The sequence below is a fragment of the Ipomoea triloba genome, chromosome 1 (genome assembly GCF_003576645.1).
Source record: "Ipomoea triloba cultivar NCNSP0323 chromosome 1, ASM357664v1".
NCBI classification, from domain to species: domain Eukaryota; kingdom Viridiplantae; phylum Streptophyta; class Magnoliopsida; order Solanales; family Convolvulaceae; genus Ipomoea; species Ipomoea triloba.
In genome coordinates, this window is record NC_044916.1 from 33,713,735 (window position 1) to 33,820,920 (window position 107,186).

The 107,186-nt window shown below is 34.5% G+C and overlaps 12 protein-coding genes and 1 pseudogene across 20 annotated transcripts in view; 7 read left to right on the plus strand and 6 right to left on the minus strand.

The window, feature by feature from the left end:
* LOC116021070 (floral homeotic protein PMADS 2-like) overlaps positions 1-2,386 on the plus strand; it is a 5,811-nt gene extending 3,425 nt beyond the window's left edge. Inside the window, exon 6 of one of the 2 annotated variants that reach the window (XM_031261695.1) lies at positions 2,310-2,386. In XM_031261695.1, coding sequence (XP_031117555.1) covers positions 2,310-2,324 — 15 coding nt within the window. In that variant the 3' untranslated portion in view covers positions 2,325-2,386. Of the gene's footprint in view, positions 1-309; positions 684-2,309 lie in introns of those variants that run through there. The other variant, XM_031261682.1, reaches the window with a different exon arrangement.
* A 1,118-nt stretch (positions 2,387-3,504) lies between these two features.
* Positions 3,505-14,711, plus strand: LOC116021017 (histone-lysine N-methyltransferase ASHH2-like). 3 transcript variants are annotated; one of them, XR_004098878.1, is made up of 19 exons: positions 3,505-3,655; positions 4,054-5,880; positions 6,019-6,214; positions 7,157-7,320; positions 7,406-7,485; positions 8,583-8,711; positions 8,808-8,924; positions 9,383-9,475; positions 9,687-9,764; positions 10,533-10,589; positions 10,798-11,425; positions 11,526-11,581; positions 11,698-11,777; positions 11,892-11,974; positions 12,082-12,161; positions 12,323-12,405; positions 12,732-12,811; positions 13,195-13,240; positions 13,427-13,478. XR_004098878.1 is itself a non-coding variant. In XM_031261619.1 (19 exons), the coding sequence occupies exons 2-19, from the start codon at positions 4,248-4,250 to the stop codon at positions 14,444-14,446; spliced, it is 4,470 nt and encodes a 1,489-aa protein (XP_031117479.1). In that variant the 5' UTR covers positions 3,505-3,655; positions 4,054-4,247; the 3' UTR covers positions 14,447-14,711. The 3 variants fall into 3 exon arrangements, 2 of the variants coding, with proteins under 2 accessions (XP_031117479.1, XP_031117472.1); XM_031261619.1 differs by lacking the exon at positions 12,323-12,405 and having other exon boundaries at positions 4,054-5,406; positions 5,557-5,880; positions 13,427-14,711; XM_031261612.1 differs by lacking the exon at positions 12,323-12,405 and having other exon boundaries at positions 13,427-14,711.
* LOC116021048 (glutathione S-transferase TCHQD) lies at positions 14,696-17,365 on the minus strand. 4 transcript variants are annotated; one of them, XM_031261666.1, is made up of 3 exons: positions 17,132-17,365; positions 15,761-15,999; positions 14,696-15,571 (listed from the first exon to the last, which is right to left on the minus strand). In XM_031261666.1, exons 2-3 carry the CDS (start codon positions 15,967-15,969, stop codon positions 14,974-14,976), a joined length of 807 nt encoding a protein of 268 aa, XP_031117526.1. In that variant the 5' UTR covers positions 15,970-15,999; positions 17,132-17,365; the 3' UTR covers positions 14,696-14,973. The 4 variants fall into 4 exon arrangements, with proteins under 4 accessions (XP_031117526.1, XP_031117531.1, XP_031117513.1 ...); XM_031261671.1 differs by having other exon boundaries at positions 17,124-17,365; XM_031261653.1 differs by having other exon boundaries at positions 15,761-16,075; positions 17,132-17,364.
* A 12,133-nt stretch (positions 17,366-29,498) lies between these two features.
* Positions 29,499-34,098, plus strand: LOC115998942 (probable receptor-like serine/threonine-protein kinase At5g57670). The gene is made up of 10 exons (XM_031238615.1): positions 29,499-29,947; positions 30,081-30,178; positions 30,490-30,739; positions 30,841-31,554; positions 31,663-31,911; positions 32,074-32,237; positions 32,345-32,424; positions 32,684-32,831; positions 32,937-33,086; positions 33,485-34,098. Exons 1-10 carry the CDS (start codon positions 29,785-29,787, stop codon positions 33,767-33,769), a joined length of 2,301 nt encoding a protein of 766 aa, XP_031094475.1. The 5' UTR covers positions 29,499-29,784; the 3' UTR covers positions 33,770-34,098.
* Positions 34,099-38,340, minus strand: LOC115998949 (sugar transport protein 13-like). Of its 2 annotated transcripts, none has more exons than XM_031238635.1 (6): positions 38,036-38,340; positions 36,825-36,881; positions 36,464-36,519; positions 35,135-35,460; positions 34,530-35,048; positions 34,099-34,442 (listed from the first exon to the last, which is right to left on the minus strand). In XM_031238635.1, exons 3-6 carry the CDS (start codon positions 36,492-36,494, stop codon positions 34,110-34,112), a joined length of 1,209 nt encoding a protein of 402 aa, XP_031094495.1. In that variant the 5' UTR covers positions 36,495-36,519; positions 36,825-36,881; positions 38,036-38,340; the 3' UTR covers positions 34,099-34,109. The 2 variants fall into 2 exon arrangements, with proteins under 2 accessions (XP_031094495.1, XP_031094486.1); XM_031238626.1 differs by having other exon boundaries at positions 36,825-36,923.
* LOC115998961 lies at positions 35,443-43,453 on the plus strand. 2 transcript variants are annotated; one of them, XM_031238653.1, is made up of 5 exons: positions 35,443-35,565; positions 39,333-40,208; positions 40,293-40,500; positions 41,745-41,827; positions 43,201-43,453. In XM_031238653.1, exons 2-5 carry the CDS (start codon positions 39,402-39,404, stop codon positions 43,273-43,275), a joined length of 1,173 nt encoding a protein of 390 aa, XP_031094513.1. In that variant the 5' UTR covers positions 35,443-35,565; positions 39,333-39,401; the 3' UTR covers positions 43,276-43,453. The 2 variants fall into 2 exon arrangements, with proteins under 2 accessions (XP_031094513.1, XP_031094505.1); XM_031238645.1 differs by lacking the exon at positions 35,443-35,565 and adding an exon at positions 38,923-39,079.
* Positions 43,454-43,562: 109 nt separating this feature from the next.
* On the minus strand, positions 43,563-57,121 carry LOC115998977. The gene is made up of 10 exons (XM_031238664.1): positions 52,619-57,121; positions 51,560-51,758; positions 51,327-51,477; positions 51,098-51,191; positions 49,246-49,323; positions 48,067-48,154; positions 45,944-46,214; positions 45,821-45,863; positions 45,639-45,742; positions 43,563-44,305 (listed from the first exon to the last, which is right to left on the minus strand). The coding sequence occupies exons 1-10, from the start codon at positions 56,979-56,981 to the stop codon at positions 43,775-43,777; spliced, it is 5,922 nt and encodes a 1,973-aa protein (XP_031094524.1). The 5' UTR covers positions 56,982-57,121; the 3' UTR covers positions 43,563-43,774.
* Positions 57,122-59,256: 2,135 nt separating this feature from the next.
* Positions 59,257-60,247, minus strand: LOC116001881. The gene is made up of 2 exons (XM_031241830.1): positions 60,128-60,247; positions 59,257-59,842 (listed from the first exon to the last, which is right to left on the minus strand). Exons 1-2 carry the CDS (start codon positions 60,227-60,229, stop codon positions 59,558-59,560), a joined length of 387 nt encoding a protein of 128 aa, XP_031097690.1. The 5' UTR covers positions 60,230-60,247; the 3' UTR covers positions 59,257-59,557.
* Positions 60,248-60,348: 101 nt separating this feature from the next.
* LOC116001870 (pentatricopeptide repeat-containing protein At5g62370-like) lies at positions 60,349-63,608 on the minus strand. The gene has a single exon (XM_031241820.1). The coding sequence runs from the start codon at positions 63,363-63,365 to the stop codon at positions 60,372-60,374; it is 2,994 nt and encodes a 997-aa protein (XP_031097680.1). The 5' UTR covers positions 63,366-63,608; the 3' UTR covers positions 60,349-60,371.
* Positions 63,609-67,722: 4,114 nt separating this feature from the next.
* LOC116012831 lies at positions 67,723-71,208 on the plus strand (annotated as a pseudogene).
* Positions 71,209-71,250: 42 nt separating this feature from the next.
* LOC116014919 (UDP-sugar pyrophosphorylase) lies at positions 71,251-85,086 on the plus strand. The gene is made up of 17 exons (XM_031254883.1): positions 71,251-71,506; positions 71,595-71,699; positions 71,910-72,026; positions 73,158-73,298; positions 73,476-73,575; positions 74,970-75,097; positions 75,178-75,249; positions 75,357-75,421; positions 75,972-76,032; positions 76,107-76,224; positions 76,904-77,028; positions 77,411-77,487; positions 77,774-77,879; positions 83,210-83,269; positions 83,734-83,814; positions 84,300-84,539; positions 84,662-85,086. Exons 1-17 carry the CDS (start codon positions 71,405-71,407, stop codon positions 84,827-84,829), a joined length of 1,866 nt encoding a protein of 621 aa, XP_031110743.1. The 5' UTR covers positions 71,251-71,404; the 3' UTR covers positions 84,830-85,086.
* Positions 85,087-87,418: 2,332 nt separating this feature from the next.
* On the plus strand, positions 87,419-88,734 carry LOC116000067 (syntaxin-124-like). The gene has a single exon (XM_031240086.1). It carries the CDS (start codon positions 87,588-87,590, stop codon positions 88,527-88,529), a length of 942 nt encoding a protein of 313 aa, XP_031095946.1. The 5' UTR covers positions 87,419-87,587; the 3' UTR covers positions 88,530-88,734.
* A 1,409-nt stretch (positions 88,735-90,143) lies between these two features.
* On the minus strand, positions 90,144-91,369 carry LOC116018765. The gene has a single exon (XM_031258754.1). It carries the CDS (start codon positions 91,316-91,318, stop codon positions 90,311-90,313), a length of 1,008 nt encoding a protein of 335 aa, XP_031114614.1. The 5' UTR covers positions 91,319-91,369; the 3' UTR covers positions 90,144-90,310.
* Positions 91,370-107,186: the final 15,817 nt, after the last annotated feature.

Here is a 107,186-nt window from a genome sequence, read left to right on the forward strand (position 1 = left end):
TCTTACCAAAAAAAAAAAAAAAAAAAACAAGGATATGTTGATTATATACATCAACTGTTGAAAAGATAAGAAAAACATCTTTCAAAATTTCTTTCTAGATAGGACGAAATTAATCAATACCTTTTCGTACGTATAAATATTTTAGAATTTGAATATGATCATAGTCCATAGACAAGATGTGGGCGCATATATGATATATGTATATATATAGGGAGTTGCTATGATTGACAAGGGAGTACTTATCTCATTAATTAATAATTAATAATATAATAAAATGGTGTTAATTTGGTGTTGCTAACGCACGTACAGCAACAGAAGGAGATGGGCGCAGAAATGGTGGTTAGGGAATACCAATCCGCAGAGATGCCTTTGACATTCCGTGTGCACCCGATGCAGCCTAATCTGCACCAAACAATGTAGCAAATTATATATAGGCATGTTCCATGCATGCAACCTTAATTATTGTCTCTAATTAATTACCTACTTCATTAACATTTATAAACATCGCATGCTCCTACCTTAATTACTATCTAGTACTCTACCTAGCTTAGCTAACTAGGGTTTATCTGAGATGCATAATTCCATAAGTTGCTATGTACTCCTTAACTATAATTTACCTACTCAACTCCCTACATATGTACTTTAATTTATCAATGTAAGCCCAGCTAATGTTGTTCCGAACTGATCACTATGCATGTCTTATCAACCATGAAGTTGCTAGCTAAGCTAGGTAGAGTACATATATAGCGGACCCATTGCTTGCCACGGGTCCAATGGAACTAGTTGCAAGACAATTTAAGGGCGTCTTTTTTTTCTTCGGAAACACTACTCAAAGTAATGTTTCAGATTTTTGCAGGTTTTAGAGCAAAATGTGCATTGCTCCAAAACACTATTTAACCAAACACATTTTTTGGATGGTTGGACTTGTCAAAATCCCAAAATGGCTTATCAACAAAAATTATCAAGCATCGCCACTATATATAAAAAGGGAAATAAAATTACACTTTTCGTTCCTAAATTGTATAATTCATCCATTAAGTATTGGTCATGCTCATTTTTCACCCTAAGCTATTATTAGCAGTGCATTTTTCATAGCTTTTTGTGCTCAGTTTTTGTCCCTAAGATATACTAAAGTTACAAAATTTGTCCCTAATGTTTATTAGTAAAGAGATGAAAAGTGCAACGCTAATAATAACTTTTAGGAACGAAAAATGAGTATGGCCAACAATTATAAACAAATTTTACAATTATCATATAACTTATGGACAAAGGGCTTGTTTTGTTATCAGCGGTTAGCGGTAACGGGTTGTGTTAGCAGATAAGCTGCTAACCAAACATAGCCAAAAAGTACAATTTTCCTTATAAAAATTATAAAAACTCAGTTAATTAAACTCATGAACCGCCAAGGACCTTGTGATCCAGTGGCATCAAACCCTTTACTTTATACGAGAGGTGGTGGGTTGTACCTCAATAGGTTGAGAAAAGTAGTTACTTAAGATATTTAAATTCAACTCAATGCTTTGTCGGGCTTTGGCATAAAGACCCTTAGAGTCAAAAATTCAACGTAACTTAATCGGATGGTAACTGATATATAGGCATATGAGATAAGGTATTTTATAATTTGAACTACTGCAGGATACAATCAAAGACACTCATAAGAAGAAAATATCTGGGTTGCATCTCATAGAAACATGTGCAGCGTATAATAAACTAAGATCAACCAAGTTTCAACAATTATTATGGATGTCAGTAAATGAGAAATGGTGTGAGTGAGTTAAAAGCTTAACCCAAAGTATCCATTTACAATGTTTGAAAATTCCCTTTTAAAGTAAAATTATGGATTTTTAATCTGAAGTATGAAAACTATGAATAATATAATTGCTAGCAACCTTTTAAAAGAAAAAATCAATATTCAATATACTTATGTGCTATATTTGTTTGTTTGCAAATTTTATGTGTCTTCGTGTAGGAAATTTATTACATATATATGCTACAAATCAAAGAACACAGCAGCATCAGACTTTATATCTTACAATAGATCAATTACAGTTTTGTCTCACTCGGATAACCATAAAAATAGAAACTAAAATCTTACATTATATTCTTACTATATGCAGAATTTATCAACACATTAGGAAAGACCTACTACATACATACTTATATAGTGTCTCACTTAAAGTATCAAACATAATTATGCATCAAAGGAAAGGAATGTTCTCACCATTCAGTCATGCATCAAACCCGCATTTTGCTCCCCTGCCACTGCTGCAACGTCCCAATCTTCAAACTGACGTAGTTCTTGTTTGCAGGCGCTAATGATATGATGTTGAAGACCACGTTGTCTTTTGCCAGAGCTGAGATCAACTAAAAATATAATTCATACTATTTTTTTTTGGTGGGGATAATTCATACTATAAACACAATTAAAGGTGACTACTCTTTTTTCATTTTTCCTTAGTAATTAGAAATATATAAAATTTATTTAATTACTTATTTGTCATCTATTTCCACCGAATTGAAAATCTACTCAAAAAATACAAAATAAGTATGTCACAATAGGGATGACAACGGGGCGGGCCCCGACTATGTTCCCGTTCTCATCCCAGCGAGGAATTGGAAATAGTCCACATTCCCATCCCAGATTAACTTTTAGTTAAAATCTTAAATTAGTATAATTTTTAATTAAATTTTTTTTAAACTTAAGTCCCAATAAATAAATAAATATATATATATATATATATATATATATATATATATATATATATATATATATATATATATATAAATTATTATTCGGGGACGGAGCAGGGCGGGGAGGAGTATCCCCATCTCCGTCCACGTCAGGATCCTCGTCAGAGATGGTGCAAATTGCGTGTCACCCCTACTCACATATTATCTCATACATATTAGTGAATAAAAATTTTAATATGAATAATTATTTCATTTAATATTTTACTCCAATTTTGTAAATTAATTTAATTTTTTTTGGTTGAGGAATACTAGTAAAAAGTTACAAATTGGCAAATTTATAATTTGTACATTATGAAGTGTTAACATATATGTAAATGATTACCTTGTTTTGTAACTACAAGTTCCTTTCAAATATTGCGGTAACACAATATTAATAAATTATGATTTGATGACCATATATTTATTCACAAATTCCCTTATACATCTGTTATGTGTTTTGACTTAGAAACACAATTTATATTCTAGCCTAAAAGTTCACAATTATAATATTTTTTTTGAATACAAGTGACCATATTACTTTATAGTATTTGTTCAAATATATAATTTTTCAACCTATTGAAGCACAAAAAGTCAATTCATCTAATAATTTACAATTATAATATTAAAAATACATAATTTAAAACAATGATCTGATTTATAAAGTGAACCCTTGTCCATGGTATAATAACTCTTATAATTTCCGGTCGAGCCCTCTTTGTTTCTTTCTCTTTGACCCCTCTCTAAAAACCGTTCGTTGACACCGCCAAGCGATTCCCTCTCCCTCTCCCTCTCCCTCCATAGTCTAATAGTCCATTCATACATCTCCATATCCCCACCAAATTTCGAAAATTCCCCTTTTCCAAATTCATGAAAATTAAGATAATTCCCCGTTGATGCTTTCGTCGCGTGCTCTCACTTTCACCTGGTATGATCTCTGCCTCTCAATATTTTCATTCTGTCTTATCCCTGTGATTGCGCGCTTGTATGTATTCCTGTAATCTCAATTTCCGTGTCTGTGTATGCATCGGCATTGGTTTTCGAGCAGTGAGTTTAGGGTTTTTATGGTGCGTAGAATTAGCAAATGGAGTTTACTTGGACTTTTACCTTCTCTGACTGGGTTTTTGGATTTTTCTGAATTTCAATAAAAATAAAAATAAAAATTTAGCCTTTGGATTTGGACTCTTTCTTCTTCACTTAGTTGCATGCGTAGCTGCTATGTACGTTTCAATATTGTTTTTCTAGCCTTCTAGGATAGCATGTTAATTCTCTGGTTCTCATTACGTTGTAGGTTTCTATTTTCTAAATACTTCCTGCAATTTACAGATAGCTGCTAGGAAATTTGAAGGGAACATTTGTTGATGACTTTTATGCTGCTGGGGATACAGAGTTGGACCATTAGCAGGTCTCTATTTGCTTTGAACAATACTTTATAGTTGTGGGGATACAGAACTGCTGATAGTAGATATCATTAATCAGATATCTATATATATATCTGCGGTTTCAAAGAAAGTTCTGCCATGAATCCCAATAGTGCTGGTGGTGTAAAATTATCACTCTCTCCAAAATCAACTGATGAACCGTTTAGTGAAAGAGATGAACGTTTGTCTAAATGCAATGCATCTGTTGGTTCACAAAATGATATTCTTGTTTCTGCTTTAGACTCTGCCATCATAGTTAAGGTGCATGAACAAAGACATGAAGAAGGAAGAGACACCATTAATATTGATGATGCATATGAGAGAAAATGTTCTGACACTGTATGCATGTCTCCAAATAAAAGCAATGGGCCCAATGTTTCAAAATCACTGAATCAAGCCAAAATATCAGGGAGAGGTGTCACGGTTGCAGCAGTTAAGAAAACACCAGGTCATCTTAAGAGTTTGAATATTACACGCCGGAGAAGAAACATTTGTAGCAAACCAGCTCAACCATCAGTTTGGAGATTGCTGGGGGATTCTTTAAATGGTTCTGAACAGAGTGATAGGGTTGAGATAATTCAACAGGAGCCCAGAGAATCAAGAAGAGCCATTCGGGGTCAAAAAAGTGAAAAGCAGGAAAGTAATCAGACAGGTCAACATTCACAGAAGCCAATGGGAAAGAATCACATTTCCTTGAAAGTTAAATTTGGTAATCGTTGCCTGATGGATGTTCTTCCTCTTATTGAAAATGGCAATGAAATATATTCTTCAACTGAGAAAGAATCATCCAAATCTGCTGATGACATCAGTGAAGAGTTTACTAGAACTATGGGGCTTGATGGGCTCAATGGAAGGTTGGGCAATTCTCTGATGCTTTCTGATGGTTCTGCTTCAAACACATGCCTAGCTGGAAGCTCTCTTGTTGAAAACCTGGCTAAAGAATTTTTGGAGTGCCATCCTGAGTTACCTACGCAAATGGATCTTGATAAATTGGGAACTCCGGTTGATAGCAGGTGCTTAGATCCTGGAACTTCACCTGACTCAGAAGTGATCAACATCACTTCTGATGCTTCAATTAGTCTAAAAGATGTAGAATACTTGCCAGATATAATTGCCAACCAAGATTGTTTTTCTTCTAGAGATGTTTCGAGTTTGGATGCACAAGAAAAGGGCCTCAAAAAAGGAAAGAAAAAAGATCGGCCAAAGAAGAAAGATAGGCTAGACAAGATGTCAGATATCAGTGTAAAGGGTGTAAAGGGTATGTTTCCTGGACTAAAAATTATGAATACTGAATTCGGTCCTAATAGCTCTGATTTTGGCGATTCTTCTGCTTTAACCACTATTGGAAATACATATGGTAATGTGTTTAGTACTGAGTTGGATTCTGAGGGACTGTTACCTTCATCAGGATTGGATGACTTTGAAATCTCCAATGCAATTTCAGAATTTGAACTTGGAGAGAAGGTTGATGTTTGTTGTCACCATTATACTGAGTCACCGGAGTCAAAAATGACAGAGAAACCACTTTCTTCTCCTGACAAGCTCAAACTTCCAAAAAGTAGAAGATATCAGGGAGTTGGAAAGAGCCAGCCTGGAATCTGCAATTCATCAACAAGGAGAGAACGTGCTTCTAAACGGAAGGGAAACAAAGAAATGATAGTTGGGAAGCATGAAGAGAAAGAGAAGACTCTGGCTTCAGGTCTAAGTGAAGTAAAAAACGATCAAAATACAGGTATAACAAGTTTTAGATCAATTCATTCACTCCTCTGAACCACTTGCCCAACTTGCCTTCCCATTATATAACTTAATGTTATGCATTTTATTTATGATGTTTTATAAATATGTAATTTTCTGTGAATTGATGTTGTAGAAAACCAAACACCACCTCACCTTGAAGAAAATGGCTCTAGAAATGGAAACATGGGTGTATGTGTTTCAAACCAAAGCGACACAGGGACAAATTATGTGCTGCCAAGGAATGCTTGGGTTCAATGTGATGATTGTCACAAGTGGAGACGTATATCAGTTTCCCTTGCTGATAAAATTGAAGAAACAAACTGCAGATGGTATGTGATGAGGCTCATGCCATCTCTATATTATAACTTTGTACTCAGCATGGTTGTATTATTTATCATGACCGTTACTGCCATTTTTTCTGTGAATTTCATTGAACTAATAGTCTAACAAGGCTCCAGTTTTCCCCTTCATCAAATATATTTTTCGATGCATAAACAAATAAACTCACATATGTTTACAATGCTTATTCACTCTGCAGCCAGAAATATGATTGTAAATTTAAGGAAAATGTGTCTATTTATCTTATAATATAATTTTTCAGATTGGTTAAAAATGCTAATTATATTAATGTGGCACCTGCTATGGACCTATAGTCAGCTAATGTTTATGAGGCTGTGTGCAGTCTCAGGCCTATGGTTGTCATTGGGCTATTGGTTTGTGTGTATATATATATATATATATATATATATATATATATAAATCTTATGTTTTGTGTAGTCTTTGTGGTGTGAGGCAATTTACTAAAATTTTTTTGTTTCTGGTTATTGACTAAGATACTTTAGAGGATATTTCAAGTATAGAGGGAATATTGTAGTTTCCATTTTCCTATGCCTGTAGCCATGTTGATACAGATGAAATATTGAAAACCCCCTTTAGAGCAATAATTTTTCAAGCTCGAATGCTTGAGTGCTGTTTTGGAGAAAAATGAATTGGTTCAGTGGTGAAATTTAAAACTACAGCACATTTGGGGGCGAGTTAGTCCTTTTTCTTTTTTCTTTTCCCTAAGGGGGAGGACCGAAGGAGGGTTGGGGAGTGTGGAGGGGATCAATCATTTTGAATTAAGTGATTGATATTACAGGTCAGCTTGACTTTGTGCCAATTGTGGGTATGTGAGGTCTGTTTTTTGGTTCTGCTGATATAAATATGTACATACTGCATGAGGTCTACATGCAATTCACATATTTTTTGTTTCTAACTTATCAATGTTAAAGGAGTTGCAAGGATAACATGGATAAAGACTTTGCTGATTGCTCGATTCCTCAAGAGAAATCAAATGCAGAGATTAATGTAGAGCTTGAAATATCTGATGTGTCTGAGGAGGAAGATGCTTTTGATGCACGTCACAATTGTGACAACTCAGGAAAGAAGTCTGCAGGTATTTGATTATTACAGTATTGAATGGAAAACATAGCTTATTGGGGAACTTAACAACTTTCTTACGTATATTATATGGGTTACAGTTGCTCAGAGCTCAACTTGGACACTGATCAAGTCAAACTTGTTTCTGCATCGCAGCCGCAAGTCTCAGACTATTGATGAGGTTAATTGTTAATCAGGTGTACATTGTTATGTACTGCTTTTGGTGTTAGCTTCTTTGCAACTCTATGTTAATTCCTTGTCTGGATTAGAGTTACTATGTCCTTTTTGTTTTCATTATTGCTCTACTGCAATTTTCTGAGGCATAGCCCCAGATCTCTGTGGCTTCTTGTTTTAAACTCAGCCATTAAAAAGTTCATCTGAACACTGAAAAGAAATGTCTCATACCTCACTCGTTAATTACCCTATTCTGGCCATGTGGAAAAAAATGATTTTTGCATGGAGGAGTAAGGATGAACAGCTGAGGCACACTTCAATTGGTAAAATGCAAATATAGGTGTGTTTTATTAGGATAAAATAGTTCAGAGGATCCAGATGAAACATCATTTTAATTGCATTTGAGTAGATTGTTTGACTAAAGTTCTTAAGTTAGGGGTCTTCATTTCTATGTATTTTTTGAAAAGCTATTTCTATGGCAAACGTGACCACTAGTGAGATTAAAAAATGACTTGAAAGATATAAAACAATGCTGTTTTAGCCATAATAAGAATTTTGACTGAGATCAGGGTCTGGTTAATATTATTTATACAAGAAATCAAAATCATAAAGTGTGCTTCAAGTTTGCCTCAAAGTAGTTATCAGATGAATGATGGAGGTGCTCATAGCCTTCTCAAAAGGTTCTTGTCAATTATCTTGATTTATGAGTAACACAGCCATAACAATTGGAAGAACAGTGAATTCTTATAGTTCACAGACCAAAAAAATATCAATTTGTTTCAGTGTACTTTTTCCATTTCTCTCTGGTGTTCTAGTAATGTGTTTGTCAAAAGTAGCAATCCAAATCTGAAAAGCAAACATCATGGTATTCTGATCATTGAGATTTACATTTGTAATGTAAAATTACTAGCGATCCCCATAACATGGAATTTATGTTCTTTAAATTTGGCCTGACATTTAAATTCCAGTTTTTGGCATTGTTATTTTTCTCTTTTCCTGACAAGAATACCGAAGCTAATTGAAGGACTTTTGCTTTAAGTAGCAGTACATGTTTGTCTGCTTATTCTCCAATGATCTTGACTTCATGCCTTTCTTTCTTCCTAGATCATGATTTGCCATTGCAAACCTTCAGATGGTAGAATAGGTTGTGGAAATGAATGCTTGAACCGGATGCTTAACATTGAATGTGTTCAGGGCACATGCCCATGTGGCGAGCAATGTTCAAATCAACAGGTTCATGAAATTTCAAAGAAAACGAGTTGAGTACTATCTTAGGTGATTCTATCACTTCCCCGGTAGTGATAATATCTTTGTCTCTTCCGCTTGCAGTTTCAGAGGCGGAATTATGCTAAACTGAAGTGGTTTAAATGTGGTAAGAAGGGGTATGGCCTACAATTGCTTGAAGATGTGTCAAAAGGGTGCTTTATCATTGAATATGTTGGAGAGGTGACTCTCTACTTTCCTTAAAATTCTGGATAATGTTTGGTAGAACTAAACAGCTACTATTGAACTTCATTGGGTATTTTATATGAACTTTTTAAAACCAAATGTTTCTTAAAAAAACAATTAAATAAATAAAAGGAAACCGAAGTGAAAAAAAAAAAAAACTCTCAAATATTCTGCATATGTTGCGTTGTATTGTTAATTTGGTCTGAATTTTCTGTCCAATAAAAAGTTGAGTCCAAATCTGGCCTACATTGAAGCTATAAAAAATTTGTCTACTCCAGGAAATTTCTTTCATATCATAATTCATATGGAAGGAGAACAGTTGAACTACTTGGAAGATTTTGCAAATCAATGTGGATTGTTGGCTTTTAATCAGATATATTCATAAGCCTCTTTAAGTGCTTGTTATTATGCTTTGAATTGATCTCACTGATGTGCTATACTTTATGGCTTTATAGGTGCTTGATATGCGTGTTTATGAGGCACGGCAAAAAGAGTATGCTTTGAAGGACCATAAACATTTCTACTTTATGACACTTAATGGTAGTGAGGTATTGTGTTTTAAATTTTCTTCTTCAATTACCAAATTCAATTATATAACCTGCAAGTGATTTGCTAACTTTAGATAAATAGTATTGACTTAGTTGAATGGTACTTATGTAGAGAGCCAGGTGTACATAGAATAGCAAGTCTCCAGATTCTATTGTTTTTCTACTTGTATTTTGAAATTTTGCCTAACATTTTTGGTGCCTCATATTTCAGGTAATTGATGCTTGTGCTAAGGGGAATCTGGGACGCTTTATAAACCACAGCTGCGATCCTAACTGCCGTACAGAAAAGGTGAATGCTCTAGTTGCACAATATACATTGTTTAAGCTTTCTCAACCTCATCAACTAGTTCTATTATTTTTGTGTTAAATCTATTGTTTTGATATAGGACAAAAGTTATTCTTTCTGCTTATTGTTGTGCAAAGAAGAGGAGTTTCGTTAATGAGACATGAAGAGAGAGGCAAGATATCCTGTAATGGGGAGGAATAGAAAGCATTAGTTAATCATTTGTCTAAAACCTGCATTTACCTCCACATTTTGTATAAAGAATATCCCATAAGGTTGATCATAACATGCTGCATGTCTGTAGTTAATGTTATATTAAGCTCTCTATCAAGGGATTTACATGCAGCACGCCTTTTAGAGGAATGTTCTTAGACACCAGAACCCAAATATGTGGAACTCTAGAAAATTTTCAGATGGTTATGTTGGTTGAGCAGTTCACTAATAATGAATATAGTCTGTGTTCAGTTCTCAGAACAACATTATGCTTCTTTTTGTTTGGAATGTGTCGCATAAAACCCCTACTTCAGCCAAAAGAGGAGGATGGGGGTGGGGGAAGAAAGTGAAAAACTAAAAGAAAAATCAATGGGGGAGGAAAATGTTTCTGTTGTCCAGAAAATTTTTCTGCTGCTTTCTGCAGTTAGATAGTTGCTTACATGTATCAATTAATCTTTATATGGGTGGTACATAAAAATCATAAATTTTATTCACCTATATATTTGCTTGCAATGATAGTGTGGCTATTGTCACTCAGCTTTTTTTCATGTGCTGAAACAGTGGATGGCGAATGGAGAAGTGTGCATTGGGCTTTTTGCAATAAGAGACATCAAGAAGGTACACTCTCTGGACCCTCGTTATTAAATTTGTGTAATAAAGTCCTATTCCCTTCGTTTTATGGCTGATTAATTTTCAATTTTATATGTAAGTGAAGCAGAGCCATATGTTTTTCAGTGCCAACCTTCCTAGATTTTTTAATTCCATTTATTTATTTGTTTTTAGTTTACAAATAGAAGTGCTTATGTTTTGGGGATTTTGTTATCAGGGTGAAGAGTTGACATTTGATTATAATTACGTACGCGTTTTTGGTGCTGCTGCAAAAAAATGTGTGTGTGGTTCACCCCAGTGTCGGGGTTATATAGGTGGTGATCCTCAGAATGCTGAGGTAATTGTTCAGGATGATTCAGATGATGAATATCCAGAGCCTGTTGTTACATGTGAAGAGGATGACATGCGTGATGAGTTAAACAACATTAAATCCGCAGCAAGTCCATTTAGAGGTTCAGAAATGAGAAGTGCTAAGGAGGCTGCAGAAAACAGAGAAGTTTGTTCTGCTGAGTGCTTGAAGTCTACTGAAGTGAGTGGAGACTTACTAAATATGTCTGCATTGAGAGTAGATGGGGCTGAAAAAGATCTAGAGCGTTCCTTGTGCTCTCCAGGGGAGCTGGAGGTGACTTCTCCTACTGGAACCCTTAGCAAGCCATTGAGGAAGTCAAAATCTGGAAGAGTGGGCTGCAAGGTTCCTCTTGTAAAAACTCCTCGTTCTTTGCAGAAGAAACCTACCAGTGGTGTTGTGAACATCAAAGCTCCGGCAGAGATGGACAAGTCAAACATGCTCCAAGTAAAATCCAAGAAGCTAGCAGAGGGCTCCTTAAATGATCGATTTGAAGCAGGTAGATATTTGTCTTTTTTTTCTTTGTTGTTGTATATTTCATTGTTGAGGTAAGCTTGGATGCTCATAGGTGCATTGATACTTTGTATCTTGGTTTGCAGTGGAAGAAAAACTTAATGAGTTGCTAGACCAGAATGGTGGCATAAGCAAAAGCAAAGTAAGTAGTTTCGTATACTGTCAGAGCAGAATTGCAACTTTCCTTGCACTCTGAAGAATATCGATTTTTGCTTTCCATTCTGAGCCTTCTGAGGGTCACCATCTTGTTTGAAACAGGATGCATCAAGGTCTTACTTAAAGCTCCTACTTTTGACTGCTGCATCAGGGGATAGTGGCAGTAGTGAAGCAATTCAGAGGTAAGAAAAGAGGTTAATTTGCTCTTTGGGTAAAATAATCATGCTTGAGTCTGTAGGTCACTTTCTTACATGAATGGATAATGTCATTGTCATTTGATTATGTATCTTTTGCAGCAACCGAGAGCTCTCTATGATCCTTGGTGCACTCTTGAAGACAAAATCAAGGACAGTTTTGGTTGATATTATCAATAAGAATGGTAGGAAGTGATGGGTTGTATTGCATCATTCTACCCTTATTCTTGCAGTCAAATAATGTATATGGTGTTTGATAAGTGCAACATTGTTTGTGCTGGGTGCTTGCTAGGTTTGCAGATGTTGCACAACATAATGAAGCGATATAGAAGGGAATTCAATAAAACACCAATTCTTCGAAAGCTGCTTAAGGTAATATAGCCGGAAGGCATTAGGTTTCCGTATGGTGCACTCTAAGCAGTTCTCTAGTTCAATTAATGGATTAAATTTGTCATCACTAGATGTTAGGTGATAAAATCTAGGTTTAGACTCAGATATCCTCACTTCATTGTTATTTACTAAAACTCCAACAGGGCATCTTTGGTTGGCAGACTAATACATGTATGCATAAATTTCAATGCCCCTTCCATTTGTTTTCAATTTCTATCATGGCAAGGTAATAAAATGCTTATGTTTGATCTTATAATAGATGAAAACATTATCCTTCTTTTCAGGGTAATTCTCTGATATATTTTTCTTGATATATCCTGGCTTCTCTTTGATCCAAATGCAGGGTCCAATTTCAAAGTAAAGTTGATCTGATAAAACTCATTTAGGGTTGAAAATTTTACATTAGTTGCCGCATAACTATTTCAGCGATCATCTTCAAGTCCTTGATAAACTTTTTAAGCTACAATACCAAAGATATATAGAAAGCAGGTTGCTTGTGTCCATCAATAGACCAAACTTAAGCAACATAACTTTGGTTGTTCTGATGTTCAGGTACTGGAATATCTGGCATTGAGAGAGATCCTTACAATTGACCACATTAATGGGGTTCCTTCTCGACCTGGAGTGGAGAGGTTGGTTCGAACAATTCCATTTTCCAGTTTTTAATTGTCTTCACATTTCTATTCTAATGCTTGTACTCCTAATCTTCATTAATTGGTTATTTTACGGTCACTTAAAACTTTTGATGGTGAATACTCTGAGTCAAATATTATGACATATACTTGTATGGAATCCTCTTTTATCTGTTGCTATATCTTCTCTCCTTTTTATTCTCTGTTAACTTCTGCATGTTCTTCCTCTCTTTTTCTTCCATTCCTAACACTGCCCATCCTTTCAAATTCTCCAAGAAAACAGAGTATACTACTATACTGTTAACTCTCTTTATTTGTTCATAGTATTAATTTCAGAAGCTAACTAACTACAATACCACAACTGTGCTTTTTATATTCTGCAGCTTTAGAGACTCGATTTTGGCATTGACAGAGCACATAGACAAACAGGTATGCATCTTGGGGAAATGGTGGCATGTTGGCAGGCACTATTTCATTTCCTTAATAGACTGCAAAATACTTTCCCAATTTACCCTTGTTTTGAGGAAAAGATTTATAATTGTTAAATTGTCCTAATCTTTAGGAAAGATTAGTGCTTGATGATTCTTTTTGTTTTTCTATGTGTGGTTTACCCAGGTTCATCAAATTGCAAGAAACTTTAGAGATAGGTGGGTACCTAAGCCACCCAGAAAAAATAGCTGCATGGAGAGGGATGATGAAAGGGTGGAGTTTCACACAGGTTCACGCTGTAATAGGTCTTTGAGTTTACAGAATCATTCTGTTGATTGCTCTAAAAGGCTTTCAGAAACAGGTTGCATTACTCAAGATGGTAGAATGTCTGATGGATCTTCTGGTCTTGGTATAACTAATGGGACGAAGAAGACCCGTAAACGTAAAAGTCGTTGGGATCAAGTGCCAGAAATACATGACAATGGTCTGCAGGACATAGATGATGGTGCCCCTCCAGGTTATGAAGTTCCTCCTGGGTTTTCACCCCTCATTAATAATACCCAAGAACATTGTACTGGAAACCAACCAGTTATTGGACAATCCCAGCAGAGATTCATCTCAAAGTTGCCAGTCTCATATGGAATTCCATTCAACATAGTGCAGCAGTTTGGGGTACCTCTAAATGGAAGCTCAGAGAGCTGGGCTATTGCTCCAGGCATACCCTTCCATCCTTTTCCCCCATTGCCTACTAATTCCCGTGACAGGAGAGGCGATACTCAAACTCCATTGCCTTCGTATCCCTGTGATAAGATTAATCCTACTGCTGTTAATACTGAGGCATTGGCCCAACCTACAAAAACCAGTATACAGAACTCTCATTCTTCCATTCCTTATCACTCGGCTCAAAACCACCCTCCAAGCACATCTGGAGCAAACCTGAACCAAGATGGTGAAAATGCAGAACTTGATCATCAACACTCTGGGGACCCCTATGGCCTAGGAAGGAAATACTTCAGGGAGCAAAAGTGGAATGGTCCAAAACTAGGGCCTCCTTGGCTTCGGATGAGAAATGGTAGGGCACCTACTGGGATATGCAACATTGCTGAACAAGGTGCAACAATGGTTAATGAATTTAAAAGTTGGTGTAATTCAGAGGAAGCCAGCATTGGAAGGGAAAGATTGGGGCACCCTTCACATCAAAGTTAGCTTCATTTTCCTACTGGAGTTCTGAGGAGCCTCTGAATTTTAATCTAGTCCTCCTTTTGTACTCTGGTAATTTTTGTCACAAGAGAACTGCTTATATATATATATATATATGTAATATACACTCAATTCAATTTGAAGATACAGGTCCAACAGGGTACAATATTCTTCACATAGATGGTTATCTTCGTAGATACCTCGAAGATGTAAACATTCCTCATTCTTACAGTTATTGAGATTCAAATGCAAAGGTTTCAAAATTAACTCATGTGTTTTTTGGTGCATTTTTACTTTGGCTTGTTCAAATCATCTTTATTATGACAATTGCCTAGAATATCATACATATAAACAATTATACAAAATACCACAACACCAAAACCTTCCACCTATTTATCCATCTTTTTTTAAAAAAAAAAAATTATCTGTGTTCTGATTTTAGAAGACAATTGACTTTTTGAGCAGTGACCAGAATGACCTTATAGTTGTACCTGGTAGTTGTTTGCTCTCATCCTTAGTGCAGCAGCTTTTCCTCAGTATCTTCGCATCATGCTTCTGACTTGGACAAAGCACCATGTCTTCAGTAGTGTTTTCTGCCTTTTCCACCCATCAAAGTATCTTCCAATTACCTTCTTATAACTAGGCCTCTGTTTCACCACAGCCCAGTAATCAGATAGATTAGGTCTTGTATTGATGAACTCGAGCTCCAAGTTTAACACTTCTAACCGAGCTAGAATAGGAATGAGCATCACATCCGCCAAACTGAACTCCTCTCCGGTTAGATAAGATGCTTCACTTAGTTTACCTTCTACCTCATCCAGAAGCTTTACAAGATGTTCTTCACTCCGTCTCACAACTTCTGCATTCCCCAATTTTTCTTCTGTTTCATATGCCTCTCTTAGCTTACGGTGATAAGAACTTGCCAGGTCAGGACACTCAGCCATCCGAGCAATTATTACTCGCCTTAAGAATTTAGAAACATAGAGACGATACTTCACAGGCACATGGTAGAGGGTAAAATACTTGGGGTCCCACTCTTGAATCTTATGCATCCATTCCACAACTTCTTGGTTGCTAACATTTAAGTCAATGCCACCAGAAGACACTTTCTCCGCAATCCTTTCTATATATCTGTGAATGTATAAATACATTACAAGTTCATTAAAACCAATTCACTCATGTCACTTGTACCTATCAGCAGCCTAGAAACTTGTGTATAAGTGCATATAAATAAACCAATTCAAGGGACAGACCAATGTATTGTTTCAGAAACTTCTATTTATTTAGACAAGCAAGAGAAGAAGGGAAGGGAAGACGTACTGAATGATCTCGATAGTATCGTATATGATGTGAGCACCATTCTGGAAAACAGGTAGTTTAGCAGTTGGATTCATGCGGAAGAAAAAGGTGTCCAAGTTCTTCCCAGTGATGGGATTGACATGATGTGATGTGTAGTCAATCCCTTTCTCTTCCAATGCAAGTCTAACCTTCAGGCTGTCCAACGAATACGGATGATGATAGAGCTGCATGATGTCATTAGCATGGACCACCAACGCTTGCTGATATCAGCCACAAACCACAATGCAATGCAGTAAATATACTCTCAGAATTAGTATTTCTTTATGGAACACCCACCTGATAGTGAACAACCAAAAATCTAGACTTCATTACACAAACAGGTCTCACATGCATAACTGCTAATGTGTATGCATTTTATACACATGAGCGGTAAAGGGAAAGAAGCTCTGAGCACAAAACAACAGTTACTCTATAACACCACAGAATTTATAATTGAGACAGACCACATGTCATCAGCTCAGCTGTTATTGAAAATCTATTCAGAGGGAAATAAGCTTTTCCAAGAATCACTTGATAAATCTCTTATAAAACTTGGAATGCAAACATAATTTCTCTCAGTATCAAACACATATATATCAGCTTCAGCATTCATAAATCATAATGCCTCAGTCATATTTTACCAATAAAAAGAAAAGCGAGACCTGTCCAAATCTCTTCAATAAAAGATTATCCCATTAACTTATGATAGACAATTCTACTATCCTGAAAATGCAAGATGCTTTATTACATGTATGGCTATAATTATGCTATATCAGTGGTGTATAAGAGACAATAGAGACTAATTTCAATTTTGAAATGCAATTAATCCCGCATATTAGGGTCTAGATATCCATAACCATCATGTTACATGAATTTCAATAATTCATGGATAAACCATCCTGGACTTGAAGTTGGGAATTCAGGATATTATAATTAAAAATGTGTGAATAAACAAAGATTATAAGTTCAAGAGGATTTTGAATATATAAGTGAAGAAAAGTAAGCAAAAAGGTTGCAACTTTGAAGAATTACACCCAAAACCAGCTCCCTCCCACCCACCATCCAAGTCAATTTCCATAAACTAAAAAGACAACTTTTAAGCGAATTCGATCACGCAAATACAAGCATTAAAACTTCCAGACCGCAATTTCCAAGAATTACACCCAAAACCAAACTCCACCTTAAACTCAATTTCCAAAGCAAATTAGGCAATTGAACCATATTTCTTATACCCACATATTAAAACAAAATGCTATCAACAACAAAACTTTAAAACCAATTGAACTTGTATTTAAGAAAAGAAAGGGAAACAAGTAAAGTTCATGGCAAGCAGAAGAAGACTTACTCACTTACCAGAGAAATCTATAGTACAACACTACAACACAGAGTTTGGAGCTGAGGAGCAAAGGTAAAAACCGGTTAAACAAAGACCATTTGCAAGGTGGATGCTGATGGGAAGAAGCACAATGATGGAAAGGGAAAGGGTTTATGGAAAGGGAGAAATAGAGAAAGGGGAATTTGACAGCCGAGAAAAGCAGTTTCCAAATAGAAAGTGAAGGAGAATCTTGAAATCGTCGGAAAGGGGACCCGACTTTCTTTGTAATTACCCACACACCTGGACCAATTAATTAAATTAGGTATTTTCTATATCAATAGTGATGATATCATCCATAAAACATTATATTATCAATTGCCCATAATACGTGTATGTGCTTGCTGTATCAACACCGACCAAATTGGAGACGGTGCCAGATCATGTGAGTATTTGACCAATAGGGTGAGTCTCCCGTAAGATCGTGAATTAGAGCGGGTCAGGATAAAAATTGTATATAATACTAATTATGAATAAATTAGTAATTTGGTGACACAAAGTTGCACTTTCATATGAGAGGTTGTGGGTCTAAACTTTAGTGGATGTGATATTAAACTTTTTGTATTTCAGTAGGTTGAGAAAGTAGTTAGGCGGTATTGACTCTAAGTGCCATGAGAAAAAATAGTTATGAATAGATATTGCATTGTAATACTGAAAAGAATTATGAATAAAATATTTATTACTTAACCAAGGAAAATGCAATATTTTTAAATTAAAATGTAATATTAAAGAGTTAAAGAGTTATTTATGAGAAAAAACGTAATACTAATCAGTGATAAATTGATTGATTATTACTCGTGTAATACTTATGAGAAAAAAAAAGTGATGCTTTTGATGATAAATGTAATATTAGATTTTAAATCACAATGTAATATTAGGGGTTTAAAAGTTACTTATAAAAAAATTATAATATTTATCAAAAAAAGTGTAATACTTGTACAAAAACTCCACTCGTCTCATGAATAAGGATCCTTGAGAAGATTTTATATGAGATTTTGCTAGTCTAAGATTTGTTTTTCCCCACTTGTGAGTATGGTAAAGTGCATGCATGATGATCAATTGGACTTGTATTTATAATCTGGTTTTGTAAAATGTCTTGAAAATAATTGGCTTAAAATTCACATATTATTTTGGAAATGAATTTCAAATTGTTGCTACAAATTAAATAAGTGAATTAAATATGAACTAATTGATTAAATATATACTTTTGTGTATTTTCAGTGAGATGCTAATATATTTTTAACGACTATTCAACTTATTTAGCATTTTATTATGACGATTTGTTTTTAAAATCTAAACTTATGAAGCTCAACAATAGAGTTTGGTTATCCAAAATTGAGGGGCTAAGCTTTGGATTCTAGTTGAATGTTCACCGACATGCCTTGCAACTTGAAAATTGATGATATTAGAGTAATATGGATGGAAGGTTTTCATGAGTCCAACGGCAATCAAAATTTTGGTTGTGTGATGTCAACTCAATATAAGCTCACTTAGGTGAACATGAATACATGATCCAGAAGTTATTTCCTTGCTTTTCAAACACACTCTAAATACTCGCAGTTTTCCTTGGGAGCATTTCTCAGGCCCAAAAGAGAGTTTTGGAAGCTTTGAAATCTTCACAAGGTAACCAGGCCAATTCCAATTTATTTTATTTTCCCCTTTAGATGGGCTGTTCACATTAGCCCAAACTAGCCCATCTAATTTAAAAATTCCCCATATGCAGCCCAAGTTAAGATGGCCCATGATGATAATAGTAGTAAATTTTACTGTGGACCACGGTTTATATAGTAATATGGTTCATGAAATAAGTATTATTTTAATTTTTTTTGCACTTAAGTTTTATTAGACAATATTATTTTATTTTTTAGTTTCATTTTTCACACACACTAGTTTCATTAAAAGGTGTTTGGTTGTGAGAAGGAATTAGGAATGAAATGAATTGCAATTCGGTAGGAAAATAATAAGGTATAAATAATGTAGGAATTCAAATTGCATTATTTGATAGTAGGAATAGAATTATTGAGAATAAGAAGGAAAACTGGGGTATAAAGACTAAAATGTGTTTGTGTAATAATAAAAATAACAATCACTAGTAATACTTTTGTCACTTCTTATATTTTTCCCTTTCCCACAAGCATTGAATTGTAATTCAACAAAAGGAAGAATTTTCTCCAACCAAACAATATAATTGAGGCCTTCATTGAATTACAATTCCATTACATTCAATCAAACGCCTTTTATGTAGTAATACCAAATTATCATTTTAATTATACTATATTTCATTTGACAATATACATTATTGTATAAATTCTATTTTGTAGTTTCATTTTCCACACACTAGTTAAATTATAATAATGCTAATGTATTATTTTAATTACACTCCACATTCATTTGACAATATATGTTAGTATATGGCTCTGGATTTTAGTTTCATTTAATTTCCCACACACTAATTTCATTTTAACAACACCAAAGTATCATTTTAATTATACTACAGTTTCATTTAACAATATACATTGTTGAATGAACATTGTTTTTTAGATTTATTTTCCACACACAGTAGTTTCATTTTAGAAACATTAAAGTATCATTTTAATTATACTACAGTTTTTATTTGACGACCATGATCTACATAGCACTATGGATTATGGTCCACTGTATAACAACGGGATAATAGCTCTCTAGGTCAACCCATTTGATCTAGTTGTTCTGCCCACAATCATTATATCATGGTCTACCTTGTACGGTAGACCACTGACATATGGTATATTTTAACATTTTAAAGATTTATTTTTAAGACATTAAATGCTCATTTTTTAAGATACATTATTTGTGTATTGAAAATTCATTATCTCGTATATTACCAAATAATGAACCTTTATTATATTACAAAATAAACATATGTTCTTGGTTCACATTGCAGGGAACCCAAGTTAAATTTTTTTTTTTTTCAAAAAAATTTAAATTTATTATTATTTTTTTGCATAACTAAATTTCATGTATAAAAAATTATGAAAAATATTAATTGAGATATTTTAAATGACACCATATTGATTTTTTTTTCAATGTTTTAAATTAACATATATATTTATTTTTAAAATACATAGGCTTATTTTAACAATACTAATGTAAATATATCATTATACTAATGGACATCAAATAGGTTCATTAAGCGAACACAATAAATAGTTAATTTTTAAAATATTATAGGTTCATTTTCATAATTGTAATGCACCTACATTATAATGATGGGTCTTAACTGGAAAGCAAATTAATTTCTAAGTAATCGTTCATTAAATATCATCATAAAACGTGACTGCAAATTCATTAAGTCACTACTATAGTTTTATTACACAATTGTTGAAACAATATATTAAAAAATATAGTAATGTGAATGCCACTTAAAGATCTCAATGTGATAGCTTTAACAATATTTTTTAACATTCATTTTATTTATACAAAAATAAAAAATATTTATAATTAACTTATTAATGTCATTTTAATTAATCTACGATATTAATATAATGAATATGTACTCATAAGGGATACATCTAAATTTTTAACAACCCTACAATATTGTAATAATAAATTATAGTGCATAGTCCATTATATAATTTGCCGTCCGTCCAATTCACTTCTTTGCAGCAAATCACAATGGCCCATAATGTGCTCCCAGATACTCTGGGAGTTTTTGTCTATGTTCCCATTGGGCTACCTGGCTTTTGTTTTTCGATTTTCGATAAAAAATTAAAAATGCATCTTTTCCTTTAAAAAAAAAAAAATTACATTACAATTCGACACATATATTCAATATGACATTTTACATTAGATACTTAGAATACAAATAAATGGACATTATATATTAAGAATAGATATCATGATTTATATTTTGCACCTTAGTACTTGTAGCATATTATAACACTGTCAATTAACCAACTCATGCCAAAACATTCAAAATAAAACTAAATTTTAAGAACTTTTTTCTTTTTGCCAAAAAAAAAAAAAGCCAATAAATAAGTGGATTTTAGAATAAAAATTGATTTAAAATATGTAACTTTTTCACGTGCATTGAGGAATAAGAAATGAACCTACCTCCATAACCATAAGGCAATATTGGTCACCCTGTCCAATATATTAAATGAGGTTGTGTTTCATACCACTAGATTTCTATCCTATATGTTTGATAAGGAAAAGTCATTATTATTATTATTATTAACTTCAAACTTAACTAAAGTTGACGCAAAATTTTTAAAAACTTAGTATTTCGATGACTGAATTTATTAGTATTAGAAGTAGTACTATGACTAATTTATCCTTGTTGATATTGCCAGTATGACTTTATCTGTATTCATATAATTTCTTTTACTATTCTCTTCCGTTGTATCTTTCTTTTACAAAAAAAAAAAAAAGAAAAAAAGAAAAAAAAAGGTAACCAAACTTAATGAATTTTGAAGTTGAGAACTAAAATTGAAATAAAATAAAATAATTAAAGCGTCTTAGTTCATTCCAAAGTTACCATTTATCACATGCAAAATTTAAGGTTGGATGTTTGACTCTTGTAAATGATATTTCATTTTAAGAATTTTTGGATCAAATTTTACCCCGAGTGAGAGACACAATATTTGAGCATGATTCGAATTGACTTTTAATTAGTCTCACAATAGTAATGATATACCTCATACCGTACTTAAAAATATGGTCATTATTGCTTATTCTTCTTTATTATTTTTTTGAATGTTGTTCAACACTTTGTACCCTCCATTTTTACTCAGCAACCACCATAATTCACAAATATACCACTAAAAATAACGGTCACACTACACCTTTGCGACCTTGCCAGTGCCATATTTCAACTTCGTTGCAATTTTTAGATATTTAGGGTGAACTAGGTTATTAATTATATAAAACTTATATTTTAATAACTAATTAATAAATAAAAGTTGTAAGTTTACTTTAATATTTTATTTTCAACTATTATGTTAATCAATTATATCGTGGATTTTTTTATTAATTTTTTGTTTGAATAACGTTTTGTGGTAATATAATAATAGTGACGCGAAATTGTTTAGTTACGGATGCGATTGTTTTCATTCATAAAGAAAACTATACAATTAAGATTGTAATTTTTGTACCATCAAGTATGATTTACATGAGTATATATAGTGGTACTGGGTGGTATTAAAAACCATTATCAATAATATTTTTTTAGTGATGATAACATGTAATCATTGTCTAACGGTGTGCACTTGATAAAATTAATAGGTAATTCATGTTAAAAGTCAAAATTGATTAAGTCAATAAACTGATCAACTTGATTGTGATTGTCCTTATTATCAATAATATTCGATATACTCGTGTGTGTGTTGGCAGAATCAAGTGTGAGAATTGAACTAGCGTTTTGATGTGAACTCTAAATTACACCACGTAATATTATAAAGTGCACTTTATGATATGTAAATATACAATTAACAATAAAGTTAAAATTATAAAAATGAACAACACAAATAATAAATGTGTACTCAATGATAATTAACATTGCAACTCAAAAATAAACATAAAAAACTATAAATGTGTAGAATAAAAAATTTAAATGTGTACAATATAATAAGTAATCAAAGTGTTACATACAAATCTTAAAAATGTACTTAAGAATTGTTATAAATGCAAAAATTTATACGTTTACATTTAACAAAAATTTTGTGTACACTCATAATTTTTTATAAAGTCTGTTATACTATATACACGGATTTTTATAACTATAGAAATTGCCTGTGGATTAAAGAATTTTAAGTGGGATATTTATGTACCACCTCGCACGTGAAATGTCGACCGACAAAATATGAAGGCAGCATAGGTAGGTAGGTTTCAAGAGCTAAAGGATATTAATTAAAAGTTATGGTAAGAAAGATACAGAAGGGGAAGGTGCATCCACATGCTGTCCATACCAACCCTTAAATGTGTCCCAACTTTTTTTTTTTTCCTCCCATAATTTGATGCCATTTGTCTTCTTGCTTTTGGATTCTTTACGATCTTTACAATATAATATCCTATCTCTCGAAAAGAAAAAGTATATGCAGCATATCTTAGGGTGTATTCCATCAAAATTTTATATATTTAAAGGCACTTTTAAAGTGATAGATTTTAAATAATTTTTACAGAATCTTTCTAAATTTTCCTAAAATGTTTTAATTAAATTCTCATAAACTTTGTATAAATTTTACAGATGATGAATATGAAGTCCAAATGAGCACATCATTTAGTCTCAAATACCCATCCTACATAAACTTCTGAAGCAAAATCACTTAGCTCACAGACAGTTTTAGATAAGATGTAAGACCAACGGATCATCACCCTTTCATTATATTGTCTAATGCAATACAAGATTCAAATTAGTTATAGATGCAACAATATCAAGCCTAAGAAACCATGCACATAAGTAGCCATAACATTCTGTAAATTATGTGATTTGCAAAATGTACCCATTCATTGATCAATAATTAACCATTATGCAACATATCAAAAAAATATAAACTATAATAGGTCCAATGAACATTATAATTTTAATTTAAATCTAGTCTTTCTGAAAATGTTTAACATGTCATTTTGAGCCCATCAATTATAAAGGTTAAACTGTAAATGAGAAATTAGTATCCTGACTATTACTTGTCTGTTATAATATTTTAAAGATATTTTTAATTGTTTTCAGTCTTAATTATTTGCATTAATACTGTCCAGGTTTTCAATCATTTTGTTTATGTGGCTTGCGTATGTATAAAATAAAAATACATAAAAAGAGCTCTGATCTCAAAAAGCATAGTGGTTCGTTAACTGATTTAACATCACAATTGAAGGCTACAGTATAAAAATTCGAATCTCATTACACAACTCATGATTTACTTCTACAATAACTTTAAAAACGAACTATATGTGTTTAGGATTAGTCCTACAAAACTAAGATTATTTGTATATTTATAAATTAAACAGCACAAAGGCCGTATGGATTTGACGTGTAAAAGAAAGAAACGTGGCATGTAAGCAGTGCCTGCTTCACGTGGAAATGGTGCAACGAGGTGACGGAGCGGGGATGGCGTGGCGGGCTGTGAGACTCACACGCTTACCGCTTACGTGTCTCAGAGGTTGCTTCCACCGTCCATCTTCCCATATTATTCAATGAAAAATGGCGCCCTATTAATATGGGACTATAAGATACGACTGTACTCAAACAACCACAAGCAACTTAATCTCTTGGCTCTACTTGAATTTGGACCTTTGTCTCCATAAATAATACTCTGTAAACTTTTAAAATCAAAATTTCTGAATATATAATAATAATATATAATATATAATACTCTTCAAATGTATATAAGATAGCAGTATATCTAATAATAAATAATCATAATAATTTATTGGAAAAAACATATACCTCATACAATGTATTTGAAGTTGAGGATGACTTGAACAGTTGAACCTATAACCTCAATCTCATGATATATTTTATTTGTTAATTAATTAATAAGTAATGATTTTGTTGCACAGTACACAAATTCTTGCCGACAAATTTCCGTACGACAACCCAAAGTCCCTAACTCCCAGTCAGAGGATCGCGAACCCACTTAATAGCAAACTATATATAAACGTACAGAAATGGCAGTTAAGTTAAAAGGATAATCTTGCATGTATTAAAAAATGGAACAATTTATAATTGCAGGGTTCAAATCTTATTATTGGCAAAAAGAAAAGTATAAAATTCTTATTAGTATAGATACAAATGTAGAAGCATTTGGAGACTTGTAAATCATTAGTTGAGATAATTCTATAATTTACTTCTTCTGTTAGTTTTTATTTTCATATATTGTCAGAGAGGTGAGGGCAAAAGTTTTAAGTTTGGAGTTCAAACTTATAATATGTTGCATTTTTACCTTCCAATTCAATTAGGTAACTCTTTGAGCTATAAAAGGCTAATTATATTACACTGAGTCAACATTATATAGTATAGTACGTATAGAAATATAGTGAATTTAGTCAAATAATTATTGAATTTAGTCAAATTAAATTCCATGTTTTTGTTTATATATATATATGCATCGACTTATTCACTACAGCCAACAATTAGTATATAGTTACTAGGCATTTACTACTCTATACTGAATGTTTTTATCAAAGAAAAATCTAGCAACAAGGCAACCACTAGGACATCCTGAATGAGAATCTATGTACAATGAAATATGTAGTAATGTCTAATGAGTGGGGAGAGAATGATTTCTGGACATACAATAATAATAATAATAGCAGGCTGCTTCATTTCAATATCTTGTGGGGTTACATAAATCTCAGCAATCCCGTATTAAGCCCTTTTGATACTGTGGGGCGAGGTTTCATTTATTAAGGTCGTCAAATCAAATTGGGCACCGGAAAAACTACATCAATTTTAAATATCATTTTCTGATAATTACATGACGTGTTATTAGGCATGATCATGGATCATTGAATCAATTGAAGTAGCGTGCAGGGTGAAATTCTCTCAACCTAGAGTTCCATAAGATAATAAAAGGGTTAATCACGATAATTCAATGACCTATTAAGTGAGAATATGAGTGTATGGTGCACACAAAAAGTCTATTACATTGTGTATAACTTTCACACTACGATTGCTAGTGCTTGACTACGTGTCTTTGTCATAATCTATCATTTATGAACAAATTGAGTTGCCCGTGTGTACATATTCTTGATTTCTTTTAATGCTTAATAATGATATTTTCAAGAAAAAAAATACATAATGTGTTACTCCATATTATTATATTGGTATTTTTGTATTATTTAATTCGACATATATATAGGGTTCTAAAGTCACATTAGGTATGCAATTTTGTGAACAAAAATTGTGTTCATGTGGACTTATTTACACCTCAAATCATTTGTTTTTTGGTTATTAAGGAAACTCGCACCATTATCCGGTGTACATTAGGTAAACTAGTTTGGTGCCTTGCAACCCTTGCTAGTTCACAACTATTTTTTTGTGTGTTTTGTGATTCTAGTTGACAAATTATCACAATAAGGTAAACGTAACTAGTTTAGGTGGTTTATAGCTGACCGACTCAAACCAAGAAGATTAATATGTCTCTCATACTGAGAATCAAACTTTGAATTTTATGGTTATTAATAAACTAACAATTTGACCAACTTAGCTGGGATTGTTCCCTATATACCTCAAATTATTGTTACGTACTCGTAGAATTAGTTTAGAAAAAAAAAAAGTATAGTCAAAAGTTCTTATTGAAACAGTTGGAGTATTGTATGGATATGTGTCAAAATCACATCCCCGAAGCATCATTTGGTTAACTTTGCTTTTCAGCACTTGGTTAATGGTTGTAGTCTAGTCTCTTTTGCAGTTGGGCACAATGATTTTCTTGAGAACCATTAGATTCAAGAAAAGGACACAGAACCATACTCCAAGAGAGTAAATTATTATATCCCCAATAATCAGATCACATATCATTTAATTAATTGATTAAAACCAACCTAAAAGAGTTTTATAAACAATTAATGCATTTGAGCAGTTGCACATGGAAGGAATCATAGATCTGCTAAGTGCAAAAGGTATCCTTTTTCGATCAATTCATAGGATTTTTTTAGTGTAGAAATAGAATAATCAAACACTTTTAAATACAATTTTGTTAGTAATTACCTTAAAAAGTAGGTATAACTTTAAGGTGGGAAGCCAAAGGGTGAAGCAGTGCAGCAATGATTGCTGCTTGCTTAAATTCAGCCAAGCTTTTGCTCTTATTTGTTTGCAAACTAAATTTTGCTCTCTTTGGACCCTCACCTTACCAATTTTGATGCTTCATTTCATCCTCAATTTAATATTTTCCCTCTTAGTTGACAAACATACAACTACCTGAAATGTATATTAAATGTTTAGGATAAAGTTACAGTGACCAAAATTCTTATTTTTTTTTACAACAATAAAACTTTTTTTATTCATTGGTTACCGTCATGAATTGGTCAATCATACATTTAGTTAAAAAACAATCGAATATACTAATATTGCCATGAGGTGAAAGATTTTGGTAAAAAAAATTTGTCTCTGTAACATGCCTAATTTATACAACTAAATGAGTATTTGGTTGAAGTATTAGAATCAGAATAAAATACTCAATAATTATTATCAATTAAATGAATAGAAAGGATATAACCACATTTTTTGAGGGGTTATGACTTTGAAGAGATTTAATTTTACCATTTAATATTTTCTCTCCACTTTAGCAAAATAAAGGTATTATTCTTTAAATCAATAAATAAATCAAGATTGTTGTTATGTTTTACCGGCAATCAATAAATCAATTCGAATGTGTAATTTAATCTATAAATTATTTCAAGTGGCATTTAAAAAAAAAAGTGATGTTATCCAAGCGAAGACTCGAGAGAATTTCATACATCATTATTAATAAAGTATGCTATTATATAACTCAATTAGGCATGAGTGAGATCAGAGACGATGACTCTTTTTATTGCATGCATGATGCGTGTGATTATTTGGAACCACATATTCTTTATGCGTAATTCTACTTTTAATACTAATAACGGTGACAACATTTCTTCATATCTCACTCAATAGTAAAATAAACCAAGTTTTTTTTTTTTTTAAACATGAACTAACACACAATTTTATATTGTTCAAATTCATTATTAACACAAAAAATAAGATAATATATCCAAAATTTATAACATATTTCGTTCACGAAATAATTAAATATTACATAAATACTAGTATTATTAAGTAGAGATTTTTTTAAAAGGATCACATTTGTGTAAGCATGTCTCACGGATTCTTACTCGTGATGCGAATTGAGTCGGGTCGGCATGCAAGAGTAATACTTATACTAAACAAATGTAATACTAAATCAAGAATAAAATGTTTGTTACTTATAAGATAAAATATAATACTTTTATATTCGATGTAAAAGTATTATTTTCTTCATCAAACACATTTTATATTTTTCCTTATAAGTAAAATTATTACATTTCTTCATGTAAGTAATAAACGTTTTATTCTTGACTTTTTATATTTGTTAGTATAAGTATTATATGTCATCTTAACCCCGACCCGCTTTACAGATAAGAATTCGTGAGAGGTCTCACACAAATTTTTGCCAAGAAAAAAAGAAAGATGCTAGCAAAGCATGTCGCATTTCTTGGTCAAATGTGACTTAGGGTCCAGACAAATTAGAATGCTACTAATATGTATAAAATTATGAAAAATGTGAAAATATGTTGAGTTAGCTTGTGGGAATATTTGACTTCAATTAAACAAAAAAAAATTGGTTTGATGTAGATACGCCTTATAATCAAGCCAATAGATTTGGACTTGGACTAATATTCTGCTAATTAACAACATGAATCATTCCTTCAATTCCTTCTCACAACCGCCCAACCGCTTTAAATATAAGCAAAAAAACATCCTTGTTCCTATCAACAAATTGACCCAATATAATATTATAATATATACATGTTTGCTCTTGGGGTAAAATAAGGTTGGCGTAGTAAATTCCCAAAAGAGTATATTGATATGAGACTTTTTTTTTTCTTTTTTTTTTATTTAAATTAATCCCCCAATGTTGACAAGATCATGGGGAAATAAAATCAAAGGACTAAAAATATATAGAAATTTTAATAATTTTATCAAATGTTAACGGGCGTAAGTTATTATTAATCCATTCAAGATGGTATTTTATTAGTGGATATCATTTATTTCGTATATACTATTAAATAGAAATTATAAATTTTTTTTATGTCATAAAAGAAGTCTTTTATTGAGTAAATTAATAATAACATGTCAGTTTTCTATTTTAAAATTCAATAGTTTAAATAGTTTGTAAATGCACGACTAATGTGATATATGATTGGAGACAAAAGATGCATTATGTTTAAAAAAAACACAAAATTTAGGATAAATTCATTTTATGTATAACATTATAACTCTTTTATAATTGAAATAGAATTATCTTCCAAATAGATATGCATCCATTATGGGGTCTAAATGAAACATGGTACGTGATTGTCATATCATTCTTAAATTCAATTAATAATGAAATAGATGATCATTAATTATTTAATTATAAATTTCCGTGATAAGTCACAATGACATGTCTCGAATTGAGTAGAGTCAATTACATTGCTCGAGAATTTCTGGTTTTGCTTTGGCAACTGGCACGGTTAATTATGCAAAAAAAAAAAAAGTAATAATCCATTTGCACGTGAATTAAGAAGAAAGAAAATGGTAGAAAAAAAAATATGAATGGCTGCTGGCTGCTGGCTGCTGGTTGATACCAAGCAACCCCATTCCAAGGCGGGGCAATACAAATTACAAAGAGAGAGCCATCATTATGATTTATGACTTAAGCTTAGAAGAACAACAACAGTGCAGTGCACACTTTGTTCTTCTCTTCTCCTCTTCCTCCCTCTCACCTGAATTCTGGTATGTGATCTTGAAAACCAAACTACTCTCCTTCTAACACTCAGCCGCTTAACCAATACCCTTCTAATTTCAATGCAATGCTCCCTCCTCCTTATATTGCCCTTTCTTCCACATGAAATTCGGTGGAGGTAGAGTCGTCGGAAATTCAATTGTGAAATAATGACCCAGTTTCAATCTATCCTCGCCGCCGGAGAAGGAGGTCGCACCGTGGTGGTGGGCGTTAAGCTGGATGGTCAGAGCAGGGAGCTCCTCACTTGGGCACTCGTAAAAGTTGCGCAAACTGGTGACCGCGTCGTTGCTCTTCACGTTCTCAACAACAACGGTACAATTCCGGAACCTCTTATGCATTTATTTATTTATTTCAATTCAATTCAATCCACGAATTGGAGGATCAACACTTTTTTTTTTTTTTTTTCTTAATGGAAGTGTTTGTAAAATGGGTGTTATTTGCACAGAAATTGTGGACCGGGAGGGCAAATCATCTCTGTTGTCGTTGGTGAAAGCATTTGACTCTATTCTTGCTGTTTATGAAGGCTTTTGTAACCTCAAACAGGTGAATTGCTTTATTTCTTTAAATTTCTCAAAGTGTTAATGTTGTTGAATAATTGTCGGTGGATCTGATTAACCCGGTGGCTAATCCACGCCCCACCTCTCCATCTATTCCGTATTTTATTAGATTATATCTTTCTATTTGGATGCTGACAAATATGGAAATTATCTAGCCTAAGTGGCATTTACTTTGCTTTCCAAGAATTAGAAACAAAACTTACCTTATTCACACTTATTGTTCTTCATTTACATACATTCTTTGATGGTAAATGAGGCAAGGAATTGAAAATTTTCTGCTAATTTATGTGAAAACAGGTGGATCTCAAGCTTAAGATATGCAGAGGTTCATCAATCCGGAAAATTCTTGTGCGTGAAGCTAATGCTTACCTAGCAAACGACCTTATTGTTGGGACAGCACGGAATCATCATACAATCCGATCATCAGCTTCTGTTGCAAAGTACTGTGCTAAGAAATTGCCAACTGATTGCTCAGTCTTGGCTGTTAATAATGGCAAAGTGGTCTTCCATCGAGAGGCATCAAGACCATCTCTGGTCACTACAAAAGGTCTGCCCTTTTAGATGTTAATTTTTGTTTGAGATTATGCTTGAATTCTTTCTGGAAGGAATCTTAATCCTTTTCACCTATGAATGTATGTATGCATGTAGAAATTGAACTTCAGCAAAGGAATGGTTTACTTAGTGCAATCCAGAGGACATTAAGCAAGAACTCAAAGGTATTAAATGGCAGCAATGGTACTAATGATCAAAGTGCTCATGAGACCTTGGGGGAGGCATTATTGAAATCTGGTAATGTTTGTGCTGAGAATGCTGCACTCAAACAGAATTGTTCAATTTGTTCACCGGATTATTTGCATGATAGTTCTTGTACCCAATCATCAACTGATGAGCCTTCAAGAGATAGCAATGATGAAAGCTCTATGGCTTTAGTACCAGTGGAGGAGCTAGAGGCTGCTTCTACTTCAATCTCACAGTTGATAAAAGAACTGCCTGAAGTTCGACCGGGTTGGCCACTGCTTCGCGGTGCTGTTTTCTCAAACAGACAAGTTACAGATGGCTCCTCTGTGCAGCAGATCTCTGTTGTCCAGTGGGCACTGCGTTTGCCAAGTAGACATCCTTTGTCTGTTGAAGACCTGGACAAGAAAGGAGTATCCAGTGATGACAAAAATAACGCTTTCAAACTAGATGGAGAAAGCGGTGCCATTGTCCCTTTTAGCAATGAGAACATTTCTAATCCATCCTCTCCAGAGAAGTCAGGCTCAGTACCTGAAGAGTTAGCGTGTCTTCATGAGAAATATGCAGCAACTTGTAGATTGTTCAAGTACCAGGAACTTGTGTCAGCAACTCTGGATTTCTCTTCAGGTTTAGTATTATTTTACAGTTTTAGACTTAATGCACGGTGGTTTGGTTTTATTTAAGTGTATATACGTACTTGTTGTTGATGCACGCATACTGTTGTTGGAATTTCAGAGAATGTCATAGGTAAAGGAGGGAGCAGTAAGGTTTATAAAGGTTGCCTTCCTGATGGCAAAGAGCTTGCTGTAAAGATTTTAAAACCATCTGAAGATGCACTGAGAGAGTTTGTTTTAGAAATTGAGATCATTACCGCTTTACATCACAAAAACATCATCTCACTCTTCGGCTTCTGTTTTGAGGGCAACCATCTCCTCCTGGTTTATGATTTCCTATCAAGAGGAAGCCTTGAAGAGAACCTTCATGGTAAGTTAAAATAATTGTTAATTGGAAAAGATGCTTTCTCCTGGAGTGGTCTGCTTGATTATTAATTTGATCCTTCTTTACGTTACTTATCATTCGCAAATTAGCTGAAGAACGAACCAGAATTATCATTTTCTAATTTTAACATGAAAATTCACAACTCAGGTACTAGGAAGGATCCACAAGAATTTGGCTGGAGTGAGAGATACAAGGTAGCTGTTGGTGTTGCTGAAGCACTGGACTATCTTCACTGCCGAGATGATCAACCTGTGATTCACCGTGATGTGAAATCATCAAATATACTGCTATCTGATGATTTTGAGCCACAGGTGAGAAACTTGTGTTGGGCTTGGCTTTTCTTGTTACTCTCCTCTTTCTCCTGTCTCCCCTCTGTTTTCTTTCCCCAGTTGTGATATATATGTAATTTTTTTTTCAGCTTTCTGACTTTGGACTTGCTAAATGGGCATCAACGACCTCCTCTCACATTACATGCACTGATGTTGCTGGGACTTTTGGGTATATATCTTCAAATATCCTCTTCAAGCTTTCAGCAAAGCAAAGACTAAAAGTTTTCAAAAATTAAATGTTTAATGTAAGAAACATATACGTCAAAAATGGAAAATATGTTCTGCCTATATGACCTGATTGCTAATATAAAAGAACCCTCTTCTAGACTTTTTGCCCTAAGTGAAAAAAAAAAAAAAGAAGGATCGGAATTCATTACCCCACATATTCTTGCTCCTAATTATTGTTACTTTGTTTAATGTTGGTGTAGTTACTTGGCTCCAGAGTATTTCATGTATGGAAAAGTGAATGACAAGATTGATGTGTATGCATTTGGAGTAGTACTTCTTGAACTTCTTTCCGGAAGAAAACCTATAAACAGTAATTACCCAAAAGGTCAGGAGAGCGTGGTTATGTGGGTATGTTCACTACTGTCTCTTGCTCCGTTCACTTTAAAGTTTCAACTTCATTCTTTAGTCCTACTTGTTAAACTGGAACATTCACTTTAATTTCATAATTTACAGGCAAAACCAATTCTGAACAGCGGGAAGTGTGGGCAGTTGCTAGACCCAAGCTTGGGCAGTAATTATGATCGTGAACAGGTAGAGAGGATGGTTCTTGCTGCTTCTCTGTGTGTTAGACGTGCTCCCCGAGCTCGGCCTCAAATGAGTGTTGTAAGTTATATTTCCTAGCTACTTTGTTTATATTGTTGATTAGATTGAGAGATGAATTCACAGCATTTATTTTCTGGTAGTGTACATAGTGAGTTTATTATTAAATGCTAGTAAGGTGACATTTTATCTTTTCTAGGCTTACAAGTTACAAAGCAACTACCTTCTGAACCATCTGCTGCATGCAAGTTCAATTTTTTTCATATATGCTTATTTACTCTTTCAACATGTTATTAATCACTTGCTTCCTTTTTGAAAGAAATATAATGAAAAACTAAGAGATAAGTTTTATATAAATCCACTGCACAAGCTAAAGCCTAAGAAGTATAAAAGTATTATATTCAATTCCCTCATCCATACTTCATTTGGTGGTGATAGTAAGTTAGTACTTTGGGTTGCAGATTGTGAAGCTGCTCCAAGGCGATGTTGAAACAACAAAATGGGCGAGGTTGCAGGTGAATGGCTCAGAGGTCGGTTCCAATGCAAAGCTACTAGCGAATAGTATGGAAGGTGCCGACACATTGGATGATGACACATTTTCGCAGAATTCTAATATACAATCCCACCTCAACCTTGCATTGCTAGGGGTGGAAGAGGATTCTGTGTCGGTCAGCAGCATCGAGCAACATATCTCACTGGAGGACTATTTGCGAGGCAGGTGGAGCCGGTCTTCAAGCCTCGACTGACTGAGTGAATGCATGGAAAAATAATCTCAAGTTTTAGATCGATAGCCTGTGATTTTTGTGTACATTTCATTTGTTGTTTCCTTTTACCTATAGCTAATTTCCAGCTTCATTTTGGTTAATGCTGAGTGTTGGATGAGAGGTTGTTACTTGTTAGTGGTGTGCCCTCCTCCTTCCCTCCCCTTCCCTTTCATGTGTTGTATGATTATTGTGAAATATACGTTCAGTTCAGTTGTCATCATAATTGAATTGAAACCAAGAACTGAACACCACTTTGAAGTGTATTATACAAATTTTATATAATAGATAACAATCTTGATATGTTCTGTTCATAGTAGTACTACTAGTCTCTTCCATAAATCCAAACCATTCTCATACATACTAATGCAATAAAACTAAAAAATACAAATGCCCATTCATTAAAAACACACGTTAAATTAGAAACTAAGACCATCAAACACGTAACAAAAAACTGACTAGCAATAAACTCAATAGCACGCCCTACTCTTGCCAACTCCAAGGGATATGTGCTTGAAGTCCATCCATAAGGACCGACAACTATGGCCTGTGAGGAAAAACCGAAAGCTAGAAGAACAAACACAATGCGGTTGAATGGATACCTCAAGATGCCGTTCCTAGCATTACCAGCACGTCGCAAAACAGGTCCCAAACTAACCTGCAATGCAAGAAATATATATATTAATTATAGTTTATACATTCTGAAATTAATAAGTAATAGAATAATAATTAAAAAGTGGAATACCTGGGAAAGTGCAAAAGCCAGTAAAGATAGGAAGATCGTACCCCTCCCAAAACGAGGGATGACGTAAAACGAAGAAATAGTGGTAATAACAAATGCAAGTGCACCCCATACTACTAAAGCAGTAAATGGTAGGTCATTTGCCCCAAAATTAATAGACTCAAAGGCAAAAGGGACCAAGACTAGTGACCCTAGCCCTAAAAGTTGGGGAAGTATACCGAAACCTACCCTAAATATCACAAGAGGCCGATGCTCACGCATCAACACACGGATAGGTCTATAAGGCTCAGTAGTATCTCTTGCATTAATTCTACCAACCAAAATTAATGCCAAAAGAAATACGAGAACAATAACTCCTAAAACAATAAAGACTGAAACCCAATGAAGCTTAGAAAACTTATAGACTAAATAATTTGTAAGGTAACAAACAAATCCTCCTAATGAAAAAGAAAGATCAAATGCACGGTCTAAACTATCCCTGGCATGGTCGGGAGATATCCGCAGTAGTAATACAGGAATACCCTGCAAATGTTTAGTATAATTAGTTTAAATACAACTAACATAAAAAGTGTAAGGTTATACATGTATGAAAGCAGAAAAAGTCTTACCACCCTAATCATGCCAATGCCCGTCCCTATGAGGAGAAACAAAAGTGTGCTGATGATGGGGAATGGATCCACCAAGGCAGCAGATGTGACAGCACCACCTAATACCAATACAGCTCCAAGGAAAGAAGTGAACCTGGGCCACCTTCTTGAATGCATCACCAAGCCAAGAAAGCCTCCAACACAAGTCCCAAATGTAAATAGAGTTGAGAAATAAATCATTCCTACACTTTGGGCATCGCAGAAGTTGGTGGAGTATGACATTTCTTGTCTAAGATACCATGCCCTTGAAAGCTTATTAAGGAAAATGGGCATGCTTAAGAGACCACCTACACATAATCACAATACAAGCATGCTTTCATCAAAGTGAGCAACTACTGTAGTCCGCAAGATGGTCGAGCCAATAAGAAGGAAAAGTGACTGCTTTTATAGAGGTATGCACCAATTTTTATAGATAAACCTAGGAGAAACATTTTGAAAATCTGTCGTTGTGGCACATGTGTAGATCCGCTATGGGCTCTTATCATCCCACAAGACTAGTGTTCAAGTGTCAATTAATAAAATTAAACAACTAATGGATGTGGATGAAAAAAATTGGAGTACAAAGACACTGATGATGGTGATAGAGTTATAAGATATGAAGATTTTTTAGAAGACCTTTAAGTCATGATGAATTGAAAGATAACTTATAAGTCATATTCTATCTATAAGATTCCTAGTTATTGTAATGTTTTGAGACATATATTGTTGTTTGTTTGTTTGAACTTTAATCTTGAATTGTGATGTTCAATTGCTTGTTTATGTGTTTGAACTTTAATCTTGAAGTACATGTGCTCGAGACTTTTAGCCCTGAAATGTTTAGTATTTTATGACTTTTAATTATGCTTATTAGTTGGTAGTTCAACTTTTAAAAAACTTTATTAATATTTTTTTTATTACACATTGAGGCTTATGACTGGTCTCTTTAGTATTACAAAACACCCATTTAGAATTTGGGGGGTTTTGAGCATAAAATTTTGGTTTTGGTTTTCTTGCTGATGTCAAGAGGAGGAAATTATTCAGAATTTGGATTCTGATGGATTAATGTGTTGTTGATTAAATGAATGGATGGTGAGCAGGAGTTGGTAATGGACTGAGTTCTGGTAATTTGGGCTATAGATGGTTGGTTGGTTTTGGGCTACAGGGCTAGTAAATGGGCAGTTTTGATCTGAGAAGTCTTAAGTGGGTTTGGGCTGTGAAGTCTTATTTGTTTACTAATTGATTTTCAAAGTATGAGGGATGGTAAAAAGTAAAAACCATGACCAATACAAAATTATATTTAAAACAACATACCTAAAATCTGTTGAGAATAACCGCACATCATTCCTCCACTTGCAGCAGCTATCCATCTAAATTTTGGAAACATAAAGAGAGAAGATAATAATAAGTGTTAAATTAGTCAACAACAAAAACATAACATACTTCCCACACTTCCCACTGCTAAAATCCCCAAACTTGCAGGAGACTAAAAAATCCACCCCTTACCTTTGTTAAAAACCCATCCCTCACATTTTACTATTTAATAAACTCAACAAAAATGACTAATGTAGAAGGCCTTAGGGGTAATGGAAGGGTTCCATTTCATGATTGTGAACAGTTATTGGGAACTATATGCAAGAGATGAATATTAAATTAAAACACTTTATATTATTACCTCAATATCGCGGGAATCCAAGCCCTAAATTCAGCGCCGGCGAAGGGAAGGCTAATGCCACCGTTGAAGAAGAATGCCATGAGTGAAGGTTTTGGACAGCTAGAAAAATTTTAAGAGAGAAAGATCTAAGTTCAAAAATAGTGTGGCAAAATAATGTAATATTGGATTGATTTACAGATTCAAGTAGCTAGCTAGCATTGCATTGGCATTTGCATTGCAGTATAAACAATCTACTCCCAAAGTAGGGAGAAGTAGCAAAACACCCTTCATTTGTCAAAGCCCCAAAGAGAACAATGCAACTAAGCCAAAATGACATTTCTTTTACCAACATAATACTTTAAATGAGATAATGGCTGAAAACATCACTTGAATCAACACCTTAATGCACATGAATTTGGCAAACCAGAATGTTTAATCTCAAGTAATAATCATGAATTATAAATAAAAATTGATCTAGCTATTCAACCCTAGAATTTATAATGCAAAATCAACCATAGCTATTGGATAACTTAGAATTTATGTGCAAAAAACTTCCATGGCTTTGTCCTAACGTCTAACTAAACATTTTTGTGTTACTACTAAAAATAATTATTATTTTAAAATATTAGAAAAGTTTATCGATGGCCGGCAGACTGCGGTGGCGGCGGACGGGGTGAAAACCGTGAAATTTGGAGACTGAAATCTAAATGTGAAAATTGTGAAATACTTATGTAATCATTTGGTTGTATAACAAAAGACTGCACAAACATTCACACCACACAATGATTAATTATTAGAAAGGAAACATATTTCATGAAACCCTCTAAATTAAAATGCAAACTCCATCTATATACTGTCATGAAGTTTATACATTGGAAACAGTAGGAATATAATTAACAAACATAGATTGACAGTTTGACACCACGGAGAGGTAGAGAGCAGTGATTACTAATATAATTAACAAACAGAGATTGACAGTTTGACACCAGCACAAACTCTAGGAATATAATCTACCAAGATTGATTAATGCAAAGAAAAGTTGAGCTCAGATCAAACCCAGGATTAATAATAAGCTAATTAACAAACTCATAAACTCATAAAGCTAATTAAATGCATTGTATAAATTAAAAATTAAAAGTGCTTCTAAAAGTGGAATAGGATTATAAATAGTGAAAGTGTAAATAGCTTCCAGTAAATTAAAAGTGTAAATAGCAAAGGGGAAATACACATACCAGTGTAAATCACAAACCAGCGTGCAGGGGAGTTTCCGGCGGTCGCTTCCGATCGTTTCCGGCGGTCGCTTCCAGCGGTTGTAGACGAGGGCAGTGTAAATCACAAACCAGCGTTGTAGCTTCCAGCGGCGGTTTCCAGTAAATCACAAACCAGCAGAGTGTGCGACGGAGTGGACAGGGGAAATTTTGCGAGAGGGGCGGCGGCAGAGCGACGGAACGGTGGGCGTTCCGGCGGAGAGTGTGCGACGCGGTGGGCGTTTGCGACTTGGGCGGTGGGAGGTTTGCGACACAGGCATTATGGCGTTTTGAGAAGTTTAGCTACGGACGAGTGACGACAACATATAATAATTAAGAGATTAAGAGATTTAAAATACAGTTCATCAGTGCATCATAACGGTAACGACGGATTCCGTCGCTATATTCTCGAAAAAAAATTTCAGCTGCATTAATTTAGCGACGGGAATATGATTCGTTGCTAGGTTAGCGACGGATCCTATTTTTGTCGTTATATTCTATGAAAAAAAAAATCAACAGCATTAATCTAGCGACAGAAATATGGTCCGTGCAAGATATAATAACTGATTTATCCTTTATGATTATTTATTATTAGGTAAAAACACAAAAAATTTAAAATTTCATCAAATATGTACTCAAAATATTAGAGGATTTCTTTGTAACAATAACAACACTTCAATAAAAAATTGTTATAAAAACACAAAAAATTTAAAATTTTTTATCAAATATGTACTCTCAAAATATTAGAGGATTTCTTTGTAACAATAACAACACTTCAATAAAAAATTGTTATAATCCGTATTAATTATTGGGTATATGTTTAGTGCTTACCCCAACTAAATAATAAATTTTAAATTCCTTTTCCCTGCATCATTCTTTAATCTTTACCCAAAGGACTCGAATAGGCAATGCTCTGCTTTATTCTCAACTCTCTAAAACTATCGGTAATCGGTCTCAGTCTCTGCGCAGCCATCCGCAGAAACCATTGCCCTATCTTCTCCGCGGCTCTGATTTTCCGGCGATTCTCAGGTGACACTTATGGCTGAGTTAACCTATCTTCCGGCTCTGTATTTATACATGGAGTACACAAACTGCGAATATTGCTTTTGTTTTTTAAAGTTAAAATGCATATTTACACTGGCATTTGTTTTCCTGCGTTTAACATTTACACTTCTTTTTCTTTCACCCTCCAATTCTTACCTTGGTCTTCAGGAAGCTGAGAATTTTATTTATTTATTTTTTCGTTGTAGTTTGCGTGATTATTTTTCTAAATTGGTTTTAGGCACAGTGAAGCCTTTGAAAGAGTACTTGATTGTAGGAAACAAAAGGGGAAAAGACAGTAATAATAATAATGGCGAAACGGGGGAAGAAGAGGCATGGTATGTATGGTGCAGGACGTAGGAATGTGAAGTGTGATACCAAGTATTCCAAGTTTGAGAAAATCTCAACACAGGTGGATGATGATTATATGTTGTATTTAGAAACCCTGGACAGTAGCCAAGAAAGTGGCTTTGAGAGGGAAGATAGTATGGATCATAATGATGTCAATGATAATGATGTTGACCCTCAGTATAGGATCTTTTTGGATAATACTGTACAAAAAGGGACAGCGTATGTGACTACACTTGAGGAGAATGGATTGCCCTTAATTCTGCACTATGAAAAAGAAGAAGTCATATCTAGTGATGAGCGGAATGATGTTCATAGGATAAAAGTGAAGAAGACTAGGAAAGGAGGTGATGGAAAAGATTTAGAGGATCTTAAGGTAAAGAGCAATGTGGAAAGACCAAGAATTTTAAGGAGTCATGTGAGGAATTGTGAAAAATCAGTGCTTGAACCATTGAATCCTGTTTCTATGGGGAGAAGGCAGCCTATGTCTGGGAAACAACACAAGTATAATATGAAGAATAACTCAGATAAAGAGCAGAGATCTTCAAGTGCAGGCGCTGAGGAAAAATATCTAGACAAAGATTATTTTCTTTTCCTGCAATGCTTGCAATGTGAAGGATACACCTTGAAGGCTTTATTTCCAGATAACCAGCATGTGGAATATGATCGTGATGATTCTGGAGATGTTGAAGTCCTTGATATTGATTCCTTTACATTTTGCAATGGGGGAAGCTTCAATCCATGTGTCCCTTCAACAGATTATTGCGAGGTTGTTTCCCCCTGCCTCATGTCCCTCCTATTCATCTACTTATGACTTTCTATTTTTAATTTGAGTTACCCTTGAATTATTTAGGTGGGCAACACACTGTATGAAGACTCTCAATTTAGACAGGAGATAACCAGTATTCTTAGGAGGCCCTATGACCAAGCAGAGTTTGAAAAGCTTTTGCAAGATGTCAAAGTTCAAAAGCCAATGGATAGAAATTTGGAGTTACGCCATGGGAGAGAGAGACGCTGCCCATCAAATAGAATTGGAAAATCTTATCTTGATCACTTTGATGGTAAAAATTTATGTTTTGCAAGTTACTTGTCCAGATCTGAGCAATTCTCTTTTTGTTTTAAAGTTATGTGAACTACCATACCATATTACCATATGATGATTTTATTGTACATGTGGATGTAGTGTCTGAGTTCATGCAACAAGAAGCTTCAAATGATATCCCTCTTCATAGTTGACAATATAGTTTTTTGACATATGCTAATTGACATAGCTATAGCCTATATGCATTCGAGTGACATTGATCCCACTGAAATTAAAATATTGGGGTCAATATATAAATAACAAAAGTCTAATTGTCTAAATAGGGAAGAAATTTTAAATCTCAACTCTTAAGGTAAAATGAACACCTTCGTCAATGAATTTTCTTAAAAATCATGTTGATTGTTGAGATAATTTATATTTCAATGCCTTACAAAATAATATTCCGTATTAAGTTAAGCTGTTGATCCCACTGAATTTCATTCCTAGCTCTGCCACCACATATGCTCCACAAATTTGGAACGATATGCACTTAAAAATCTTTGTTTGTAATTTAATGTTACCTTGGTGTAGTTTGATTAAAGTCTGCTTTTAAATTAATTCCAGAACTTATTCTGTCATATCTAGGGCACTTAGTTGCTACTACAAATTTTGCTTGAGGAAGATATGAGATTCCACAAATGTGCTTTCTTCTATATTCCCTCTATAGTAGCTTAAAGTTCTAGTTTAGGTAGAGCACATAGTTTTTCATGCCTTTACATGCATATAATATGGAGAAAGGGAAAGAAGCCACTTTTTTGCCCTGTTGCATTCTCTGTCGTTCTCATTCAAGCACACAGTGTGAAGCTTGCACATTTTTACAGGACTCCTTTAAGTTGTTTAGTTTGGTCTATGTTTCTTACAGGGTGAAATATGCTTGATTTGAGTTTTATAGTTGAAGTGTGATTTTGTTTCTTGTAGTTTCTCTAGTATTTTTTTTTATGGAAAATCATTTTCCATCTCTTCAATTGGTGTCCTTTGTCAAGGTGTTTTTTGTTATCCTTGTTATGCACTTTTTACTTTTATGCCTTCTAATACTTCTGTATATCCACTCTATATTCATGCAATACTTGAGCATTTATATTATCTTTATCTATCATATCTTGAGAAAATTAAAAATGTGTTCTTTAAAAGATCCAAGAATGCCTGCCAGCCTGCCTTGATGTGAAAATTTAAAAACTTCTTGAATGCCTGCATTGATGTATACCTTTTCACACAAACATGCAGATTTTAACATCAAACTTGAAGAAGTGAGCCCTGACAAACATAAAATGTTGAACATCTTGCGTGGATTTTTCTTTTGGCTACAGGTGAGTGGCATTTTTTCTGCACTTTGTTAATATACAATAGTGATTAAGAATTTTATATTGATAATCTCCTTCTTTATGTTATTTTATTTTGGTTGAGCTTATAGTTGTAATCATTGCTACAACAAATTTGCCTTTAATGATCTATAAGGAAAGAGGAGATAGTTTCTGGATTAAATATTATTTGAATATTGGGCCAGAGTTAAAAGGAAACCAAACCAAAGATTTGTTCCTAGATTAAACGATTGTGGGGCATAGTTAAAAATAAGTTGGGTATTCGGAGCTAGCTAAAATATGAGACAATATTATTATATTAATGGTGGAAGGAGAGGAGTGGGTTTGAACTTTTCAAGGTGCATGAGAAGTGAAACAATGTCATTTCAAAGGAAGGGCAGAAAATAGAATGAAAACATTCTAGTATTCTACTTTGAAATGGGAGGGAGGAATACTGTACTTGAGATTCTTTCACCCTGAAAAAGAAAAGCTGAAATTGGGAGTGCTTGCTACTGCTGCTGCCTCTGCCTCCATTCCATCTGGAATCAATTTGTTGTTTTGTGAATAAGTTTTGTCATCTTTTCTTTATCCATTTTTCTTTCTTTTAAAGAGATTTATTTACTCAGTGTTTTCAATGTGTATTTTCATTTTCATTTTGAACAAAATTGATAAAAGCCATGTATGTAGTTCACTCTTTGAGAAAAAGGAAAAGGGTATCCTTTCTTCCTGATGGTATGGTCGTTGTCATACAATTTTATTTTAGTATAAATCTGACATACATCTATAGTTTTTGGTTGTGAAGCTCTGTTGCTGGGGATGGGATTCCTTAGATGACTGATTAAGAATAACACTAACAGGGCGTTTGGTTTGGAGGAGAGAATTAGGAGGGAAAAGAATAAAGTGAAAATAAAGTATGAATTTGAATTACATTGTTTGGTAGTGAGGAATTGAATTATTGAGAATGGGAAGGGAAGAAATGATATAAAGACTAAAATGTCATTGTGTAATAATAATAATAATTGAGGACAAATATGTCATTTTCCTATTTTTCCTTTTCCTTCTTCCATTGAATTAGAATTCATGGGGTAGGAGGTATGAATTCCAATTCAATGGGTGGAGGGAATTGCAATTCCCTCCAACCAAACAATGTAGTTTCCTTGGCTATTGAATTACATTGGAAAAGAATTCCAATTATATCCAACCAAACACCTTGTTTGGTTTATGTGAGAATGAATAAACAGACTTGAGCCTTACTTGACTTTTTAGTTTGGAGTTTTGTTCCCATTATCTCTTTTGTTGTCCCAATGGATTCACGTTTTAGTTTGGAGTTTTGTTCCCATTATCTCTTTTGTTGTCCCAATGGATGGGTTCAACTGTTGCAGAATATGACTAAGGAACGAGCGTTCAAGCCTTGGGAGGACCCAAAATGCCTTGCTGTTATGCCTGGATCTTGCTAGGAGTTGGAAAGACACAAAAGGTTGAACAAATTCCTTTTTGCAGCAGCCAGCAGGAATGTAGTAGTGTTTTTGAGACTTCAGATGTTAAATGCTGCTTGTTTGCTTCCTACTTTCTCTTTAAATGCCTGTTTTGTATCCAGAACCAGAAGAGATAGCAATGAAAGTAATTTGCCATGTCCTTTTGGTTTTCATTTTATGGCCGGCCATATTACGACTCTCCAAAATCCAGCACAAAGAGATAAATAGATATCACTACAAATATTGACCTCCCGATCCCAAGATTCAAAGAAACACAAGCTGGAAGATAGATAAGCAAGCAGAAATACTACAAATTTGTATTGCTTTCTACAATTCAATTCAAATGACAATGTAAACTAAAACTTTGCCTGCCTAATCCTCTCCTCCTACAACCTAACCCCAACTAAAGTATAATGAGCTAAGCCTACTACCTATTATTACCTACTACCTACAAAAATTGTTTTGTTCTGCCACTACTTAACTACAACAACTCATTCTTACAACAATGGGAATGGGACTCTTCTGAAACATCATAACTTGTGCTCATCTCACTAGGGCTGTCAGTGCCCATGGATGAAGAATCTACAGTTCTGTTCCGGTTTATTAGCCGAATGGGTTTGATCAGTTCATCAAAATCAGCAGCAGCAGCAGCAATTTGCAAATGCAAAGGGCCACCCTCCTCACATCTTTCCACACTACTCTGATCAATTATCTGCTGCTCTTCAACATTGGCATCTAAGCTAATAAAGTCAACAAACCTGCCTTCTTTAAAGAAAAAGTCCTCGTCGGAGGACTTATCCTCTGATACAGCGCGTATGCACTCACTGATATCAATATGCGGAGAACCAAAATAACGACCTCGATCATTCTTCTTTTCATTACAAGCTAATGCTCCCTCCCGTCTTATTCCCTTCCTTTTGTTTTTTGGATGGTGAAGCTTGCACTTTGAACCTTGAGGGCAATTCCCAGTTGCTTCAAAATCAGGGCAGACATATGTGTGTTTCTTCCGGCACTGCAAGTTTAGACACACAATCCATTTCACGAGTTATAATATTAGTGAGTTTGTGTGTTTCTGTATATGGATACATCATACACAAACACACACGTACACAATGTATAGTACTAGTACAACAAACATGTATACACAAAAAAAGTGATCCAGATGGAGGGAGAGGGGAGAGAGAAGAACATATGGAGCCTGGCAGAAGAGGCAGAGGGAGACCCAGATGAAGTGTCCTAGAAATTGAAATGAATTATTTGAACAAACAAAATATACTAGGAAGAAAGACTAAAAAACCAACATATCTAAGTAAAACTGAATATTACTAATGCAACTCATTGTTAGTATATCCAACTCAAAATGTATACTGTTGTAACAAGAATATATTAATATAATACATATCCGCACGCAGTCACACATGCAGGCATATATATAGTGCGCACACTTGTATAAGAATCTAATACATTCACATGCAGGTATATACACATATATAGGGGATGGAAAGCCAATAACAAAGGACTATAAAGGCAACAAGGCAATCTATATGCTTTATTAGGCCACAACAAGATGGTAGCACATGCTAAAACTATTTTACTTGTTAATTCTAGTATTTCAATAGTAATGTCTTTTTAGTTTCCTTTGGCCTATTTCTATGAGCATGTTTGGCAGAGGTTGGGGCTAACTGTTAGCTCTTAACTAATTGTATTAGTTGATAGCATAATTAGCTCTTTCCTAGAAAGATATTTGGTAAAATTAATGGTTAGTATTAGCTAATTGCTTGAATTTATAAAATCACACAGAAGTATATGAATAATTTTTATTGCTTTTAAGTACTTTTTTCCAAGAACAGTTTTAGATCTTTCGATGCTTATTTTATAAAAATACATTTAAATACAGGGGTGTGTATTTATTTATATATAGCTTATATTTAAAATATATATGAAGCGGTAGTGTTGTCCTATTTTTTTGCTCTCCAAAAACTCAATTAAAAAAGCTTCTCTAGTTAGTTAGTTAATTTTCTTTTCTTTTCTTTTCTTTTTTTTTTTTTTTTAATTAGTCCCTTCACCAAACATAGAATTTCACTTTAAGACCTAGTTAAACAGTTAAAAGTCCTTCAAAAAGCTAAAGGTGTTTCCCAAACAGGCGCCCTTCATGTAATAGGGCAACTTGAAATCAACTATAGTATTGTTCTCTCACAATGTTCCTTGCATCTCCTTCTCTCCTCTTACTGTCCTCTCTGTCCACTATGAATACCTAAACTGATAAATTGACCATGATTCAAGATTATGTAGAGGTCAATTCTTGACCTCTAGAGTAGGTGGAAACATAAAACTAAACAGAATACCTCATTTCCATCAGAACAGTAACCCCTGAGAAAACCTTCACAAACAGATGAATTTGGATTCACATTTACATGTCTATAAGGACAACTCTCATTAGAGCATAATCCTGTCAAAAACACTCATTAGTACATTGCACAGTATAACCTTATTGATTCATTCCAAAATTTAATACTGCAATGCCTACCTTGCAAAAAATATGAGCAATCTTGCATTCTCTCAGGAATGACCTATGCATGGAACAGCATGGGAAAAAGCTTTTAAAACATCATCATCAACATCATCATAATAATAATAATAATGATAATACCTTGTGAGTCAATTTGCAATCAAGATTGGAGCATGACCCACTAAGAAATTTGGTGCAGACTGCGATTTTAGAGGGATCATGGATGTAAGGACATTTCCCATTATCCTTGTTACATTTGCCAAACCTAGTGAAAAACTGGCAATACTTCTTCTTCTTGGCCAACCGCAACCTAGCAGTGTGCAAACTCCATCGGACTTTCTGGTTTGCCAGGATGCGGACTCTTCTTTTTGGATTTCTGACCAACTTATTGCCATTGCCAATGCGCACATATCTATGAAAACATTCAAGGAACATAAAAACCAATCCAAGGCAAAGATCAACACATTCCAGACAACATGGTTAATCTTTCACCTCAGTTATTTTTACTGGAACTTACCATTCAAATAGAATGACAATTGCAAATAAAATAATGCTGGGAGGTGCATAAGAGCAATTCTTATGTACAAATACTTTTTCTTTTTAAATTTAAGTTATTTAACTATTATGTTTTATAAATCAGACATGGCTTTGACAAGTTAAATGCATGCACGCACACACATACAGCCTATACCAAAATTTTGACGAAATCAGCACTAGACGTATGAGGTGAAGTATCTAGGCATACTTACTCATCATTACCAATCAGTAATCTCCTTGGAATATAAGATGTCTTTGCATTACTCTCAGATTGGGGAACATCCTCTGCTGGTTCCTCATCTGTAAATGTAGCATGGAAAGAAGTTGTGGAAGCAAGTTCAACATCAAAGAATACTCAATTTTGGAAATTTCTACAATTTTTATTTTTGTTTCATTATATCAGCGTAAAGAAAGGAAAGAAACAACAATAGAATTTGATAAGAATTAGACAAAACAGAAATTAGAAGAAAATCAGCAAGGGCATGAAAAGCTTTAAATATTTCCTATTCAATTCAACTTTTTTAGAGGAATCGAGGTATTAGTGTTTGTATTCTGATGTCACACCTAGTATTTTTGTGTGTGTGTGTGTGTACTATTCTTCATTTATAGGGTAAAAGGATTGTATCTGGGGGGTACTTCTCCATTAACATTTTGGTCAATTCCTTCAGACCAAAGAATAGCTATTGCAAAGGGGAAGAGGGGATCCAGAATCCTATTCTGAGGTTTTTAGGAGACACCCAATAGAGGAATGCAATTCCATTCTTGATGAATTCCATGAATTTATTATAAATCACAGTTACACTAAATTGAGTTCAACCATTTTGAAACACCTAAAATAGTAATAGGCTCAAGTAAATTGGAGAGGATATAATGAAGCTCTATGTTTATAGGCTCTACATGCTTGATACAAAGTTTAAATATAACAGACAGATTTCATCATTTCAAAGCACCCTAAAATCGTAACAAGCTTAGGAAAATTGGAAAGAATATGATGAAGCTCCTCTGTAGATAATTAATCCAATGCATAAAATAGCAATGGCCTACTAATTGAACATAAATATATATCATGAAAGATTTTGGCTACAATATTTTGAAAAACCTACATAAAAAGACTTCAGCAGTTATTCACTTATGCATCAGTCAATTTAATTCTTACTGCATAAAGCCTAACCAGCCAACTAAATAAATGTCATATGTGGGGTCACATAACACCTAAATAGAATTATTAAAAAAAAAAACACAAAACAAAACAAAACAAAAACAAACAAAAAAAAAACAAAACAAAACAAAAAAAGAATAAGAAATTTATATGACTTCTCATGCTGTGAAGTACTTCATAATGTAAAAGAGAAAAGGAGATAAAAAGCATATTCAGTAAATCAGGATCAGACCACTTGAGATCCTCTGAAGTGTTTTCCCCGTTGGATCCATTTTGTAGCGTTCTGAACCAATACGGAAAATCCTCTCTCCTGTAAAATAGTACAGATATCATAATCGACACATCTAGATAATGCTCATTAAATAAGGAACTGGAAAAGAGAAGNAAGAGCAATTCTTATGTACAAATACTTTTTCTTTTTAAATTTAAGTTATTTAACTATTATGTTTTATAAATCAGACATGGCTTTGACAAGTTAAATGCATGCACGCACACACATACAGCCTATACCAAAATTTTGACGAAATCAGCACTAGACGTATGAGGTGAAGTATCTAGGCATACTTACTCATCATTACCAATCAGTAATCTCCTTGGAATATAAGATGTCTTTGCATTACTCTCAGATTGGGGAACATCCTCTGCTGGTTCCTCATCTGTAAATGTAGCATGGAAAGAAGTTGTGGAAGCAAGTTCAACATCAAAGAATACTCAATTTTGGAAATTTCTACAATTTTTATTTTTGTTTCATTATATCAGCGTAAAGAAAGGAAAGAAACAACAATAGAATTTGATAAGAATTAGACAAAACAGAAATTAGAAGAAAATCAGCAAGGGCATGAAAAGCTTTAAATATTTCCTATTCAATTCAACTTTTTTAGAGGAATCGAGGTATTAGTGTTTGTATTCTGATGTCACACCTAGTATTTTTGTGTGTGTGTGTGTGTACTATTCTTCATTTATAGGGTAAAAGGATTGTATCTGGGGGGTACTTCTCCATTAACATTTTGGTCAATTCCTTCAGACCAAAGAATAGCTATTGCAAAGGGGAAGAGGGGATCCAGAATCCTATTCTGAGGTTTTTAGGAGACACCCAATAGAGGAATGCAATTCCATTCTTGATGAATTCCATGAATTTATTATAAATCACAGTTACACTAAATTGAGTTCAACCATTTTGAAACACCTAAAATAGTAATAGGCTCAAGTAAATTGGAGAGGATATAATGAAGCTCTATGTTTATAGGCTCTACATGCTTGATACAAAGTTTAAATATAACAGACAGATTTCATCATTTCAAAGCACCCTAAAATCGTAACAAGCTTAGGAAAATTGGAAAGAATATGATGAAGCTCCTCTGTAGATAATTAATCCAATGCATAAAATAGCAATGGCCTACTAATTGAACATAAATATATATCATGAAAGATTTTGGCTACAATATTTTGAAAAACCTACATAAAAAGACTTCAGCAGTTATTCACTTATGCATCAGTCAATTTAATTCTTACTGCATAAAGCCTAACCAGCCAACTAAATAAATGTCATATGTGGGGTCACATAACACCTAAATAGAATTATTAAAAAAAAAAACACAAAACAAAACAAAACAAAAACAAACAAAAAAAAAACAAAACAAAACAAAAAAAGAATAAGAAATTTATATGACTTCTCATGCTGTGAAGTACTTCATAATGTAAAAGAGAAAAGGAGATAAAAAGCATATTCAGTAAATCAGGATCAGACCACTTGAGATCCTCTGAAGTGTTTTCCCCGTTGGATCCATTTTGTAGCGTTCTGAACCAATACGGAAAATCCTCTCTCCTGTAAAATAGTACAGATATCATAATCGACACATCTAGATAATGCTCATTAAATAAGGAACTGGAAAAGAGAACATCTAGATAATGCTCATTAAATAAGGAACTGGAAAAGAGAAGCAAATATGGAAGTGCATAGACCAAGATTTTCAAATATCTAAAAAGATGTTTCTGACCATTATATATAAATGCACATGCCACGGCAGGATTAAGGACACGCCTACCTGGGAGAAGCATAACACTATAACACTTACGAGAAACATTATTTCTTCGATTCGAATTAGAAGGGGCAATACTGTTTTGTCCCCTTTTCCTCTTCTCTGCAGCAGCAACTGCTAGTGTAGCTTCCTGTAGATAATTTTTTTAATGTACAACTTGAGTTTTAAGCAACTAGAAGCAGACAACTGTATTTGAACTCTGCAACCCTATAGACAGTTACACACACACCCAGACACAAAAGCCTGGAGAATGCTGCTAGCAAACCTGATTAGCTTTTCTTGAGTTTCTCTCAATAGATTTTGACCACTTCAAGCTAGCGCCACAAACACTCAATACTTGGGACCTTCGCAGAGAGAGCCCATAGGCCGATCTGGTGTAGACAGTATCTCTCTTTCTTGAGAACAGTAGCTTTTGCCTAAAATAGAAAATATGCTATAAATTTAAAACAATCTCTAAGACAAGAAACAGAATAAAGCAAAACTTGATATTCTTCCAACCTGATGGTAGATATAGAATGATCATTTGGAATTGAACCTAAGCTTTGGACAAAACTCCTCAAATTTGTAGCTCTTTTCCATGGAAACATGTAGGGCCGGACTTTATGATTAAAAGAACTACCATCTTCCCTTGATGATTTCGTACCATTTAATGTCCATACCAAAGAGAACTTTGAACGGTTATGTACATTTGGTAAAACTGCACAAAAGAATTCCATTAAACTATGCTGATCACATCAATTGATACTTTTTCGATACGTACCAAGTTATAAAAAGATACCAAGTTAGAATTTAGAAGAAAAAAACTCTGGCTTAGACGTATAATGAAAACATTGATTAGTCAACAAACACCTTCGGTACTCATGGAGTCCATAGTTAAGATTTTAACCTACCTTCTTCCCTCGACTATAAAGTATAAAGAATACATTTCAATTTTAATATGAAATCCCCTTATTTTAAACTAACTTGCAACTAAACTAACTGTTATTTTGTCAAAATACAATTTCTGGAAGCAATGAGGAAGAACACCAGTTTCTTTTCTGCATGTGATGATGTGAGATAGAATTGAGTCAAGAATATGAATTGATTTGATATGCATCACAGCATGAGTGTTATTTGAAGCATCAGGAACATGTTTAAATCAAACTCTTATCAGCTCTACCAGTGTTCAACAAGCCAAGTCACATAAACAAAAAATTGGTACAACCAGCCAGGTATACTGTGTACAAAACCAAAAATCAATAAAGCATGCAAGTTATACTTTCTTTTCTGCATGTGGAATAGAATTGACTTGATATGAATCAATAATCAGTGTTATTTCAAACAATATGTACATGTTTCAATCAAATTGTTATCAGCTTTATTGGTCTTCAGTTANAATCGACACATCTAGATAATGCTCATTAAATAAGGAACTGGAAAAGAGAAGCAAATATGGAAGTGCATAGACCAAGATTTTCAAATATCTAAAAAGATGTTTCTGACCATTATATATAAATGCACATGCCACGGCAGGATTAAGGACACGCCTACCTGGGAGAAGCATAACACTATAACACTTACGAGAAACATTATTTCTTCGATTCGAATTAGAAGGGGCAATACTGTTTTGTCCCCTTTTCCTCTTCTCTGCAGCAGCAACTGCTAGTGTAGCTTCCTGTAGATAATTTTTTTAATGTACAACTTGAGTTTTAAGCAACTAGAAGCAGACAACTGTATTTGAACTCTGCAACCCTATAGACAGTTACACACACACCCAGACACAAAAGCCTGGAGAATGCTGCTAGCAAACCTGATTAGCTTTTCTTGAGTTTCTCTCAATAGATTTTGACCACTTCAAGCTAGCGCCACAAACACTCAATACTTGGGACCTTCGCAGAGAGAGCCCATAGGCCGATCTGGTGTAGACAGTATCTCTCTTTCTTGAGAACAGTAGCTTTTGCCTAAAATAGAAAATATGCTATAAATTTAAAACAATCTCTAAGACAAGAAACAGAATAAAGCAAAACTTGATATTCTTCCAACCTGATGGTAGATATAGAATGATCATTTGGAATTGAACCTAAGCTTTGGACAAAACTCCTCAAATTTGTAGCTCTTTTCCATGGAAACATGTAGGGCCGGACTTTATGATTAAAAGAACTACCATCTTCCCTTGATGATTTCGTACCATTTAATGTCCATACCAAAGAGAACTTTGAACGGTTATGTACATTTGGTAAAACTGCACAAAAGAATTCCATTAAACTATGCTGATCACATCAATTGATACTTTTTCGATACGTACCAAGTTATAAAAAGATACCAAGTTAGAATTTAGAAGAAAAAAACTCTGGCTTAGACGTATAATGAAAACATTGATTAGTCAACAAACACCTTCGGTACTCATGGAGTCCATAGTTAAGATTTTAACCTACCTTCTTCCCTCGACTATAAAGTATAAAGAATACATTTCAATTTTAATATGAAATCCCCTTATTTTAAACTAACTTGCAACTAAACTAACTGTTATTTTGTCAAAATACAATTTCTGGAAGCAATGAGGAAGAACACCAGTTTCTTTTCTGCATGTGATGATGTGAGATAGAATTGAGTCAAGAATATGAATTGATTTGATATGCATCACAGCATGAGTGTTATTTGAAGCATCAGGAACATGTTTAAATCAAACTCTTATCAGCTCTACCAGTGTTCAACAAGCCAAGTCACATAAACAAAAAATTGGTACAACCAGCCAGGTATACTGTGTACAAAACCAAAAATCAATAAAGCATGCAAGTTATACTTTCTTTTCTGCATGTGGAATAGAATTGACTTGATATGAATCAATAATCAGTGTTATTTCAAACAATATGTACATGTTTCAATCAAATTGTTATCAGCTTTATTGGTCTTCAGTTACATGCATCAGCTGCAAAAAAAGTCACCAAACCAGGAAAACCACAAACATAACCATAAAATTCGTACAATGAAAGAGAAAGGGTCTATAGGGAATAGCATGTGTATGTGTTGCCAGAAAATTAAATTTAAGAATAATTGAGATCAAATAATATAATAAGTAGTTTTTGGTGAACACATTCCTACCAGTCTGCTTCTTGGTAATAGCCTTCTCAGCAACCTGCCTCTCTGAGTTCAAGCCATCATCAACGACAGCAGCTCCTTGTTTGACATGGTTTTCTGTTATTGTCCGAACCAGCTGATTTTTTCTCCTTTTATAATAGCCATCAGATGATGACGTTGGGGTAGTATCTGGAGCTGCAACTAGTTGATTTGATCTTCGCTTCAAATATAGCAGCTTCTTTCTTGAATTGCCTTCATCTGATGTGTTCTGGATTTCTAATTTGTTGACTGAATCAGCTAGACATTGAAAAGATTTGGCAGCATCCTCAGAACACTTTTGCACACTCATTACTGCTGTCAATTCCAACCCATCCAATTCCCTACCAAGGCTACCACTTCCAGACTGATCAGCTACTGGCAAAGGCGTTGGATTGCCTAAGTTGTTACTAGTGCAATTTAATGGCTTGCAGTTGAGCCTCTGAGAAAGAGTATTTGATCCAGAAGTTTTTGTGCAACTTGATGGATCAGAAGTGTCCACCACATTATCACTTTTGAACTTCTTACCATCCTTTATACTTGAGGAGTTCAGTCTATAAACAGAGGAACTTGAAGCATGATATCCATGTGCCACAGTACCAGTGTTTAAAAGATTTCTTACAAGACTATTACCCTTGCGAATGTAAGAATTACGGATGTTCATAGTGTCATTTGGTGACTGACTCCGTGGAGGAATGGAGCTGACTATAGACACCGAACCTGTGACAGAAGAGGAATTACCAGTTCGATGCCATGTTCGTGGTTTTGCAACATGGGTGGGTAGGGCAGCTTTCCTTGAAGTGATAAAACTTACTGATGAACTGCCAGAGTAACCCCTGGGGAGAACAGGGCTCATCTTGTTCTTACTCAAAATTGATTTACTTGGCACAGATTTCAAACTTTGGGGTGGTTTAAAAGTGTCTGGCTGTGATGATGAAATGGAAACTGTTGATGGTTTATAACTCTCTGGGGGTGAAGGTGATGCAGTTATTTTCATAGGATGATTTGAACTAATTGCATTAACTGCATAACCATCAACTTTAGAATTGTCTGAGGATGTTTTCACAGAAAAAGATAATATATCGCCAGAAGAAACAATCAGCTCATTATCAGTTGGGTCTACCTCAGAATCAACTTCATTGGATACTTGAAACGGTGATGACTTAATAGTTGAAGCATCAGGAATAGGACCTGTCATTTCATCACTGAAATTTGAAGTAGATAAACCATTGTGGCATTCACCATCTCCTTCAGTCGGCACCATATCATCCATAGAAGAGGTAAACTTTTCCTCACATATCTTGGTTGCCATACCCAGAGGACCATCCTGATTGTTGCCCTTGGACACAACTGAAGTAGATTCCTTTTCACCAGCTCCCATATCAGAGGGGAAAGATGGCACCTGCTCAAGTTTTGACAAGTACCCCAAAAATCCATCTCCATCGGATTCACCCAAAAATGATCCTCGATTAGTGCTATTATCATGCAATGTGATCATTGGTTGGATACACGGTGACAGAGCAGCACAACAATTTTCTACTTGAGACACAGTGCATGTAATAGCATTGTCTCCAATGGAAAGCTCTTCTGTTGGTGGTTCTGGCATATTAACTTCATCAAGTCCCTCAAAAGTTTCAGAAAGAATAGTGTGACCCAATGCAGGGGAGGAGCACTTCCTTTTCTTTAGATTCTTGGGAGTAGTAACATATGAACCAGTTCCAAGATCCCCTCGTACTGAAATGTCATTCCTTGAAGATCCTTCATGTAACTGGCCTCTATATGAAGAGTTGTCTGCATTTTCAGGAGCTGTAACTTTGTCTTCCTCGACACAATTCATTCCCTTACTCAAGTCTAGAGGACTGCATAAATTTATGGGTGTGTCACTTGTCCTCGGACTGGAGAAGTTCAACTGAATATCCCTTGCTTTCCTCTTCCTGTTAGCCTCAAGTGAATATTCCCTACCCAAGCACAGGTCATGACAATCTTCAACACCAATCGAAGGTAGTGGAGAAACATTACAACGGCCTATATCAAGAGATGCTATGTCACCATCAGCACCTGATTTTCTAATAATATCATTGGGAAAAAAGCTCTGAGAAACACTTATAATCCCAGTACAAGGACCACTAACATTAGAATTTGTGCTGGTACTGGAACAAGGGTTGGAGCAACTCACACTTGACAAGCCTTGATGAACTATTGTTTTCTCAGCACTCAATGAACAGGCATTACTAACATCTCTGACCAAGAAAAAACTATCTGGAGGCTCTTTGCTTATACCATCTGTATGAGGAATAGTCAAACTATTGACAAAGAATTGCTCAGAACCTGCATGCAGATATCCCACATCAAGAACATTTTCTGGACTTTTAGAAAATCTCTGAAGAGACTCTGAAGCTGCACATGCATCTGCAGTTAAGGACAGTACGTTCATGCCATCCTTATGAATCATGGTTTCCTCAGAGCTTGAGATGTGAGCACAGCCATTGTTTTCCATTGAAAGCATATGCCCAGTAGATTCTTGAACAAGATTGGTTTCAATCATCAAATCAGCATTCTGACAAGGCTTCTCTTCATAATCATGTTCCTTATCAATGCTGGAGCCAGTAGGGCTCTTATGTGGTTCAACTATACTTGTCTTAGAATTGAACAGAGGATAGTTATCAAGTGATCTGCTTTCTGGATGAGCATGTTCACTAATCTTAGTGTCCACTTGGCTTTCAGAAACAGCGATTACAGACAAACAGGCCCTTTTTCTCTTGGAGTTAAAAGGCCTACTAGAATCATCTCTAGCAGAGACAACAGGCTCCGAAGATTCATGAATCTTGTTAGTAACTAGTTCTTCATTAGAAGAATGCACCAAATCAAAATCCTGCACTTCATTCATACCATGAGATACAACTCTCTCCTCTTCATGTATGGTATCATCATCCAGTTGAGAGACTGATGACGGATTGTTTGAAGATCTATTTGCACTAACAGGATTAACCCCAGACTCTTTCTGCAACAAACCGGTTTTCTCCATGACAGAGGTCATAACTTTCTTCTTGTGCCTAATTTTTCTCAGAGGACTTCCATCATTTCCAATAGCATTCGTACCCCGATCCAAAACCGTATTCTTCATAGGAATGCAGGCATTGTTGACACTAGTAGATGCCTTCTCAGTGCCAGAAACATTATCCTCCAATTCCCTTGAACGTTTCTCATAATTCAATGGACAATCTGACCCATTTGCTGAATTTTCACATTTGCCAAAATCTTCACTCCACTTGGTAGGCGGTGAGCCAGACATCCTAAGTTTCCTAGCCTTAGGAACTCTAGGTGTAAGATTTTTATCAGATTCAACTGCTGGACTGGATGGAGCCACAATAGGCTTTGCCACAAGTGCATTAGATTTAAATGAAACATCAAGCTCCACAGGACTGCTCTCCCTCTCCTCAACTCTTTTACCTGCCCGTGCATTACCATCTTTCTCCTTTCCCCTCGAACCAGCTAAACTTGAATTATCAACAAACCCTCTTGAGTAATGGCGGTCCTGGTATCTAATCCTATTATTAGTCTTTCCTAATTGTATCCTAAGCGGTGCACTCTTTTTCTGCATATACTTGTTCCTGGGTGACCTACGATATTCTTCTACACCCTCTCTCACCCTATTGCTAAACCTCCTCTGATCATAACCATAGCTACTATTATCTAAGGACAACCTCCTAGACGAGGAGTCTAGAACATCATTAACATCTCGATAGCCCCATCTTAGGTCTTCCTCTCTGTCATCCCTAATATCAAGTCTATGTTGGATTGATGGCCTCTGGAATCCCGATTTAAATCGGAACTTATCAACATCATCGTCGTCATCAAAGCCACTATCTTTGCGTCCCCATAGCGGTTCTTGATTGGCGATAGAGCGGTTAGCTCTGAATCCATTGTTCTTAATAACACGATCATCTCTGATGAACCTAGAATTATCAGTCTGGTCATTGAGGGGCAGCAAAAAAGGGGTTTGGCGGTGATGAAGAGGCTGAGGCGGCGGAAACCTAGGGGATAGGTCCGACCAGGGCTCTAGAGTTGGGATAGAGTGGGGTGTTGGTGGGGAATCGCGATTCTTAACGAAATCGAAGAATTGGGGGTTTTCGGGGTGGAAGGAAAAGCGACGGGGAGGGGGTGGAGGAGGGAGGCGATGATGGTAATGGCGAGGTGGCGGCAGTGGTGGATGAAGATTTGGATGAGGTGGCGGCGGCGGCGGCGGGCGGTGGTTAAAGCAATTGGGGGAATCGGGAAAGTTCGGAGGAGGAGGAGGAGGAGGATGAGGGCGTTGAACGTACCTCTGGTGGTGGTGATGGAAAGGATCCATTTCGTTAATTAGCCAATTGCGAAACCCTTCTTCCTGTTTTCTCTTTCTCTGCAAATCCAAGCTGGAGACAATTATTCAGCAGCAGCACAACTCAGAAGACAACAACTCTGCTCTGCCCTGCCCTGCCCAGGGAAGAACTCATCCTTTTTCATCTGAAAAATATAAATTGCAAAAGTATCCTCCATAATATTTTTTAATTGCGATTACCTCCCCCATCTTTTTTTTCCACCTAGTCAACGCAAAATGACAAGTCAATCGCATTCAATCTCACGTGAAGGCCCCATGTGACAGCCCGCCAAACAAAAAATCAAATATGAACCAGAAAAATAAAAATAAAAATTTGCAATTACTCCGTATAATTTGTTTGACAATAATTTAAATTTAAATTTCATGAAAATAAATTATTAACAATATTAATTCTTTTTTGAATGTACCTAGAGCCGAACTGCCGAACTAATTGATCTCCTGCTAAATTGATTAACAATATCAATTCTATGTTTAATTCGTGAGAATATTGATTCAACAAATAATGCATATAGGGACTAAGACATTCCTACATCATAATAATAATTAACATTAACAATGATATTAAAAAGAAGAAAAAAATTGTCCCATTATGTTGCCATTTCTTCTAGTGGGCTTTGTAAGAGAAAATATCAAATAAAATGTCTGAAACATATTTTATTATAACCTTAAATTAATAACCTAATTGATTTAAATTAGTTGGGTTGCTCCCTATATTGAGCGAGTAACTAGGGCGGTTAACGAACCGAACATAAACGAACGGAGATTGTTCATGTTTGTTTGTTAAGAATTTTAGACTTTTTGTGTTCATGTTTGTTTGTTAAGAATTTTAGACTTTTTGTGTTCGTGTTCGTTTGTTAAGTGTTTTAAAAATTCTGTTCGTTTTCGTTTGTTAAGTGTTCATTGGTGTTTGTTAACGTTCGCATACATGTTCACGAATTCGCGAACGTTAACAATCACGTTCATGAACATGTTCATGGATGTTCATGAATAATGAATAACCAAACACCTGCATATGTTCATAATCACAATTCATTATTCGTGAACAACACGCAATCTACGCTCACGAACATATATGTGTGTGTGTATGCTTGTGAACATTATTAACGAACACAAAGCGAGTTTGTTCACGAATATTATTAAACGAACAATAAACGAGCTTGTTCACGAACATTATCAAACGGACACAAACAAGCTTGTTCGTGATCTCTTAGCGAACGAGCTTACCACTGTTCAGACTTTGTTCGTTTATAAACCGAGCTCTAAATTTTATTTGTTAATGTTTGTTTAAGTTAATAAATGAACGTTTGCCGAACACGAACACGAATAGCTTGTCGAAAGCTATGTTCCCTAACACCCCTACCCATAACTCACAGTTACTACCTTTGATTACAAATTTATATTATTAACCATTTTGACTGGGATTACCACTAACCCCAACGCTATTTATGGTGTGTTTGGTTCATGAGTTTAGCTATCAGGAATGATAATCAAAGTCATTGTTATTGTTTGGTTGATAGGTTTCTATAACACACTACTATGAAATTTGATTACCCCATTAATTAGAAAACTCATTCCTTAATAAAATAAGGGTTTGGTATACTTCCCCAACTTTTAGGGCTAGGGTCACTAGTCTTGGTCCCTTTTGCCTTTGAATCTATTAATTTTGGGGCAAATGACCTACCATTTACTGCTTTAGTAGTATGGGGTGCACTTGCATCTGTTATTATCACTATTTCTTCGTTATACGCCATCCCTCGTTTTGGAAGGAGGGGTACGATCTTCCTATCTTTACTGGCTTTCGCACTTTCCCAGGTATTCCACTATTTTAAGTATTATTCTATTACTTATTAATTTCAGAATGTATAAACTATAATTAATATATATATATTTCTTGCATTGCAGGTTAGTTTGGGAATTATTTTGCGACATGCTGGTAATGCTAGGAACGGCATCTTGAGGGATCCATTCAACCGCATTGTGTTTGTTCTTCTAGCTTTCAGTTTTTTCTCACATGCCATAGTAGGAGGTCCTTATGGATGGACTTCAAGCACATATCCCTTGGAATTGGCAAGAGTAAGGCGTGTTGTTGAGTTTATTGCTAAGTTTTTGTTACGTGTTTGATGGCCTTAGTTTCTAATTTAATGTGTGTTTTTAATGAATGGGCATTTGTATATTTTATTTTTATTGCATTAGTCTATATGAGAATTGTTTGGATTTATGTAATAGACTAGTAGTACTACTATGAACAGAACATTTCAAGATTGTTATTCTATTATTTCAAATTTGTATAATACACTTCAGTTCTTGGTTTCAATTCAATTATGATGACAACTGAACAGAACATATATTTCACAATAATCATACAACACATGAAAGGGAAGGGAAGGAGGAGGGCACACCACTAACAACCTCTCATCCAACACCCAGCATTAACCAAAATGAAGCTGGAATTTAGCTATAGGTAAAAGGAAACAAACAAATGAAATGTACACAAAAATCACGGACTATCGATCTAAAACTTGAGATTATTTTTCCATGCATTCAATCAGTCAGTCGAGGCTTGAAGACCGGCTCCACCTGCCTCGCAAATAGTCCTCCAGTGAGATATGTTGCTCGATGCTGCTGACCAACACAGAATCCTCTTCCACCCCTAGCAATGCAAGGTTGAGGTGGGATTGTATATTAGAATTCTGCGAAAATGTGTCATCATCCAATGTGTCGGCACCTTCCATACTATTCGCTGGTAGCTTTGCATTGGAACCGACCTCTGAGCCATTCACCTGCAACCTCACCCATTTTGTTGTTTCAACATCGCCTTGGAGCAGCTTCACAATCTGCAACCCAAAGTACTAACTTATCATCACCACCAAATGAAGTATGGATGAGGGAATTGAATATAATACTTTTATACTTCTTAGGCTTTAGCTTGTGCAGTGGATTTATATAAAACTTATCTCTTAGTTTTTCATTATATTTCTTTCAAAAAGGAAGCAAGTGATTAATAACATGTTGAAAGAGTAAATAAGCATATATAATAACCTATCCCATTTTCAGAAAATATTAAGGAAAAATTAGTCCAAAGCAGTTAGCAAATCAATTAAATAGCAACAAATGTATACCTTCAACTTAAGAGAAGAACCCCTCATCAAATAAAAGCCTTCAAGATCAACTGGAGAATCCAAAGTGCTTATTGCACTGTCATCCAATGACCACTGTAGCATCCATACTTAATGTATCATATTGAAACACTCATCATCTCCCGTGAGATAGCAGATTTTTTTTTTGGGTGAATCATGAGATAGCAGATTGATTTAGTCATTGAAATCCCTGCTTTTCAAATTGCACAAACTTGTAGTCAATAGCTTAACAATATCCCAGTTGCAAAGCTAAGAGTCCCTTTGACACTTTGTTTGATAATATTCTTCTCCTTGACTTTAGAGTTTGCACAATGTAAGCTTCATTGCATTTCTTTTCTTCACATAATATGCAAACCAACCAGTTAAGATTAAATCCGCAAGGGATATATTCATGGGCAAGCATATCTTCAAGAATCTTGAGAGCATGGACTGTCAGCTTATTTGCACAAAAACACTGTAGTAGATTTTCATATGATGCTTTAGAAGGGGAGAGCCCTTTCTTAAGCATAGTGTTTGAGACTGATAATGCATCAAGAAGTCTTCCAGCTTTACAAAAGCCTCTTATCATTGTGTTGTATACTATATTATCAGGAACACAGCCAAGTTCATTCATTTTATTGAAAAGATTAACAGCAAGATCAATTTTACCATTCTGAATATGCCCATCAATGAGAATAGTAAAAGTGACATGATTGGGAAGCAATCCTTTTCTTATCATCATATCAAGATGATGATACGCACCTTGCATATTATTTGCCCAACAATATCCAGCAATCACGCCATTATGCAGGTATAAGTTCGGAAGAAAATTAGTTTCATTCACTTTGTTGATCAATTTCAGTGCAAAAACTTTTAGTTCTTTCCTTGAACTGAAAAAAAAATTCAGATCTTTCCCTTTTGAAAAATTAGTATACTGGCAGAGTAGATGGTAAAGCATATACTTTGCCTTCTCAAATTGTCTTTGTGATTCATGCCGTTTCCTACTAATGTATCGGATATTTCTGCAAACACCACTAACCAATGCAACATGGGTTATCATATCTTGCTCAATCTGACTTCTCTCCATCAAATCAACTAACTGAAGCACAAATCCAATTTCTCCCTTCCTTAAGAATTGGTTGATCAGAGCAGTATAAAGAGCAGCATTGGGCATAAATCCCTCTTTTAACATTCTATCAAGATATAGGCACCCCTTTGCTATCATGTTTTTCTTAACAAACCCATTTATAAGTGCGGTGTAAGCCCGGTAGCCTGGTCGAATACCACACTCCAACATTTTCTCAAAGAGTTCATGAGCTGCAATTGCTTGTCCATTCTTTGAGAGACCATTAATCATTGTTACAAACATAGTTTCATCAGGGAGAGTTCCAGCCTCACGCATTCTAGCAAACAATTCTAATGCTTCCGGTATTCTCTTCTCTCTAATCAAATGCCCTATTATAGAGTCATATATAGCGACACTAGGCTTCATTCCACTATCTTCTAGTTTATCCAAAATCCCAATAGCTGATGGCAAGTCACCCTGTTTACATTGCTCATTCGCCATTATTAAGAATGTTAACATGCTTGGAACTAGACCTTGGTCTTGCATTACTTTAACAAGGGATTTAGCATCCTCTCCTCGTCCTTTCTGGTAAAGACACCTAATCATGGAGTTATAAGCTGGGAGTGAAGGCTGAAGAGAAAGATTTGACATTTTATCCATGCATAGCAAAGCAGCCTCAAGTCTGCCTCCATAACACAGTGCAATCATGTATATATTAAAAGCAACACAAGCTAAACCTGAGTTTCGTGAAAAAATTTCTTCCAGGAGAAGATCAGTCTCAAGCATGATGTCATCAGCAGATTTACTACTGGTGCTACAGATGTCTGAGAGGTCAATGCCACACCCATTTCTAGCAATTTCTGCCACAAAATTATGAGCCAGATTAATCTCATGTCCTTCTACATGGTTTTTTACTACAGTGAAGAAGAGAACTTCATCAGGAAGAAGTCCATGATCAAACAACTGATTATACAATTGATCAACTTCTGCTAATCGATTTTCCTTATAAAGTGCAGCAAGTAAAGGCGTGTAACAGTATACAGTGGGTGCTAAATTGCACTGTATCATACTATTTAACAGGGCCAATGCACAATCAACTTTACAAACCTTGCAACACTTGCTAATCATGATTTGGTAACTCACAACATTAAGCTTCAACCCCAGCTCTTCCATATGGTGATGCAACACAGGAATTTTTTCAAACATGCCTAAGTTCAAAAAACCATGCATCAATGTGTTGTATGTATAATTATCTGGCTGGCAGCCCATTTTCAGCATTCTGTAAAACAATCTCATAGCCATCCTCATACTTCGTTTCAGGCAATACCCATTGATAAGAGCCGTGTACATGACTTTATCAAGAAAGAAACCAAAAGATTCCATGTTCAAACTTAACAACTCAGCCTCCTCAACCCGCTCACTCCGACAAAGCATGAAAACCAATTTTTTGAGCAAATGAACAGTGGGTGGCACTCCTTTATCACACATTAATCCATACACACAAAGTGCCTCATCTATGTACCCTCTTGAGCTCAACCCATCCACCAACCCATTGTAGCATCGGAGGTTCAGTACAAATTCAGCATCACAAACTTCAAGAAACACATTAAATCCCTCCAGGACTCGGTTTTGTGCACAAAACTCACTAATAATTTCACTGCACGCTGCACTGCAAGGCATAATTTCCATTGCAACAAGTCTATCAAATTGAGACTTTGCTTCCTCCAACTTACCCAACTTGGAATAACAAAGAACCATGGAATTCAATAAATAATGATCCGGCTCAACTCCTCTGCTCAAAATGAAGTCAACATAAACTGCCTCTGCCATCCTGGCTTTGCCACAAGTCGCAAGTTTTCTGATAAGAAAATCATAACTCTTGATATCGAGCTCGACTCCCCTAGAAACTGCAAAATCAACAGCAGAAACGGCTTCATGGACCGATGAGGAATGCTTTATAATTCTCTGAACAAGCTTCTGTGCGGAATTCACTAATCCCCATCGAATTAGCTGCTCTAATGCTGAAAAGCACATGACTCTTGGGCCATCTGGGAGTGCTCCAGTAGCAGATTGTGGAGGAGATTCTAAAGGTAAAGGGCAAGAAGTGAAGGGTATTTTGCGGGAAAAGAACAATGGCTGAAGTGGATTGTGTGGAAAGGATCTATACTTGGCCATTCTTTGGAGTCTGCCTGAGAATTATCAAGCAAAAACCCAAACTTGAATTTCATGAATTCAAAAACCCGTTAAGTGAATTGAAACTTTTTACTAATAATGGGTGTGCACGTGAGATTGAGAATTGCGTAAACCCACGCCTATAAAGTAGAGAAATTCAAACTGGAACAAATCAAAAAATGGCGAGGGAGGAAGCCGCCGGAAATGGTAGATGCTATTTGCTAAAGCCCTAAACCCAAATATTTACCCGATTGGGAATAATCACGTGGCATTTGGGTAAACGGGTGGGTATTTCATATTTGGGAAAAAATAATCATCGGAATTCGGAAGTATAGACAATATTGGAGATGCATGCATGATCTTTTTGGGACTTAACAGCTCAACTACTTGTCTTCATAATTTCAAGGGATTGCAGTTTAATCTACCAAATGATATATACCTAATTCTATTAAGATTTTAACCCAACACAAAAAGTTCATGTCATTAATTACATCAATATAATATACGTTTATAAGTATTTTTAAATTTTATATTGAACAAAATTCATTTTACTATTGTAAGTGTTGTGATGTTATTAAATTTTAGTCTTTAGTTTTTTTTTTTTTTTAATTAGGTGATTTCAGTTTTGTTAGATTAATCTTTATTCTCAAAAGGTTAATCTTCAATTCCAATGGTCTCTACTCACGTATCGGTCTCCAATGAGGAGAGAACCCACTTCCTACCATATGAAAGTATAAATCGGATGCCACTAGACCACAAGATCTTTGACAATAATAAATAATAATAAGTTTATGCTACTCGTTCATATTGAGAGTCGAACTTAAAATATTATGACTACTGAATCAATAATATGATCAACTTGATAAGAGTGTCTTTTTTATTTATATTTTGTCATATAGATATTTTTTGTCTATATGTGTGTGTATAAATATAAAAACAAGAATTGCCATAAATCCGTAAGGATATTTATATGTTAGTAAGGATCTTATTATAGTAGTTATTAATTATTATTATAGACGTATAGTTATGTCTGGAAGAAACGTACAGTTACTAGTAATGAATCCAGGATCATATATTGACCGTCATAGACGGGTGGGCCCGCCCCGTAACTGCCTTCAGTTCCCTCACCACATCTTCCGGTCACCAAAACATTCAGAGCTCTTCGCATCATAATAATTAGTAACATTCCATCATCTCCATCTCTCCCTATCATAATAATTAGTGGCATTCCATCACCCTCCCTCTCACAATCACTCTTTTTTCGCGTCAGTTTACGAAATCAGTTAATCCGCGACGTCTTCAGCCATGGCTGCCGATGATGGAATTCGGAAAAGTATGCATGCTTTGTCTCCCTCTCTCCTTTGGTTATAAATCAAACCATTAGTCAATATATGTTCAATCATTTTGTCAACTCATTTTCTTGAGAATATTATTTATTGATATTGATTTTTTTAAATACGTGCAACTACTAATATTCAATCAAGTACATATCAGCAGACTCCTCTTAACAGTACACGTGCAAATTCAACTATTATCCGTATACCCTTTGCTAATTTGACCAACGGTAAATTATTTACCAATATTATCGTTAGTCATCATTATTACAATTTAAATTTTATAATTCTTAATATGATTTATATTTCTAATCCTTTATAAAAAGGTAATAACTCTGGTTCATGCATTGTGGAACCCACCTTTAGCCAACCGAATTTGGAAGTAAATAGTCTTTTCATACCTGAGTTTGAAAATGTCACTACTGCTTCAAATTCAACGGGCTCTATTCATAATGGTTAGTATCTAAAGATCAACACTTTATCTTACAATCTTTTATACATTTTAAGTTTTAATTCTTGGTATAGTTTAAAATTTTAATCAATCTTTTTGTTTTAAAAAGGTAATTCTTCGGGTTCATGTGATCGTCTGTTGATGCCTGAGTTTGAAAATGCCACTACTACTTCAACTTCAACTTCAATGGCCTCTATTCATAATGGTTAGTATATAGATATTAGTAATTTAGCTATGAATCCTTTCTATACCATAATTTTATTATTTTTTTAGGTACCTACTTGGACTTTGGTGATCAAATATATGCATGTGACCATTGTGGTGCTTTGTTTTGGTTGGAAGAAAGAATAAACAAGGTTATGGGTAATCGAAATCCCAAGTATTCGCTTTGTTGTACTCATGGGAAGATAAAGTTGCCTCCGCCTTCAACTCCACCGACCTCAATATTTAGATTATTTTTTAATAACGATGTTAAGAGTACCCACTTTTTGCAAAATATTCGGTCTTATAACAATATGTTTTGCTTTACTTCCATGGGTGGGAAAATTGATAAGACTATTAACAATGGAAATAGTCCACCCATATTTAGGTTGCATGGGCAGAATTTTCACTTAATGGGCAGCTTGCTTCCAGAATTACGTGCACGTCCCAAATTTGCACAATTATATATTTATGACACTCAAAATGAGATAGAAAATCGACTCCGTGCACTTGGGTAAGTGAATTCTTTCAAGCTAATGTTGTATTCATTGATTTCATTTTAATAGAATGATAATATTTTATTGGTTTGTCCATTTTGCATATGCAGAGAAGATGATTCTACTAATAGATTACATGCTGATATAGTCCAAGATATTAAAGATGCATTGGATCAGAATAATGTTTTAGTCAAAACTTTTAGAATGGCAAGATCAGAGATTGAAACTAATCCCATGACAGAGATTAAGATCAAACTTATAGGAAAGAGGACTAAAGATGCAATGACATATAACTTGCCCCAAGTTGGAGAAGTTGGTGCATTGATTGTGGGAGATATAGATCCAAACATGGGGCAACGTGATATCTTGGTAGAATCAAAGGTTGGTCATTTTCAACGAATCAGTGAATTAAATCCTGCATATCTCCCACTTCAGTATCCATTGCTCTTTCCATATGGTGAAGACGGGTATAGAGAGGACATTCAATTTGCAGAAGTTGATGGTAGAAGTGCAACAGGGAGAAATCGCATTAGTCCTAGAGAATATTTTTCTTTTCGTCTGCAGGATAAAGTGTATGAAATGTCAACATTGTTGTATGCTAGAAGGTTATTTCAACAATTTCTGGTAGATGCATATACTATGATTGAATCAGGGCGCTTAGTATACATTAGGACTCACCAGAAATCCCTTCGATGTGAGTCATATAAATGTTTGACAGATGCATTAACACGTGGAGAAGTAGATTGATAAGTGCATATTTGATCATATATTTATCCCATATTTAAATCTATATTTACCACTTAATATTAATATTATGTTCATAATGGATCATAATTGATGAAAATCATATATAATTGAACATAATATTAATATTAGGAACTTTGTGTCATAATTGTTGTTAATTAGATGATTTAATCCTAATCTTATTGTTAATTAGGCAAAGTGGCGTGAGGATGGAATTCTTTGAAGACAAAAAAATATGCAAAGTGGTAATAGTGTGATGAGCATGTGGACAAAAGGGAAGATGACAAAACAACTTGGTGGAAAGTAAAAAGTGGAAGACAAAAGGCATGAAATCATGGAAGGAAACATGGAGCATATTTGGGCCAAAAGCAAAAAGAGAAAGGGGAAGATTATGCAGAATTTCTGGAGGAGGACAATAGGCGTCTGTCTGCTATGCTTGTTATTAAAAGTGTGTGATTAATGGATCCAATTGCATGCTTGTTTGTTGTTGTGTCACGGCGAGAATCGGGCATGGCTAGAACACTCTTGCCACACCTATTGATTTATACAATGCGAGAGCTTGATAAATTATAGGGGGATTTCTCGGCTAATCTTCGGTTCCTTCACTGGCGAGAGCGGGTTGGAATTTAGAAGTTAGCCAAAACGGTTCCTTCACGGGTGACAACGTGTTGGAATCTAGAGGTTAGTTTAGGCTACCTCCTCACAACTTGTAGGATTAACTTGGGTTTGGGCATGTTGATTTGCTTAGGATCTTTAAGACGAGCCTCGCTTGTAGACTACGAGAGTAGATAACTTGCGGTTTGGCACACTCGGGTAGATCACGAGAGTGGCACCGGGGACTTTAGTGCATTTCCTCCATTCACAAGGGATAAAACTTCTTTTCTACTTTTGTTTGACACATGATAGATATTGACCCGATCCATATCCTTACATATGTTGCATCTAATATATCTCTCTTCATTTGTTGTTTTTATTTTTGTTATTTAGTTTTGTTTGCTATAACCATGTTATGACCGAACTAGCTTCACAAGAATCAATCCGAGTTAGTGCTTGACCAACCATTCCCTGTGGATCGATAACCCCGGAATACTCCGGGTATTTGCGTGTACCTAAAAGCTACAACCATAGATCCTATGGCCCAAGGAAAGCGAATCATTTTGCCATCGAGTTTTACTGGAGGCGCAAGATATATGGTTCAGAATTACCAAGATGCGATGACAATTTGCAGATGGATTGGGTATCCAAGTCTTTTTATTACATTCACATGTAACCCCAAGTGGCCGGAGATTGAAAGATTTTTACAAGCAAGGAGATTCAAGTGGCCGGAGATTGAAAGATTTTTACAAGCAAGGAGATTGAAGGCTGAAGATAGGCCAAGATTTTTACAAGCAAGGAGATTGAAGGCTGAAGATAGGCCATATATTATATATTGTGTTTTTAAGATGAAGTTAAATGCACTTATAAAAGAGCTTCGGAAAGATAACATTTTTGGATCTGTTTTAGCAGGTATTTTTTTAAAAAATATTTTACCTTTAAATTATCTATAAATTATAATTACAAAAAGATTAACCTGCCATTTCTTTTTCCTTTCAGTTATCTACACAATTGAATTCCAAAAAAGGGGGTTACCACATGCTCACATATTACTATTTCTGGCCAAAAGTCATTCTACTTCGACTCCGAGAGATATTGACATGATGATATCAGCTGAGGTACCAAGTGACTTGTGTGATCCTGAGTATTACAAAGCTGTAGAAGAATTTATGATGCACGGACCCTGTGGTTCAGTGAGGAAGAGTTCACCTTGCATGGTGAATGGTAGATGCTCTAAATTCTACCCAAAGAAATTTGTTGAGAAGTCCACTTTGGATGAAGATGGCTACCCTATTTATCGTAGGAGCGATAATGGGCGTACCATAACAAAGAATGGCATTGAGCTTGATAGTAGATATGTTGTTCCACACAACAGGTATTTGTTGCTGAAGTATAGGGCGCATATTAATGTTGAATGGTGTAATCAGTCCCGATCAATTAAATACTTATTCAAGTACGTCAACAAAGGCAACGACAGGGTTACAGCTGAATTCTACAATAGTGTGGCAGAAGAAGGTACTGGAAAGGAGATAGATGAAATAAAGATGTATTATGATTGTAGGTATATTTCACCATGTGAGGCCGCTTGGAGGATATTTGCATTTGATATACAATTTAGGAATCCTTCTGTTGAGCGATTGAGTTTTCATCTACCAAATGAGCAATCTATCATATTTGATGATGATGATGTGGTCGATGATGTTGTCAATCGTCCAACAGTCGCACACAGTATGTTCACTGCATGGTTTGAGGCTAACCTCAAATACACCCAGGGCCGACAATTGACGTATGCAAAAATGCCAACGAAATTTGTTTGGAAAAAAGATAAAAGAGAATGGAATCCTAGGCAAAGGAAGTGGGCAATCGGTTGTATTTTCTATGTTCCACCCAATTGTGGCGAACTCTTTTATCTTAGATGTCTTCTAAACATGGTTCGTGGACCGACTTGCTTTGATGATATCAAAACGGTGGATGGTGTGCAATATAATTCATTTAGAGATGCATGTTATGCACGTGGTTTAATTGAGGATGATAAAGAATATGTTGATGCAATAACTGAAGCAGCATTGTGGTCTTCTTCCCATTCTTTGAGGAAATTGTTTGTTACATTATTGACCTCAAACTCAATGGCCAAGCCAGAAAATGTATGGGAAGTTGTTCGGCAGTACCTATCAGACGATGCTGAATTCAATACTAGAAGAAATTTAAATATTCCAGGTATAAATTTCACAACACAATATTATTTTTTTAATCAAATTTTATTTTATATCTCTAAATCAATTCTTTTTATACCCTTTATAGATTTAATCCTCAATGAAGCCCAAAAATACAATTTTGCTTTGATTGAAGTTGAAAAGTTGTTGAATACTTGGAACAAGTCATTAGCAGATTATCCACCCATGCCAATACCAGATAGAAGTAATGACTGGTTTTTAGGTAATCTGTTGTTGTACGAGGAAATGGCGTATGACCGAGAAGCTTTAAAACAAGAACATGAAAGTTTGGTTTCAAAACTAACTGATGAACAGTTATCAATCTACAAAAAAGTTATTCAAGATGTTCAATCAAATAAAGGTGGGTTGTTCTTTGTTTACGGATATGGTGGCACAGGGAAAACATTTTTATGGAGGACAATGTCAGCTGCTTTAAGATCCAAGGGTGAAGTTGTTTTAAATGTGGCATCAAGCGGTATAGCTTGTTTTGAAGCATTAGATAAAACAATGAGAGACTTAATGCGTTTCTCAAATTCAAAAAGTTCATAAATGACATTTGGTGGAAAAACAGTTGTCCTCGGTGGTGATTTTAGACAAATACTTCCGATTATTCCGAAAGGCACAAGACAAGATATAGTACAAGCCAGTATTAATTCGTCTTACTTGTGGAACAATTGTGAAGTTCTTCGTTTAACCAAGAATTTGCGTTTGCGTGGTATTACAATTGGAGAAGAGGTTGAGGAGTTAGAGACTTTTGCAAATTGGATTGCTGATTTAGGCGATGGAAAGTTAGGTCAAAACAATGACGGTGAGTGCAATATAGTTATTCCGTCTCAGTTTGTATTGCAAAACGAAGGTGACCCCATCAAAGAAATTGTTGATAACACATTTCCTTCGTACTGCAGTGGGGAAATGGATCCTAAACATCTTGAGTCAAGAGCTATATTGGCTCCAACATTAGATGGTGTTGATCATGTCAATGAATACATGAACAATATGAATCAAGCATCTTCTAAGACATATTTGAGTTGTGATTCGGTGTGCAAGTCAGACACAAATGCTAATATGTTATCTGAAGTACACACCACTGAATTTCTTAATAGTTTGAGGTGTTCAGGTGTCCCAAACCATTCATTAACATTAAAGGTTGGATATCCAATTATGCTTTTGAGGAATATAGACCACTCATTGGGCCTTTGTAACGGCACACGGTTGATCGTTACAAAATTAGGCAACCATGTGATCGAAGCTCAAATCCTATGTGTAAACAATGCAGGTACAAATGTTCTTATCCCACGATTGGCATTGACTCCTTCAGACCCAAGACTTCCTTTTAAATTTCAAAGGAAGCAATTTCCAGTTATGTTGTCATAAGCAATGACAATCAACAAGAGTCAAGGATAGACGTTATCACATGTCGGACTTTTACTAAAAAAGCCCGTCTTTAACCATGGCCAATTATATGTAGCAGTTTCGAGGGTTAGTAATCCCGATGGTCTTAAGGTTTTAATATGTGGAGAATCTAGAGGCTTTTTGAACACTACACAAAATGTCGTTTACAAAGAAATTTTTAATAATTTGTAATTTTATTTTACTTCTAATTTGAACAAGTTTTTATATTATTTTTATTGACCGTATCTTAAGCATTTTATATATTTTAATTATACTATAACTATATAGCCGTGCATCGCACGAGTGACTTACTAGTTATTATTATAGACGTATAGTTATGTCTGGAAGAAACGTACCGTTACTAGTAATTAATCCAGGATCATATATTGACCGTCATAGACGGGTGGGCCCACCCCGTAACTGCCTTCAGTTCCCTCACCACATCTTCCGGTCACCAAAACACTCAGAGCTCTTCGCATCATAATAATTAGTAACATTCCATCATCTCCATCTCTCCCTATCATAATAATTAGTAGCATTCCATCACCCTCCCTCTCACAATCACTCTTTTTTCGCGTCAGTTTACGAAATCAGTTAATCCGCGACGTCTTCAGCCATGGCTGCCGACGGGATCTCGAAACTCAGCATTGACGGTGACGAGTGGGCTTCGTCTGCTCCAAATCTTCGGAGTAACCTATCTCTTCTCTCCCCTCAACAGGTAGGTGCTCTCTTGTTTCTTTTTGTTTTCGATGATCGATCCGAGATCGATGCGCGCGGCAAGTTCGTATTGAATCTTGTCTGTTTAGGTAGAACTTGCGAAGATCTTGTTGGAGGCGGGGCAGAGTCATCTCTTTCAGCAATGGCCCCAGCCCGGTGTTGATGACAACGAGAAGCGGGCCTTTTTTGATCAGGTGCGTTCTAGCAATTTCAAGATAGTTTTCATTGTCTTTGAAATTTATTTCGCAGATGACTGTTTTTACACCTGTAAGGAAGAATTTGATTTGATTTGATGAATTGGAACCGATCAAATATTTATTTGGAAATTATTGTCATTTCTTGAACCTTTAATATGGTATAGTCAACATTTCAATTTTAAGCATCTAAGGCTGTTTTTGTTTCAGGTTGCCAAACTTAATTCAAGTTACCCTGGGGGTCTGGCATCATATATTAAAACTGCCAGGGAACTATTGGCTGATTCCAAAGCTGGGAACAACCCGTATGATGGTTTTACACCTTCTGTAAGCCTTTAGGCTCTCAACAACTTATAACTGATCTTGTAGATTATTTCTTCAGAATTAACATATGAAAATGGGAAGTATAATCAGAGGCATGTATTCTTTAATTAGATTTATCTAGTTTGTTCATAAAGTGGTGTTAACAAAACATGATTAGAACTAACAAAGAAACATCAGATTGAAACTATTGCAGTATTCCAGTCTAGGTCAGGAGTTCACTGTAATTTTTTGGGGTACATTTTGTTATATCCTTGGTGACTAGTTTCAGGAAGCAGTATTTCATTCTCTACCCTTTTAATTTAGTTACTCCAATTTGGTAATTCTTTAGTGAAAACACTCCAATTTATTATCCTTGGTGACTAGTTTCAGGAAGCAGTATTTCATTCACTACCCTTTTAATTTAGTTACTCCAATTTAATAACACTATCTTCTACAGTGCTTTAGTTTTGTATTGAATACCATTTTAAAGAGTTCTTCGTGGTAGCAAAACAGAAGATTTCTGCACGTTCTGCTGATCTAAGCATGTAATTTTGTACTTTGGGTTGATAAAGTGTACTGTACAATTTATACTGGTATTGTAGCTGTGTAATAAGGAGGAGTGACATTCAAGATATGAAATTGGAACCAGAGATCAGGAACTCTCAAATGGAAGTGATGAAAATTTCATTAGAAAAATGCACATTCTATCAGCATGATGCCACACTTTCAAAAATAGTTTCCTTCTTGTGTGCACATGATCACTGATTAGGAGTTAAAGCTCAGAATACAAAATAGACATTGCAATCCTAATGCAAAAATACTGCTGAAATTTTCAGAATGTTAAGGAAATTAATGTATTAGTTTGGTCAAAGTGAATATGAACTCCAAGTAGCTTATGAAACCTTCATTTTGGAATAGATTAATGTGGGTTAAATTGTTATTATTAGCAAATTTGTTCTCATCCTTCTGCTTTTGCCAAATGTACGGGCTTTTGTGAAACCTTGTAAATTGAATTTTTATTCATTTCTTTTCATTCTTTTTGGTGACCAATGGTCAAGGGCCAGTAAAAATTGGTTTTTATGTGTTGATCAAGTCTATCATGCATGAGCTGTATAATTATGTCTCAATCTAAATGAATGTGTAAAAAAATTTCAGGTTCCATCTGGGGAAAATCTGACCTATGGTGATGAGAGCTTTGTTAAATTTGAGGAGGCTGGTATTAAAGAAGCACGGAAAGCTGCCTTTGTTCTTGTTGCCGGGGGACTTGGAGAACGTCTTGGATACAATGGAATAAAGGTAAAACTGTCCACTTCCATTTTCAGATGCCCTGTTGTTTTATGTTCAGTGTGCAATCATTATATTCTCTTTGTTTTAAGTCTCTGGTGCATATCAAAGTAGCAGTTGCAACAAAAGGAATTGTCTCATATGATTGCATATTCCTTTCAATTTTATAACAATACATACCACTTTCAGGTGGCTCTCCCTCAAGAAACTACCACTGGGACTTGTTTCTTACAGCACTATATCGAATCTGTTTTAGCTCTACAAGAGGCTAGCTGTAAACTATCACAAGGTTTAAATTTACTTAGCCTTTTTTTAGATTAGACTTATATTTGTCCGAATTATGTGAATTAATTTTCTGCTAGCAAATTAGATCTTTAGTGTTATGTAGCTATTAAATTAAATTTAGGGTCCGTTTCTGGATTTTTCAGTGTTTGGATACTCAAGGAAAATGAAGTCAAAAGGAAAATATTCATTCTGGTCAACACAAGAAAGGCCCAATTTGGCGGAAAATGTCTTCCTAGTTTTTTGAAGACATATTTCGAATTCTTTATTTTCCATCTCTCTTTCCTCTCTTCTTTTTTAAGTTCGTTTCTGGATTATTATTATTACCACCACCACCACCACTAACACCATTACTACCACCACCACCACCACCACCACCACCACCACTGAAACCATTACTACCACCACCACCATCATCACCAACACCAACACCACTACTACCACACCACCATCACCACCACATATTATTATTATTATTATTATTATTCTTTTAACAAATAATATGTTCATTTTCAGAAAAATTGCAATTTCTTAACTTTTAGCCAAATACAAAAAAAATAGTTATTTGACATTCAACCAAATACCAGAAAACTAAAATGCTTTCCCAAAAATGAGTCATTTTCTGGATAACATTTTCCAGGTTTCTAAATAGATCCTTAATTATGTAAAGCTAAAGCCTTGGGCACATACAAGAGCCCCCTACATCTGAACCTGTATAAATAATGGAGTGATAGCGTAAATCAAAGATGAACTTTTTAAGTGGCAGTTTGTAATGCTTTTGTATGAATACTGTTGAAACATGGGAATAGCAGCATTCATGAACTTATATGTATATGGCAATAAATACTGTGTTACTTATCCTTGAAGACTGAAAAACAAGGTTTCTTATATTGTCTAAATTCTAAAGCTGTCTGGCAAGGAAATAAACTATTCAAAGAACTTCAGATTTTAAGGCCACAATTTCATTTGTTTTGTGAGAATGACTCTTAAGTGTACAAAATGTATTTGGTTTTGAAGACTAAGTGCTTGCCATCTTCATGCTAAACAAATTATTAGAAATAAAATAGTTATATCTTCAACATTTATGTTAACTCAATGAAGTATATTATACAGGTTACTGATTCTCTCTCTTATTATTATTATTATTATTTTTTAAATGGCCATGAAATTGTCAATATTACCTGCTTATCTTTTGTATTTCAATTTCTAATGGGGATGAATGTAGTTTTAATTTTCCTCACCTATATTGCAATTGTTTAGTTGTTTACTTGCTTCAATAACGATGACAAAGGGAAGCTATTCTTCTCTAAACATGTGAATCTCTCCCTTTAATGAAGGTAGAGGTTTGGATTAAACACACTGCTTTTATTGGCTGCTAATGTCTTGATTTTATAATATTAGGTGAAAGCCCAGTCGATATCCCTTTCGTTATAATGACTTCAGATGACACACATTCACGAACTGCAGAACTGTTAGAGTCAAATGCATATTTTGGCATGAAACCAACCCAAGTCAAACTCTTAAAGCAAGTAAGTTACTGATAGTCAATATAGTAGGAGTTTACATAGTGGTATTGTAGTTAACTAAGTGTTACTCCAATTTATTCTAGGAAAAAGTTGCTTGCTTAGAGGATAATGATGCACACCTTGCTGTGGACCCAAACAATAAGTACCGTATCCAGGTGATTCCATTCATCCATTGTATTTGTTTTGTATTATGTTGATTGATCAATACACACTTAATTATTTTTATTTTCTTCTTTTACCCTTCTCCTTTGCTATGTCTCAGACAAAACCTCATGGGCATGGTGATGTTCATTCTCTTCTTTATTCAAGTGGGTTACTTAAAGTATGGTATGTATACAAATTATCTTCCTCTTATTAAATATTCACCTTTAAGTGGATTCTTTGTATTTTCCTCCATCACTTCTTATCACATGCAACAATCTAAATAGAACACATATAGAAATTTCTTATAAGTGGTTGATGTTTCCAGGAAAAAGTCTGCTGTTTTTTTTACTGGAAAACATCTCTGTGATCGAACAGAACTTGGACTCTATCTTCATGAGTCTTACTCTCTTATATACTCTAACTTCAAAATGGAAGTTAATCTTTTAAATTTCCTTTCATATCATTCTGGTATTTATATGGAAGTAGTATATGTAGTTCTAAAATTTTCTTTTGGCAAACTGTTTTTGCCATTAGGCATGCTGCTGGTTTGAGATGGGTCCTGGTTTTTCAAAACACTTGGACTCTATCTTCACAAGTCTTACTCTCTTATATACTCTAACTTCAAAAGTGGAAGTTAATCTTTTAAATTTCCTTTCATATCATTCTGGTATTTATATGATAGTAGTATATGTAGTTCTAAAATTTCCTTTTGGCAAACTGTTTTTGCCATTAGGCATGCTGCTGGTTTGAGATGGGTCCTGTTTTTTCAAGACACCAATGGCCTTCTTTTCAAGGTTGGTGGAAGGTTCTGGTTTGAATTGTTTTGTTTATGATTGAAATTACAATTTGACAAGTGTACCATTTCCAGGCTATTCCAGCATCACTCGGTGTCAGTGCTATAAAACAGTACAATGTCAATTCTCTAGCTGTTCCTCGCAAAGCAAAAGAAGCTATAGGGGGAATTACCAAGCTTACTCACAAGGATGGTAAATATATCCGTGCAAACATACATAGTAACATAGTTGTGTTCATACAATCATATGTATTTATAGCATTTTTATCATTGCAAAAATGAAAGAAAGAGAAAATCAGGCCTATTGCTTGAGGCTCTTGTGCTGTGCAAGCTTTGGTTAATGTTATTTGCAACTCTGCTTATAGATAACATAAGTAGTGAAGAAAACTTATAAATGCTCGTTGGGATGAGGCACCCTGCTTCATGGATTAGTATGGAGACGGCTGCTTAATCGACAATATAAGGAAACATTTTCAGTTTCCTAATAGCATTAGTTCCATACATTGGGTGTTCTTCACATATGGATCATTCTTGAAGTTAATTCATTTTTGTCTAGGAGTGTTTAAATCCTAAACTAAATAATGTATACAATTTGTCACTCATCAATGCAAGTTCAGTGCTTCTGGGATTCTATTATATGGTATGTGTGTTCAAAAAATTTTCAAGTCAAGTGTAACTGTACTAGGCCATTTGGATGATCAATTATTCTTAAGAGTCAAGCTTCTCTTATTTTAAAATTTTCATCCAATATTATGGGTCTATAATCTCCCCCTACTGCTCTCCTCCTTCCCTCATTCTTTCAGATCACTTAGGGTGACTGGTTCTTAACATTACACCTAGTATTATCATACTTGTTTTATATTTCATTTTAGGGAGAACGATGGTGATTAATGTGGAATATAACCAGCTTGACCCGTTGCTTAGAGCCAGTGGACATTCTGATGGTGATGTCAATTGTGAAACGGGATATTCACCTTTCCCTGGGAATATAAATCAGGTATGTACTTGTTAGTATTCTTTAGGTTGTTGCCTCATATAGTCAAGATATAATTGGTAGAAATGCTTTCTCTACCATGTAACTTTTACTTGAGATTGTTCTTTTCTTTCTGTTCACTTGAGTGTACTGATATGTTTTTGGGATGCCATAGAAAATTAAGTTGCATGAGAGTATGTGACTCAATGCTTTAGGTTTATCTATGCCTTTGTCATTTACTAGTGTTTGACAAAGACACTTTGAACGTCTTGATGGTGAATGTCTGCAGTTCAATGTGCATAGTACTGACTGTAGCTAGATTGTATATGGGATCATGCATTTACATGTTTGAGTTATTGCTTTTGTGGCTTGCTGCTGTTGACTAATATGTTTTTGTACTAATCAGTTGATAATCGAGATTGGTCCTTACATTGAGGAGCTCACAAAAACCGGAGGAGCTATAAAAGAGTTTGTTAATCCGAAGTAATTCCTACATCCTTTCCCCTATGTTCTTAATTAAGTCATGCATCAATTCTATGACCTGGGGCTTTTCTGGTCTGTAATTATTAAATGGCATTATGTTGAGGGTATAGAGTCTCTCATTTTCCAGTATACATTAGTTTCAAGTTTTACTACGAGTATATTTGATTGTGTTGCTTTGTTTGTTTGGTACTTCTCTTTACATGGCATGTATGATTGATTGATTTTTGCTACCGGTTTTCCAACACCTCCCCTGTATTCTGACTAGCTATGCTCTTTTTCTCCTTAGGTACAAAGATGCTACTAAAACTGCATTTAAGTCCTCAACTCGACTTGAATGTATGATGCAAGATTATCCTAAAACATTGCCTCCTTCTGCTGAAGTTGGATTTACTGTAAGTGGAAGTTTCTGTTTGATTTTATATGAATATATATACATTGTACTGTTTAGAATCAGAATTATGTCTCTTGTTTCAATTTTCATAATTCAAAATTGATTGTATACTCTAATAGTGCTTCCACAATTTTCATTCTATTATAGAATGAGATTGGACAAATTCATAATTTCTTATGGGAATTTGGTCTTCGAATCTTGAAATGGGACTTGGGCAATGATTTTTTGATGGGAAGGGATTTTGTTATGGCATCAACTTCACCTTGGATTTGGATGTATCACTCTATATTTGTACAGAGTATTTGAATATTGTAAATCAGTGAAGAAAAGTGTTTCTTTTTTTCTTTTTTTGTAGCTAGCTGATACATCTATATTTATACACTTGAGGAACGACATGTTTCCTCAAATTCTGCTGCCTAACATTACTGCTGCTGCTGTCTAACATTACTGCTGGTCTACTGCCTAACTTAACCACTAACATAATAATTAATATTCTATAGACTACAACACTCCCCCTCAAGTTGGAACATAAATGTTGATCATGCCCAACTTGTTACATAAATAAGTTACTCGAGTTCCGTTCAAGGCTTTAGTAAAAAGATCTCCCAATTGTTCAGCAGTCTTCACAAATCCTGTGCTGATCAAGCCTTGTTGAATTTTTTCTCGAATAAAGTGGCAGTCAACCTCAATGTGTTTTGTTCGTTCATGAAAAACTGGGTTTGATGCAATGTGAAGAGCGGCTTGATTATCGCACCACAATTTTGCAGGAGTAGAGGTTTTGTAGCCAATTTCATTCAAGAGTTGGCTTATCCATATTATCTCGCATGTTGATTGTGCCATTGCTCTATACTCAGATTCTGCACTAGAGCGAGAAACAACATTTTGTTTCTTACTCTTCCATGAAATCAGATTTCCTCCAAAGAAAACACAATATCCAGTCATTGATCTTCGATCTTCTTTAGATCCTGCCCAATCAGCATCTGTAAAGCATTCAATCCTGGTATGTCCATTGTTCTTAAACAAGATTCCCTGTCCAGGTGATCCTTTTAAGTAACATAAAATCTGTTCTACTGCAGCCCAATGATTATTTGTAGGGGATGATAAATATTGGCTTACCACACTGACAGGATATGCAATATCTGGACGAGTTACCACCAGATAGTTTAGTTTTCCAACTAGTCTTCTGTACCTTTCTGGATCCTCAAATGGTTCCCCTTCCTTTGTCAGTTGTACATTAGGGTTCATAGGAGTGTTGCATGGTTTAACTCCCAGTTTTCCTGTCTCAGACAATAGATCAAGCACATACTTTCGTTGAGATAGGAATATCCCCTTCTTGCTTCTTGCCACCTCAATGCCCAAGAAATATTTTAGCATTCCTAAGTCTTTTGTCATGAATTGAGAATGAAGAAAAGACTTAAGAGCTGTAATACCTTCATTGTCACTTCCTGTGATAACAATATCATCCACATAAACTACCAATAAAATAACACCTGCTTTAGACCATCTGAAAAACAATGAGTGATCAGATTTTCCTTTTATCATTCCAAACAACTCAATTGCTTGACTAAATTTTCCAAACCATGCACGAGGACTTTGTTTCAAACCATATAGAGATTTCCGGAGTCGACATACCTTTCCATACTCCCCCTGAGCAACAAATCCAGGTGGTTGCTCCATATATACTTCTTCATGAAGGTCCCCATGCAAGAATGCATTCTTGATATCCAATTGATGTAGTGGCCAGTCATAGATAGCTGCCATAGAGATGAGCAGACGAACAGATGTTAATTTAGCAACAGGAGAAAATGTGTCACAATAGTCTACTCCATAGATCTGCGCATATCCTTTTGCAACAAGACGAGCTTTTAGCTTGGCAATAGACCCGTCTGGATTCACTTTGACTGCAAATACCCACTTACATCCAATAGATTTCTTCCCTGTAGGTAAGTCTACCAAATCCCAAGTACCATTCTGGTCTAAAGCATTCATTTCCTCTATCATAGCACTGTTCCAACCAGGATGAGACATTGCCTCTTTTATTGTTTTAGGGAGAGAAATAGAATCAATGGATGTGGTAAAACAGTAGGAAGAGGGTGACAAATGTTTATAAGAGACAAAAGAAGAAATGGGATAGGTACACTGACGTTTACCTTTGCGAACAGCGATGGGAAGCTCTACATTTGTAACTTGATCTGATGACGAAGAGATCGGTGCAGGACATGAGTCTGGTACAAGATCAGGTGTTGCTTCAGATGTAGTATGTATGATAGGAACAGTCTCAGGAACTCGTGGTCTTCGGGAGTAAACTTGTAAAATAGGAGGTGGTGGGTCTGTATGATGGATGAGTTTGTAGATTAGTATATCATCTTCCTTATCTTGAGGAGGACAATTTTGATCAGGAGAAAAAGGTACTTCTTCCAGGAAGGTGACATCTACTGACACAAAATACCTGCCAAGTTGAGGACAATAACATCTATACCCTTTTTGGACACGTGAGTACCCAAGAAAGATACACTTCAAAGATTTTGGGTCCAACTTTGTAACCTGAGGACGAACATCCCTAACAAAACATGTGCAACCAAATATGCGTGGCTCAATGGGAAACAAAGGTTTTGATGGAAAAAGGCTATGGTATGGAGTTTGTCCTTGTAGAACAGTGGATGGCATGCGATTTATTAAAAAACATGCTGTAGCGATAGCATCAGCCCAAAAATGTTTAGGAACTTTCATTTGAAACAATAAAGCTCTTGCAGTTTCGAGTAAATGCCTATTTTTGCGCTCAGCTACACCATTTTGGGATGGTGTGTCCACACAAGAAGATTGATGAAGCATGCCCTTCTGAAGCATATAAGACACAAAAGGATATGAAAAATACTCTTTAGCATTATCACTCCGCAAAATTTTCACAGGTACATTAAACTGAGTTTCAATTTCAACACAAAAGGCACGGAAATGATCAAGCAGTTCAGAACGACTCTTCATGAAATATAACCAAGTCATACGAGAAAAATCATCAACAAATGTAACAAAATACCTATATCCAGTTTTGGACATAACTGGACATGGACCCCAAACATCAGAATGAACAAGTTCAAAAGGTGTACTTGCTCTTTTATTGACTCTCGGACTTAAACTCACACGGTGATGTTTAGCAAATTGACAAGACTCACAATTTAATGAAGACACACTACGAAACTGTGGACAAAGCACTTTTAATAATGAAAGAGATGGGTGACCCAATCGACAATGAGCTTCAAGTGGAGTTACTACTCCTGGACACGCAACTGGTCTTGGTTTCTCTATGTCAAGGATATAGAGGCCCCCGGATTCATGTCCTTTACCAATAATTTTCTTCGTCATGAGATCCTGGAAAAGACAATAATCAGGAAAAAATGTGACGGAGCAATTTAAAGTGCGAGTAAGCTTGCTTACAGAAATCAAATTAAAAGACAGATTTGGTAAACTAAGAACAGATGTCAAAGGAAGTGAGGGGGTTAGAGTGATAGAGCCAGATCCAAGTACTGGTGAAGTAGATCCATCTGCCAAGGTAACAGGGAGACTAGAAGTATGGTTTGTAATTGTTGAGAACAACCTAGAGTTACCTGTCATGTGGTCCGTGGCTCCAGAATCTATCACCCACTTAGAAGATGAAGAAATGAGACAGGTTTGTGGGCTTCCTGTATCTGCAACGGTGGTTGAAGGAGTAGATGAAGACTTTAGACTTTCTTGGTACTTTGAGAATTTTGCAAACTCCTCTGCCGAAATCAGAATGTTTTGAGCTGACACATCACTTGTAGAAGCCACACTAGCATACTGCCTCGCCCTGAGCTGGAACTGTAATTTCCTGCAATCACGTTGCAAGTGTCCTGGTTTATGACAAAAATGGCAAGTGATGCCACTTGGGTTATGCCTTTGAGTGGTTTGATTGTTCCCTTTCTGCGGTGGTCTTGCTGAATTCTGATTTCTGCTGACAAGAGCACTATTCACAGAAATAGTTTGAGAAGTTTCTGTGCGCAATACTCGTGAAAAAGTTTCCTTCAGTGTTGTTATTTCTGGACTTGAAAGAACTTGAGACTTGGCAGTATCAAATTCAGGTGGAAGACCGGCAAGGAAACTCATGATAGCCATTTGCTCCCGTTGCTTTTGTTGTACCTTTACATCCTCATTAAATGGCATTAATTGGTTCAATTCCTCGTATGTTTTCTTAAATTCCATGAAGTAATTTGTGACAGACTTGTCTTGTTTCTCAGCCCGATAAAAGGCTTTACAGACATCAAACATACGAGTAATGTTCCCTTTGCCAGAGTACAAAAACTCAAGATATTCCATCAACTCTTTAACTGTGTCACAATGACTAATTAAATTAATCACATCATTTTCTATTGATTTTCTAATTAACAGAAATAACTGAGCATCTTCCCTAAACCAAATTTTCTTAGCAGCTGCATCTTTTGGTTCATCATCTGTTCTGTGAGCATCTTTATCTATACTAGTTAGATAAAGTTTAATAGTTTTACTCCACTCCATGTAATTAAGACCATTCAGTTTATAGTCTGTGATTTTAGTTGTCACAGGAACTATATCTGAAATCCCAGACTTATTTTCAGCCATAACTTCAAGCAAAAAACTAATTACCCAGTTAAAGCTTTAAAACAAGGTCTCAAACCTGGACCGTGAACTGGAAGCTGAAGGAGGTACTGCGTACTGGAAGCTGACGAAGGTGTATTTCCCGAACAAACTTTGTCCAAACTGAGCCCCAAAATGCGTTGTATGGACTCAGGCGACTACGGGAAACTAATCAGAAAAATTTTCCGATCACCAGAACAGTGTCACGCGTCGGCGCGTGAGATGCTGGCAGACTGTTTCGTCGGCGCGTGAGGGCCACTCGCTGGTCAGATTGTCGCCGGATTTCTCAGACAAGGTCGCCGGAAGGTGGCGAAACTCCCTGGGTGGGTGGTGTCAACAAAGGATCAACAAAATCTGATCCCAATACCTACTGTGAACAGTGTCCGAAACACTGTTGCAGAAAAAAAAATTTCTGGGTACAGAGATTAATACTGCAGCTCTGATACCATGTAAATCAGTGAAGAAAAGTGTTTCTTTTTTTCTTTTTTTGTAGCTAGCTGATACATCTATATTTATACACTTGAGGAACGACATGTTTCCTCAAATTCTGCTGCCTAACATTACTGCTGCTGCTGCCTAACATTACTGCTGCTGCTGTCTAACATTACTGCTGGTCTACTGCCTAACTTAACCACTAACATAATAATTAATATTCTATAGACTACAACAAATATGAATCTTAATGTTTTCTGTTTGATCAATTAGGTGATGGACGTGTGGCTTGCTTATGCACCTGTAAAAAACAACCCTGAAGATGCTTCGAAGGTATGGTTATGATCATAATTCTTTCTCTGTAATGACAAGTATGCTACTTTCAATATCTGTGATTTAAAAGTTACGAAGTACAATTTTTCTGTTTGTTTTTCCAGTCTTCATTATCCATAACAATTGAAATATGATGATGCAAAATATTATATATATATAAGAAACTATGCCATTTGAAGGTTTGTGAAATTCATTTTCAACCCTCTGGGATAATATAAAATAGATTTCCACATCTGAGTTTATCAGTTGTGTTTATCTATTTTATACTTGGCAACTACTACCTCATGGTTATAATTCTTAGCTCTCATAATATTTTAGGCTTGCCAATCAGTACTAAATTCTCCAGTGATTTTGTGTGATGATATTTTCTCCGATTAGTACCTTTTTTTAATAATATTTTCAAATGATTTCCAAATGTGCACTTCAATATTTTCATCTAATAATTATTTCCTTTCTAACTGAAGGTACCAGAGGGGAACCCATACCATAGTGCTACTTCTGGAGAAATGGCCATATATAAAGCACATAGCCTCATTCTGAGAAAGGTCATTTTTCTCTCAAGCCAGATATATTTGTGGATTTGATATTTCTAAAACTGCATTTTCCTTTTGAGTATTGGTGGCAAAAGGGTGTGTCATCATGCAGGTGAGTCAAAATGGGTTGAAGAAATAATTGAGTGGTTCTATGGGACAAATTAACTATTTATTATGTTGAGTGTGGTGGTAATTTGAGTTTTTGTTAACTGCTTTGACCTGTTATAAATTTCCACATCTTATATTCAATGGTTTCAACTTTCAACGATGGGCAGTTTAGACAGGCTGAAATGTGAACTACTACCCAAATTTCCACCAATCCTTTAACTTTTCTTATGATTACTGTTGTCTCAAAGATACACTTGTGGAAAGATTTTATTATGGATGTGACTTACAGTGTTTGCTTTCCACCAATCCTTTTTCTTATGATTTCAGTGTTGTCTCAAAGATACATTTGCGGAAAGAGTGTCACTTAAAGAGTGTTTGGTTTGTTACAGGTTGGTGTCAAGGTAGATGATCCAATTCATCAGGTGTTCAACGGACAACAGGTGGAAGTGTGGCCACGTGTTGTATGGAAGCCTAAATGGGCACTTACTTTCTCAGATGTTAAAAGCAAAGTGAGTGGAAGTAACTCTATTTCACAGAGATCTACTATGGTTCTAAAAGGTAGAAATATCATCCTTGAGGACCTATCGTTGGATGGAGCTCTAGTTATTGATGCAGTTGACAATGCAAAGGTATGTAGGATTGGGTCGGTGGAGTTATTATTGTTGGAAAATTGTCATTCTGATATTGAGATTGGGAATTCTATACATATATATACAAAGCAACACATCCATATCTGTATCGTTGTTGACAGGTTAAAGCTGGAGGTTCAATTGATAACAAAGGATGGGTGATTGAAACTGTTGATTATAAGGATAGTTCAGTGGCTGAAGAAGTGAGGATCAGAGGTTTCAGGTTTAACAAGGTTGAGCAACTTGAGAAAATGTATGATGAGGCCGGGGACTTCTATTTGAACCCTTGAAATGGTTTGGTTTGTGGATCACCCACACCACACCGCACCCATTTTCTTAAAACTGCAAAACCCCCTCTCTCCAAATACTATACTTTGGTGTAGCCTTAGCTTCTATTATTCTTTGATTTGTAGGAGCTGAGGGTTAAGAATATTGTTGATTATTCACACCCTATTACTGTCTTCTTTTCATTTGTTTTTATTTTTCTTTCACACTTGTATCTGATTTTGGTTACGTTCGTTAATCAATCAACGTTGGCTTTCTCTGAGTTGGCTTGGCACTTGTAAATGCTACTGCTACGAAATTGAAGTATGAGGTCTGTATTTAAGTCTGCTATAATATAATAATAATAATAATAATAATATTCCAATTTCCAAGTCGATCATGCTAAAGTTGGAGTATAGATTAATATATAATAATCCAATCAAATCATCAAAAATAAAAATGCTTAGAAGATTTAAAATCCTTTTTAGTGTCCGAATTGAATAAACAATCTTGTATTTCATGTACACTGGTTGCATCGATGTACGTAGTAATTAGAATCAAATCAAAAAATAAGAAGAAAAAAAAATGTCAATGTATATTTTCTTTTCATCTCATATCTTGAATCACAATGGAATAAATAATGTAACATACAACTCAAGGTAAATTACATGTAAAAGATGAATGCTGGACGAAGACAGCGCCAGGGGAGCTAAAGTCCTTGATAGAGAAAGCGGATTAAAATTTGTATTGAGCTGAGCTTGACAGTCTTGTTCGCCTATTACCGACTACTTTTTGTTGCGGTTAGAGTTGGTGCATGGGAGATGGATGACATGGTGGAGTGTATGACTATATGAGTATGTATGATTATTTATGATACCAACTTATATGGGATGCTTGATTTCGATTAATTCAACAACATGATGTTATCTTCTCCAATTAGGACTTATTCATTTTTTTTTAAAGAGTTATATTTATGAAATTAATTACACATTTTTTGTTTTTATTTTTTAGATAAGGATCAAATATGCTATTCAAATTTTATGGAAAATACAATTAACCAATCAAACTCCAAACAAACCATTGAACTTATAAATGATGCAATACTCTTCCAGTCTTCCACAGCTCATGTAGCGGTAGAGATGAGATGATTATCCAATATCCATACCTATTGGTTGCTTTGTTGCTTTGACAATTTGACTCCTCGTGAGCTGAAATGATTACCCCTCATAACAACAACAATAATGAGTCTTGTTCAAGTACAATAGACTTCCTCTTGTGCGGATGCCCAACTGTCTATAGTATAATTAGCAGGGATATGTGATGCACTACAAAATGTTGGTATCATGGTAACGTTTTAATAATTTTAATGATACGATAGTATATTTAAAAATGTTTGGTGGTGCATTTAGATATGTTTGATGGTGCTTTGTGACCAATACACCGTCATGTATTCCTGACATTTGGTCACACGTTTGCATTTCTTATCAATGCATATGCATTACAAAAGAAAATAAATTCAGTACATTAATTACAAAAAAAAAATGCATTGATTATCGTATCAATACATTACAAAAGAAAATAAATTTAGGGTGTGTTTGGTTGGTGGGTTTAGGCATAGGGAATGGGTATGAAAGTGATTGCTTGTGTTTGGTTGATAGGTTTTGTGAATGGTACTATGGGTTTGGAATACCGCATTAATGAGAAAACTCATACCTTTATTAAATAAAGGGTTTCATTTCCCTTACTCATTTCTTTCTCAACTATTAATAATCATTCATATTCCACCCAACTATCAAACATGCTAAATACTTTTACCAAAACCCATTATCATTACCAAGTATTTGATACCCATTCCGATTCCGATTCCCATGTGCGAACCAAACGCACCCTTAGTACATTACGAACAAAAATAAAAGTGAACTATAAAGATATACTTCTCCCAAAGATATACTTATCTAACTAGGTGAAATTAAAGTTTGTATAGACCACCACCCTTTAAAATATGTTTCACTTTTAGATAATACAAAATAATGCTAATCATCAGCACAAATATATATATATATATATATAGAGATGGTCCATAATCAGGTGAGAACCATATCCCAGTTGAGAATCTGCGGACAAATTCAAACCACTGATTTAGTAGATTTAATTTGACGATTCAAACTAAACAAAACTTTGTAATATTTATGAAAGAGACCCCGCTCATTTTAAAAATTTCATAAGAAACACTCTATTATGAAATAATATTACATTTTACTGTATAAGTATTATATTTTCATTTTGATTTAACCCGTCTCAGGTGCTATTCTGTGTCTTTTTCCCATTAATGTGCTAGAGTATTTATTTAAGTTATTGTAGGTAGCATTAGAATGCTACACAAAACAATATACATACCAAGTCCACACAAGTAAGAATTTTTGGATGTCCACATTTCACGAACATCCTCAAAATTTGGTTTGGTTGACCTTTATCACTCTCTACCTACCATTGTCTAGCATTTGCGTTTCCACAGCTTCAATTGACCAAACAAATGAATTTTTTAATGTCCCATTTCCTCTTATCTCCTTCCTCTTCTTCCTCCATCATTCCACCTTTGCCTTTGGCTGGTAAATGCTTACGATCCCCGGAAAGAAGAAGAGAGAAGGCCACTCTAACAAAGCTCACACCTTCTTCTTTCCATCAACCCATAAAATTTAAAATAAGGAAGAAGAGAAAAGATCGAATCTTTTCTTATTTAATATATATAATCTGTTGAATTCATTAAAAAAACAAAAGTACAAGATGAATGACTTATTCTCTAGCTCCTCGTTTAAAAAATACCAGGACCTTAAGAAACAGGTCGAGATAGACGACATGGAAGCCGGCACGGCGGCGGGCGGCGGCGGCGAAAACGAGACTGTGGATCTTGACAAATTTTTCGAAGACGTGGAGAACGTGAAGCGCGACATGAAGGGCGTGGAATCACTGCACAAGAGTTTGCAGGAGGCGAACGAGGAGTGTAAGACGGCCCACAACGCCAAAACCATGAAGGATTTGCGGTCCAGAATGGACGCCGACGTTTCCAAGGTGCTGAAACACGTGAAGGTGATTAAGGGAAAGCTGGAAGCCCTCGAACGGTCCAACGCGGCGTCCCGCCAAGTCCAGGGCTGCGGACCGGGCTCATCCGCGGACCGTACCAGAACCGCCGTGGTTAGCGGGTTAGGCAAGAAGCTAAAAGACATGATGGACGACTTCCAGAACCTTCGGGCGAAGATGAACTCCGAGTACAAGGAAACGGTGGCGAGGCGTTACTACACCGTCACCGGGGAGCAGCCGGACGACGACTTGATCGACAATTTAATTTCCAGCGGGGAGAGCGAGTCGTTCCTTCAAAAGGCGATCCAAGAACAAGGGCGCGGCCAGATTCTCGACACCATATCGGAGATTCAAGAACGGCACGACGCGGTGAAAGAAATTGAAAAAAACCTAATCGAGCTTCACCAGATCTTCCTGGACATGGCGGCGCTGGTGGAGGCGCAGGGGCAACAACTAAACTCCATCGAGAGCCACGTGGCGCACGCCAGCTCATTCGTCCGCCGTGGAACCGAGCAGCTCCAAGAAGCTCACGAGATTCAGAAAGAGTCCAGAAAATGCACGTGCATCGCCATTATCCTAGTCATTGTTCTCATCATTGTCCTCCTTTTCCCCATCTGGTCCAATCTCTTGATGATTCATTTGAGATAGACTCATAGATTGATTTGATATGATGAATCTAATCTAATCTAATCTCATCTATGCTCGTCGTCTTATATTATGTATTCATCATCTCATCTGAACGAAACAACTGCATATATTATTTACAGGGAATTGAAGTCTCTCAAGCTAAGCTGTGGCTCAGCTCGCAATATCCCAACTGCCTATGCATGCATGCCCTCAAATTTTTTTTTTTTCACAACCCATAAGCAATAAATAAACTATATATTGTTTCTCTATATAGATCCTAACTTGTATATGAATTTTGTAATTCTTATTGTGGAGGGACACATTTAATACACCTAATGCTACAATTCATAGTAAACATTGAATTGACTTATTGTCCTCATAAAATAATATCAAAGTAGCCCACCATTATATATAACTATGATTCTATTCCACAAGTGATTCTACAAGTGACAATTTTTCTTGGGTCAGCTTCCATGTCTCCAAGTGGACGGACAAAAATAGACCCCAAACACCTTGTAGGTTACACCAAAAAGTTGCTACGCTACTATATATATATATATATATATGAAATGATTATTTGAGTGAAAAAAATGTTCTAATATTAAAAGTAATGACTAATATGATTATTTCATTTGAGTAAATCAAGTTGTTAAAAAAATAAGGGGAAATGATGACTCATTTTATAAATATCAAAATTTAAACTTTTATAATGTTATAAAATAGACTTATTTTTTTATTGAGTACAACTAACTCCACTAAGGCTCGAACCCACTCTCATCATCCATGTGAAAGTGTTAATTGAAACACCAGGTGCCACTTGACCACAAGGTCTTTGGCTAAAATAGACTTGTTTTATTTACAAGGGATCTTGTTTTCATTTACTGGGCAATTTGGGCTATGAAATTTTGGATTGGTTTATGAAATTGTTGTCTGCGAATATGATGTGGTTTGGAGTTTATGGAGAGGTTTAATTTGACTTTGTGAATATGGGCCGGAGATAGAAATGGACCGTATGGTACTTGTTTGAGTTAGCCTTTCGAACCTTAACACTTGTAAGTTGTAATCTTTCAATTTTAAATAGTTTTCCTTACTATTTGAACTTCTTCTACTCGAAAGGTAGGCTCTTCCACTATTAGGCCTTTAAAATCTTTCGATATTGAAGTCTTTTACTCTTCGACTCTTCAAAGCTTTGTCTTTGGCTATCCGAAATGTAACCATCCGGTTAAAAATTCGGACCATTCGAATTGAGCGATAAAGTTCCTAAATTTAAGAGATAAAATAAAATGGGGACTAAAATTCTTAATTTTTGATATCATCAAACTCTAAATTACACTTGTTCCTAACAAAGACCTAATTGACTTTTGAGATAAAATTTGATGGTCTATTTAACTATTTTTCCAATTCTTTAGTTCAGGTCATTACTTGTGACAAGGTGAAACCAAATAATAAAAGTATATTATTTTATACAAAAATCATATATTTTCAAATAATGTACTTGATATATATAAATAATATATACTTTTAGTATATAAAAAAATATAATTTTTATTTATGATTCACATGAATATGCTGACCATGGTCCATTGGATAATGATTGTATATTTACATATAAGCTAGTTAGATAGGATTATATGATGGATCTCAAAACTACTTGATATATTGCTCCATGATCCAGAGTTGACGATAGATGACATTCATGCAGAGATTGCAAGTTTGCAACTATGATATATATATATATATATTTATTGTAGTATTGGTGGGATTATTATAATTACAAATAATCTAGGATGATGAGTCTAAAATTAAACTTGATATTGCTCCAGCTGAACGTCCTTGGACTTGAGAGGAACATACTCTCCCAAATAAACCTCAAGATGATTGGACAACGCTGACTTGTCAATGTTCTCATGGTGGTATGACTTACAAACAAAGTATATGACAGTTTGCGTAACCAACCCAAACACAACCAACTTGAACAGTACAAGGAGGCACAACAACCCAAACCCGACCCGGCCCAACATCCCCAAGTGGAAGTGCGGCCCGTCCACAACAAACTTCTTAAAGATTACGTTTACGAGGAAGAGAGCCAAGTGAAGCTTGAGGAAGAACACCACGCCTAAAACCATCTTTCCTTTGAGCAGGTGTTTGCTCTTGGACATGGCCTTAAACCCGTAGGAATCTTCGAGAACGCTGACTGTATTAGCGAGCTGCCAGATGATGGACATGTAGAGTAATCCGACGGTGTACACGGCCACGCCGACCCACAAGGGGATATCTGCGAGGAAGCGGAAGCTGAGGGCGAGGAAAAACCATATCACCAAGGATGCGGTGGCAACGATGTTGTAAACAAAGAAAACGAGGAAAGTGGAGAGGAAAGTGAGCATCAACCGCTTCCAGACCTTGGGGACGACGCTCATGACCTTGCGAAAGGAGAGATCGCGTGCGGTGTAGACGCAGGCGACTGTGTAGACGACGGCGGAGGTGGAGAGGAGGGAGAATACGATGAGGCAGGTGAGGTAAACGAATTTGAAGAGCAGGAGGGCGGCGAAGTCGGAGGTTAGGTGATCAGAGAGGCGCTGATAGCGAGGGGAGCCTGGCTGGGAATTCTCGAGCTGGGACTCGGTGTGAGTTAGGTTTGAGAAGATGAGTTGGGAGACTTCCTTTTGAGCTAAGAAAATGATGGCCAGAGGGAGAACGAGAGATAAGGTGATCTGGCTGAAAATCTTCCTACATCTGTAGATAACCTTGTAGGATTCGATATAGATGTCGAAAAGGCCTAGGAATTGCATCTCTTCTTGCTCTCTATCCATGGCGTCGAGGAGAATGGAGGCCGGCTGCCATGCCCCCCACGGCAGGTAGGTCTTATATAATTGTTTAAACCTGATAAGACGACGACTAAGACTAAGACAGGGTGGACTTTGTATTACGCAAAAAGACAAATATGCCCTTATTAACTTCCTCGTAAACTACCACACCCCCCGGCCTGCATATATATGCCAGTCTTCAATTTGTATTTTTTTTCTATAAAAAAAAAGTCACACTTGTGTGAGATCGTCTCACGGATCTTTATTCGTTAGAGGGGTCGGGTCGGGTCAAAGCATCATGCAAATTTCATATTTATATGTGCAAATCTCATACTTATATGCTCAAATATAACACTAATCAAAAATACAATTTTTGTTACTTATAAGAGAAAAAATAATACATTTTTTATAATAAGTAATGTTGACAAGTGCCTCTCACTTATAAGGGCAAATATAATACTTTTGAGGAAAAATGTAATACTTTTAAATCGAAATGTAAAAGTATTGTATTTTCCCTTAAAAGTATTACATTTACCCTAATAAGTAACAAAAATTTTATTCCTGATTAGTATTACATTTGAGCATATAAGTATGGCATTTGTGCATATAAGTGTTACATTTGCATCTTGACCCGATCCGACTCGACCCGTCTCATGGTGAGACGGTCTCACACAAGTTTTTGCCTAAAAAAAATTATATCAAAGTATAAATATAAGAGAGTATCAGTTAATAGGATAACCACATTCAAGTCGGTTATGTTAACCGTGATATTTTATTATAACTCTCAGTACAAATGACTTACTAGCCTTCTCATTTTCAGTCTAAATTGTAATTTACATTTTTGTAATCTTTTATCGATTAGGATCATAATGTGAAATTTATCTCATGCACTTTCTTGTCACTCCAAATATTATACCAAAGTATTTATCAATTAATAGGACAATGCAACCTCATTCAAATTGGTTATGCTATTATCTTGATAATCACGGTGTTCCAAGTCTAACTCTCAGTACGAATTGAATGATGACCTAAGGTTACAACGCGGAGTTTATCACATGCACTTTATTGTGACCCCAAATATTATACCAAAGTATAAACATATCAATTAATAGGACAACTTCATTCAAGTTGGTTATGCTATTTCAGTAACCACAAATTCATAATGTTTCAAATTCGATTCTAATTCGAACTGAACGACCTGTTAGCCTTCTTGTTTTGAGGCTAAATTGATTTACATCAATTTGCTTACTAGGTTCAGAATGCAGAATTCATCTTGTTTACTTTCTTGTCACCCCAAATATTATACCAAAGTATATACATATGAATTAATTGAGGCCACCCCAATGAAGACAACCACAGTCAATTTAATTAGATTATTAGATTAATAACATTGAGATTTCAAGTTTAACTCCAATAAAAATAACTCATTAATATGTTAATTTAGTCGCTAGATTCACAAATTGAAATTTATCTACTGCGGGCATTCCCTAACCATCCCAAATATATCATTAAACCATATATTTATTATTTATTTTATTTTGAATAAGATTGGCCTTGGTAGGCGTTATGGGCAAAGGAGTGTACGTACGTGTATTAGTGTATATATGCCTGCAGGATCTTATTTATCGGACAAATTACCTCTGAAATTATTGTATTATAATATTTGAGTCATTTCTATTTTTGATCCAAATGTTATTGGGACATTGCCAATTTTAGTCCACTTCATTAATTTTTGCCACAATTCAGCCAATCTTATTTAGTACTTGCCACTTTTAGTCCACTGTTAAAATTTTCATCAAATGACCGTCTAAAACAGGGGTATTTTTAGTCTTTTCATGCTTTGGTAATCTCCTTGACCTTTTGCAGTGGGTTTCCTTAAACATTTTCATCTAATGAAGAGGTTCGGCGAAAGCCATGTGAGCCACATTACAAAGCCATGACTTTCGCCGAACCTCTTCATTGGATGAAAATGAGTAAGGAAAATCATTACAAAGGATAAAGGAGATGATCAAAGCATGAAAATGTCAAAATACCCCTGTTTTGGACGATTATTTGACAAAAATTTTAACGGTGGACTAAAAGTGGCAATGACTAAATAAGACTGGCCGCAATGTGGCAAAAATTAATGAAGTGGACTAAAATTAGTAATGTCCCAATAATAGTAGGACCAAAAATGGAAATAACTCATAATATTTTGTTTAATTTAATTATTATATATTTATTTTGTTCAATTTAGTCTCTGTATTTTATAAAGTAGTGCATTTACAATGAAATTCATGTACTATAGTATTATGTTTAAGTTAGTCTTGTATATTTATTTTGTTTAATTTAGTCTCTGTATTGTATAAAATACTACAATTAAGAACAATAGTTAACAGTGTTAGTATTACAGTTAACTTAGCTTACATAGTGCTGGTATCATCATTGTCACATCATTATATTTATATCCCAACTCATATATTATTTTATAAATATTTAAAAGTAATTATGTTTACCACCAATATATTACATTAATATGTCTAAAATAAATAATTACAATCATGCTCCCAATGAGATTTGAACACTTTATGTCATCATGCTTGTAATTATTTATTTTTGACATATTAATGTAATATACTGGTGGTAAAAATAATTGATTTTAAATATTTATCAAAGAATATATGAGTTGAAATATAAATATCATGATGCGGTAGTGATGATCCCAATGCCACATAAACTAAGTTAATAGTAATATTAACTATTATCTTTAATTGCACCGCTTTTTAAAGTACATGAACTAAATTAAACAAAATAAAAATATAAAGATTAAATTAAAGAAAACACTATACTACAAGGATCTTATAGCTCCTATAAGCACCTCATAGTTACTTTGACACATTTGTCTGTTTCAATTTTGGAAAGAGAATATGGGTAAGTGGACGGGATGCTATCAATGGTAAATTAATGAGAAAAAGATGGTTGAGGGGTACGTTGAAAGTCCCTCTTCAATTTGAATGGTCGCCAAACTTAAAAAGACGACTTGGACTAGTTCAATGTTGTACCGCGTCTTCAACCCCAGGGTCAAGATGATGGATTTTCCATAATTTTTTATAAGCACAAATTTGTGTGAGACCATTTCACGAATCTTTATTTGTGATACAAGTCCGATCAAGATGAAATGCAATACTTATACTAATAAATGCAATACTAAATCATTAATAAATTATTACATTTTAACTTGATGAAAAGTTTATCTAGTTTCAAAGTATAACACTAATAATAATTTGGTCTTGATAGTACCAAATTATATTGTAGGGATTGTGCGTGATGTATTAAGACATTAATATGGTGCTTTGAGTGTATTATCAATATATCCTACAAGTTCAAGCCCAATAAGTGTGGTTTGAACTTGTCTTCTCCATACAAAAAAGTGGGAGGTAGTAGTCTTTATCGCGTTGGAGTATTCAACTGAATTAGAGTATTCAAAGAAAAAAAAAAGAAAAAGAAAAAGCAAGTTTAACAATCTTTGCATAATCGTATAGCAATAACATAACAATATTTTGTGAAAGTTTTTATATTTGGGAACAAATTATGGTGTGGATCATGGACAATAACAAAAAGTACATTTTTATATAAAGTATATTATTCGTGTATTGAATGTACATTATATATAAAAAATATATATTCAGTACTCGAATAATGTACTTTCCCTGAATTCAATGTACAATTTTAATATATTAAAAGTATATTATTTAAGTATTGAATGTACATTATTTAATAGTATGGTCCACACAATAATAATTGTTATTTAATTTAGGGAAAAGGGTCAAATAGGCTCTCGAACTATAGCTCATTGTGCAATTAGACCCTCAAACTTTAAAAAAGTTCAATTAAGCCCTCAAACTTGTTATTTTGGAGCAAATAGACCCTTGAACTTATTTATGACCTGTAATAGCAGGTCATAAACATTTCCGGCGAACTCCGGCAAAGTTCCAGAGAAATTCCGGCCAAAAAACAAAACCAACAACCGCCGGCGACCGTGAACCGTTTCACGGTCGCCGGCGGCGTGGCCGGTCGGGATGGCGACCAAATTGGTCGCCATCCCGTGGAGACGGCAACCAAATTGGTCGCCATCCCGTGGAGACGGCAACCAGCTTGGCGCCGGAGTTCGCCGGAAATGTTTATGACCTGCTATTACAGGTCATAAATAAGTTCAAGGGTCTATTTGCTCCAAAATAACAAGTTTGAGGGCTTAATTGAACTTTTTTAAAGTTTGAGGGTCTAATTGCACAATGAGCTATAGTTCGAGGGCCTATTTGACCCTTTTCCCTTTAATTTATGGTGAAGTTTTGGGCTGTAAAAAAGAAAATATTTTTTGGGCCAGTTTTCATAAATTATATATATAAATGTATTTACTTTTGGGCCATTGTTGTTGGTTTTGGGCTTATTAAATCAAAGGGGATTGGTGGTCAATTGTTATACGGCTAGACTACGATCCATTCACCTGAATAAAATTATAGTCCAAAAATTTCATCCTTTTTTTCTTAAGTAAAAAGAAACAGAATTGTCGGTCGTTAGTAATCCCGTATTTAGGATGTGTTTAAAATAAAATAAAAATATATTGTATTCTAAAATAAAATTGAATAACATGTCTCACATTTGACTTATTTTTAAACTATATGATCAGTAAAGGTATCGTTAGAGATTTTATGGTAAAATTTGTTTCAATTTTTGCAGAATTGAATAAAGAGTTAAAAGGAATTACATATTGTAAGTTGTTTGTATAACTGTTATGTTAGTATAGTATATACAAATATATATAATTACCTTACAACAAACAAAATATGGACATATAAAGCAGGAAAAAATATGTAATTAGTGGAAAAAAAATGTAATGAAACAAGCTAAGGTTCGTAGATCCTGTTGGATGTGTTGCGTTGTTGTTGTTACTCCAAATTTTGACATGCCTATGAGATTCATATATAATTAAGTTGGACCAAAAGTATTTAGGGTTTTCTTTCATCCAACCAGTCAGAGTCGTGAATCGACTAGAACGAAGATCGAAAGTGGCAGAATGAAGGTTGAAATGCATAATTTCAATTCCAATGAGACCGCTTACATCGTACAGGGTTAAGTTTTTGCAATTAATTTCATAATATATCTTTTAATGTAATAAGTTAATTGCACAAGCAGTAAGACAACTGAAATTAAAAAAGGACCTTCCTATTATTACACTAACATCTTATTATCTACTATACTAATAAGAACCAAAGAGAGTTAGGCCTAAAATGAGTAGAAAAAATGGCGGTCAAATTATTTAATCAAATGGATGGTTCAGATGAATTATTTAATCAAATAGATGGTTAAGATAATTCAGATTAATATTATTAATAGAGATTACCTAATTTAATCTTACTTTTATGATTATCCGTTAAGTTTTCCGTTAAATATTCTCTTCTCCGTTAACTTTTAACTTACCCATTAATTTCTATAAGAAAGGTCTTAGGTTCGAACCTCATCTCAATCAAATTTTACATAATTAAGTTTCTCACTCTATTTTACTCTTATTAAATTAAATAAATTAGTAGCTATAACAAAAAATGATACATATGTATTTCTTTAATTTAGAATTATGTGTCTACAATACCTTTATTTGAAAAAATTATTCATTACCAAAAAATTAAATTGAATAAGAAAATTAATTTCATTAGTTATATTGTCTTTATTTCCTCTCATGCAAAGATTCTTTACATTCAAATTTATCAATTGATATTCATTACATTGTCCATTATTTTATTTTTACAATATCTTGTAATTAAATATCAAAGTTATAGTACAAAATAATGTTATATATTTAGTTACCAAGTATTTTGTTAATACTATGAAAATAAAAATTTTAAAATAATTTGAAGCTAATTATATTAACTACTTGGGGATTGGTTGACAAAGAGAGTACTCAAATAATAACCCAACAAATTGAAGCGGAATCACTCTATTTTACTCTTATTGAATTAAATAAATTAGTAGTTACACCAAAAAATGATACATATGTATTTCTTTACTACCATGAAAAAAATAAAAAAGAATAGTTTGAAACTAATCATATTAACTACATTGGGGGATTTGTTGACAATGAAAGTACTCAAATAACCCATTACCCAGCAAATTGAAACGAGAAACTACCTTTTAATATCTTTGGAATACATAATATTTTAAATTTTCAAATCTTTATTAATTTATTTAATCTTTTTTCTTAAACTAGGGATTTCTTTATCGGCAATAACTCATTCAACAATAATGGTTGAACCAAATGAACCCCAAGCAGAACACCTAAAGGAAAGTCCATAGCTCCTATATCATAATCTCATTGCATGACGTTGTCATCTATGCTACCAACAATAACCGAATTGACACACTACCAACAAAAAGGAAGAGAACAAATAGTAAAGATGAAGACAATGACAATGTTACTCAAAAGAGAATTAAGAACACTTAGAAAAATTCAAATTAAAAGTAGTATTTATTTAGACTATCATTTTTAGACCAAATATTTAGACTATCGATTTTACAAAGTTGCAAACATTTATTTTAGTAATAATTAAAATGAATTTTTTATCATATACTTTGAGTTAGATATTTAAATAAAAAAATTCAACATTCAATTATCATGTATAAACTTCTCCTATATAATCTTGCATTGATATACTTTCAAATATTTATTTAAATATAAACATTGGGCATAACCCATTCGCAATGCGCGTATAAAACTAGTATTATTATAAACTCCAACTCTAGCTAAGCCACAACATGTTTTCAAGGGCAATTTATATCATGTACTATATCATGTCTATATAGCATTGTACGTAGACCCTGAATAAAAACACCGAGGTACAAAATTATTCATACTTGTAATATACGAAATTTCATAACACAAGACAAAAAATCACAACACAAAACACAAACACATGTTATATATTTACTTATTTTTCAAAATTTGATTCAGGTACAAAATTTGTGTTCATAGGCATATGATTTCACAACACAAGACACAAAAATTCATAACATTAATACATACACAACTACTAATATGTGTCAGGTACAGAATTTATACTCTTAAAGTACAGAATTTCATAACATAAGACACAAAAACTCACAACATAAAACACATACACATGCACCGACGACGAGATACAGAATCCATACTCATAAGGTACAAAATTTTATAACACAAGACACATACACATGTTATATATTTACTTATTTTTCAAATCTAATTTAGGTACAGAATTTGTGTTACGATCATAAGCATAGATTTTCACAACACAAGACACATAAATTCATAACATAAGACACAACTACTAGTTTGTTCTAGGTACAAATTAATACTCCCTCTGTCCCATTTTACCTGTCCTATTTACTATTCATTGGTCAAACCAACTCTTCTTTCTTTTATTATTTTCTTTAATAATTTGTTATTATTTTTAAATTTAATTTTTTATGTTTAATAGTATTTTTAATGTAGTTTCTAAATATATAAATTTTATATATTAATACTAAACTTAATAATATGAAAAATTGGATTAAAAATTACTTCAGTCAAGCCTCGTTAAACGAACCAGACAACCATTTTGGGACGGAGGTAGTACTATCAAGATACAAAATTTCATAACACAAGACATAAACCTCACAACATAAAACACATGTGCATGCACCAGGGTCCGCAATGCACTGTGAACCCTGGTCCATGCTATAAGGATTGGTTTTTAGGGGTTTGTTGAGCATCTTTCCTTGTATAAATTAGCATTGTCTGTAATTATGTTCAACTCTATTACTAATCTTGTACTACTCCCACATGACTACATTAATCCAAAAGAACATTACTACAATTATTTCTGTTTACTATTTTACCTTCATAATTTATGTAAATTTAGTTGATTCGGACATATCTCGAGTCAATTAGTTCGATCAAGTATTAATTTGATTTTTACTTACCATATAAGAAAAATAACATATGAACAATCTTTTTGTACTAAGTCTGTAATAAGTATAACAATTAAGAATAATCCAATGGCTGGGTAGCTCAAGTGGCAAGTGAACTCTCTTTGTGGGGAAGAATTTCGGAAGAACTCGGGTTTGATTCGCACAAGTGATGATTCCCCCTAGGCCACTCCCGTGCCTTCCAGAGCAAACGCGGGTAGACCCAGACCTCTCTTAAACAGACGGAGAAATCCCCAATTAATTTACCAAAAAAGAAAATTAAGAATAACAACTAAGTTTATATATTTAGTAAGTATCTAATAATTACTTATTTTAACTCCAAAAGCGGGCATACAAATGAGACAACCAAGTGGGGCAAGGGGCAAGTGGATAAATACATGCAAAAAATTGAATATTAGAGTTAGATGTCACTTTGCACTTGCTCTAACTAATCCTCGTAATTAAAAAATGATAAATTAAATATATTTATACATTAAAAAACATATATAGGTAAACCTCCAAATGATTATTAATTGTGAATACAAGATAAGCATTATACGAAGACAAACGAGTCGCATAAAAAAGCATGGCAATTACGGTGAAACAGAATATTATGTGCACATAATCTTAACCCATAAAGCCATAGCCTAAATGTTTATTTATTTGTTTTGCCATTTATTAACCTTTTTTGTGGCTGAGTTGAGCTAAGCTATGACGCCATCGCAAGTTTGTATACACATAACACATATAAGCTTTATAATATAATAATTATTATTACTTAATTTGATTATTATATAAATATTATTTAATGTTTACAATAGAGTATAATACTTTACTAAGGGAAGGCAGCAATTGTCATGAGATTCCACAGATTTACACATACACAATAAATAAATAAATATGTATATAAAACATAAAATTTTGATTTAACCTAATAGTATATGCTCAACATAATGCCAACTCTAATAGGTCTGAAATTTGAACTTAAAAGAAAAATGGTTAAATAGACGCTCAAACTGTTGTTAAGAAGTCAATTAGGCACTTGAACTTTTGAAAGTTACAATTTAATTCACAAACATTTTATTTTGGAGCAATTAAACCCACTCACCTCTTGGTGACTTGTGATTACAGGTCAATTAGGTTTCCGACGAACTTCCGGCCAAACTCCAGCAAACCTTAGGCATTTAGGTCAAAATCAGTCACCGGTGAAAAACAGCTAGGGGGTGGTTATGACAACTTTGCAAAGGCGCTGCACGGGTGTCGCACGGGTGTGCGTTGCCTGTGCGAAAAAAAATAATGTCCTAAAATTGAGAGACATTTTGTATTATCTGCACGGGCCTGTGTTATTATTATATTGTACATTTTAAAATATTGATTTATATTTTTCAAAGTTTTTATTTAAATTCATAATAACATAATTTTGTTCGTGCATCGCACGGGTAAATATACTAGTATGTCTTATATATAAAAAAAAAATAAAAGTGATACTATCATACAACAAGATGCACATTAAAAATTTTGATTTTAGTTCATCGACTATTAAGATATTTTATTTAGTAATTGTATGAGTAATTTAGTCAATTAAATTTGTGTGTTAATAAAAGTATAACAATTAAGTAAAAATCTTAACGTAATTAATAAATATTATTACCTTTTTCTTAGATTGATAAATGCTATAGCAGTTGTATCATAAAAATAAAAATCTAAAATTATAAAATTGCCCCAACATTTTCTTATGTGCTTTCTTCAAGCGCCAAACTTAAATCAGCTCCGTCTCCATCGCCGTTGATGGAGCCACCATTTTTTCTTTTTTTGAGTATTACCCAATCAACAGTTACTTCCACTGAGGTTCGAATCTACTCCCATCAAAAAGTGTAAATCGAGACACCAAATGTCACTTGATCACAAGGCCTTTGGCTGGAGCCACCATAGTTGAATCAAAACTAAAAAATTCCAATATCACCCAAAATTGGCAATATGACAATTTTATAATTTTGAAGTTTTAAAGTTTTTTTAAGGACACTATAGGTCACATGGACATAGTTAATGATTAGGAATTGCAACAGGGTAGGAACTAGGAACTATGCTCCCTCTCTTTGTCCTGACGACTTCACTTTTTGGGTGTGTTTGATTCAAGGGTTTACGTGCTATGAATGAGAATCGAAATCATCACTAGTGTTTGGTTGATAGCTTTTTTAAAACACAACTATGTGATTTGATTACTCTTCAATTAAAAATCGCATTCCCTAATTAAAAATAGATATCATTACATCTTATTGGTAATCTAATTTTTATGTTAGAATTAGTACTTTTAGATTTTTTTTTTGTCATATTGGTGCTTTCGAATTTGGATATCATCATATTATGATCAATTGCCTTAATTTTAACTAGCTTGGTTGGTGTGAGTGGTTGTGCACTCTTTTCCCTTAAGAGAGGTCGGGAGTTCAAAGATTTTCATCATGATTTCGATCCCATGTGCAAACTAAACACACCCTTTGTTCCATCTGCTTCTTCCTTATCTAAGAAATTGAAAAAAAATTACATTCCTATCTTCATGACTCATGAGAAGTTTTTTAGGACAAGAAATTTCCGTCCTAATCTATGATATAGTCAAGCTACTAGTTGAGTAACATTTTAAAATATAAATATTAAATTCTTAAGTTAAATTATCAAATTTAAATATTAGTCTATTTAATTCTTCATATATATAAATATTTTTAAAATAAAATAATGTACCCAGTAAGGCGAGGTATTCTGTCCTCGACCCCTGTGGAGAATAGATATAACTCTCCGTCCCTGATGGAACAGAGATAAAAAATTCTGCAAAGTCGGAAAGAAATTATCAACCCCTATTAGTGATACTGTGGATATAGTTAATATATACTAATGGTTGGAGTTAACAATTTTATATTTTTATCTACTTTGAAAATCATTAAGGTAGTACCAAGAACAGAAAACCATGGTGTACAGTAGATGGGTATTTTTGCTTGGGTAATTGCCTTTTGCCAACTTCTTTTCAACACTCCTTCTGGATAAGATCAGAAAACCAGGAATGATTAGGACTTGCACATAGTTGTAAATAAGCTTGAAAATTTGCACTTTTTTGGTGCGAACAACACATATCTTTCACCAAATTTTTCTAAGGTATAAATTGCCAGTCTCTATCTTAAGATAAATGAAAGATTCATTTCACATTTGAGGCACAGCCCATGGTCAATGTATTCTAAATTTCAAACTCTTTTTGTTATCTTAAGATAATATTATATTGAAAGGTAATTTCCTTTTAGCTAAACAATACATTTGGTCATATCCAATTTTATTTCGAGTAACAATCACTAAAAACAATTAAAAAAGTTACTGAACGATTTTGATTAGAAATTGTCTGAAGGATACATCATGTTAAATTATGATTGTTAATTTGTTATTATGTAAATAAGTTATTAGTTTTTGCAAATCATATACTCCGTACTCCGTAACAATTAGTTCTTATTTAGTTTAGATTTTTCACAATCTGTTAACAGAGCATTTGGTACACTAAAATTAGAATTCTTTTCAGTATAATTCTTTAACTCAAACATTTCCATTGTTTGATTGGACGGAAATTAACCATGAAATTAAAATTTTTATACCCTCTTCTCCAGAATTGAAATTCCACAGTCCATGAAAAAGAAAAAATTGCTATTTCAAATTTATGCATAATAATAATAATAATAATAATAATATTATTATTATTATTATTATTATTATTATTACACATGAACATTTTAGCTTTTATATTATTTCTTACTTTTTGATTCTCAATAATTTTATTAATGTTTATAAAATTATAAAATTTAAATTTTTAGTTTATTTCAACCTTACTTATTTTTCACAAAACTACAAAAATAATAGGCATATAAAAATGTGCAATCCACGATTAAGGGGTATTTGTGTCTAAGCACTAATGATGCGCCTTTGAAAAAAGAACGCGGTAAACTAGCCGCAATGCGAAGTGCGGTACCCACCCCCGCGGAGTGCCTGTGGTGGGGACCCCAACACCCTTGACTTGGTCGTAAATGCGATGATGATTTGAAGAGACCAAAGTAATATTAATACTACGTAACTATTAAGTCTGTAATCAACAATGCTAAATGTTTGGTTACAATTGATGAGAGCAGTTCCACGTGTACTCCATGCGCATGAAACGCGCACCTCTTTAGCACTCTCCACTGGATCTCCCATCCACGGTCAAGATTCATTCCCCTTCTTGGCCCAATGCTGAGTCACACTTGAGATGGGCCCAGTGGGGACTGACCCAATTATATCATCAAATAATATCTACATAAAATAATATCTACATTGCATTGTGAATTACAATCGAAAACATTATTCATGTTATGTATATGCAATTGATATATTAATGTAATTCTACTATACTAATAAGAGCCAAAGAGAGTTAGGCCTAAAATGGGTAGAAAAAATGACGGTCAAATTATTTAATCAAATGGATGGTTCAGATGAATTATTTAATCAAATCGATGGTTGAGATAATTCAGATTAATATTATTAATAGAGATTACCTAATTTAACCTTATTTTAATGATTTTCCGTTAAGTTTTCTGTTAAATATTTTCTTTTCTGTTAATATTCCGTTAACTTTTAACTTACCCATTAATTTCTATAAGAAAGGTCTTAGGTTCGAACCTCATCTCAATCAAATTTTACATAATTAAGTTTCTCATTCTATTTTAATCTTATTAAATTAAATAAATTAGTAGCTACAACAAAAAATGATACATATGTATTTCTTTAATTTAGAATTATGTGTCTACAATATCTTTATTTGAAAAAATTATCGATTATCAAAAAATTAAATTAAATAAGAGAAATAATTTCATTTGTTATATTGTCTTTATTTTCTCTCATGCAAAGATTCTTTACATTCAAATTTATCAATTGATATTCATTACATTGTCCATTATCTTATTTTTACAATATCTTGTAATTAAATATCAAAGTTATAGTACAAAATAATGCTATATATTTATTTACCAAGTATTTTATTAATACTATGAAAAAAAATTTTAAAATAATTTGAAACTAATTATATTAACTACTTGGAGATTGGTTGACAAAGAGAGTATTCAAATAATAAACCAACAAATTGAAGCGAAATCACTCTATTTTACTCTTATTGAATTAAATAAATTAGTAGTTACACCAAAAAATGATACATATGTATTTCTTCAATACCATGAAAAAAATAAAAAAGAATAGTTTGAAACCAATCATATTAACTACTTGGGAATTTGTTGACAATGAAAGTACTCAAATAACTCATTACCTAGCAAATTGAAACGAGAAACTACCTTTTAATATCTTTGGAATACATAATATTTTAAATTTTTAAATTTTTATTAATTAATTTAATATTTTTTCTTAAACTAGGGATTTCTTTATCGGCAATAACTCATTCAACAATAATGGTTGAACCAAATGAACCCCAAGCAGAACACCTAAAGGAAGTCCATAGCTTCTATATCATAATCTCATTGCAGGACGTTGTCATCTATGCTACCAACAATATCCGAATTGCAAATAACACACTACCAACAAAAAGGAAGAGAACAAATAGTAATGATGAAGACAATGACAATGTTACTCAAAAGAGAATTAAAAACACTTAGAAAAATTCAAATTAAAAGTAGTATTTATTTAGATTATCATTTTTAAACCAAATATTTAGACTATCGATATTACTAGGTTGCAAACATTTATTTTAGTAATAATTATAATGAATTTTCTATATTATCTTGGATTCATATACTTTGAGTTAGATATTTAAATAAAAAAATCAATATTCAATTACCCATGTATAAACTTATCCTATATAATCTTGCATCGATATACTTTCAAATATTTATTTAAATATAAACATTGGGCATTAACCCATTCGCGCAATGCGCGTATAAAACTAGTTTAATTAATAAATTATGTACATGCTACAATTAATATATTATATACTTATAGTTAATAAATTATCTACTTATAACTACTTCTGCAATTAACATATTATTCAATATTTACTTGCATTACTTTATTGGTGAAATAATACATAAAAATTAATTATTACTTTTTTGAATAGATTAAAGTGAGTCATGTTACTTATATTATATTTTAGAAGTGTAATCAAGTTGAGTCTAAATAATCAAAGCTTGAATTGATTCAAAAATTAAAGTATGAGCTCAGATTGATCAAGAAATAAACTCAAAGGTCAAGCTCAGTTCAAATATATTTTCTACATGAATATTTCACAACCAAAAATAATATAAAAACTTAATATTATATCTTAATTACACCATTCTATAACATATAATCATAAATATATTAACTAAATTTATAATTGGTTACTCAAGCTTTTGGCTCAACAATAACCAAATCAAATTTGAAAATTTATCAAATTGAGAGCCAGTGACTTATTTGTACACCTTATCTTAATAGAGATTAAAAACAAAGTAAAAAATATGTATACATAAAATAGGATGAAGTTATAGAGACTACAATTTTCACTATCTAAAATAAATATATAATTCTTATTCGATTAATAAGTATTTTTTAAAAATATTTTTTAACTTTTCAAAAAAATAATAAGTATTTTTTAAATATTTTTTTAACTTTTCAAAAAAGACTAATGGCCTGTTTGGTTGGATGTAGTTTGGGGTAGGGGTGTAAATGAGACGAGCGGCTCGCGAGCTGCTCACGAGCCGCTCAGTCAAAGCTCGGTTCGAGCTCGGTCAAATTTGAGTTCAAGTCGAGCTCGAGCGGCTCGTTTAATAATGAGCCGAGCTCGAGCTCTAATGTCTTAGGCTCGTGGATCAACGAGCCGCTCGCGAGCGATATATATATATATATATATATATATATATATATATATATATATATAACATATAATATTATAGTTTATTTTTAATTGAAACATGAATTTAAAATCAAACAGATTAAATTTGAGTTCAAAATCGGACTCGAACTTGAGTTCGAGCATTAATTCGAGCTCGAACTCGAACAATCGAGCTGCTCGAGCCGAACTCGAGCAGCTTGAAAATTGCCGAGCTCGAGCTCGAGCATCAATTTTCAAGCTCGATCGAGCTCGAGCTCGAACTCGAGCCGAGCCTTCCTTAACGAGCTCGAGCTCAAGCCACCCTAGTTTCAAGCTCTGCTCGACTCGTTTACACCTGGTCGTAGCCTTTTTAGGTACAAGCAAATACCCGGAGTATTCCGGGGTTATCGATCCACAGGGAAGCGGGGTATTAAGCACTAGTTACTAATTAATTCACGAGAAGCTATTCCAACGCTAACAATGGGTATTTATCTAAAATTATGAAAACAAAATAAATGAAGCAAGGCAAACGGACTTTTATATATATACAAGAGATTAAGAGCGGGATTTTTGGTTGTCAAAGTGTTAATCACCTAGTGCCAATCTAAAGTGAAATAACCATTCGAGTTCAACAAGTGTGGATGATTGCAATCTAAAAGGGAAAGATTACTCTCGTAATTCAAACCCAAAATAAGGTAATTGGAATACTCACTCTCGTGAGCTATTCACAACGTATAAGCAAGAACAAGCAATAAATGGAATACCCACTCTCGTGGGCTATTCACAATTGGAATACTCACTCTCGTGAGCTATTCACAATAAATCCCTTAATCAACATGTCCTCTCTCGAGGTACAAGAATCAAGTGCAATTGTGGGTGCTCTAATTCATAGACAAATTTAGCAATGAAACAAGTAATTAGGATCCTTAACTACAAGCATCAAGAAATTAAGCCACAATTACAACACAAGTAATAAACCCAAATAGATATTTCATTCAAGCAATTAAAGAACTAGGCACATAGGTTCATAAACACTTATCAATCCAAAAATCCCAAAGGAAA

Coding starts and splice junctions, on each gene's coding strand:
- LOC116001870 (XM_031241820.1), bottom strand. CDS start 63,365: ATGGCCAAGTATAGATCCTTTCCACACAATCCACTTCAGCCATTGTTC.
- LOC116001881 (XM_031241830.1), bottom strand. CDS start 60,229: ATGCTACAGTGGTCATTGGATGACAGTGCAATAAGCACTTTGGATTCT. Junction 59,843..60,127: donor GTTCTTCTCTTAAGTTGAAG/GTATACATTTGT, acceptor TTTGGGTTGCAG/ATTGTGAAGCTGCTCCAAGG.
- LOC116000067 (XM_031240086.1), top strand. CDS start 87,588: ATGAATGACTTATTCTCTAGCTCCTCGTTTAAAAAATACCAGGACCTT.
- LOC116021048 (XM_031261666.1), bottom strand. CDS start 15,969: ATGCAGCTCTATCATCATCCGTATTCGTTGGACAGCCTGAAGGTTAGA. Junction 15,572..15,760: donor GATACTATCGAGATCATTCA/GTACGTCTTCCC, acceptor ATACATTCACAG/ATATATAGAAAGGATTGCGG.
- LOC115998977 (XM_031238664.1), bottom strand. CDS start 56,981: ATGGATCCTTTCCATCACCACCACCAGAGGTACGTTCAACGCCCTCAT. Junction 51,478..51,559: donor CATTCTATATCTACCATCAG/GTTGGAAGAATA, acceptor TTTCTATTTTAG/GCAAAAGCTACTGTTCTCAA. Junction 46,215..48,066: donor TTACTGATTGGTAATGATGA/GTAAGTATGCCT, acceptor ATGTTTTCATAG/ATATGTGCGCATTGGCAATG.
- LOC116018765 (XM_031258754.1), bottom strand. CDS start 91,318: ATGGATAGAGAGCAAGAAGAGATGCAATTCCTAGGCCTTTTCGACATC.
- LOC115998961 (XM_031238653.1), top strand. CDS start 39,402: ATGGCGAAACGGGGGAAGAAGAGGCATGGTATGTATGGTGCAGGACGT. Junction 40,501..41,744: donor TTATCTTGATCACTTTGATG/GTAAAAATTTAT, acceptor ACAAACATGCAG/ATTTTAACATCAAACTTGAA. Junction 41,828..43,200: donor GATTTTTCTTTTGGCTACAG/GTGAGTGGCATT, acceptor CAACTGTTGCAG/AATATGACTAAGGAACGAGC.
- LOC115998949 (XM_031238626.1), bottom strand. CDS start 36,904: ATGGCATTCTTCTTCAACGGTGGCATTAGCCTTCCCTTCGCCGGCGCT. Junction 36,520..36,824: donor TGGATTCCCGCGATATTGAG/GTAATAATATAA, acceptor TCCAAAATTTAG/ATGGATAGCTGCTGCAAGTG. Junction 35,049..35,134: donor GCATTGGCATGATTAGGGTG/GTAAGACTTTTT, acceptor AAACATTTGCAG/GGTATTCCTGTATTACTACT.
- LOC116014919 (XM_031254883.1), top strand. CDS start 71,405: ATGGCTGCCGACGGGATCTCGAAACTCAGCATTGACGGTGACGAGTGG. Junction 73,576..74,969: donor TAGCTGTAAACTATCACAAG/GTTTAAATTTAC, acceptor TTATAATATTAG/GTGAAAGCCCAGTCGATATC. Junction 75,422..75,971: donor AGTGGGTTACTTAAAGTATG/GTATGTATACAA, acceptor TTTTGCCATTAG/GCATGCTGCTGGTTTGAGAT.
- LOC115998942 (XM_031238615.1), top strand. CDS start 29,785: ATGACCCAGTTTCAATCTATCCTCGCCGCCGGAGAAGGAGGTCGCACC. Junction 30,179..30,489: donor GCTTTTGTAACCTCAAACAG/GTGAATTGCTTT, acceptor ATGTGAAAACAG/GTGGATCTCAAGCTTAAGAT. Junction 32,238..32,344: donor CTGATGATTTTGAGCCACAG/GTGAGAAACTTG, acceptor TTTTTTTTTCAG/CTTTCTGACTTTGGACTTGC.
- LOC116021017 (XM_031261612.1), top strand. CDS start 4,248: ATGAATCCCAATAGTGCTGGTGGTGTAAAATTATCACTCTCTCCAAAA. Junction 6,215..7,156: donor GAAGAAACAAACTGCAGATG/GTATGTGATGAG, acceptor TCAATGTTAAAG/GAGTTGCAAGGATAACATGG. Junction 9,476..9,686: donor TGACACTTAATGGTAGTGAG/GTATTGTGTTTT, acceptor CTCATATTTCAG/GTAATTGATGCTTGTGCTAA.